The sequence below is a fragment of the Pipistrellus kuhlii genome, unplaced genomic scaffold (assembly GCF_014108245.1).
Source record: "Pipistrellus kuhlii isolate mPipKuh1 unplaced genomic scaffold, mPipKuh1.p scaffold_m20_p_9, whole genome shotgun sequence".
NCBI lineage: Eukaryota > Metazoa > Chordata > Mammalia > Chiroptera > Vespertilionidae > Pipistrellus > Pipistrellus kuhlii.
Window position 1 is genome coordinate 40089929 of NW_023425595.1, and position 144179 is coordinate 40234107.

The 144179-nt window shown below is 40.8% G+C and overlaps 1 protein-coding gene, 2 long non-coding RNA genes and 4 pseudogenes across 3 annotated transcripts; 6 read left to right on the forward strand and 1 right to left on the reverse strand.

Annotated features, from left to right (window-relative positions):
• The first annotated feature begins 17006 nt into the window (after positions 1 to 17006).
• Positions 17007 to 115122, forward strand: LOC118712482 (hemicentin-1). Its single transcript, XM_045578026.1, has 12 exons — positions 17007 to 17040; positions 20660 to 20806; positions 22056 to 22403; positions 22801 to 23082; positions 65260 to 65607; positions 65984 to 66265; positions 104974 to 105321; positions 105744 to 106025; positions 108959 to 109072; positions 111682 to 111689; positions 112417 to 113089; positions 113975 to 115122. The coding sequence occupies exons 1-12, from the start codon at positions 17022 to 17024 to the stop codon at positions 113980 to 113982; spliced, it is 2859 nt and encodes a 952-aa protein (XP_045433982.1). The 5' UTR covers positions 17007 to 17021; the 3' UTR covers positions 113983 to 115122.
• On the forward strand, positions 35829 to 36659 carry LOC118713734 (annotated as a pseudogene).
• Positions 65556 to 84537, reverse strand: LOC118712486. The gene is made up of 3 exons (XR_004986050.1): positions 84527 to 84537; positions 68331 to 68337; positions 65556 to 65666 (listed from the first exon to the last, which is right to left on the reverse strand). It is a non-coding gene; the product is annotated as an uncharacterized LOC118712486 (long non-coding RNA).
• Positions 90668 to 91396, forward strand: LOC118712485 (annotated as a pseudogene).
• Positions 97976 to 99773, forward strand: LOC123651918. The gene is made up of 3 exons (XR_006740915.1): positions 97976 to 98173; positions 98244 to 98249; positions 99761 to 99773. It is a non-coding gene; the product is annotated as an uncharacterized LOC123651918 (long non-coding RNA).
• A 10-nt stretch (positions 115123 to 115132) lies between the features above and the next one.
• LOC118712483 lies at positions 115133 to 118014 on the forward strand (annotated as a pseudogene).
• A 14364-nt stretch (positions 118015 to 132378) lies between these two features.
• LOC118713735 overlaps positions 132379 to 144179 on the forward strand; it is a 19376-nt pseudogene continuing 7575 nt past the window's right edge.

The window sequence follows — 144179 nt, forward strand, 5'->3', positions numbered from 1 at the left end:
AAAACAATAACTTTTATTACAACTTACAATGTTATGGGTCAGTTATTGGAGCAATGCCTGGATGAGTGGATAAATTACTATCAAAGAAATAAATTTTTTTTTAAAAAGTGTAGAACTAAAGGACTCTACAAACTGAAGGATTTATGGTCAAATACATAAGGAAATCTATTATTCCCATTCATTTTTCTTGGAGACATTGATTCCTTCCTAGGGATTCTCCATCTCCTGTTCAGTAAATGTGGATTGTCACTGAGCCTGCTATATACTATTTTTGTGATACTTCTCTTGGCCATTATCCAGGGAATTATCTTTGCTTCTCTTCCATGATGTATCCCCTGTTTCTTTGGGTACCCCATTTTTTTAATATTTTCTTCATTATTCATTCAGTGGGTCTAGAAGCATTTCCAGATTGAAAGAACCCATAAATATCTAGCAAACTTAATTTTTTAAAAAGATCCACAATACAGCACCTCATTATGAATTTATGGAATATTAAGGAATAATTTTTTAAAAACCTCATATGAATCACAATAGCATCAGAACTTTTATTAACAACACTGGAATTATGGAAAAAAAATGTCCTTGGAAATCTGAAAGAAAATTATTTGTTACTTAGAATTTTAAATCGAACCCAATGATCAATCAAATTTGAGGATAGAATACCAATATTTTAAGACATACAATGTCTTGTCAAATTGCCTATCAACAAACTTTGATCAGGGAACCACTGAACAGCGTGCTCCACAACTACACTAGGAGGACTGAGAGAGGAAGAGGGGAACACCCCACAGGTGGAAAGGTGTAAGTGCTCTATAAGTAAGAATTTTCAGGACAAGTGGTTTTTTAGGTGTAGCACTTATGAAAGATAAAAGGGAGAGAAAGCAGAATTGGATAAGGAATGCTTCAGCATATTCAATGCAAATCTAAAACCTGTGAAAGGAAAGAGGGAGCCAAATCCAAATCGGAAGGCCTCAGTTTTGTAGATCTGACAAAAGTCTCTACAAGATTACAGTGGTCATCTAGAGCAAAGATGACTCATTCAAGGAATGCTGCACTAGGCAGACATGGGTAGGCGTTTCTGTCACTACCTTGCCCAGTCACAGGTGGCAGCACCTCAATAGGAGTGTGGCCTCAACTTAGAGGAAAGAGAAGAAAATTAACACCTGAAGGCTGCCAGCCACACTCAGAGCAGCTGGGTGAAGAGTTTTTTTTTTTGTGTGTTTTTTTTAAATATATTTTATTGATATTTTACAGAGAGGAAGGGAGAGAGATAGAGAGCTAGAAACGTCAATGAGAGAGAAGCATCGACCAGCTGCCTCTTGCACACCCCCTACCGGGGATGTGCCCGCAACCAAGGTACATGCCCTTGACCGGAATCAAACCCGGGACCTTTCAGTCCGCAGACGGATGCTCTACCACTGAGCCAAACCGGTTTCGGCTAAGAGTTCTTTCTTGAAGAGGAATCAGAGCAGGGCATCTCCATGTCTGCCACAGAAGATTATTATCATACATGGAGGTAATACTAGAAAGAAGGCATTTTTAAATGTTCAAAGTGAGAGGAGAGATATGTGGAAGAAAACTATTATATAATACATCGCTATTTTCCTTTCTAAACTGTGCACATATTTATTTTAATAACAAATTCAAATTTAAAAAGTCATTCTATAGGAGCTTGTTCATTTACTTCACAATCACTCTATTCTTAGTAAAATAATGACACTATAATGCTAATAAGGATATTGTAACAATGTTAAGGGTATTTCTCAAGTGCCTTACCTTAGCAACATATTCAGTATTCTGAATAGCTAGGACTAATCACTTTAGAGATGAAATATCAAGATTGTTTTATATTAAGGATAAGAAAACGGGATTTTATTAATAGAACTGTGGTGAAAGCAACTGCTTACTTAAGGTTTGATTTTAATTTTTCCTTTTAGGTGATGATTCACACTTATCCAAAAAAGAAATTAAAGGTATAGTATTAAAAAATATTTCAGCCGAGACCGGTTTGGCTCAATGGATAGAGCATTGGCTTGGGGACTGAAGGGTCCCGGGTTCGATTCCAGTCAAGGGCATGTGCCTTGGTTGCAGGCATATCCCCAGTGGGGGCTGTGCAAGAGGCAGCTGATCGATGACTCTCTCTCATCGATGTTTCTAGCTCTCTATCTCTCTCCCTTCCTCTCTGTACAAAATCAATAAAATATATATTTTTTAAAATAAATAAAAAATAAAAAATAAAAAATATTTCAAAACCATATCAACATGCTGCAATGGAGCATTGAAAAGGATTCTTAGAACCAAATGCAGCCAAAAGTAGAAATGAAAGTGCCTTCACAGCCATCTACCAAATTAAAATAGTCAATTGTGTTGTGTTTGTAAAATTAATATCTGATGGGATATGAGGTAGAAGTCTTTATAATTGTGTTATTAGTCATAAAGAAACCAGATAGAAAAATGATAGATAGGTAGATGCTACATAGATGCTAACTAGCTAACTAGATAGATAGATAAATAGATAGATAGATAGATCCTAATGTGAGCAATTTCTGGCATTGGTTCAGCTATTTATTGTTACCACAATGAGCCCAGACTCTATTTTTATGCTCCATCTTCCATGATGTGTTAGTTATCCTTTCCTGGGTGCCTCATGGTTGCAAAATGGCTGATTCACTTCCAGACTTCACACTCCTATTATGAAAGGGAAAGGGGCCTTTTCCTGGAGTTGCTTTGATTTTATGCAGAAAGAGTGTCCATCCCCAGAGAAAAACATCTCCTAGCCAAAACTTGATTAAATGCTTACCCTTTCACCACTCTATTACCATAAGAAAGGATATTACCCTGACTTGTTTAGACCAGTCATAATTTAACCCCTGGAGGTGGGTAGGTATCTACACTTACTGAGATGAAGGGAATCTCTGCCTAAAACCTAGACTGATCAGTGTTCACTTTGCAGAAGAAGGGAGAAGGATAGCTGTTGGGCGTATAAAGGACAAGATGCCTTGTTTGATTAAAATACCCAGAACTGTCTAACAGAACCACCAAACATCTGCTGCTATTCCCAACAACCTATAATTGCAAGTTAGAACTTCTAATTTAGTATGAACAGACAGTAAGAAAAAATGCTTAGTTACAGAACCTGACCTACAGTTGAAGCAATCAGATACTGATCTGATTATCTGCAAATAATGTGAAAAACTGATATGAAATGAGTCTAACTGATATGAAATATTTTATTACCATTTAAAACTATGTTCTATTGCTATAAGACATGGTTAATTTTTTAAGAATTTATTTCATTTGCCTAAAATTGGTGATCTGTATTAATGGGTGTGGTGTTTCTTTTTTGAGGCAATAAAAAATGTTCTGGAATTAGATAGTGATGATCTGTATTAATGGGTGTTTCTTTTTGAAGTGATAAAAATGTTCTGTGATTAGATAATGATGATGGTCATAGAATGTTGTGAATATTCTAGAAACCACTGAATCTCACACATTAAACAGTCAATTTTTATGGTATATGAATTATATCTCAAAAAAATTGGTGCACGCATGTGTGCTGAGTTCTCATTAAGAGGTTTCCAGAAGTCTAAAGTGTGAGGAAGAGCCCAGAGGTGATCTACAGATGAGCACTAGATCTCTGAGGAGATGGAGTCAACAGTGAGGTAATAGATCTGGATCGTCTGCTTCCTTCCAGGCAATTTTCAGACAGTGAAGAGACAGACCCTGATTCATGTGGGCTGTTAAGCTGTTCTACATAAGGCTGGACAACCACATTCATTAATTCAATCAATGAAATGATCAATTTGCTGTCTTTAACTCTTCTCTTCACAAAGCACAACACTGTTCAGATCCTAGAACTTCCAACAGAAGCTATGCATTATCTCATATGCAAGGACCTCAACATCCAATCTATAATTGAGGGAAGAATCAGGCTTGTGGCAACACAGCGGACAGCGGAATAATTGGCTAGGCAGTCAGGGAAGGCTTCACGCAGGCCTGAAGGCTGGGGAGGAACCTGCCACATGGGGTGGGGGTGGGGGGGGACTGTGTGTGTGTGTGGGCGGGGGGGGGGGGGGGGTGGGTGGGAGGAAGGCCACAGCCAGGTCAGAAAGCACAGAAGTAGGAGATAGAATGGTTTGCATGGATGGGAGTAGCTAGAGACGAGGCCATAGCCAGAGGAGAAGGTACTTGAATGAAATATCAAAATTTGGGGCATTATTATGTAAGCAATGGGGTACTATTAATATAAAGGATTTTAAGCACAGAGAATAGTCAGTTCTTTATTTTAGAAATATTATTCTGTGATATGATACAATGGAATATATTTGATAAAAAATGAACAAACTACCCTGCAACCACGTGGTTGAATCTCATAAGCATTACCTTGGACCAAATAAGCCAGAGGTAAAGGAGTGCATACTGTACTTAGATTCCATTTATATGAAACCCTAGCACAGGAAAATCAGTTTATGGTGCTGGAAATCAGAATAGTAGTTGCCAATAGTAGTTGGGAAGGGGTTGACTGAAAGGGGGAACATGTTGGATTCAGGGACATATGCATTTATCAAAACTCACAGAACTGTACACTTAAGCTCTGTCATGTCTGTGTTTGTACATTATGCATAAAACACAAAAGGAAAGAAATCTCACTGGCGTTAGTATGCACGATGGATTGGCAGAGATCAAGGTTGAAGAAGATTAACCTGCCTTTCAATTCTTCTTTGTTATGTATTTCACTCAGGCCCTGCTCAGTCATGTGGTCAATCCACTGCAGGCCTAAGCAGATGAGTCCAAGAGGGAGCTGAAAATACCCAATTTCCAAGTAGCGATTGCACCCCTTCTCTTTCTTAAAAATGAGAAAAATTACACAAGACCCTTTTTTGTTCAGACATAATTCAAATACCTGGTATGTTACTCCTCTTAGAAGCACTAGACTTCAGTTGAATCAGTGTGGAACAATTCCATCTGAACACAGTTTTTAAGGCTGCTCTGAGCCCACAGAGGTTTACACCAAAATGGGACAAGGGCAGACGCTGGACACCCAGAGCCTCAGCAAAGCAGGGTAACTTGAGCAGCCCTCAGCCCAATATCCGGTGCGACAGACAGAAATGCTTAAAGACCCAGATCCTATTATATGAGGTTGAATTCATTCAATTAAACAGCTAAGTAGCTCACTCAGCCCAGCCGCTGGAACACTTTTCTGAGGAGTGCTAAAACAAGGGTCTGAGGGGCAGCTGAAGTTTTCTTTCTCTTGTGTGAGGCCAGCTGGGGTTGCCTAGCACAGGGCCAAGCTGGGGAGGGCCAACATCGCATAATTGCATTAAACCTGCCTGGTCTTTCAAGAAAGCACTTCCTGACCATATCAAGGAGGAAATGAGTTAAGGGGAAGCTTTTCAAATCTTAGGATACCAGACCTATCTATCAACCCCCCTGCCTCAACGCCTCAAAAACACTTTAATGAAAAGAAAATCTGAATTTAGACTCCTCTGTGTAGTGTTAGTTTTGCTATGTTATACTTGGTCTATCCTCATTATGATTAAAGTGACTTTTGTTGCGGCAGCAGGAAATAGATTATACTTTGGAGAGGTAGAACGAGGCTATCACTAATTCCATGTACTTCCTGAGTATTCTATTCTGCTTTCAAAATCCACATTAAAGAGTAATGTCTCTCAAAAAGTCCTCCTGATTCTTTGTTACCACCAACTCAGGCTGTCATATCTCCCTCCTTCATGCTTCCCCAATACTTTATCATTTTTAGGGCACTCCTTCATATGTCCGTTCCCCCAACAAGCAGTTATTGAGTTTCTACCTTCTATTTAAAGCAGCATTGGGCATTTTCACATATTATTCATTTAATCCTCACTATAACCCTTTCAGGTAGTTAATATCATCCCCATTTTATTGAAGACACCTAAACTCAGAGAGCTGAGGAGCAGGATGAAGGTCAAACAGCTGGTACTACAGTACTTAGCTTTAAATCTAAATCCGATGCCCAGTCTGCCTTGAATCAGCTAACACTTGTCTATAGTCATCACTTAGTAAATATCTATTGGGACCTACTATGTGTGAGGCTCTATCTTAAGCACCCAGGATGCTCACATCAAGTCCTGGTCCTAAGAAGAGAGACATATTTCTTATGATTTATTTGAGTACAGCAATCATGCCATTTATTTATTCATTCATCGGATATTTGCTGAGCACTTGCTATATCCTATGTACATCATGCTTAGGCATAGAGAAATGGCAGAGACATGCTTCCTGTCCTCAGGACAGTGTTTGAATAGAGGCACAAGCAGACTGTCACTGGAGCACACAGGGGAGAGTAAATCATTGTGTATGGGAAGAAGGCCTTGGAGAAAGGTTATAAAGAAGATGCTGCCGAAACCAGTTTGGCTCAATGGATAGAGCGTCGGCTTGGGGACTGAAAGGTCCCAGGTTCGATTCTGGTCAAGGGCATGTACCTTGGTTGCGGGCACATCCCCAGTGGGGAGTGTGCAAGAGGCAACTGATCGATGACTCTCTCTCATCGATGTTTCTAACTCTCTATCTCTCTCCCTTCCTCTCTGTACAAAATCAATAAAATATATTTTAAAAAGAAGAAGAAGAAGAAGAAGAAGAAGAAGAAGAAGAAGAAGAAGAAGAAGCCGCCATTGAGTTGGACCATAAAGGATAAAGAGAGTTTTTGATGTTACAAAAAAAAAAGAAAAAAAAAAAAGACAGGGATGGAGGTAGGAATCCTAAAGAGAGTTCTTATGAGCCAGGACACAAAGGTATAAAGCTGCAGGGTAATGTCAGGATAATTTAAATAGTACTCTGTGGCTGGAATGCAGAGTGTGAGGCAGTGAGTAGAGGAAGTTAAGATTGGAAAGTGTACCTCAAATACTGTGCAAAAGAGCATAGATTTGGTCTTACGGAAATGGAGAGATTTCTGAGCAAAGGAACTTATCTTTCTTTGTGTTCCCTGGTGTGTGGCACACTGCCTTATTCTTGGTAGAAGTTTTTAACATTTGTCACTTTCCTGGCACCAGAAAAGACTCTGGCCCCCAACCTGATGCCATGCTCTGTTTACACAAGCCAAACAATGCCCATGCTCTTGCATATAGCAATTTTCTCGCCAACCCCTCTGCCAAGGCATCTCAGATCTTAGAGCAATCTTTCTCTTTTATCCAAGGCCAAATTGCTGCCTCCATGTTATTGTCACTGCTATAGACTCTGCTAATTTCTCCTTGGAGATCAGAAGTTGGTCCAGTGGAAGATACACTACACTGGGAGGTTTAAGGAACCAGGGTTCCTATTCTACAAGGAATGGAACCTTGGCCTCTCTCCTCCATACAATGGATAAATGATCTCTAAATTCCATTACAAACTTAAGAGTGTCTGACTTTAATTTCAGGGTTAATTAGTTAGTTAGGCCAGACAGTGTCTGTATCTGCAAAGTTCTGCTTTAACATGCGGCAAAATCATTTCCTATGGTTGTAATCTGTTTTATTCTCCCTGTATTTTACCTCACAGCTCCAGAGTCTACCTCCTTCTTGTCCATTCTAGGAAAGTTGCCAAGGATGTTTGCATATATGCCTCAGGAGAGTTTTGTGTTGCTAGGCTAGGAACAGAACTTGCTAAAGAAACCCCTCTCTGCCAAAGAGGATCTTCTTTGAAATCTTAAATGCAGTGAGGATGCCAGGCCACTTGTCCCAAATAGGGTCCAGAGAGAAGGGAGCACTTTTCAGGAGAGAGAGGCAGGAATAGCCACATTGAATAGAATTTCTTTCTTAGGATGATCATAAAATTAATATTTTATAGATAAAAGGTAAGATTACTTATTAACAATTACCCTGGAAGCACAAACCTATAAGTCACCCCACATCACCATAAAATCCAAGAAGAAATGTGGTGGCACACCCAACTGACCTACAGAAATCACTATCAATCTCACCTTCTTTCTACTGAGCCCAGATGAGCCTAGGACATTTTCAACTAGTGTTCCTGGCACAATTAATCCATCAGTGTGGGCCCTTGAGTTGAAATCTTATTACCGCAGTTAACCTTGTAATGAAAATAAGGCCTAGTGGATACTGTGGTTCTATGCCCAGATCCCCTCTGGAAACTCATGAACCCATTCCTCGGCAGTTGAATCTACTGTCTGCTGATGGCTAGCGGCTTGACCCTTCAACTAAGCACTGCCCACAGCTTAAAAATATTGCTTTGCCCAAGGTCATATTCTCTCTCAAGTCCAAGGGAGACCAATGACTGGCTGGATGATGCAGGGATGCAAAGGTCAGATCCACCTTGCTTCAATCTGAGTCAAGTCTGAGAGGTCATTTTGGCTCCAGATCAGTGGAAGCCGATAGCAGGGCAGTTTCTCCTTCTACCCAATGTTGACTCCCTCACTTTCCTTCAGAAAATAGCTCTCCAGAGTCCTTTTTAGTCAATCTTCTGCACACAATTGCCCATTTTAAGCTCTGTCTCCAGGGATCCCTATGTAAGGAACCAAACTACCCCTGTATTGTTAGTAGGAAGTAAACCCCTGGACATAAAGAAGACCAATAGGCATGTGAAAAGGTGCTCAACATCACTAATCATCAGGAAAATGTAAATTAAAACCACAATTAGGTATCACCTCACACCTCTCAGAATAGCTAACATCAATAAATGAAAAAAACAATAGGTGTTAATGAGGATGTAGAGAAAGGGAACCTTCATGCATTGTTGATGGGATTATAGGTGGGTGCAGCCCCTAAGAAAAAATATGGAGGTTCCTCAAAAAAATTAAAAATTAAACTACTATATAATCCAGCAATTCATTTTCTGGATATTTATCCACATAAATAAAAAAAATGTTACTTTAAAAATATATATGTACCCCTAGGTTCCATTTACAAAGCCAAGATATGGAAGGAATCCAAGTATCCACTGATAGATGACTATATAAAGAAGATGTACATTTATCACAATGGGATATTATTTGGCTATAAAAATAATGAAATCTTGTCATTTGTGACAACATGGATGGACTTAGACAGTATTATGCTAAGTGAAATAAGTCAAACAGAGGAAGTCAAATACAATATAATTTCACTTAAATTAATTTCACAAAAATGGAATCTAAATGAACAAACAGAAACAAACTCACAGATACAGAGAACAAATTGATGGTTGCCAGTTGGGAAGGGATTTGGGAAGATGGGAGAAAAATATGAAGGGATTAAGGAGTATAAACTTCCAGTTATAAAAACAGTCATGGGGATATAAAGTACAGGATAGGGAATATAGTCAATAATATTTTAATAATCATGTATAGTGTCAGATGGATACTAGACTTATTGGGATGATTAATCACTTTGTAAGTTATATAGATGTGTCATCCTTATGCTATATACCTAAAACAAATATAATATAGTATGTCAACTGTTACTGAAAAAAAAATTTAATAAGACATAAACCCCAAGGTTAACATTTTAATTTGTATCTTAACAGAATGTGTCAATTAGCATATTTTTTTATTCCCACATTTAATTGATAAAAGCTGCACTGGAAAATACATGTTCATGCAATATTTGCAATTAGAAAAGTGCAAGTCTTCTTTTTCTCTGGTCTCTAATGGAAAAAACAAGATTATTATGTGTTTCCACAGCAATAAAGAGGAACAGGAGATCTGGGTTTTGGTTCTGCCTTTGCCAATAACTCACTATGATGTACGCAAATCATTTACTTTGTCTGGGTGGGTCCAAATTTACTTGTCTATAAAATATAGAACTTATTGGAAAAATTATCCAAAACTTAGAAATAAGGTAGAAAGATGGGTCTCACATTCTTTCAGTGTTATCCAGAACAAAGACCATAGATTGTCCAGACGAATGTATTTAATTGCTCTCACCATTGCTATTGATTGAAGATGCCACATTTAGTAAGGTTGCTTATGACTTGGTAGAGTTTTGTCCAGTAGATATGAAAAAATTTCCGTCCATAAAACAGCCACAAAAATTTATGACCTAGTTTTTAAAAAATGTAATCCAATAAACTTACCCTTTCAATGCTTAATATATATACTTGTCTTCTTAAATGTTCTTTGGACCAGTCATCCTCTTAGTGATTCTATTGCTAATTCCTGAGTTGAATAAACTCTCTTATGTGTGGTTCATTTTATATGTGTCTGAGAGATGTTTTACCTTTGTAAAAAATTATACTTTATCAGGCTTGATGTGCTCCATGATAATGATACTGGAAGACAACCTATCTGCACACCTATCTTGAAAACTCAGAGATTTTATGGTTTTAATAGAACACAAAGGCATCTAATACATCATTCTGTAGCAATCTTCTGGACAATGATAACCTCTGAGGAGTAGTCAGTAAGACCAGAGTTATCAGATCCACCAACCTGATAACTGTGGCTGGGGTGGAGTCTGGAAAAAGAGCAGCACAGCAAGGCTTAGTGAGAGGGACTTTCCCAAGGTCTGCAAGGTTCAAAAGTTACATATTACTAAGAGGCCCAGTGCACAAAATTCATGCGCCAGGAAGGAGGGAATCTCTCAGCCCAGACTGTGCCCTCTCGCAGTCCAGAAGCCCTTGGAGGATGTCTGACTGATGGCAGGGACTAGGCCTAAGCTGTTAGTCGGACATCCTTAGTGCTGCTGGGGAAGGTGGAGAGATTCCTGCCAGCCATGAGTCCAGCTCAGGGCTTCTGGCTGAATGGTGCTCCCCACATGAGAGCACACTGACCACCAGGGGGCAGCTCCTGCATTGAGTGTCCCATGGTGGTCAGTGCACATCATAGCCACCAGTTGTTTTGCTGTTGGGTCGATTTGCATATTAGCTTTTTATTATATAGGATGAGATTTGGGACTCACAGCAGGCTTGTCTTACACTAAAGGCAAGCCCATAGCTACACTCCTCACACATCCATGCCATGTCTCATCTGCCTGTATCCTCAATGTATAGCACATATACATAATACATAGTAGACACTAAGTATGTACTCCATGTAATTAAGAATTTTTGAGTGTTCCTAGAGATGTTTCCAAAGGAGCAATCTATCAATTAGTCTCACTTCAGAGCACTAGAAAAGACAGCCACCAGGAGCCAGACAGACCTATGTTCCATCCCATCTTTGCCATTTCGTGGCCAATTTTGCAGAGTAACCTCGAACCAAAAATGAAATCCTGTGAGCCTCATTTTCCATCCTGTCACATGGGATTAATCCTTACATAATTGATTATCCATCCTTGTTCTGAGGATTGAAGTAGAAAAAGGAATGAAGAGCACTTAGCACAACACCTACCCTAAAGGTGGCCCCACTCAGAATGGGATTTTGGTCCTTTCCTCCCCTCTCTGGAAGGCTTTGAGGCCTTGGCCATGTTTCTGCCTCTACAGTGATCAAGGGATGGGAAAATCGCTCTGTTCAAACAGGTGTCACTGTTCTAAACCTACAGTCTCATTTCCTGATCGTGTCTTAATCTGCTCGTCATTGGTGAAAGTTGATTTCTTGCACATTCTTATATCAGTGGGAATTTCTGCCCTTGGCTGACAGGCATTATGGGCTGGCTTTGACATACAGCCCTAAAGGGCCTGAACAGCCCCTATTCTTTCTCAGTCCTGAAAGGGAGCTTTGTGCCAAGGATTCATTAAACTGCACTGCACAGCCCCTTCATAAATGGAGCTCAATAATGAACAGTCGATTTAACTGGAAAAGCTGCTGGAGCTGTTAAATTAAAGGGAAATAAAGTGCACTTTAGACTCAGTCTGCCAGAAGAAATGGTGACCTAAAAGGAAAATCTTTATTTTTATTGAATTGAAGTTTTTAAAAAGTTTAATATGTCCAGGAAGCTTCCTCGTGACAGACAATGAGATGGGAAGACTCAGAACGCAGGCTTGAAATAGGGTGCGTTCTATCCACCACCATCATCCCCAAGGGAGTCTCAGGGGCTCTTAGAGGCTGCAAAGGAATGGTCTAACTTAGAGAAACAAATATCAGGGGGTGTTGTAATTTGTCACACAAGAAGTGGGTTTTTAAAATTTTTTAAAAATGTTTTAAGACGAGGCTTTTTTTTTTCACTCCGAATATTTGAAGGACCAAGAGCCATTCTTTACTTTCTTTCAGGGAAGACCAGTTGTTTCTCATACTCCAGCTCAGTTATATTTGATTTGAGTAGCGCGCTCTGATGTCTGTATAGCACATATACATAGTACATGGTAGGCACTATCCCCAGCAGTGGGAGTGTAGGAGGTAGCCTCTCCTTTAGGTCTGAGGTTTTCACAAGTATGCTTAAGTGCTTCAAAGAACTTTATCTTCATCTCCTCAGTTACAGAATGTCTTAGCATGATAAGCAAGAACCTCTACTCACCTCTGCTGAGATGTATCATTTTTAATAACTCAATGCACAAGAAGCCAAAGCAACTGTGCTTTGTCAGGTAAAATAACCATATGGTCGTCTTACCTTTTCTCTGCTAAGCTGCAATGAGCTAGGAATTCTTAACATGTTCCTCCATCCTTCTTGTTTTCAGATCTTTACATAGAATTTGCTCCTGAGTATGTTACAGGCATTATAGTCCTAGTCAAGGCTGTTTTTTTTTATTTTGTTTTATTTATTATTATTTTTTTTCCTCTGAAGCAACATTTTACCAACAAAAATGATGAAGCCACTCACCTTGGAATTTAAAGAGAAATCTGAAAGGCAGTGTAAAATAAATAAAGGTCCACTTCCAGCTCATTGTTCAGGGTCACTGGAATCCAAGCACCGATTTTCAGTTGCAAAGCAATATGGAAAAGACAAAACTTCCTAAGAAGTTTTATGTTCTCTTTCTGAATCTACTTTATTTTTCATTTTCAAACCTAAGCCATCTATGTAACTTTTTAGGATTCTGCATTATGCAATTCAAAGCTATCTTGAAAATACCCTGAAGTTGAATATATAAACTGGTACATGTATTCATTTTAATAGTAACTATGGTGACCCACTAAATAGTGTTGTTTTATTCTTTGTCCATCTACCACTAATGAGTCACAGTCAACCAAAATAAATTCTGGGCTCTCCACACCATGAAATTCTGGGTTCATAATAAAACTGCAGCTTGTGACCACCCCTGGGATGGATTTTATGCATTGTGAGCCCTAATAGTTATTGGGGTCCACATCTGCAGCAGAGCAAACAAAGTTTCACTCATATTCCATTAAAGATTGCCAGAGTCCAGTCCTGGCTGGGTTCTTCAGTGGTTGAAGCACCACCCCATACACCAAAATGTTGTGGGTTTGTGGGTTCAATTCCAGTCAGGGCACATACCTAGGTAGGGGTTGGGCAACCAATAGATAGTCCCCCCCCCCCCCATTAATCCCATTAATTAAACACACACACACATATAATATCCTCAGGTGAAGATTAAAAAAAAAAAAAAAGATTGCTAGAGTCCAAATTGACTACGCCTTTCTATGTGGATTGCCTGGGCCTGATTACTTCTTGACATCTAGTAGTGGGGTAAATATTAATTAATAAATACATATTAGAGAAGCTCCAGTGGCACAATCAGTTAGCAAGTGCTACTTATGAGAAATACATATTCGAGCCCAGCTGGTGTGGATCAGTGGTTGAGTATCCGCCCAGCAAGTTGCCAATTTGATTCCTGGTTGGGACACATGCCAGGTTTCAGGCTTTATCCCCAGCAGTGGGAGTGTAGGAGGTGGCCTCTCTCATCATGTTTTTATTTCTTTCTCCCTCTCCCTTTCTCTCTCTCTCAAATTAATTTCTTTTAAATATTAGAAAATGAGTACATATTAAAGCAGGCCAACTTTTACAAATGGCATCAGCCATTCAAATGCACTCTTCTACTCATGAGAAATCCCTACTCTAACAATTATACCCTATTCAAATGATATTTAGCCTTAAAGATGGGAGAGAGGAGGACTTTTTGGATCCCCATAGATTCAACCACAGGCAGGCTACAAGTGAAGGAGAATGTCTAAAGAAAAAATGACCAGAAAAGTGATGGTGATCAAAATCTAAGTATAGGAAGAGATATGCTCCTATAGGATTCAGAACATTCCTTAATTATTCCATTTATGTTAATGACTAAATTTTTAAATCCTCAGCAAAGAATATGTTTTATTGATTTTAGAGAAGGAGAGAGAGAGAGAGAGAAGAGAGAAGAGAGAAGAGAGAGAGAGAGAGAGAGAGAGAGAGAGAGAGAGAGAGAGAGAGAGAGAGAGATATGTTAATTAGAGAGAAACATCGATTGGTTGTCTTCCATACATACCTTGACCAGGAGTCAACCTCACAACCTAGCATGTGCCCTGGCCAGGAATTGAACCCTCAACCTTCCAATGTACACCTCAACACTTCAACCAACTGAGCCACACCAGCCAGGGCTAATAACTAAAATTTGATGTGTCTTTTTCCTACCGGTGTGTAATCTTTCTGAAGAAAGAATTTATTCTCAGTGCCTGTATGACAGTTACAAAAGGTATAAATATTTGCATAATAGGAAATACAAAGGAACAGAAGAAATATTTAAAATGATAATATCTGAGAATTTCTCCTGGACGCGTGGGTCCACATGTTCGGACCACAGGTTCAAGCTTACAACTATATCTGTAACTGTGCTGGCTATAACTGTGCTGGGAGGGCTCTGCCCTCCAAGCTGGGACTTGCATGTGATTTCCATGAGAGGACACTGTTCTCTCATTAGTCTGAGGTTTGAACCTGTCCAAACACTGTAGCTGCTCTCCACACAAAACAATGAAAGAACCAAATTTGTAGCAAACTCTATGGAAATTTTAAGGCTGAGTTACTATACAAACTGACATTCCTGATACTTGAATATGGAACATGTCCACAAGAAAAGGAAATAACCTTTCTAACAAAAAAACAACAACAAACAAACAAACAAAAAAGATCTTTATTGCCTATTATAGATGACCCTCTTATTTTTCCCTTTCCCCCTCCACCCAACTCCTGCCCCACCCCAGGATTTCACCACACTATTATCTGTGTCCCATGGGCAATGCACATATGCATACAAGCTATTTGGTTAATCTCTTCCCACCCATCTTCCTTCCCTCTGAGATTTGTCAATCTGTTCCATGCTTCCATGTCTTCTGATCTAACCTTGCACTTTCTAAGCACTATATTGTAAGTGGAAAATGCAATGTCTTAAATCAAAATGTATTTGAAATTGGCACACAAAACAAATAAAAAACAAACCAAAAATCACAAACTTTTTTTGCATCCAGATACAGTTATCTTTCCAGGATGTGGAATAAAACAATGGAAGTATGTTTCCCTTGAGCCTGAATAGTGTTAATTATGAGAGTGGCTGTTTGAGGGTGAATGATTACTGAGCACTGATTACAAAGTGGCAGTGTTGTCTACATTTTTAAAAAATAAATATATTTTATCTGAGTGTGAGACCTAAGCAAAGACCCATCTTTTCCAGATGTTGCAAGCATAATTAATAAATCCATTTAACAGAGGTAAAAACTGGGACTTTAATGTATCAGTCAGCATAAAGTATAGGAAATAGAAACATCTCTAGAGAGTTCAAGCAGAACAGGAATCAATACCAAATTATGAGTTCACAAAATGGTAAGATGGCCTAAGGCATGGAGATAGAAGGCTATTTTCTTCATTACAACAACAACAACAAAAAGAGAAATTATAAATATATTTAATTGGGCTTTGTTTATGAAGAGTGGGTATAGATACGTAATGGGTGTAGAGGAGATGAAAAAGTTTCCATCCAATGACTTCTTCTGGTCAATAAAATGAGGCAGCTGAGAAGACTAGCAGAATGAGGTAGGTGGTTTGAGAAGAAAGAAAAGGTATGAAATATGATGTAGAGAATGTTCAAGAAAGCTAGTGTGATTGCCAGACAGCATTTCAAATTTAGTTGATCATTCATTTATAGGCAATCTGTCCAGTCATTTGCTCTTTATTTTTATGACTTTAATCAACTACATCTTGTTATCCATTTCATACTCTAAATATAGAGATAAAGAAAAATTCATAGTACTGCTTTGTGAAAGCTAGTACTTGTTTTTACTTTATACCACATGTACAGTCCCAGCCAAAGTCCAAGTTCCATCAGAGAATAAATCTCAGTCTCATTAAGTTCTTTTCCTTTCAGCAGCTCAGAGCTGCTGAGAGAAAATTCTTTAACCTTAGCTACCACAGATCATGAGAGATCCAGCTCCATAGCACAGGCAAAGGTAAGTCTGGAGCCTCTACCTGGGCGGGGGGGGGGGGGGGGTGAGGGAGGAGAAGGGGAGAAAGAGGGGGTCAGTTCCAAAGTTGGAGGAGGAGGTAGTTTGAAGAAAAGATCAAGGTAGTGTTCTGTGAAAGGATCTACTGCACAGATGAGGTGTGGATTGAAATAGCTGTGCTTATTCACAGGAAAGAGGAATGAAAGAAGACAGAAGAAGAGATAGGGGGAAGAAATAAAATAATTATACTAGTTAAAAGTTCGGGGAGGGGGGCATTTGTAATTCCAAGAGGTGAGATGTCTCTTTCTATGTGTTTGCTCTCTATTACTTAATCTGTGACACCTAGGCCAGTGGTCTTCAATAAAGTATATACACCTGAGGCTGTGAAAAGACTTTGCAAGATACTCAGGAGTAACGTGAACAAGGTGAGTGTTCATACCTCACACCCCATATGTGCTCTTCCTTAAAATTGGTTGAAGAGGCTTATTCCCCACTCTATCTCTCACAGTTGTCTTTCTTTTACTTTAAAATCAAGGGATAGCCTTCCCTCCTTTCCCATTCCATTTTTTCTATATTTCCCTCCCCTTCTTTTTTTGAACAACTCAGTCTGAAACTGTTCAAGGAGACAGAACAAAGTCCACCTCTGTGCTGGCAAGTCAAAGGGACAGGGTGTAGAAGGGGAACAAAATTGGCCCCAGAAAGGAGTCAGAGTCCATTTAGTGAAGGGATTCTAACCCATGGAGGCAGCCTGATGTGGAGGAGGTGAGTCCATGGGGGAAGGGCACTCTCCAATAAGAATCAGTGCCTGAGCCCAGTGAGGCATAGGTAAGACATGCCAGAGCCCACACAAGGTAAGAAGGCATCCATATGGAGGGAATGCTCAGCATAGTGCTGGAGAGGGTTGAGGAGGGCCTTCATGCAGGAGAAGGGGTAGAAACAATGGTGAGAAATTGGCTTCATACTGTCAGGGTGATCAAAGAATAAATATATTAAGAATCAAGGGCCAGGACTCTCATTTTCAGAATAGAAAGTTACAAATAGTGAAGGAATTTGGGGGAGACTAACATAAAATCATTAGCTGCTTAGTGATTTCAGGGTAGCCTGAGGAAGTAGCCATGGTGGACCAAGTGAAGTCCCTGAAGGAATTTAGCAAGAACATCAGGTAGATTTAACAAATTATGATTGATGGCTGGCAAAGTATTCTAAATCCCTATGGTCCCTACCTAGAAATAGGGTGCTGACACTTGAGAGTTGCCTGAGAGAACCCCAAACTGCCACATGATCTTCCAGGTCCTCCTGAGACTGTATAGAACAGTAAGTCTTGTTCCTGCTTTCCTTTTTTTTTTTTTTTTTTTTTTTTTTCCAAAACCGTTTCTTTTGTGAAACATACCATATGGGGTATGGAAGAAGTACAAAGGAACATTTGGAGAAACTGTATTGGGCATTTTAATTTTGCAGGGAATTCTTACGAAGAGATTTTGGTAAAGTGTGACCTATTTGAATAGCTCAGCACTAAATATACTCAAACTTTTTGCTAAGTCCCACCTTTCTCTATCAGCTCTCTCAATAGCTTCTTAGCCCTCTGCCTTGTTTCCACAGTGTGCCTTGCCTGTTACTGGTGGGGAGCTGTGTTGTGCTGTTATGAAGAAGTTAACTTCTCTTGCCCAAGTGAGATAGTTTCCATAAAATGTTGTTCCTAACCTGATCTTTCCTATACTTTCAAGAGATGTGGATACTAGTAGGACTTCATATTCCATCTTTATATACATTTAAAGGATGTCTTATATCAATTTTTTTCACCAGTTGATTCCTTAAGATGGCTTTACAAGATGAGCAGCAAATAGGAAGTGCAACTTATGTCAACCTGCTTGGTGAGAGCCACGACATACTCTGCTTGATGGACCACCTAGATTTAGGTTTCAGCCAACTGCACTGAGTTAGCTGTCCTTCAGGAAAAGGATCCCATAGAGCAACAAGAATACAAAATGTAGGTGCGGGAAGTGCCCATACGTGAACCTACCTGGGGTGGATTGGAGGAACAAAGAGGCCAGGCAGAGATTCTGGTGGAGCTCAAAGCATCAGCACCCAAACTCTGTCCTTATATAAGATTTTTTTTTTGTTCGTTTGTTAATTTAAAGTTGATATGCACAAACTAACTGCAATGTGATTATCTTAACATTGCATGCACTTTCTACAATATAAACTCCTTATTTTGAGCCATTGGATGAGAAAAAATTCAATTGAATTTTCAATATATTCAAGTTTTACAATAAATTTCCACATTAAATTTGTTCATTTTATTTATATTTTTTGTCACCATTTATCCCTTCTATGGCCTCTTTCACTCCTCTCTGTAAAAATTCATGAACATTACATTTGTAAATGAAGAAAAACAAAGAGCTGTTATGTTCTTTAAATAAAATTTGAAAGAATAGGAATTAAAAAGATTTTAAAATTTATATCATTTATTAATGCAACTAAAATATCTTACCAATGGTGACTGTCAAGAAGTAAAAGAGATTATCATTGGTAATTATTACTGAATAGTCATTTCAAATATACAATTGGAAATAAAAAAGCCATATTTACTCAAGCAATCTCAAAAATTATAAAAATTTAAGATTTTTAAGTGAATCCCTTTTAATTTTATATTTAATGTAGTTCTTAATAAACACTATCTCATTTCTTATAATTATATAATATCCAAAAAGTGTCATATTTTTCCATGAAGCCCATATAGACTAATCCCCTTCCAGTTTCCTGCATACAGTGAGCCAATAAAATAACATCATTTTCCTCTGTTTGCCATGATATTAAAAAAGGTTGAGAAGTGTTGCCTAATTCATGGAGAAGTAATATATGTTCCTTCTTTGCAGTGGCTTTCATGGTCCTTAAGACCTTACACAATAATATACCACAAGCCTCTACTAGTTCAGGATCCATTCCCCCACATATAGAGCTAATGTATTGCCCCTCCACTTAAAGAGACCGTAGCATTTAGAATGTTTTCCCCTCCATTGTTTAGGTCAGCCCTTCCTAGACACTCTCTAAGTAGCAAGATCTCAGCCCTGGGCAGCAAACTTCACAGCCATGGACAGCAAATTCCCAGTTGTAGTAGTTATTGAGGTGTTACAGCCTCTTTCTCAGTACTACTACTAATTTATATCTTTTTATAAAAAATATATATTTTATTGATTTTTTTTACAGAAAGGAAGGGAGAGGAATAGAGAGCTAGAAACATCGATGAGAGAGAAACATCGACCAGCTGCCTCCTGCATCCACCCCACCTGAGACGTGCACGCAACCAATGTACATGCCCTTGATCAGAATCAAACCTGGGACCCTTCAGTCCACAGACCGACATTCTATTCACTGAGCCAAACTGGTTTCGGCTAATTTATATCTTTTGAAAAAGGGTATCAGAAGCCTGCTTTGGCCAGGCTAGGAGAGGAATGAGGCTAGAAATGATAGAAGCCACCTATTTTTTCTATTGGTCTGAGGCAGAGAACCCCCTAAGCTCCTGGATCCTCTAGAAACAAGATTCCTGTCTCTGGGTCACCCGATACTATGTACAAAAGGTGTATATTTGGGAGTGAGTCATCAGCATCTAGATTGTAGCTGGAGCCATGAGCTTATAAGAAATCTCATAGGGAGAATATAGTATAAAGTGGGATGAGAAAAGGATACAGGACAGGGCCCTGGGGGAGGCACAGTTGAGCTATGGGATCAAGAAGAGGAGCAACAAAGAAGATAGAGTTGGAGCAGATATACTACCTAAGTATGTCTTTAAAAGAGGGAATAAGCTAATTGCCCCTCATGCCAGTTGCAAAGATGGCACCACCCACAGCCAATAAGGAAAGAATATGCTAATTGAATGCCCCACCCTCAAAGATGGCAGCACCCACAGACAATAAGGAGGCAATATGCTAATTGACTGCCATGCCTCAAAGATGGCGGCACCCAGTCCCTTCAGCCCCCCAGCCACCTAGGGCCAGCCTGAGGCACAGGCAAACCTCAGATGGTGGCTGCCCAGGGCTGGCCCGAGGCTCAGGTAAACAAGGCCAGCTTAGGCTTGCACTGCCAGCAGTGGCAGCAGCAGAGGTGTGATGGGGCATCGCCTTGCCCTGATCACCAGGTCTCCTCCCACCCCTGTGGGCTCCTGTACTGTGAAAGGGGGAAGGTTGGGCTGTGGGTCCCCCACTCAAGTGCATGAATTTTCATGCACTGGGCCTCTAATATATACATAAGGAGCAGAAAGTTTGGAAGTGTGAGTGCCCTGAGTAGTCCTGAAAATCAAGGGTCCCAAAACTTGTAGAAAAAGAAGCAAGAATCTTACTCTGTCCTTCACCTTAGTCCCATAGATAAGATGAGCCCCTTACCCATCCAATAGTGAGATTCCTTTGTTCCTTTCTTTCTCTGCCCCTTGACTTAAGTCTCAGAGTTCTCTTTTTATCTCAGTCCTCATTACAGTGTTTCCTCCTTTTCCAAGGAGTCATCTGCACAATGCCTTGGGATCACCCTGCCTCAGTGACCTGAGGAGGCAGCAAGCCTCTCCAATTTATCATGGCAGCCTCATCTCACTCTACCTCTGCCTCCAGATGTTCATATTGGTTGCAGGTAGGAATATTTATATGGGAGTCTGATTCTCTTCTGATATGAAAGGGAAAGGAAAAAGTGAAAAGGAGGGAAGCTGGAAGACAAAGTTTGACAAAAATACAATTGCTACTTTCAACAATAAAACTTAAAAAAAGAAAAGAAAAACAAAGTGAAATACAAATGCTATGAGATCCTGGGGAAAGTAAAGAAATTAACTTTATTCTACTTACTATAATAAGTATCAGGCAGTATACTGGCTTTTATATTTGTATCTCCTGGTATGGGCCTGCTGGTTTGTGTGTGTATATGTGTGTGTGTGTGTATGTGTGTGTGTGTGTGTGTGTGTGTATTCACCTGAGTATAAATGTACAAATGTGCATGTGGTGGGGCAAAAATTGAAAGAAAGTAAAAGAGCCTTAAATGGTAATAAAGAAGCATTAGATCCCCCAAGATAATGTATAATAATTTTGGAGAAAAATTAGCTTCTATTCCCCAATTTCTCATCCCATGATCATGGCAAACAGTAATAATGATTCTCACATATCTTTACCACTGAGCTGCTTCAGATTTCTTTTCTCAATACAGTCAACCAACTATCCATTTAGAGCCATCAGAGTTCCTCCCTTCTACTGACAAGGACAGAACCTGACCTGAAGGAGCCAGTATGTCTATTCCCCATCTCCTGCATTTATATTCCTCAGATTTCTCCCCACAGGATGAGTTAAGTGAGGAGCTTAGGGCCCAATTTTTTTTAAGTCCTATGTTTTTCATTGAAGGAAGACAGAGAAAGAGAGAGACAACCTTGCCTTATCTATGTGCCCTGAAGGGGGACTGGTAATCAAACTTGCTACTTGGGTATGGGCCCTAATCGGGAATCAAACTAATACCTTTGTCTGTATGGGATGATGCTTCAACTGGGTCACACCAGCCAGGGCTAGAGCTCAATATTTAAAGGGGCACTTGCTTCCAGGTTCTTGAGGACCCTGCAGCTATACCCCAAAAATGAGTGCCTCCTCAAAATTTGTGCTCTAAGTCTTTTTCTTGCCTTGTTCAGCAAGGCCTAGACATCCTATTTCCAACATTTCCTTTTATCTCTTAGCTCTGTGTGTATATTAAGGTCAGAAAAAAGATTCCCCAAGATTCAGCAACTATCCCATTTTAGACCTGGTCCCTACTAGCTGGTTACAATGAAAATAGCCAATCATATATGTAGTCAACACCCTTTCATCTGCCTCAGCCCACCCTGACTCTATTTCTATTTTCTTTTCAGGAGCGTTTCAAGTCAAGGGGCCCCATGAACCCATGGTGGCCATGCATGGTGGTGAAGCTGATCTGTCCTGCATCCTTAAGCCTCGTCAAAATATTAAAAATATGAAAATAAGCTGGATCCGGACCCTCCCCTCCCAGGTGGTGCATCTGTACGAGGATGGGCGGGACAAGCCTGAGAAAGCCATGGGAGAGTATTTAGGGAAGACAGAGCTTTTGAAAAATGCCATGAATAAGGGGATCGCAGTCCTGAGAATCCTCAATGTCCAACCCTCTGACAGTGGACAGTATCGCTGTGCAATCCAACATGGCTCCTTCTACAGTGATGCAGTGATTGAGCTGAAAGTGGCAGGTAATGGCCCATGTTTATTCCCTTGACACCCCACAGGTGCTCCTTTCTCTGATCCAGTTTTACTGGGAAATATAAAGAAGTCATAGGAGAAAGGGAGATAGCCATAATGTCTACTCACTCATCATCCATATATCACTGCTTGGGACTAAATAAAAGATAATAAAGATACTCATAGTGGGAGTCAAGAAATAGGCAGGGGCCATTTATCTTGGACTGTGCTGGAACCCTTTCTAGCCCAGGAGTCTAAGTTCCCATCCTTGTTGCCAACACTTCTTCAGAGTTCCCTGTTCTGTACACTGAGGTCTAGTCTGCAGCATAAATTCTTCAGAAGCAGGGGAGAAATATGAGTGCAGGAAAATGAGCTTAGGACCTGACTTCTCTCTCTTCCTCTTCCCAGCTCTGGGCTCACATCCTCAGTTACTTGTGGAAGTAACTAAATGCCAACAACTCCGATTAGAGTGCAAGTCAGAGGGCTGGTTCCCTCGGCCAAAGGTCCAGTGGATGGACTCTGAGGGAGGAGAAATTCCAGCTGAGTCTGAGACTTATACCCAGGACAAAGGTGGCTTGTTCCATGTAACAACATCACTGTTCCTCAGAGAAACTTCTCAGAAGAATCTGACATGTTCTGTCCGGAACCCAGTTCTAAATCAAAAAAAGGAAGAGCAATTGTCCATAGCAGGTCAGTTTTCTCTCTCCCCTCACTGTGCCCACAAAATGGGCTTGATGCTCATACCCATGGGAGTGGAATCTCTAAGCATATAAGCTCTGTTCTGTTCTCTTCATCACACCTATATCAGTCTCCCTGCCAGGACTCAACTTCCCTCCACTTTTTCTACATTTTCCCATCCTTTCCTGACATAATTTCCAGTCTTCACTTACTTAAGCTCTCCATAGAATTGGACCTTTTTGTCTTAGTCCATTCAGGCTGGTATAACAAAATACCCCAGACTGGATGGATTATAAATGACATAATTTTATTTCTCACAGTTCTGAAGACTGGAAGGTCAAGATCAGGAGGTCAGCACAGTCAGGTTCTGGTAAAAGCACTCTTCCAGGTTGCAACAGCCAATTTTTCTTTGTGTCCTCACAGAGTAGAAGAGATAGGGAGTTGGAGGGGGATATGAGGTGGTCTCCTTTATAAGGACACTAATCCCATTCATGAGTTAAGGACCTCATATTGGGCATTAGGATTTCAGCATATGAATATTAATGGGACACAGGCTTTCCAACCACAGCATTCTTCACCAAAAACCATTTTCAGATTTACTTACTAGCCCTCCAATAGGTCAATCTCCCCTGATTCTCAGTTTACAACATTTCTCCTCAGTCTTTTTATGCTGTATTCTTTCTCTATTTAGATGAGCTGTTGCAAAAATGCTATGAGCCTAAACATAGATCAAGTCCTGTTGACATGCAGTATGTTTTTGATGTACCTTGCTATACATATATATATTTCACTTCTTTTCTGATTTCTGCCAGGCACAATTGTCTTGCCACAGTTTTCTTAAATTTTTATATTTCTTCATAAAGGCTATTATTCATTAATAATTTTTGAATTCATAGCTAAATGCTTGGCTATAATATTAATCTATGCTATGGCAACATTTTTCTAGTGAATCTTAATTATCCTTTTTGTCATTTTTCCATGTATAATCTTTGTACTGTTCCTAAGCCAATCTTATAGCCTTACTTGTTATCCTATGCATTGAATTTTCCTGGGCCAGCTATTTCCACAAGTTTTCTGTGAGGTAGGAATGGTAGTGCAGTCTTCCACAGTAGCTGATTCTCACAATCCTACTGCTACCACAGAGACAGGCTTCTTTCTACCAATATGGCCCATGTGTGTGAATATTTGCATATTCTATGCCCTGTTTCTCCAAACAAAAATAGTTCTAGAATGCACAATTCAGTTCCTGAATCATTTGTTACAAACATGAATGTAATTTTTGATCTTTAAGGTATTCCTTTCTCCTCAGTAAGTCCATTTTTATTAGTATTTTCTGACATTGGCTATTGCATGGTCTCCTAACCATTCTCCACACCTCTCTTCACTATCTTCCACATGGAGTCTAGGTGATCATAGCTATTTTTGGCAGACTTTACACCTATTTTAAAGTCTGATGTTTGCAATTTTATTTTATTTTTATTTACTCAGTTATTTATTTATTTTTTTGCTGATATTTTATTTGCAATAAAAGAATAGCCATGAGAGCAAGAGGAGAAAAGTGGAATCAAAGTGAAGACCTACATAATGTGCCCTCTCTCTAGCTCTTAAATTTCATACTGTTTATTTCTTTTTCTTTCACACAGAGCTCAGGCCTTCTCATTTGCTGTTGTCTCTGACTGGAACACTCCATTCTGGCTTTCTTCTTAGTATAATTTATTTATAATTTAAGAGGGTGACATGGGGAGTCACACCACAATCCTGCTATGTTCCTAGCTCCAGTCTCCCTCATCTCTATCCATACTCACCCTTCATTGCTTAATTCCTTCCTTCCTGAACTGTGACTTCACTCCCCTCCTCCATAAACACACACACACACACACACACACACACACACACACACTAAATTATTTACTTAGATTATAAGGGAAAATTCAACTTTCTTTCATTTCTGCCTCCAAATTTGCCTATCCAGACCCATCAAAGCCTCAGCTGAACTAAGGGCCTTTCATCTAGTAACCTTAGTTCTTAGAAAGATGTTAAAAATAAAAGGGTGATGAAAATAATATATACCTGCCAGTACAATATCCAAATACATTCCAAAGAGCAAGTCAAAGGACACTGACAGGTAGACAGGGAACAAGACTTGTCTAAGACAATTTATTCATCCAAACAAGGTATTGCTGAGCACCAAACACTGACCAAATTCAAGTACTCAGTTTCCTAGCCCAGAATTATTTTCAGAAAAGGAAAGATTAAGTAGGATGAACTTTGAGAACTGAGGAAATAGCAAATTACATAGGTCTTCACTTTTTAAAAGAATATATTTTTATTGATTTCAAAAGAGGAAGATAGAGGGAGAGAGATAGAAACATTAATGAAGAGAGGATCATTGATTGGCTTCCTCCTGCACACCTTCCTTGGAGATCGAACCCACAACCCAAGCATGTGCCCTTGACCAGAATCAAACCTGGAACCTTTCAGTCTGCAGCCTGACGTTCTATTCACTGAGCCAAACTGGCTAGGGCCTCCCTCTTTACTCAATAATGTCAATTTTGTTACATTCCTACTCTTCCATGGAAGAAATGAATTTATTTGCTTACACTTATTTTCTGAACAAGTAAGCTGAATATGATAATATTTGAATGAAGGCTTGAATTTACTAATCTATATAAAAGCCTAATGTGCAAAGTGTCCCCTTAGGAGTTTGATTACTTGCTATGACATGCTCTGACCACGAGGGGGCGATGTGGAACAAAGAAAGGCCCCAGCCGGCAGCTAGAATGCCTTGATTAGCCCTGATCACTGGCCAGGTCTAGGGACCTTACCTGTGCATGAAATTTATGCACTGGGCCTCTAGTTAACCATAATTTGAAAGAGAAATAGAAATAGAGATAGCAGGATAATCCACAATGTTTCCCTGTTAGAGGGAATCTGACTGGGGATTGACTAAGCAAGAAGTGAATGTGGGAACAACTCTCTTCAGGGAAACTGATCGAGGGTGTCTGTATTTCAGTTGCTGCACCCATCAGTGTGATTGACCTCTCCAATAAAATACTCCTCATATCGGGTATATGTTTGGCACTTCTGCTACTACTACTACTGACTTTCATCACCATTGGACTTTATTTAAAAAACAGGTTCAAAAACCAGCACGAAAATCAGGTAAAGGTATTCTTTATTTTTTATTAATATTAAAATATCCCTTCTTGCAGGTATCTATCCTTCACCTTTCTGTTTAGGAATAAGATCAAAATCAGCAAAACTCTGCCCAGAGTAAGTCACATTAATACCTCAGCTATGAAATATAGAAAATAATACATTATTTACCGTATTTTCCAGCATATAAGACGACCCCCTAATTTTACAGTTAAAACATAGGTTTAGGCCTATATTCGCTGTATAAGACTGAAATGAAAGAAAGTTGAGTTTTCCCTTATAATCTAAGTAAATAATTTAGTGTGTGTGTGTGTGTGTGTGTGTGTGTGTGGTTAGTCTTACACAGCGAATATAGGCCTAAACCTATGTTTTAACTGTAAAATTAGGGGGTCGTCTTATATGCTGGAAAATACGGTATATAAACTTCTTTGTGGATTATAAGAAATAATTTACATAAAGCATCCTCGCCTTGCAACAACACAAAGACATTCAATGAAAGGCTATTATAATTATTGTTATTATTAAATAGAGGCCGGGTGCATGAATTCATGCCCCAGTGGGGTCCTTTGGCCTGGCCTGAGGATCGGGCTGAAACTGGCTCTTTGACATCCCTGAAGGGTCCTAGATTGTGAAAGGATGCAGGTCAGGCTGGGGAACCCCACCAGTGCATGATGGGGTTGGGGAGGAATGTGGGATGTTGGCCAGAGACTTTGGGAGGGCTCCAGGGCATGTCCCAGCCTGTCTTACTCAATCCCAATTGGCCAGACCCCAGCAGCAAGCTAACCTACCAGTTGGAGCATCTGCCCCCTGGTGGTCAGTACACATCATAGAAAGCAGTTGAGTGGCCTTAGCATACCATTAGCATATTGGGTCTAGTAATAATTAATGTCGTTTTTAAACATTCGTTTAAAATCTTGCTTGGCGTTGACTTGTATTGACATAACCTTCAAACACGTGGTATCTACAGAACGTGTGAAGTGCAATTAACAAGTTTTGCTTGAAAAAGTTTGTGTTTGGTTTGGTTTTTGTTGCAAAACTAGGGCTAAGAAGATGGCGGATGAAGAGCATATTCGGCACTGCATGCTTTACGAGTTCCAATTAGGAAGAAAAGCAAGTGAGGCTGCAAAAAACATCTGTAGTGCTCTTGGTCAAGATGCAGTTAGCGCCAGAAAATGCCAGCGTTGGTTTGAGAAATTTTGCGAGGGAAATTTTTCGTTAGATGACAAGAGTGGTCGAGGCCGTGTGTCCAATTTTGATCAAGAAGCTCTTCAAGCTCTTTTGGTGCAAAATCCTCAAATTACCCAACAAGAGCTTGCGACAACTTTAAATTGTTCACAAAAAACAATTTCCAATTAATTGCGTGCACTTGGCAAAGTCCAAAAGTTTGGAAAATGGGTTCCTCAGGAGTTGACCGACAACAACCGTAATCAAAGAGTCACAATTTGCAGTTCGCTCCTCTCTCATCAAAACCGTTTGCCGTTTTTAGAGCAAATTGTTACCGGAGATGAAGAATGGGTGCTGTATGTTAATTTGAAAAGGCAGCCTCAATGGTTGGACAAAAATGAGGCTCCACAGCCCACGCCAAAACCTGACTTGCATGCGAAAAAAGTGATGTTGTGTGTTTGGTGGAATTTTAAAGGAATTCTTCATTATGAACTTTTACCATCTAACCAAACCACTACAAGTGCAGTGTATAGTGCCCAATTGGAAAGGTTAGCCCAAGCTTTAAGAGAAAAAGAACCCGCGCTGATTAATCGGAAGGGCGTAATTCTTCACCACGATAACGCACGACCGCATACTGCAAGAATCACCGCTGAAAAACTGCGCCAGTTGGAATGGGAAGTTCTCCCTCAACCTGCATATTCTCCTAATATTGCCCCTTCCGGTTACCATTTGTTTTGTTCTTTGCAAAATTTCCTTCTTGGAAAAAAATTTAATAATGAAGAATGCCTCAAAAATGCATTGACCGAATTTTTTGCATCAAAATCACAAGAATTTTACAAAAGAGGGATTAAAATGCTTCCTGAGCATTGGGCACAAGTAGTAGAAAACAACGGCAACTATATTGTTGATTAAATTTTGTTGTATTGTTTAAATAAATTTGATTTAAAAAAGTATTAGAAAACGACATTAATTATTACTAGACCTAATATTATACTTTGATTGGTTGAACGGCCAACTGGATGACTGGACACTTAGCATATTAGGCTTTTATTATATAGGATGTTGTGGGAGAAGGAGAAGAAGTAAAGGTGATGGAAGGACCAAATATTCATTATAGTAAACATGCACAAGGAATATGAAGGATTCATTTATAAGGTCTTAAATAGACCACTGATGGGTAATACACATTTTGGTATTATACAACTTTTGCCTGCTGGTGTGGCTCAGTTGGTTGAGCTTCTGTCCATGCATCAAGAGGTCAGTAGTTAGATTCCTGGTTGGGACACATGCCTTGTGTTGCAGGCTCAGTCCCCAGGAGGGAGCATGCAGGAGGCAGCTGATTGATGATGACTGTTATACTTAAATGTATAAACACTATGAAGTACACAAACTAATCCTATATAATAAAAGGATAATATGCAAATCAACCAACTTGTAGAATGACCGGTTGCTATGGCATTCACTGACCACCAGAGGAAAGATGTTCAATGCAGGAACTGCCCCCAGTCAACTGGCCTCAAGTGCCCTATGAGGACCTGCTGGTCAACCTTTCAGTCCCTTCCCGTAGCCAGCATGCTCTGATCACTAGATGGGAAACAAGGAACTGGAGGTGGGTGGTGGCAGATGCGGGTGGCGCCAGGCCAAGGCCCCCGCCCCACCAGTCACCCCATACACAGAGGGTGACTGGCATTGGGGGCCAGGGCTGGCAGGCTGGTGGGAACAACCAACCTCTTTGTCTCTCCCCCTGGCCAGCAGGCTCTGATTGCCCGATGGCGACGGGGCAGCAGGGGACAGGGACAGCTGCTGGGGGCGGGGGTGGGGGGAGTGCGTGGGCAGCTGCCAACAGCTGGAGAAGATGGCCCTGGTCACAGGCCAGGCTTAGGGACCATACCATGCACAAATTTCATGTACTGGGCCTCTAGTATAAAATAATACAAATGTCAATAAAATACTTTATCATTGGGCTTTCAGAACCTTCCATTTTAGATGAGTTTGTGGACAAATTAGATAATTTCACAATGGTTGACCAATTATCTCTCCAATATCCACAACTATCATTTAAATATCTATAAGGGTGCAGGATAGAAGGGGCCAATGGGAAAAAAGGGGGACATCCATAATACTTTCAACAAAAAAGGTAAATTAAAAAGATAAACATCTATCATTAAAAAATATTCAAACCCAATGCAAAACAAAGTGAATAAAATGTACTTTTGTATTTTTTAATCTATATTAAAAAATCTTTGAACCCAATTCAAAATAAGATGAATAAAAAGTAAAATATAAAATTTCCTTTAGAGACTGCTTTAGCTGTATCTTATTAATTTTAATGTATTGTATTTTTTATTATTCAGTTCAAATATCTTCTACTGTTATTTCTTCTTTGACCCATGGAGTATTTATAAATGTGTTATTTAATCTCCAGATATTTTGGAATATCCAAGGTATTTCTAGTTTAATATCATTGTGGTCAAAGAACATGATTTTCTTTTTATTTTATTTTATTTATCTTTATTGTTAAGAGTATTACAGATGTCCCCCTTTTCCCCCCATTAAAACCTATACCTTGATTCTACCCCTTCTCTACCAAAAATATATATATTTTAATCATTTTAAGTTTATTGAGACTATTTTCTTGCCCAGCAGATGGCCTATCTTACTAAAAGTAATATGTGCAATTGTAAAGAATTGTATTGTACTATTGTTGGGTGTAATATTCTGTAATATCCGTTAGGTCAAATTTGTTGATGGTATTATTGAAGACTTCAAAATCCTTTCTGATTTTCTTTTATATATATATATATATATACTAAAGGCCCAGTGCATGAAAATTCATACACTGGAGGGGAGGGGTCCCTCGGCTTGGCCTGCCCCCTCTCAGAGTCCTCAGGGGCAGGAGGCGACCTGGCAATCAGGGGAAGGTGATGCCCCCATCACACCTCTGTTGCTCCCGCTGCCGGGAGTGCAAGCCTTGGCCGGCCCTGCTTACCTGTGCCTCGGGCCCTGCTCTGGGCAGCTGGAAGCTGCCATCCGAGGCTTGCCTGTGCCTCGGCCAGCTCTGCTTACCTGAGACTCAGTCAGTGGGGGGTGCAGGAAAACCTGAGGACCCAGGGCTGAGGGGACTCTGACAGCAGGCGTGTGGAACAGCTGGTTCTACCTGGGGGCAGGCATAGCTGCTCTGTACACCTGCCACCATCCCCCCACCACCGTAGCCCCCAGCGGGGCTAAGGGGACTCCAGTGGCAGGCATGTGAAGCAGTTGGCCTCACACCCATTGTGAGCACCACCATCTTGTGATGGTATAACAGTCAATTTGCATATTACCTCTTTATTATATAGGAGATATATATATATATATATATATATATATATATATATATATATATATATATAATCTTTTTTACAGAGAGGAAGGGAGAGGGATAAAGAATTAGAAACATCAATGAAAAAGAAACATCAATCAACTGCCCCCTACAAACTCTCTACTGAGTATGTGCCGATAACCGAGGTACATGCCTTTGACCAGAATCAAACCTGGAACCCCTTGAGTCTGCAGACCGATACTGTATCCACTGAGCCAAACCATGTAGGGCCATTTCTGATTTTCTGTCTACTTGTTTCAGCAATTACTAAGAAAGGAGTGTTGAAATTTTAAAGTATAACTGTGCATTAGCCTATTTGTCCTCTTCAGTTTATCAGTGTGCTCTGTTTATTTTGTTTTCTGTCATTGCACCAGCCAGGCCAGCTGTCCCACTACCACCGCAGAGGCCTCTACCATAAGACCCACACAGCTCAACAAGAGGCCTCAGTATAGTTTTCCAACAGAAGTCAAGACCCTGCTCCTGCCCAAACACAAAGAGGCGGACCTCCAACGCTGGATCGAGGGTCTCGCAGGCCTGTCTATTAGTCCCAACCTCCAAGAGGGTCTGAAGAATGGAATTATTCTGTGCATAGTCATGAATAAGCTGCAACAAGGATCAGTCCCCAAGATCAACCACCCCATGAAAAACCAGTACCAGCAAGAACAGATATATAATCCCAAGAACTGCCCATGAGGCCCAGTGGCCAATGGACTTCAGGACAAGCTGGCAATTCCCAAAGCCCAGGGAACATCCTTGAGTGCCCTCCTACTACCAGAAGGAAGCAGGCTACTGAGGCCCCCCTTTTGGGGTATTTCCCACATAATCATCTCATCTGTTTTTTTCTGGGTTTTCATCTTGTTTTTCAATGTATTCAAATGCTCCCAGCTGAGTGTCTGTAAAGGCCAGATCCAGATGTGTATGGGGAGGTGGTCACTGCCATATAGCAAATTTCCCAGCAGGCTTTAAGTAAAGCAGACTACTATCTATAATGGGGTGGGCCTCATCCAGCCAATTAAAGGCCTTAAAAGATTGAGATCTCTCAAAAAAGGGATTCTAAATCCACACTTCCTTCAAACTTAACACTGCAATATCTACTCTGGATTTTACAAATACCTTCTGGAATTTTCAGCCTGTGGCTAGATCTGAACATTTCAGACTTACCAATTCTCACAATAGCCACAAAAGTTAACTATCTAAAAAAAACAAAACACAAACCTGACTATATATGGTGTGATAGCAAAGGTGTATTTCTTTTTGTGTAAAAAGATTCTAAAATGTATTGTTGTTGTGACAAATACACTACTCTTTGCATAAAATAAAAAGCATTGAATTATACACTTTATAAGGGTGAATTGTATGATATGTAAATTACATCTCAGATTGGTTAAAATATCTACCACTGCAAAATAAAAATATTTTAAGCATATTAAATTAAATATATGAAAGCAACATCCAAGAAAAATAACTAGAAGAGATAAAGATTATTTATTTGATGAACAGAAATTACAGATGAACTCATACAACTTAACAAAACAAAGATAAACAACTCAATCAAAAAATAAGTAATGGACCTAAATAGATACTTTTCAAAAGAAGACATACAGAAACATATGAAAACATGCTCAAAGTCATCTGAGAGATGCTAATCAAAATGACCATCTCACATCTGTCAGAATGGCTATCATCAACAAATCAACAAATGGCAAGTGCTGGCAAGGATGCAGAGAAAAAAGAATGCTCGTGCACTGCTGGTGGGAATGCAGATTGGTGCAGCCACTGTGGAGAACAGTATGGAGTTTCCTCAAAAAACTAAAAATGGAACTGCCATTTGACCCAGTGATCCCACTTCTAGGAATATATCCCAAGAAACTAAAAACACCAATCAGAAAGTATATAGGCACCCCTATGTTCATAGTAACACAATTGACCATAGCTAAGATTTGGAAACAGCTTAAGTGCCCATCAGCAGATGAGTGGATTAAAAAACTTTGGTACTGCCGAAACGGATTTGGCTCAGTGGTAGAGCGTCAGTCTGCGGACTGAAAGGTCCCAGGTTTGATTCTGGTCAAGGGCATGTACATTGGTTGCTGGCACATCCCCAGTAGGGGGTGTGCAAGAGGCAGTTGGTCGATGTTTCTCTCTCATCGACATTTCTGGCTCTCTATCTCTCTCCCTTCCTCTCTGTAAAATATCAATAAAAATATATTTAAAAACTATGGTACAATACCAAGCTGCTGTTAAAAAAAAAAAAAAAAAAGGAATTCTTCCCATTTGCAACAGAATGGATGGAACTGGAGATCATTATGCTAAGTGAAATAAGCCAGGCAGAGAAAAATAAATATCACATGATGTCACTCATTTGTGGATTATATTGAACAACATAAACTGATGAACAATAACAGATCCAGAGACAGAGAAGCATCAATCAGCTGCTCAAACCTCAGAGGGAAGGTAGGGGAGGGTGGGGGTAAGGGGGAGAGATCAACCAAAGGACTTGTATGCATGAATATAAGCCTAATCAATGGACACAGGCAGCAGGGGGGAGGGAGGGAGGGCATTAGTGGGGGTGGGGGGGTTGGGAGGGGAATGGACACATATGTAATACCTTAATCAGTAAAGAAAAGAAATTAAAAAAGAGAAGAAATTGCAGATGAAATCTCAGCCATGATCTCTTCAAATATTTCTCTTGTCTGATCTCTCTCTCTCTCTCTCTTTCTCTCTCTCTCCCTCTCTCTCTCTCTCTCTCTCTCTCTCTCTCTCTCTCTCTCTCTCTCTCTCTCTCTCTCGTCTTTCTCCTCCTCCTTTCCACCTGGGGTTTTAATTACATATGAGTGTTAGTGTCTTTTCATTGTTCCACATCTCCAGATGTTCGATTTTATTTAGTTGTTTTTATCCTACTCATTTTGCTCCTTGTACTTCAGTTTACTAGTGGATCATTTCTATTGACTGACCAGTGTTTCTCTTTTGCTGTGTCTGTTCTACTACAATGTGAATAAAAAGCTCAAAATATCTCATTCTTATTTATATAAATTTTTATATTTGATATTATAGTTTTTCATTTTTAGCCCTATTTTCTCTATTATTGCTCCAAAAATCTCTGTGAGAGATACTGAGAGCATCATGTGTTGCACTCCCTTCCACTTTGATTGCACAGGCAGGAGCACAATCCAGGCACTCTAGCTGTCCCACCAAGGATGTCCCAGTATATCCGAAGCCCCAGACCCACACCAGTACTGTGGCTTGTCCCCAACACTTTCTGTAGATCATGCCCTCTCCAGGTACATCTCTGGGCACCCCAGAAAAAGAACTAAATGAAACAGACAAGCAATGTAAATAAAAAGCTCAAAATATTGGTTAAAAGCCCTAGCCAGGGGGCTCAACTGGTTGAAGTGTCATCTCATATACCAAATCTTGTGGGTTTGTTGTAGGTTCAATTCACAGACAGGGAACACACCTAAGATGAGATTCCATCCCTGGTCATGATGCATATGGGAAGTAACTGATTGACGTTTCTCTCATTATGATGTTTCTCTCAGTCTCCATTTCTTTTTCTCTTTATATACAATATTTTAAAAAAATTGAAAAATAAACATTGGTTATAAAAATACTCTATGAATTTAGGAGAAGAATAGATAAACTCACTGAGAACTTCTTCAACAAAATGCAAACATGTATGTATGTGTGTATGTATGTATACACAAATTATTTATTTATGGATTTTTATATTTATTATCTTTTGCTACAGTTGACCATGTGTAACTGAAACTGTGTAAAGCGAAACCAATGATGAGGTGGAAGTAATGTAGTTTTTATTCACTGCATACTAAATACGTGGTAGGCACAAATTATTTTTACAATGGGGAAAAGACAGTCTCTTTATTAAGTAGTTTTGGGAAAGCTTTTATACAGTGAAGAAAACCATCAATAAGATAAAAAGGCAACCCACTGAATAGGAAAACATATTTTCAAATGATATATCCAGTAAGAGTTAATAATCCAAAATACATATAGTATTCACACACTCAACATAAAAAAATAAACAATCTAATTTAAAAGTGGGCAGAGGTCATGCATAGACTTTTCTCCAAAGAAGACATAAAAATAGTCAATACAGACATTAAAAGATGCCAAACTTTACTAATGATCATGGAAATGCAAATCCAAACCTCAATGAGATATCACCTCATACCTGTCAGAATGCTATTATCAAAATAAATAAATAAATAAATAAATAAATAAATAACAAGTATTGGCAAGGATGGGAGAAAAAAGAACCTTCATGCATTGTTGGTGGGATTGTAAACTGGTACAATCACTGTGGAAAAGAGTATGGAGATTCCGAAAAGATTTAAAATAGAACTAGCAATTCAGAATTCTATTTCAGTGTTTTAATTTTAATAAACCAAAAACAATAACTCTAAAAGGTAAATGAATCCTATGCTTATTACAGCATTGTTTACGATAGCCAATGAAATCTTGCCATTTGCAATAACATGGGTGGACCTTAGAGCATTATGTTATGTGAAATAAGTAGGGCAGAGAACGACAAAACCATATGATTTCACTTATACGTGGAATCTAAAAACAAAACAAATTAACAAATAAAATGAAACAAAAACAAACTCATATACACAGAAAACAAAGCAGTGGTTGTCAGAGTAGTGGGATAGTAGTAGTTGTTCTGCTGCCACTGGCTGCTCCCACTGGACCCCACCATGGAAGAGACAATAGAAGACACATACTCCAAAACTGTCATTCTCATTTATCTCAGGTTATCTTTAACAACGTGGAGAAGTTCTATGTTACTAGGGGGCTAACACAGCTGTCCTTTATCTTGTGGTTATTTTAGAAAGCTCACTGTTTTTGCTGTTCAATCTATTCTACCTCAACCTGAGTGGTAACAACCAGGAAATCCACCATATTTTCTGGACAGAACTGGAATAGGATACTTGCTGCCCAAATAACGTGATCCTGATAACAGAACTGGTCATATTGATGATCCTTGGGCAGGTATTAAACTTTGAATTGGACTTTCTGAAGCAGAATTCAGACATGCAGGCTGAGCCCAAAAATGTCACATGCTATTGAACCCTCACCCAGCATTTCATTCCCCATCAAAACAATTACATTAGAATTTTTTTAAATGGGATGAAAAACAACTCATGGATATTATACTTTCATGTGGGTTAATTTGCCTATTGACCTAAACAGTAGATCAACCAAACAGCAGGAAGTCCAATTCAAAGCTTATTACCTGCTCAAGGATCATGAGTGTATGACCAGTTCTGTTATCAGGATCACGTTATTTAGGCAGCAACTATCCTATTCCAGTTCTGTCCAGAAAATGTGGTGGACTTCCTGGTTGTTATCACTCAGGTTGAGATAGAATAGATTGAACAGCAAAACAGCGAGCTTTCTAAAACAACCACAAGATAAAGGACAGCTGTGTTAGCCTCCAGAAGCAGAATTCAGACATGCAGGCTGAGCCCCAAAAGAAGCAAGAGCATCTAAAAACCTTAAAGGTCATCAACAAGAAACTGGAACAGAAAGTGAAAGAACAGGACAACTGGGAGACAGAGCAGCTTCAGGGGAAAGAACAGGACCAGAAGGTGAAGATAGGGGAGTCAGAGAGGGTCATCTTCAAGCCCAGATGTCAACTCAAAAGAAAGAAATGGGGAAGCTTGTTCAGAGAGATGAAGATAGGACAGAGCAGTTGGAGCATCTGAAAAGGGATAATGACCAGCTCTTTCTCAGTGTAACAAACAGAGGGAGCATCAGAAGAAGTTGAGCAGACAGTGGAGGAGCTGAAGCAGAAAGAAGCTACTGCAACAAAGAAACAGCAAGAGTTAAGAAACCAGACTTTGAACTGTCAGAAAGATTGAGTGAGAGCAAGATTATATGTAACTAGAGGCCTGTTGCACGAAATTCATAAGTGGGTAGGGTCCCTAGGCTTGGCTGGTGATCAGGGCCAATGAGGTTTCCCACCTCTCAGCCTTCTCTCCTCCTCCATCCCTAGTTCCCTCAGTGCCCCACCACAGCTGCTGGTAGCCCACCATGTTCCTCACCACCCTCTGGTGGTCAGTGCATGTCATAGCGAGCAATTGAACTCCCAAGGAGTCAATCTGCATAGTAGCCTTTTATTATATTGGGTGTTTTACAGAAAGGGACAGAAAGGATGGAAAGAGAAAACGGTTTTTGAAGAGGTAATACTGCAGCTTGATGAGTTACATGGGTGTAGATAGAGACTCTTTGCCCTGTCAAATGCCTACTTCAGATCAAGAAGGTATTAAACAAATCCCAGGAGTTGTCTAGAAAGCCCATATTTTGGCATCCAAGAAAGTTCTGTCCCCAATCTGCCCTCCATCAAGAAATGCCCCAGCTTCCAATTAGACTTTGCTGATGACATTTTTTTATCACACCTTGGAGCAACAGCACATTCAGACCCTTCAAAAGAGCTTCTCAGTAAAATAAAGCAAATCTTTGAAGAACATGTGTTTTGCCATAGTCATAAGTGTCACAGCCTCTTAAATATTTGCTGTACATAGATTTTATAGAGTAGAACCTATAGCTTCCACTATGAGTTATGACCCAAGATCCTGCCTCACCTGAAATTATTAGGGATTTACTCACTCCCACTGCCCTAAAGGTAGAATCATTTAGATAATCTAAAGGAGAGTGTTAAGGGTTGTTACTTCTATCATGTGGGTTCCTACCTTTTATATCATGCAATGCTAGCTGTGTCAGTTCTCACCTGTGATACCCATTCTTCAAAGGGTTTCTAATACAAGGGCTCTGAGATGAAGGCCTGTTTGCAACAGGCATGACTCTAATACTAAGTGATTACTCTCTCCACAGTCATTGAAGGTCAGGCCTTGAGTACATTTGTACTCTATCCTCAATCCTACCCTTGGGGCTGGAGATTGACCAAACATTGAAAAATTCCTTCTCCTCTTCTTCAGGCCCCTTTCTCCAACTGATTGCATTAGACTAGAAAAAAAATGGCATAGTAGAAAATTCTGGCTTTCAATTTAGACACCAAACTTTTCTCATCTTGATTTCTCAGCTCCTAATAGAAGCATCTTATTCCTGAACCATGGACATGAAATAATATTTCAAACACAGAAAACCTTCTTTTTCTTTATGCCATGATAGGGATTTTCTATTCTTTGATCTTTCCCATTCACTTAAATTTTATTGCTGAAAGTCCTTTTTTAATGGTCAGTATTTGTTAGAAACTGTATGAATTTACAACTTTCTAAATGATGAGTCAAAATAAAGAGAAATAAAGTTAATCTCTTTAATACTAAGATAATCTAGTTCTCTTTTTCAAGGACTTTAGTAAGTCAATCTTTTTGAAAAGAACTATAAACTTCCAGGTATAAAATAAGTTACAGAGATGTAATGTACAACATAGAGAATTTAATCAAGAATATCATAACTGTGTATAATGAGAAATATTATGGTGATCACTTCATAAGGTATATAAATGTTGAATCACTATTTTACACCTCAAATTAATATAATATTGTTTTTAGTATACCTAAATCTTTGATAAGATTTAAGATGAAAGAATACCTATAAAACATATATAAATTTATTAACATTAGTACCAAGTTCACTACAGAATTTAGCCTTCTAAAGTTTCTCTTGAATGATAGCATCCTAATGAACCCCAATGAAGATCCTCTGTGTAATCAGAGTAAGTTTTTTAAAGGCCAGGGAAGTGGATGGCTTGGCTGAACACCCGGATCTTGTAGGCTCAATTAAAGCAGGCTCACTCACATGGCAATTTGAGACTTTTCTCCAAAGCTCGCGCTCTCGCTCTCTCTCTCTCTCTCTCTCTCTCTCTCTCTCTCTCTCTCTCTCTCCAACTAAATCCCAGTAAGAAGCTAAGCCTTGTGAAAAAGAAAGGAATATCACCCACTCCTATTTCCATGGAAATGACCCCACCAGAATAAAAAGGGGGACAGTGAAAGTGATAACACTGATATAATTATCTGGGGGACAATATCATTAGTTCCTCAATGGAGCCCACAGAATGGCCTGACACAGACACACAAAACACAGTCAGGAAACAACTTGGACCTTATCATCAAGGCAAAAACTGACTCCTCTGCTGTTAAAATCTGTCTTAGGAGCATTTTTTACTATCGAATACTTTCAGTTAGGTACTCTCCCCTCTCCCCCACCCCCCCGCCACCAAAGAAAGTTATTTTATTTTTACCTTTATTGATATATAATTGATACTAAAACATTGTGTAAATTTATATCCGACAAAATAGACTTTAAAATGAAGGCCATCGCAAGAGACAACAATGTCACTAAATAATACTAAAGGATCAATCCAACAAGAAGATATAACCCTGGTAAACATATGTGCATCCAACATGGGAGCACCTAAATATATAAAAATTTACTCTTTTATCAAGTTTCAATTATAATCTTCATGCAGTACATTAAATTCTCAGAAGTTATTAATCTCATAAATAAAAGTTTATACTTTTTGGCCAATATCTTCTCATTACCCAAATCCCCAGATCCTGGTAAACACCACTCTGTTCTCTGTTTCTATGAGTTCAACTTTTAAGGGTTCCAAATATAAAGAATATCATTTAATATTTCTCTTTCTCTTTTTGTCTTATCTCAGTCAACATACTGCCTTCAATTTTCATACATATTATTGCAAATGGCAAGCCTTTCTTCCTTCTCATGGCTAAATATTATTCCATTGTATATATAGACAAAATTTTCTTTCCCCAGAAAATGTTGACATCCACTTAGATTGTTTTCACATCTTAGCTATTGTGAATAATGATACAATGAACATGAGGGTACTGATATATTTCTGAGATCCTATTTTCCCTTTCATTGATTAATAGCCAGAAGTAGGACTACTGAATTGTTAACAAGAGATATAACATGTAAGAATATCACCTCAGGGGTTATAGAGCCTCCACATCCATATAATTTACTTCAAAAATTATCACATGTACATAAATGTAGACTAAGTCAAGTGTTAAAACTCGGAAAATGATAGAAGATGGTTTGACTTCAGTTGGTGAGCACACAGTGCAATACATAGACCTTGCATCATAGAAATGTATACTTGAAGCTTACATGATCCTATTAACCAATGTCACTCCAATAAAGTAAAAATATTAAAATGAGTAAAATTAAATTCAGAGAGATGAGTCCACTTGACAAAACATTAAATGTAGCAAGTAGAAAGAAAGGAGTCACAAGTCTTTATTTATATTAAACCACACTAAAGCTATGTTGTTAATATATCAGCAAAAGAATGAAATGAAAGATGTTTCCAAAAAGCAACATTCAGTGCAGCTCAGCACACAATTTCCTGAATCCAGACTACTTGGCCTGGCTTTCAATACCCAAACCTTCAAGTTTCCTCTTCCAGTGGTCCCACCCTGTCTCTCACCACTACCTATCCCACTGGACAAGCTCTAGTCCCATTTCACACCCTGTTGCTGCCTTACCCAGTATCATCACTGCCTGGGACCATGTATGCTCTGCCCTGCTTTCCAAATAAAAATCTTTGCCCCTAATACCTGATCAGATCAAATCAAGTTTATCATAACTTCTTAAGCCCTCACTGTGTCTCTCAGGGATCAGACTGACAGCTTAACTTCCCCAGCTCCAGCTGTGACTAAACCAAACTCCATCCACTCTCCAGGGTCTGACATTAAGGATCTGCACCTTCTAGCAGATGCAGTGTGGGACAGGCAATGATTATGGGCTTTGGAGTCAGACAGACAGACCTGGGTTGGAATCCCATTATATAAACCAGGCAACTTATTTTAGTTTTCTAAGCTTTTATTTTATTTTCTGCCTATGGAGAGTGATATTCCTTGATACGAATTGGCATAGTGTGTTCAAGGTCATAACTTTCATTTATATTTAATCAAAAAAATTTTCCTAATTTATTTAAGGATAATTTTACACTTAAATTCAATGGGGAGAAATTATCTCACTATCAAAAAAAGAACATTTTTAAGGCATGAATAAAGGCCTAAACAAATGATTAAGTAATTGAATCAATCAATCAAACCATTGAATATACTCAATACAGATGAATCCATTCAATTAAACAAATATACACTAACCACTATTATGTCCTAGGCACTGTAAACAAGAACTTTTAGTGCAATAATTAGTCTCATCTTCCTTTAGTTTTGACATGAAATCTATTATGACATTGCATTAACTATATTGGGACTATTTGCTTTGAAAGCTGCCTCCTCTACTAGCCTGTAAGCACCCTGAAGGTAAAAGCTAGGTCTTAATCACCTGCCTCGGTGCCTGGTAACAATTAATGACTTTAAATACTAGCCCAATGCCCAATGTCCCATCCCTGATAGAGACTTTGTTGTCTTCTCTCAGAGTTCCTTAAACTTGCCCAATCCTGCTTTTTGCCACCTGGCAAAAGTTCAGGCAGGTGGAGGCCCTGGAATTTATCCTCATGATCTAGTGGGGAAAGAGGTTTAGGCAGGGAAACAGTTTTGTGTCCAGTACAATTTATGGATCCTAAGAAAAAATTTATATATATATATATATATATATATATATATATATATATATATATATATGGAAAATGTTGATATGTTATAGAAAAATAAGTCCAAAATAGTATGTCAACCAAAGAGAGCCAAATGATTGATGAGAGTCAAAAAGGGGTGTTTCAGGATGGTGTGGAGTAGGTAGATCTTTCTTTCACCTCCTCCCAGAAACTGGAACTTAAACTAAATTGGGGATCAATCACTGAATATCAATGGAAAACTGTGTGAAGAGGAGACTTTTAAACCAGGGAGGGCAGAAAGCACCTCTAGACAGGTAGGAAGGGTAGAGTCATAAGCGGTTTTGGTCCTGCTCCCTGGGGTGGCAGGGTAAGGGTGCAGAGGGATATTGGACTGTCAGGGGAGGGTGTTGGGAGTTGAGGGCTGGGGAGGATGTGTAGAAGAGGGGAGGGTTGGATTTGGGATTTCTGCCCCCCAAGAGGAATGAGGCCTGAACCCCAGGCATGATCCCCAGCCTGGAGCACCGGATGCAGGAATAGCCACCAGATAACATACAGAGGTGAAATGCAATGGGGCCTCTGTTCCTTGGGGAGATATGGAGCCTGCAAGAGACAAAAACACTTATTTGAAAGGGCCAGAGTAGAGGATTTTCTTTTGCAGCCACTCACTCTAGACTTTAGCGGAGGGAGGGCAACGCATATCAGCATTGCCTGAGGAGAGAAGGGAGAGATTGCTGAAATACCTGTGTATGGTGTACACCTCATGCCCTCCCCCCTCCCCTGGGCGCATCCCCCCCCCCCCCCCCCCTGCAGCAGCCATGATTCCTGAAAAGAGCAAGCCCTTCCCAGCAACAGCAAGACAATTACCCTGCCCACAACTTATTCCACCCTCTAGAATCCCCTTTGCCCCACCCTGCATCTTAACCCCTGCTGAGGAGGTAGAAGCAAAGGCCAGGCCTATGGGTCTGGGTAGTCTCAAGGGGCTTCAGTGACTGGCTTTGGGTGGGGCTATTCCCCCCACTTTTTCAGAAATTTGACTGGTGCTTCCCCATCACAGGAGAGCTGATAGAAATTCCAAGCTTCTAGCAGAGTCCCCTGGCCTGCCCATGAGGATCTCATCCTGCAGAAATATTCTGGGATAGACTCAGAAGTGTGGCTCTGGGATGGGGGACACTTCCACCATTTTCCCTGAAGTCTGAGTGTCACCTCCCCCTCACAGGATAGACAGAAGTCCTATCCTTCCAATGCTGCCAAAAGCCCTTTCAGAAACAGCCATTCAGTGACTAAGTCTGACAGAAGGTGGTGGGCAGAGGAGGAACCCCAGGTTTCTCGGGATGTTTGCTGATCTGCCCTCGGCCAACTGTTGCCAAAAAGCCTGACTTAGAGCACAGAAAGCATATATGCACTTCTTTGTTTATTGCAACATTATTTACAATAGCCAAGATCTAGAAACAGCCAAGTGTCCATGAGTAGATGAGTGGATAAAAAAGTTCTGGCATATTTGCATAAAGGAATACCACACAGCTATAAAAAAGAAGAAACTCCAACCCTTTGAAACAGCGTGGATAGATGGACCTGGAGATTATTATGCTAACGAAATAAGGCAGCCAGAGAAAGACAAATACCATATGATCTCCCTAATATGTGGAATCTAATGAAGAAAATAAACTGACAAACAATATAAGGCCCAAGGCATGGATATATATATAACAGATTAACAGATCTCAGATGGATGGAGAGTGAGGGGAACTGGAAGAGATTAACCAAAAATATATATGTATATATGCATAGCTAATGGACATAGACAATAGTGTGGTGATGGCCTGGAGAAGGGGTATGAGCTGGGTGGAGGGGGGCAAAGAGGGATAAAATGGAGGACATCTGTAATACTGCTCACAATTATTTTAAAAAAGAAGAAAGTGAATCAATAATTAATAGCCTTCCTAAATAAGAACCACCAATCTAATATAAATTTTTGGTCCTGAAGTAGACATAGACCTTCATTAACTATTCTCACCACCAGCCAGGTGTGCTCATTCAGGGTTTTTGTTTTTGTTTTTAATCATAAATTTTTATTGATTTCAGAAAGGAAGGGAGAAGGAGAAAGAGAGAGAGATGATGATGATGATGATGATGATGATGATGATGAGAGAATCATTGATCAGCTGCCTCCTGCACCTCTTCCCTCCCCTACGTGAGGAGGGCGGTATCGACCTGCAACCCAGGCATGTACCCTGACCGGGAATTGAAATGTGACCTCCTGGTTCATAGGTTGATGCTCAATTACTGAGCCAAAACAGCTGGATCTCATTCAGGTTTTGAAGGTAAATGCACCTTAACAACCTCCTTAGCAAGTTTGAACTCACAGACATACCACTTGCACTCTGTGCAGTTCCTCAGTTTGAAGTCACTATTGATATTAAACTGAAAAAAAAGAGCATTTTCAATATCTCTGCTATTGACAAGAGTTCAGGCAAAGAGAACAGCATTACCATCACTAGCCACAAGAACAGTTTGACCAAGGAAGACAGAAAACATGTGGTCCAAGAAGCTGAGAAGTACAAAGGTCAAGAGAAGAAGCAGTGGGACAAGTTATTTTTAAAAAAATAATAATAACTTAAATTCTTTGCTAGCAATATAAAAGCAACTGCTGAAGGTAAAAAAATTTAAAGTAAGCTCAATGATAAGGGCAAACAGATGATTCTTGACAAATGTAATGAAACCATCACCTGGCTTGATAAGACTTAGACTGCAGAGAAAAAAAGAATTTGGTCATCAAGCATAAATAAGTGGAGAAAGTCTGCAGCCCTCTGATTCCCAAGCTGTCCCAGAGTGCAGGAGGTAAGCTAGGGGCAATGCCTGGGGCTTCCCTAGTGATGAGGCTCCTCCATCTGGTAGTTGCTCTTCTGGGCCCACCAACGTAGAGCTTGATGAAGGCAACCTGAACATGCAGTTAGTTTTTGTTCCATACAAAAGATTGAAAGACATAAATTTGCAGCAAATTCCATGACAGTTTTAAGGCTGAACTGCCATAGTAAGTAACTGGCAATCTCTATACTTGCATATGGTACACGTGCACAGGGACAGGAAATGACATAGTACTTTCTAGGCACTGCAGTGTAAGGGCAAAACACAATACCTGAAATCAAACTGTATTTGAAATTGTCACACAAAACATACACACACAAAAACCTCACCTTATTAAAAAAACACCAACTTTTACTGCATTCAGATAGTTTTGTTGTAAGGATATAGGGCAAAACTATGGAGGTATGTCTCCCTGGGCCTGAGTAGTGCTAATGAGAGTGGACACTTGAGGGGACCCTTTGTTCTGAGCACAGATTACCAAGTGACAATGCTTTCTAAATTTTCTTTAATAAATGTATTTTGTATGTAGCCATGATATGTGTAGTCTTTAAAGGGTGGAACCCATCTTTCCCAGATGTTGTAGGTATTACTGTATTTCCCTGAAAATAAGACATCCTCCAAAAATAAGACCTACTTACAGGTTTCCTTCTGAATGAAATATAAGGCATCCCTTAAAATAAGCCCCCCCCCCCCCCCCTAGGCTAAACATGAAAGATTTGGTCCACTGATTCTAAAGAAATGGAGTCACAAGAAATTCACCAAAAAATTCAGGAATTGGATTGTTATGATGATGTTCCAGAAGATGATGACATGATTGTCATTGAATAAATGAGTAAATTCTTGATACTGTAGGATTCACAGTTTGTCTGGTTTGTGTTGACAACTACCGTACTACCATACCATATACAAGTAATAAATTTCCTTTATTTTCATTTAACAATAAATGTGTACGGTATTCTTCTTCATGGAAAAATAAGATATCCCCTGAAAATAAGACCTAGCACATCTTTGGGAGCAAAAATTAATATAAGACACTGTCTTATTTTCGGGGAAACAGGGTATTATTATTAAACCCATTGATCAGATGAGAATACTGGGGTTTTAGTGTATCAGTCAGCATAAAATGTAGGAAAAAGAAACATCTCTAGAGAGCTCAAGCAGAACAGGACTTAATACATAACTTATTTGTTCACAAAATGATAAGGAGGCCTAGGACATGGAGATAGAAAGCTACTTTCTCCATTGCAACAGGAGAAATTACAGAAAGATGAAATTGGGCTTTGTTTGGGGAAGTAGGTGTTGATATGTAAATTTGATGTTGAAGAGATAAAAAGATTCCCATCCAATGGTTTCTTTTGGTCCATAAAATGAGGCAGCTGACAAGACTAGCAGAATGGGGTAGGAGGTTTGAAATGAAAGAAAAGGTCTGAAAGTAGATGTGGATCATGTTCAAGGAAACTAGTGTAAGTGCCAGAAAGCTTTCAGATTCAGTTGCTGGTGTTAATCATTAATTTATAGGCAAACAATCTTCTAGTTATATATTCCTTATGTTCATGCCTTTACCTAGGTTATCAGTTTGATATTCTAGAAAGAATAAATAGCACTTATAATATCGCTTTGTGAAACTTAGAACTTGTTTCCACTTTAGATATGCCACACATACAGTCCCAGCCCATGTCCAAATTCCATCAGAGACTGAATCTCAGTCTCACAAGGTTCCTTTCCTTTCAGTGCCTCTGGACATCCTTCCTCTAACCCAGACCACCCCCAGCTCCCAGCCCTGAGCAGCTGAGAGAAAAGTCTGTAATCAGAGCTACCAGAGATCAAGAGAGACCCAGCTCCACAGCAGAGGAAGAGGTAAGTCGGGAACCCCTACCTATGGAGGGAGTCAGTCCCAAAGTTGGAGGAAGAGGCAGTTTGAAGAAAGGACCAAGTTAGAGTTCAGTGAAAGGTTCCCCTGCACAGAGGAATATGGATGAAGAGAGCTGTGTGTGTTTTTTGTTGTTGTTGTTTTGTTTTTGTTTGTGTGTATGTGTGTGTGTGTATGTGTGAGTGTGTGTGTGTTTTAATGTTTTTATTGATTTGAGAGAAAGAGGAAGGGAGAGATAGAAACATTGGTGAGAGAAAAACATTTATCTGTTGCCTCCTGCACACCCCCAACCAGGGATTGAGCCTGAAACCTAGGCATGTGGCCTGATGGGAAATTGAACCAGAGACCCCTTGGTGCATGGGTCGATGCTCAACCACTAAGGCATTCCAACTGGGAGTGAGCTATGCTTCTGGTAAGAAAGTGGAGTGAGCTATGCTTTTGGTAAGAAAAAGGACAAAGGAGGGAAAGGTGGGTAGAACTGTAGAGGTTAGAATAAAATAGTTATGATAACTTATAGGTATGGGGTCTGTTGGCTAGGATTCTGAGCTTGGAAGTCTCTTCCTATATATTTCCACTCTATTACTTAATCTGTAACACCTATATCAGTGGTCTTCACAATTGAGTGTACATACACTTGAGGGTAAAAAAAAAAAAAAAAGACTATTCAAGATCCTCATATAGAAGTAGTGTCAATGAGATGAATGTTCATACCCTCAAATCCCATGTGAACTCATTCTTAAAATGGGTTGAAGAGGCTTATTCCCATTACATCTTTCACAGTTGTCTTTCTTTTACTTTGAAAACAAAGGGATTGCCTGAGCAGCATGGCTCAGTGATTGAGCATCAATCTATGAACCAAGAGTTTAAGGTTTGATTCCCAGTCAGGGCACACGCCCAGGTTGTGGGCTGGATCCCCAGTTTGGGATAGGCAGGGAGAAGTCAATTAATGATGCTTTCTCATCATTGATGTTTCTATTTCTCTCTTTCTCTTCCTTCCTCTCTGAAATAAATAAAAATATATTTAAAAGGAATATTCTTCCCATTCCTTTTCTCTCTCTCTCTCTCTCTGTCTCTCTCTCTCTCTCTCTCTCTCTCTCTCTCTCTCTCTCTCTCTCTCAGTCCCTTTCCTTCCCTTTATACACAACCTAGTCCTAAATATTTCAGGTAGACAGAGTAAAGTCAACAACTGTGCTGGCAGTCAGAGCAGACAGGGTGTATAATGGATCAGAGCCCAAGCAGTGAAGGAATGCTAGCCCATGGAGGCAGCCTGATATGCCGGATATGGGGGAGGTGAAAATAAGGGGGGAGGGTAGCTCTCCAATGAGTGTCAGAGCCAGAGCACAGTGAGGAATTAGGTAGGATATGCCAGAACCCACACAAGGTAAGGAGGGGTTCATGGGGAGGGAATGCCCAGCATAGTGCTGGAGAGGGTTGAAAGGGACATTCATGTAGGAGAAAGGGTAGAAACAGAGGTGAGAAATTGGCTTCATACAGAGGGGTTGGTAAAAAATATGAATATATTAAAGATCAACAGCCAGGATTGTCACTTTCAGAAAAGAAAGTTACAAATATTGAATGGTGGTGGGAAACTAAAATGAAATAACTACCTGGGGGTTTCGGTGTAGCCTGAGGAAGTAGCCATGGTAGATCAAGTGAATTTCCTGAAGGAATTTACCAAGAATATCAGACTGACCCAGCAAAATACGATTGGCAGCTGGAAAAGTACTCTAAATCCCTACTATTAGAAAGTAGGGCCCCTAACTATAGCTGGTATGCTATCACTTGAGAGTTGCCTGAGAGAACCTCTAACTGGCACATGATCTTCCAGGTTCTCCTGAGACTTTATAGAGCAAAAAGTCTTGTTCCTATTTTACTTCTTTCAAAACCATATTTTTGGATTCTACTATAAATATATTATGTGTGATGTGAAAGAAGTACAAAGGAACTATTAGAAAAGTTATATTGGGCGTTTTAATTTTTCAGTGAGTTTCTATAAAAATATTTTCATCAAGACATAGCTATTTGAATAGCTCATCACTAACAGCAAGGGATTTGGAAACAGGCCCCCACTTAGCTGAAGGTACCATGTATCAGTACAGATACCAGTAGGACTTCATGCTTCATCCTTGAACATGTCTTATACAAGTTTTTCCATAAGGTGGGTGCTTCAGATGGCTTTGCAAGATGAGCAGCAAATGGGAAGAGCAACTTCTGACAACCTCTGGTGACAACAACTACATTCTGCTTGATCACAACTGCTAGCCACCTGCACTGAATGCTGCTGCCCTTCAGGAAAAGGACCCCAGAGAGCAACAGGAAGGGTTCAAAATGCAGTGTTCAAGTGCCCAAATGTACCCTACCTGCAGTGGATTGGGGAAACAGAGGCCAGGCAGGGATCCCTGAAAGTTCAAAAGAGCAGCACCCAAATTCTCTTCTTATTTATCTAGGTAGTTTTTGTCTATTTGTAGTTGATATGTGCAAACTAACTGCAAGGTGATTACCTCAACATTTCATGCACATTTTGCAAAATAAAACTCTTTATTTTGAAAGAGTGGATAAAAAGGAATTCAGTTGTATTTTAAATCCACTTAAATTTTTACATATTTGTTAATGGAAAAAGAAAGAGCTGTTAGATCTTTTAAATACAATTTAAAAGAATTTGAATGAAAAAGATTTTAAAATTTATATTACCTACTTGTGCAACTTAAATATCTTACAAATAGTGATCATAAAGAAATTGAAGACATCATTAAGAATTATAATTTAACACTGATAAGTATCTATAATTATTTCAAGTATATAATCAGAAATAAAAAAGATATATTTATTAAAAATAATGGATATTTTTTAAAATCATACTTTAAAATAAGCCATACCAATCTCATGAGAGCAGATAAAATAATCTTGGTAGCTACCTTGTAATTCAATCCCTGCCTTGCTTTCTGTCACCTCCATGAAATCTTCCTTACTTCTCTTTTTATGCAATAAGAATGCATAAATCTTCCTTACTTCTCTTCTTATGCAATAAGAATGCATAAAAGAAGCTGCAAAACTATTATTCTAGGGAGCATTTGAGATCTTGCTCCCTGTATACTTTTTCAGTTTGGCTCAAATAAACTCTTATAAAATACTTTTATAAAAACCTATATTTATTAAAGCAAGTTAAAAAATTATAAAAACTTAAGATTCTTGGTTCTATACCTTCTAAATTTATATGTGACATATTTCTTAATATATTATATTTCATTTATCTTATGGAGAATATTTCATTTTTCCCCATGAAGTCCATATAGCCTAATCCTCTTGTAATGCTGAGGTTCTTTTCCCAGCCTTACAAAGGGTTCAACATTCTGGAGAAAGGGGCTGCGTGTAGATGATTAAGAAGGATTCTAAGGATGATGAAATATATTTTTGTAAGGCATTGGAGGTCAGAGGAGCTTCAGCTGAAGGAGCTAGGAGACTCTCACTTGACCAAGATTTAACCTAAGGCAAAGTGGAAATATACAATTCAAAGAGTAAGGTATCAAAGGATATACAGAAATGTCAGTTTGGGGAATAGCCTACAATTGTCCAGGTGTTTGGCCAGCAGGAGTCAATACAATGCCCTGAGCTATCTGGCAGTTAGCAATCCTATTCAGATTTGGAGGAAGTGCCTTAGCCATTTCCAACAGGTAAATTACATATGTAGCTCACCCTTGTTGAGCCCCACCATGTCCCATCAACCTTCTGATGGAACTCTTGTAATTATTACATGCTGGAATTGGTTCTTGGCACTCTTGCAGTTTACTATTTTATGCCCAATGAATAACATCATGTTCTCTGTGTGCTATGATATTTAGAAGGTTGAGAAGTGCTGCCTAGTCCATGGAGAAGTAATATATACTTCACCTCTGCAGTTGTTCCCATGGTTCTTTAGACCCTGCACAATTATATACCACATGCCTCTACCAGCTCAGGATCCATTCTGCCACATATATAGCATATCTCTGCCCCCACAACTCTCCCACCCTCATCTAAAGAGATGGCCTTGGGAATGTCTTCCCCTCCATTCTTTGGGCCAGCCCTTCCTAGAGACTCCCTGAGCAGTAAGATCCCTGAGACCAGGGTGCTGGGCAGCTAACTTCACAGCCATGGCCACCAAATCCCAAGTTGAAGTGGTTGTTGAGGTGTGTCACAACACTTCCCCACTACTACTACTAATTTATGTGTTACAGAATGGGACACCAGAAGCCAGTGTTGGCCAGTCTGGGGGAAGGAGGGAGTGAGGTAAGAAATGATAGAAGCCATCTGCTTTTTCTGTTGGTCCAAGGTAGAGGGGCCCCTAAGCTCCTGGTCCCTCTAGAAGCAAGGTCCTGCTGCTGAGTCACAGGACATTATGTACAGAATATGTACATTTGGGAGTGAGTTATCAGCATGTACAAGGTATCTGGAGCCAAGAGTGATCTGCAAAGTCCTAAAAATCAAAAGTCCCAAAACTTGTAGAAAAAGGAGCATGAGTCTTACTCTGCCCATCACTTCACATAGATAAGATGGGCCCCTTACCTCTTCAAGAGTGAGACTCCTGCATGCCTTCCTTTCTCTGTCTCTTGACTTAAGTCTCAGAAATCTTTTTATCTCTGTCCTCATTACATTGTTTTCTTCCTTTTCCAATGAGTCAGCACAAAGCCTTGGGATCACCTGCCTCAGTCACCTGAGGAGGCAGTGAGTCTCTAAATTTATCATGGTAGAGTCACCTGACTCTGCCTTGCCTCCAGCTGCTCATATTAGATATAGGTAGGAATCCTTATATTAACCTCTGATATGTATGTGGAAGGAAAAAGAAAAAGGGAGGGAAGCTGGAAGGAAAAGTTTATCAAAAAATAAGTGCTATGAGATCCCAGAAAAACTAAAGACATTAAGTTTATTACACTTACTAGGCCATTTTACTCATATCTCCTGATCCAGGCCTACGTGTGTGTGTGTGTGTGTGTGTGTGTGTGTGTGTGTGTGTGTGTGTACCTGAGTACAAATGGGCCTATGGTAGGGCAAATATTGAAAGAAAGTAAATGAGCCCCTTATGGTAATAAAGAAGTATAAAGCCCGAACCGGTTTGGCTCAGTGGTAGAGCATTGGTTTGTGGTCTGCAGACTGAAAGGTCCCAGGTTCGATTCCGGTCAAGGGCATGTACATTGGTTGCGAGCACATCCCCAATAGGGGGTGTTCAAGAGGCAGCTGGTCGTTGTTTCTCTCTCTTTGACGTTTCTAGCACTCTATCCCTCTCTCCTCCTCTGTAAAAAAAAAAAAAAAAAAAAAATAATAATAATAATAATAATAAAATATATTTTAAAAAAAGCATAAAGAAGCTGATCTTAGAACCTCAAGATAATGTAGAATAAGAGATTTTAAAATTAGCTTATATGCTCTGATTTTCTCATCTCAGGCTGATAGCAATAGTATTAATGAGTCCCCAACATCTTTACCTTACCACTGAGCTGCTTCAGATCCTTTATCAACACAGTTATCCAATTATGTATCCAGAGCCATCAGAGTTCCTGTGTGATCCTTCCCTCTTATGGACAAGGTCAACCACTGAGCTGAAGGAGCTAGCCAATCCATTCCCCATCTCCTGCAGTCACAATCATCAGGTCTCTCCCCACAGGTGAGTTAAGTGAGGAACCTAGGTCCCAAATTGCAAAGAGGCACTTCCTCTCAGGATGTTGCCAACCTTGCACTTACACCACCAACGTGTGTGCCTCCTCAAAATGTGTGCCCTAAGTCCTTTGCTTGTGTCATGTTAGCGTGACCAACACTTCCTACATCCAATATATTCTACTTCCTCCGAGCGCTATGTGTATGTTCAGGTCTGAAAACAGACCCACTCTTCCCAAAATCCAGCAACTATTTTTAGATCTTTATCCAAGAACTTTGTTAATATGGAAATAGCCTATTATGTGTGTAATCAACACCCCCCTTCATCTGTCCAAATGCTGCCCAAAGGCCTGTCTAACTCAATTTCTGTTCTTTTCAGGAACTTTCCAAGTCCAGGGCCCCCATGAACCCTTGGTGGCTATGCTGGGTGGTGACGCTAAGCTACCCTGTTTCCTCTTGCCTCTTTAAAGTGTTAACGATATGAAAATGAGCTGGACACAATCCCTCCTCTCCCAGGTGATGAAATTGTATTAAGATGGGAGGGAGAACTCTGAAAAAGCCATGTAGGAGTATTTAGTGAGGACAGAGCTGGTGAAAAAATGTCATGCCTAAGGGAATAGAGGTTCTGAGACTCCTCAATGTCTGACCCTCTGACAGTGGGCAATATCACTGTGCTTTCAAACATGGTTCCTTCTAAAGTGATACAGTGATTGAGCTGAAAGTGACAGGTAATGGCCCAAATTTGACCCCTTGTCACCTCACAGGGGTAAGTTTATTATGGTCATTACTTCTATTTACCCCATCATTCATATATCACTGCTGGGGGCTAAAAAAAAAAAAGATAATAGATTCATAGCAGAAGTCAAGAAATAGGCAGGAGCCATTTGTCTTGGACTGTGTTGGACTCCTCTGTAGCCCAGAAATCTAGGTCCCATCCTTTTTTGCCAATAGTTCCTCAGAGCCTCAGCTTTCTGTTCTGCACACTGAGGGCTAGTCAGCAGCAAAAACTCTAGAGAAGCAGGGGAGGGATATGTGTGTAGGAAAATGAGCTTGGGACCTGACTTTTCTCTCTTCTTCTTCCCAGTTCTTGGCTGACATTCTCACTTCCACATAGAAGTCACTAAATCCGGACAACTCCAATTAGAGTGCAAGTCAGAGGGCTGGTTCCCTCAGCCACGGGTCCAGTGGATGGACTCTCGGGAACTAGAAATTCCAGCTGAGTTTGAGACCCACACGCAGGATAAAGGTGGCTTGTTCCATGTAACAACATCACTGCTCTTCAGAGAAACTTCTCAGAAAAATCTCACATGTTCCACCTGGAACCCAGAACTGAATCAAAGAAAGGAAGAACAATTGTCCACAGCAGGTCAGTTTTCTCTCTCCCCTCACTGTGCTCACAAAGTGGGCTTGATGCTCCTACTCCATGGCAGTGGCAGTTGTAAGCACATAACCTTGGTTCTGCTTTCTTTATCACACCCACACCAGTTTGCTGCCAGAAACCAACTTCCCTTCTTGTTTCTATTTTCTCTCTTCCTTTCCTAATTTTTTTTAAACTGTATGTCTTCTTTTTCCCTCATTGACTTCTCCCCTGTCACCTTCACCTCCCAGCACATTCCCTACCCCCCTACTGTCTGAGACCATTGGTTATGCTTATATGCATGCATACAAGTCCTTTGGTTGATCTCTTCCCCTTCCTGACTCTCCCCTGCTTTCCCTCCGAAGTTTTATGGTCTGTTCTATGCTTCTCTGTTTCTGTATCTATTTTTTATTATTATTATGAAAAACATATACAATTTTCCATCTTTTTTTTCAATTATACTTCACATTCAATATTATTCTGGTGTACAACATAGTGGTCAGACAATCATATACTTTACACAGGGCTCCCCCTAATATTTCAAGTACCCCCACCCCCAGCCCATACATAGCTATTACAATATTATATTTTTTCCTCCACTGACCTCTCCCCAGACACTCTCACTCCCAAGCACTTGCCTTCACACCCCCCACCCCAGTGACTGTGTCCATTGGTAATTATACACATGCATACAAGTCCTTTGGTTGATCTCTTACCCTCCCACTCCCCTCCCCTGCCTTCCCTCTGAGGTTTGACAGTCAGTTCAATGCTTCTCTGTCTCTAGAACTATTTTTGTTCATCAGTTTATGTTATTCATTATATTCTACAAATGGGTGAGATCATGTGATATTTATCTTTCTCTGACTGGCTTACTTCGCTTAGCATAATGCTCTCCAGGTCCATCCATGCTGTTGAAAATGTTAAGAGTTCTTTTTTTTAACAGCTGGGTAATATTCCATTGTGAAGATGTACCATAATTTATTTTTTAATATATTTTTATTAAATTCAGAGAGGAAGGGAGAGGGAGAGAGAGAAACATCAATGATGAGACAGTATAATGGATTGGCTACCTCCTGCACACCTCCCCTCCCCCCTCTGCCCCCCACTGGGGATTGAGCCTGCAACCCAGGCATGTGCCTTGGACCATAATCGAACCCGGGACCTTTCTGTCTGTAGGCCGATGCTCTATCCACTGAGCCAAACTGGCTATGGCATACCATTACTTTTTACCTACTCATCTGCTGATGGGCACTTAGGCTGTTTCCAAATCTGTATGGCTATGAACATAGGGTGCATATATTTTTTCTGATGAGTATTTCTGAATTCTTAGGATATACTAGTATTCCTAGAAGTGTTATCACTGGGCCCAAAGGGAGTTCCATTTTTAATTTTTTGATGAAACCCCATACTTTTCCCCCACAGTTGCTACACAAGGCTGCATTGCCACCAGCAGTGTATGAGGGTTCCCTTTTCTCCACAACCTTGCCTATACTTGTTATTTGTTGATTTGTTGATAATAGCCATTCTGACAGGTGGTACCTCATTGTCATTTTGATTTGCATGTCTCAGGTGATTAGTGATTTTGAGCATTTTTATATGCCTTTTGGCCTGCTGTATGTCCACTTTAGAGAAGTGTCCATTTAGGTCCTTTATCCATTTTTTAATTGGATTATCTTCCTTTTGTTAAGTTGTATGAGTTCCATACAAATTTTAGAGGTTTACACCTTATTGGATGTATCACTAGCAAATATGTATATGATCAAGTTTTAACTTGCGATACAGACAACTCACCCCTATTCGTCCTCTAATTTGAATCAATATCCTACCCTTCCCTATATCCAAAAACCAATTTTTTCCTCTGGGCCCTGTAGAAATTTATTCCATTGCAATAACTTCCAGGACATCTTCCATCTCTTCCCTCAAATTATGTTTACATCTTTGTCTGAATTAAAACCTACATATTCCCTAAGGATCCTACATTCCTTGCATTGCATTCAATTCCCAGGGTCAATTCAAGCCCTTCCTCCTATTCCAATCATATAAATACCTCCTGTTTTTTCAAGGTTTTGTCACAAGCCAGTCACTCTTTGTTTTTTGTTGTTGTTGTTGTTGTTTTTTATTGTTTGAAGTATTACAAATAGTGGTACATATGTCTCCTTTTGTCCTCCCCATTGTCCTCCCCTCAGCCTCCCCTACCTCCCAGTACATGCCCTCACCTGCCCCCCACCCCCGTGTCTTGTATCCATTGGTTATGTTTATATGCATGCACGCAAGTCCTTCGGTTAATCTCTTACAGCCCCTCCTACACACACACATCTCCCCTGCCTTCTTGCTGTAATTTGGCAGTCTGTTCAATGCTTCTTTGCTTCTGTATCTTTTCTTCCCCATGTCTTTCCTTTAAAATATTTTGCCTCTGCAGACTAGAAATAAACATATTATAACAAGCCAGTCACTCTTATCCGTTTACTTACAACTGAGGTTCAGCCTGTCTCTCCAACACAATACCTGTCATCACCTTAAATTACTTCCAGTCCAAGGAGACAGTTCACGTAACACACTAGCATCTCAGTTCTACGAATGTCACATTTACACCATTATATATTCATCTACACAACAATCCAACAAATATTATTGCACAACTTTTGTGGTCAACACAATGCTTAATATCAATACTAAGAACAACAGTGTCTATACTTATGAAACTTACAGGAAATATCTGTGCAAAAGAAAAAAAAAACGTTGAGGACTAGTCCATGTCTGCATTGTTCACCGCAGTTTCATTAACATCATATGTGGCACATGAAAGAAATCTAATATATATATTTTAATGACTTAAACTCTGTTATAACACAATGTATGGAGCAAGCACAGAATGCCATGAATACTTAAAGGAGAGATGGATTATGGAAAGGCAAAGAAGAGAACTTAAAGTGTGATTTTCAAAATTTTAAAAATGTAATTCTCATGAAATATATAGAAATAAGGGGCCATAATTTTAATTAACTTGTAAATGACAGAAAGAGCAGATAACAAAGCTGGATAAAAAACAGTAAAAAAAAAAAAAATTCCATCGTAAATAAGACTGCTAAGTGAATGTTCTACTGGTCAATAAAGCCATAATAAAGTTTTTTTATTTCCCTAAGTCACATGATCATTCTAAATCATTTAATAGATAATATATTAGTCACATGATACCTAAAAGACATAGAAGTTTGTTTTGCCTCATTTCCACGTTTTAGGCACTTTTTCTCATCAAAAGCTTCTTTGAGGTAATATTGCACCTGATGACTGAAGAGAGAGTAGAAGTTGTCCAGTAAGAATGATAAAGGGAGAGGCAACAAGTGTTCCAGAAGTAGGGACAGTGCAGAGACCCACTTCACTTCAATCGTTCACTTCCAGTGTCAGACCTTCAGCTTGATCCAATAAAAACTATTGTAAGGTATCACTTCACAACCCATCAGAATGGCTGCTATAAATAAATCAACAAACAGCAAGTGCTGGTGAGAATGTGAATAAAAGGGAACCATCGTACACTGTTTGTGGGAATGCAGACTGCTGCAGCACTGTGAAAAACAGTATGGAGTTTCCTCAAAAAATTAAAATGGAACTGCCTTTTGACCCAATAATCCCGCTTCTAAGAATATATCCTAAGAATGCAAAAACACCAATCAGAAAGGATATATGCATCCCTATGTTCATGGCAGCATTAATTACAATAGCAAGATCTGGAAATAGCCCGGGTGCCCCATAGTAGATGAGAGGGTAGAAAAACTATGGTATATTTGCACAATGGAATACTGAGTGGCTATAAAAACAAAAGTACTCTTACCCTTTGAGACAGCATGGATGGACCTGGACATTATTATGCTAAGCGAAATAAGCCAGTCAGAGAAAGACAAAGAGCACATGATCCTTCTAATCTGAGACAAATAATGAACAAAATAAACTTACAAACAAAATAGTACCAAAGGCATGGATATATATAATAGATTGACCGATCTCAGAGGAAAGCGGGGAGGACTGAAAGAGATTAACCAAATATATATATATATATATATATATATATATATATATATATACACAAAAATGTGGTGATGGACAGGGATGCAGTGAGAGGGCTGGTTGGAGAGGAGCAAGGGGAAAAAATGAGGGACATCTGTAATATTATTAAAAAAATTTTAAAGGAAGAAATTGCATCATTAATTACTAGTTTTTCTAAAGAAGAACCACTAGCCTGATAGAAATAATTGGCCCTGAAGCAGATGTAGTCTTTCACTATCTACTCTGATTACCAGCCAGGTGTGCTCTTTCAAGTTTATGATGTGGAGTGCACTAAAACCCAGGATAACAACCTACTTGGCAAGTTTGAACTCACAGACATACCACTTGAACTCTGTGATGTTCCTCCGAGTGAAGTCACTTTTATTATTATTATTATTATTATTATTATTATTATTGATTATGGTCTCACATAATTATGCTTATTCTCCTATTCCCATTCCAAACCCCTCCCTATATATGCCCCCCACAATCCCTGTTGTCCATGGCCACTGGCTAGGCCCATATGTATGCACACAAGTCCTTTTGATCGGATGCCAATGGCAGTTTCAAAGTCTTTCCTGTGGATAACAAAATAAAACAAGATTACCACTAACCACAAAAACGGTTTGACCAAGGAAGACAGTGAACATATGGGCCAAGAAGTTGAAAAGTCCAAAGCTGAAGAGAAGAAACAGTGGACTAAGTTATGTTCCAAAAATTCACTGAAACTCTTTGCAATCAAAGAAGGAAGAATTTGATCAGCAGTAGAAAGAACTGGAGAAAGTCTGCAACCCTATGATTCCCAAGCTGTCCTGGACTACAGAAGGTAAGCCAGGGGTAATGCCTGGGGCTTCCCTAGCAATGGAGTCCCTTCTGGGCCCACCATGAAGAGCTTGATTAAGCCAACCTGAACAAGCATTAAATTGTTCCATGTAAAACATTGAAGGATTCAAAGTGTAGTTTATTAAATGGAAGTTTTAAGGCTGAGCTGCTATAGTAAGTAACTGGCAATCTCAATACTTAAATGTGGAACATGTTCACAATAAACAAAAATAGCCTTGCACTTTCTAGGCACTGCAGTGTAAGGGTAAAAGGCAATGTCTTAAACTGTATTTGAAATTCACTCACACACACACACACACACACACACACACACACACACCACACACACAACCACCACAGTGCAGACCACAAACTTTCACTGCATTCAGATACCATTTAGTTCTACAGGATACAGGTCAAAACTATGGAGGTATGTTTCCCTGTGACTAAATAATGTTAATTATGAGAGTGGATGTTTGAGGGGACTCTTTGTACTAATTACCAAGTGACAGTGCTTCTACATTTTCTTTAATAAATTCATTTTGTATGTACATATGATATGGGAGGGCTCTAAAGTGTGGAACCCAAGGAAAGACCCATCTTTCCCAGATGTAGGTATTATCATTAAACCTATTTAACAGATGAAAAAACTGGGGCTTTAGTGCATCAGCCAACATAAAAAGTAAGAAATTAAATATTCTCCAGAGAGTTAAGGCAGAGCAGGATTCAACATACAAATTCTGAGATCACAAAATGATAAGAAGACCTAGGGCAGGGAGATAGAAAACTACTTTCTTCATTACAACAGAAAAGGAGAAATTGCATATGGAAAACATTGGGCTTTGTTTGGGTAGAGTGTGTGAACAGGTATGTAGATCTGATGTATAGGAAATGAATGTTTCCATTCAATGGCTTCTTTTGGTCAATAAAATGAGGCAGTTAAGAAGACTAGCAATGAGACAGTAGGACTGAGAAGAATGAAAGGGTATGAAAGTGCATGTAGAGCATGTTTAATGAAACTAGTGTGGTTGACATACAACCTCTCAAAATTAATTGCTTATGTTAATCATTAACTTACAGGAAAACAATATACCTAGTTACATGCTCTTTATGTTTTTTTTTATTAAATTATTATCTGTGTACATATTTTTGTGTCCATTGGTTGTACTTATATGCATGTATACAAGTCCTTCGGGTGATCTATTATCTCCCCCAGATCTCCCTACCCTACCTGCTGTAATTTGACAGTCTGCTTGTTGCTTTACTGTCTCTATATCTATCTTTTGGATCATCCCTTGAATCCACATGTTTGCGCCAATTGGGGCACCACAGCTGCTCGATGGTCTTCTCTGCTGTGAGTTTTCCAGGCCTCAGAGAAGATCCTCCTTTCCTGGTAAGATGGCACAGCCTTCCCTCTGTGCCCGTAGCTCCGGAAGAGGTCTCCGCAGCCAGAGTGCTGGCTGCTTGGTCAGGAAATCCTGTCCAGCGGACCCTTCCTTACCTTCCTTTAGAGTTCCGCTGCCCCTTAGCTGCCAATCAATATTCCCTGAGCGATTCATACGCTGCTTCTATCTGTTCTGGGACCAGGGTCAGAACAAGTCCATCTGTTTGGTCGCCATCTTGTCTCTGCTCTTTATGTTCTTAACCGTTACCAAGATACCTAACTGTATCTTGGTACCGTTACCAAGATACATATTCCCCCTAAACTAAAGGGGAAAAGAGCCCTCATAATATTGCTCTGTGAAGCTTAGAATTTGTTTGTAATCTGCATATGATACACATACAGTCCCAGTCTAAAGTCCATTCCCATTTCATCAAGTTCCTCTTTTTTTAAGCAGACTGCATATTCTTCCTTTAATCCAGTCAAGCCAGAGCCCAAACAAGGTAAGGAGACATCCATGTAGAGGGAGGGCCAGCATAGTGTTGGAGAGGGTTGAGGGGGGCAATCATGTAAGAGAAAGGGTAGAAAGAGATGAGAAATTGGCCTCATATAGAGAGATAGAGATATACAGTATACAGTATATTATCAAGAGTGAGGATTTTCACTTTCAGATAAGAAAGTTACAAATACAAAAGAATGGGTGGATACTAAAATGAAATCATAGCTGGTGATTTCTTTTTTTTTTTTTTTTTTTTTTTTTTTTTTTTTTTTTTTTTTTTTTTTTTTTTTTTTTTACATGGATGTTCATAGCAGCTTTATTTATAATTGCCAAAACTTGGAAGCAAACAAGATGTCCTTCAGTTGGTGAATGGCCAAAGAACCCTAGTACATTGAGACATTGAAATACTACTCTGCACTGAAAAGAAATGAGCTATTAAGTTATAAAAAGACGTGGAGAAAACAAATGCCTATTACTAAGTGAAAGAAGTCCATCTGAAAAGGCTACACCCTGTTTAATATAAAATATATGACATTCTGGAAAAGGCAACTTAAGGCAATCGTGAAAATAGCAATGATTTCCAGGGGATTGAGGAGGGAAGGGATGAATAAGCAGAGCACAGAGGGATTTTATTTTTTTTTTAATTTTTTTTTTTTTTAGATTTTTTCTTATATCATTTTCTCTCTTTTTTTTTTTAATTTATTTATTTATTTTTTTTACATATTTTAATGATTTTTTTTGCCCCCCTCCCTCCCTCCCCCATATCCCCTCCCTCCCCATAGTTTTATGTCCATTGGTTGTACTTATATGCATGTATACAAGTCCTTCGGTTGATCTATTATCTCCCCCAGATCCTCCTCCCCTCCCCGCTGTAATTTGACAATCTGCTTGTTCATAGCTGGTGATTTCAGGGTAGCCTGAGGAAGTAGCCAGGTTGGACCAAGTAGAGTCCCTAAAGAAATTTAAAAGAACATCTGACAGATTGAGCAAAGTATGATTGGAAGCTGGTAAAGCACTCTAAATTCCTGCTTTTAGAAAGTAAGACCCCCTAACTAGAGCTGGGGTGCTGCATTGTTGTAGTGGGCATTTTAATTTTACAGTTAGTTTCTATAAAATTATTTGGGTTCAAAATTAACTACGTGAAGAGCTCGGCACTAACACCCTGGAACTCTTTGCTAAGATCCTCCTCACCTTTCTCTGAAACCTCTCAACCACTTATTAGATCTCTGTATCCTTTCCACAGTTTCCCCTCTATGCCATTATTAGGAAGCAGCCTTTGTCCTAGAGTATGCAGTATCCCCTAAGAAAGATAGTTGCCAAGAAATTTTGTTCCTAACCTGTTATTTTCTACACTTTCAAGAGATTTGGAAATAGGCCCTCACTTAGTTGAAGGTACCATGTACCAGTACAGATACCAGTAGGACTTCATGCTTCACCCTTAAGCATGTCTTATAACAATTTTCCCACCACTTGGATGCTTCAGATGGCTTTGCAAGATGAGCAGCAAATGGGAAGAACAACTTCTGTGTAACTTTGTTTGGTTACAGCAATTACACACTCTGCTTGATCGACTGCCTAGATTTAGTCTTCAGTCCACTGCACCGAATGCTGCTGCCCTTCAGGAAAAGGACCCCATAGAGCAATAGGAAGAGTTCAAAATGCAGGTGCTCAAGGTGCCCAAATGTGGCCCTACCTGTGGTGGATTGGAGGAACAAAGAGGCCAGACAGGGTTTCCTGGTGAAGCTTAAATCAGCAGCATCCAAACACTGTCCTCACTTATATCAGATACTTTTTGTCAATTTGCAATTGGTACCAATAGTATGTGCAAACTAACTGTAAAGGTATTATCTTAACATCCCATGCACATTCTACAAGGTAAAACTCCTTATTTTGAAATATTGGATGAAAAACTTCAATTGGATTTTAAATCCATTATATTTGTAAGTCAAAGGAAACAGTATTTATGTTCTTTAAATGCAATTTAATAGAATGAGAATGTTCTTGCCTGTGTGGCTCAGTTGGTAGGATGTCATCCTGTGCACTGGCAGGTTGCTGGTTCAATTGGGCCACATGCCCAGGTTGTGGGCTCAGTAGGGGGCATGCAGGAGGTAGACAATTAATGTTTCTCTTGCACATGGATGCTTCTTTCTCTCTTTGCATCTCCCTAAAAATCAATAAAAATATTTTTTTTAAATAAAAGAATGGACATGAGAAAGATTTTAAAATTTGTATTTATGCAAATACAAATTTAGTTACACAACTAAAATATCTCACCAAAAGTGACTATGAAGAAATTGAAGACATCATTAATAATTATCATTGAATATTTATAATTATGTGTAGTTATTTCAAGTATACAATCGGAAGTTCAAAAGCTGTATTTATTCAAAATAATGAATACTTTTCAAAATGTTTTAATGTGGCTAACAAACCTTTGAAATAAGCCATACCTCTCTCAAGAGAACACATTATCTTGGTAGCTATCCTGCAATCCATTCCCCACCTGGCTTTTTTTGACCCAGTGATCCCACTTCTAGGAATATATCCCAAGAAACTAGAAATACCAATCATAAAGGATTTATGCACCCCTATGTTCATAGCAGCACAATTTACAATAGCTAAGATTTGGAAACAGCCTAAATACCCATCAACAGACAAGTGGATTACAAAACTGTAGAATACTATGCTTTTGTAAAAAAAAAAAAAAAAAAAAGAATGAACTCTTATTTGCAACAGCATGGATGGACCTAGAGAGCATTTTGCCAAGCAAATTAAGGCAGTTGGAGAAAGATCAATATCACATGATCTCACTCATTTGTGCAATATAATGAACAACATAAACTGATGAACAAAATAGATCCAGAGACATAGAAGCATTGAACAGACCATCCAAACTATGAGAGAAGGCAGGGGAAGTTGGGTGGGGAAGGAAGTAAGAGAGCAACCAAAGGACTTGTATTCACGCATATAAGCATAACACAAGGTCACAGAGAGTAGGGGGTGAGGACATGGCTGGGGGATGGGAACTGCTGGTGAGAGGTCAATGGAGAATAAAGGAGACATATGTAATACTTTAAACAATAAAGCATTTTTGAAAACCTTAAGCTTTTTAGAGCTATTCCTTCTACATTTATATTTAACATATTTCTTTATAATATATGTTTTTGTTTTGTTTTTGTTTTTTTGCAGAGAGAGAGAGAGAGAGAGAGAGAGAGAGAGAGAGAGAGAGAGAGAGAGAGAGAGAGGAAGAGGGAGAGGGAGAGGGGAAGGAGAGGGAGGAGGGGAGAGGGAGAGGGAGAGGGAGAGGGAGAGGGAGAGGGAGAGGGAAAGGGAGGGAGGGAGGGAGGGAGAGAGAGAGAGAGAGAGAGAGAGAGAGAGAGAGAGAGAGAGAGAGAGAATATTATCCAGAGGAGAAAAACACCAATTGGCTGCCTCCTACTCACCCCTCTGGGGATTGAGCCTGCATCCCAGACATGTGTCCTGAGCAAGAACTGAACCAGCAACCTTTCAATGAACATGATGATGTGATGATGCCCTACAAACTGGCTGGGTACATTTTTTTTGGGGGGGGGGGGCACATATCTTTTTAATAAATTCTATTTCTTTATTCTTAAAATTATATAATATAAAGAAAATCATTTTTCCCATGAAGCCCACATAGCCTAATTTTTTTTTCAGTTTAGTACATTTTGCCCCCCCCCCCCCCCAAAAAAAAAACACCATGTTCTCTCTGTGCCAGGAGAAGTGCTGCCTAGTCCATGGAGAGATAATATATGCTCCATCTCTATAGTGCTTCCATGTTCCTTAAGACCCTGCACAATTATATACCACATGCCTCTACCAGCTCAGGATCCATTACCCCACAGAAAAAGTGCATTATCTCCCCCTAAAAAAAAACACATGACCTTTAGAATACCTTCCTCCCATTCTTTGAGCCAGCTTTCTGTAGACTATCTTGAGTAGCAAGATTTCTGAGCTCTAGGCCTTGGGCAGCAAACTTCACGGTCAGACCCACTAAATTCCAGGATTTTGTAGTAGCTGATGCATGTTACAATACTTTCCTCACTACTGCTACTAGAATGGGATATCATAAGCCTGCCTTGGCCAGACAGGTGAGGTAGTGGGGTGGGAAATGATAGAAGCCACCTATTTTTTTCTATTGGTCCAAGGCAGAGAGAGCCCTTAGCTCCTGGTCCCTATAGAATCAGGGTCCTGCCACTACCAGACATTGTGTCAGATGATGTACATTTGGGAATGAGCATGTAGTAGGTGATTGAAGCCATGAGTGCCCTGTAAAATCAAAAATCCCAAACTTGTAGGGGAAAAAAGCAAGAAACTTATTCTGCTCCTCACCTTACTCCCATAGGTGAAATGTTCCCCTTCCCTGCCCAAGAGACAGATTTCTGCCTTCATTTCTTTCTCTGCCCCTTGACTCAGAATTCTCTTTTCTTCTCTCTCTCCTATTACAGTGTTTGCCTCCTTTTCCAATGAGTCACCAGCACAGTGCCTGGGGATCACCCTTCCTCCATGACCTGAGGTGGCAGAGAGTCTCTCCAATTTATCATGGCAACTTCATCTCACTCTACCTCTGCCTCCAGATGTTCATAATGGGTGTAGGTAGGAATCCTTATATGAGTCTCTGATTCTCTATTATGTAAGGGGAAGGGGAAAAAAAAAAGAGGGAAGATGGAACCAGAAGTTTGACAAAAATACAAATGCTATGAGATCCTGGAAAAGTAAAAAAGATAACTTTATTCCACTTAACTAAGTACCAGGAAGTGTACTAGGCATTTTACTTGTATCTCCTGGTCCAAGCCTCTGTGTGTGTGTGTGTGTGTGTGTGTGTGTGTGTGTGTACACCTAAGTATAAATGGACATTTGGTGGGATAAAGATTGAGAGAAAATGAAAGTGCCCATATGGTAAGTATAAGTTCTTAGAGCCTCAAGATTATGTAGACTAATATTGGCAAAAACTAGTTTGTATGCCCCAGTTTTCTCATCGCACGCTCATGGCAAACATTATTAATGAATCTCAAATATCTTTTCCACTGAGCTGCTTCAGATTCTTTCTCAATACAGTTATCCAACTCTCCATCCAGAGGTCAGCACCTGACCTAAGGGGATTAACATGTCTATTACCCATCTCCTGTGATTGCATTCCTTGGGTCCCTCCCCACAGGGTGAGTCAAATGAGGAGCCTAGGGCACAAATTTTAAAGATCCACTTGCTCTCAGGATTTTGTGTACTGTGCACTTGTACCCCCAAGTGAGTGCATCCTCAAATTTTTTGCCCTTGCCTAATTTTAGCTAGCCTAGACCTCCTGTGGCTAACATCTTCTGCATCCTCCTAGCTATCTGAATATTCAGGTCGGAAAAGAGATCCCCATGACCCAGCAACTATCCACTTTCAGACCTTGACCCAAGAGTTAGTTACAATGGAAATAGCCAAATGTATACGCAGTCAATCCCACTTCATCTGCCCACTCTGACTCCATCTCTATTCTGTTTTTAGGAGTATTCCAAGTCCAGGGGCCTCATGAACCCTTGGTGGCCATGCTGGGTGGTGAAGCTGAGCTGCCCTGCTTCCTCTTGCCTCCTCAAGATGTTAAAAATATGGAAATAAGATGGAGCAGATCCCTGCCCTCCCAAGTGGTGTACCTGTATGAGGATGGGAGGGACAAGCCTGAGGAAGCCATGGAGAAGTATTTAGGGAGGGCAGAGCTTGTGAAAAATGTCATGCATAAGGGGATAGTGGTTCTGAGGATCATCAATGTGCAGCCTTCTGACAATGGGCAGTATTGCTGTGCATTCAAAAATGGTTCCTTCTACAGTGATGCAGTGATTGAGCTGAAAGTGGCAGGTAATGGCCCACATTTCTTGCCCTGACACCCCACAGGGGTGAGTTTATTCTGGGGTGGGCTACTCCCTCTGATCCAATTTTCCAGTGAAATATAAAGAAGTCATAGGAGAAATGTAGATGGCTACTACTTCTATTCACCCCATTACCTCATATATCCTGCTTGGGTCTAAGGAAAGGATAGTAAAGAGACTCCCAGTGGGAGTCAAGCAATAGGCAGGGGCCATTTCTGTTGGTTCCATCCTTTGTTGCTAAGATTTCCCCAAAGCCTCAGTTTCCTATTCTGAGATCCAGTCAGCAGCAAAAACTCTTGAGAAGCAGGGGAAAGATGTGTGTGTAATAAGTATAGGACCTGACTTCTCTCTCTTCCTGTTCCTAGCTCTTGGCTCATATCCTCAGTTCCACATGGAAGTCACTGAATCGCAACAAGTCCGATTAGAGTGCAAGTCAGAGGGCTGGTTCCCTCAGCCAAAGATCCAATGGATGGACTCTGAGGGAAGAGAAATTCCAGCTGAGTCTGAGACTCACACACAGGACAAAAGTGGCTTGTTCCATGTAAAAATATCACTGCTCCTCAGTGAAACTTCTCAGAAGAATCTGACATGTTCTGTCTGGAACCCTGTTCTGAATCAGAAAAAGGAAGAGCAATTGTCCATAGCAGGTCAGTTCTCCCTCTCCCCTCACTGTGCCCCCAAAATGGGCTTGATGCTCACACTCCATAGTGGTGGCAGCTATAAGCACATGAGCTTGGTTCTGTTCTCTTCATCACATCCACAGCAGTCTCGTTGACAAGACCCAACTCCCTCCCCCTCCCCTGTTTTTTCTACCTTCTTTCATCCTTTCCTGACAATTTCCCGGTCTTTACCTACTTAACCTCTCCATGGAATAGGACCTTCATACCTTAATCTTTTCAGGCTGGTATAACAAATTACCACAGGCTGGATAGCTTATAAACAACAAAAATGAGTCTGAGAGTTCAATATCAGGGTGTCAGCATAGTCAGGTTCTGGTAAAAACCCTCTTCCAGGCTGTGACAGCCAACCTCTCCATGTGTCTTCACTGGTAGAAGGGATAGGGAACGTGAGGGGGTTGCAGGGTGGTCTCTTTTATAAGGACACTAATCCCGTCAATGAGCTCACGACCTCACATCGGGCATTGGGATTCAACATATGAATTTTGAGGGGACATAGACATGCAAACCATAGCACTCTTCACCAAAAAAGCAGTTTCAGACTTTCTCATTACTAGCCCTCCAATAGGTTAATCTCTCATGCTTCTCATTTTATACGTTTCTCCTCAGCCATTTTTTCTTAAAACTTTACCTATGAATATGATACATTTATTGATTTTTAGAGAGACAGAGTGAGAAACATCAATGTGAATGAGAAACATCAATTGGTTGCCTCCCACACATATATCCAGCCCCAAGATTGAACCTGCAACCTAGGTATGTGACCTGACTGGGAACCAAACCCACACCCTTTGGTCTACTGTATAAAGCTACAACCAACTATGCCACCTGGCCTGAGCTCCCTAAACCTTGCTGTATTCTCCTCTATTTAGATGGCCTATTGAAAAAATACTATGAGCCTAGATGCAGATCAACTTCCTGCTGACATGCAGTTATGGATTGTGATATATCTTGAGATATATACACTAGGTCCTCGGGTTATGTCAGTGATACATTCCTATGGTACAACGTAATGTGATTTTCACCATAAGTTGGAACCTACCTACATAAGCACCTACCTCACACACATAGAGCACAAACACAGGAGTAATGAAGTGAAACAGTAAAAAAAAAAAAAAAAATTTAAGTAAGATAACAATTCCTGAACTTACTTGTGGTAAATAAATAATAAAAAACATAAAACACACATGTTCATACGTCAAAATGATGGAAATTTTTTAAAATAAATAAATGGGAGATGGTGAGGTACCCACGAAATGATGTATATCAAGTCTAACATAACCTGAGGACTTATATATATATATATATATATGTTCTATAGGCCCCGTGCACAAAATTGGTGCACGAGGCAGGGGGGTTGAGGGTTGTACCTCAACCTGGCCTGCACCCTCTTCAACCTGGGCGGCTCAGTGGATGTCTGACTGCTGGTTTAGGCCCGATCCTACAGGGCAGTCAGACATTCCTCTAACAATCCGAACCACTGGCTCCTAACTAATCGCCTGCCTGCCAGCCTGATTGCTCCCAACTACCCTCCCCTGCCAGCACAATTGCCCCCAACTGCCCTCTCCTGCCAGCCTGATCACCCACAACTACCCTCCCCTGCTACAACCCACCTCCTCCACTGGGACCTGCCTCCTCCATGCTACGCAGAGCCACAGGACCCCAGGCCTCACTCTGTGGAGCAGCCACCAGGCCCTGCTCCACTGTGTGAGTGGCCATCTTGTGGTGGCCCTCTTGTGGTGGCCATCTTGTGATGACGTTGTTGAGGGTGTTAAGCGAGGGCATGATGCCAGCAAGGCTTTTATTATATAGGATATATTTCAGTTTTTTTTGTTTTTTTTTAATATCTGCTAGGTGCTGTTGTCTTGCCACATTTTTCTTAAATTTATGTATTTCTGCTTTGTGATACTTCTTCAGAGAGGTTATTATTCATAATAGGTTTTAAATTTATGGCTATAATATTTATCTATTCTATGGCTGAATTTTCTAGTAAATCATAATTATCTTTTTCTATGTGTACTAGTAATCTTTCTACTGTTGCTCTGCCAGTGTTATTGTTTTACCCAATATTGCATGCATTGTATTTTCCTGGACCACCTATTTCCACAAGTTTCTTAAGTCAGGAAGGCCAGTATAGTCTCGCTGATTCTCTCATTCAACTGCTGCCACAGAGACAGGCTTCTTCTTACCAACATTGCTCATGTGCGTGGATATTTGCATATCTCATGCCCTAAGCAAAAATGTATCTAGGATGTACACCTCAGTTCCTAAACCATTTGTTACAAACATGTAAATTTTGATCTTTAATGCACTCCCCTCATGCTCAGTAAGGATATTTTTCCTACTGCTTCCTGATATTTTCCATTGCATACTCTTCTCACCATTCTTACACCTTTCTTCACTTTCTCCCACATGGCTTCTATGGATCACAGCTGTTTTCAGCAGTCTTTATATCTATTTTATATTCTGGTGTTTGCATTTTTAAAATTTGCTTCTCTTTGGCTCATATTTTATTTTTTTAAAAATAGAAGAGGAACACACGACCATATGCAGCCATGTTCACATTGGAAATCTAAACGTTTGAGTATAAATCAGATGTGGAACTATTCCAGGTGATGACAAGTACAGAAATGGCCATGAGACCAAGTGGAGAGAGGTGGAGTCAAAGTGAAGATCTATGTAATTTTCTCTTGTTGGCTTGCAAACTTCATCCCAGTTAATTGCTCTTTCTCTGAGTCCTGGTCACTCTGGCTTTGACCAGGTCATCAAAGGCACCAAGCTTTGTCTTACATCGGGTCACCACACTTGCTGCTTCCTCTGACTGGAACACTCTATTTTGGCTTTCTTCTTAGCAGAACTTATTTACAAAATGATAGGGTGACATGGTGGGGTCACAACAAAATTCTGCTATGTCCCTAGTTCTATATCCCTCTTTTCCATCCATACTCACTCTTCATTGCTTTTCCCTTTCTTTCCTGAACTGTGCCTTACACTCTCATATATACACACTGAATTATTTATTTCTATTATAGAGAAAAACTCAATTTTATTGAACTCCTACCTCCACATTTGTATGTTGAGATCCATCAAAGCCTCATCTGAACTAAGGGCCATTCATCTAGTAACCACAGTCTCTGGAAAGAGGTTAAAAGGGCGATGAAAATAATGTGTACCTGCCATTACAATATCCTCATATATCCCCAGAGAAAGTCAGAAGAAACTGACATGTACAAAGGGAACTAGAACTTGTCTATGGCCATTTGTCAATCTGAACCAAGCTCAAGTTCCTAGTCTCCTAGCCCAGAACTATTTTCAGAGAAAGAGAGATGAACTGGGATAAAGTTTCAGAACTAGGGAGAGGGCAAATTACGTAGGATTTCACTTTAACTCCACTTTTCTCCACTTAAACTCAAACTTTTACATTTCCTATATGAATATGACTGCATAAATAAGTGTGTTCCCAAGATCAATGAATCCCATTTCTATGTGGTAGCTTTTGAACTATTCTTTTTACTCTTCATCTGGATACCTCCTACTTGCTCTCTAGTTTTGGATAAAGTATTACTTTTTTTAGAGAGTCTTTCTTTTATTGTTCCCCCCAGTTGAATTAGGTTTCAAGATTATTCTCTTTTACAATATTGGTAATAAAACAGATGCAATTATGCATATGTTTCCTTGTGCATTTGTATTTATTATCAGTGGTTTTCAGTATGCAGTAAGTTTCTTCAAGATGGGAAGCATGGTTCTTTTTTATCATTCTACTATTGATAGTAGCCCTGTGCACAAATAGGTGTGCCAGTAGCTCACTGCTGCCCTCCAGTAGCTCTCTGCTGCTGTCCCACCCTCCTGTAGCTCCCATTGTGTCCCCTTAGCTTGCTGCCTTGCCCCTCCTGTAGCTCTCCACCACCTGCTTGTAGCTCACTGCCCCACCCTCTTGCTGATTCATGATCTGGTCATTACACAGTCGGTCATTACACATCAAGGCATAACGACCATTTGCATATTACATCTTTATTATATAGGATACCCACTGCTCAATATAGTACAGGGAACAAGTACAAGGAGCTTCCCAGACTCCACAATGGCAGGGTGCTAGCACTACTCTATGCAGGAAATTTAGCCCAGGCTTCCACTGCTGCACCCACTCCGAAGTCTCCACAGCCAGTGCCCTCGAGGCCTCCTCTCTCAGTCCCAGGCCCTCCCATCTCACCCACCAATGTTCTTCTCATCAGGCCACTAGTTCAATAGGTCCAGGTCGGGGGGGGGGGGGGGGTGCTACATGTACCTCCAGGCCTTCAGTGCAGTTTCTGCCCACAAGCCCTGGTGGTGGAGCTGAGCATCTGGGCTCTAGAGCTATGGTCGCAGCCCAGTAGAGGTGGCAGTGGATGAGTATGCGGCTGAGGCAAGAATCCTGCAGGTCACTGATGGTCACACTACGGTGGTACAGTGTCCAGGCTGGGTCCCGTCAGGTGTACGGGTTCAGGCTGGGTGCCTGCCAGGTGCACAGAGGCGTGGACTGTGTCTGTTGCAGGCATGTGGGTCTGCATTATGACCTCTGGGGGCTAATACAGACTGGGGCAAGGTGCACATGGGTTCTGGCCCAGGCCTTGGTGAGTCCAGATGGTGGTGAGGCTTGGCGCCTAGCCGCTACCCCTCCCTGCAGCCTCCTCCCAAGGAGAACTTTATAAACCCTCTCCAAGCTGGTGCTGTGCCCAGGGAGTGGCTGTCATGGTAGCAGAGGCGTCTTGTTCCAGTAGCTCAGTCCCGCAGCTGCCAGCTAGAGGCAGGTGGGTCCCCGGCTGTTCGCTTAGCTGCAGATACTCACACCTCTCTCTGTTGCTGCTGTTTACTTAAGTAAGTGGACTAAGGGCTGTGTCCTTGGGTCACACGTACATATGGGATCCAGGGCGGGTTTGCCTGTGGGTCGCAGTGAGACTGGGAGCCTGGCCCCTGATGCTCTCTGCAGCCTCCTTGGAGAAAATTCCATATGACTAAGTTTTAAGTTGTGATACAGGCTACTCATCCTCATTCGTCCTCTAATTTGAATCATCTCCCACTATTTCTTGTTCACCACAGTCTTACTCACACCTGTCACTGTATGTGGCACCTAAGTTGAATTCAATACATATTCTTTGATGCTCTGTGTCTGTTCAATACATATTCTTTGACTGACTTAAACTCAGTTTATATAATACAATGAATGGAACAAGCACAGGGTACCATGAAAATACAAAGGACAAATAGATTATGGAAAGTAGAGGAGAAGAAGGCAAAGTGAAATTTTCAAAACATCAAAATCATAATTTTCATAGAAATCAGTGCCATAATTTTAACTAGCTTGAACGTGAGAGAAAGAATGCATAATAAGGCTGGTTCAAAAATCAGTGGGGGGAAAAAAAGCAATCCTAAAATAATACTGCTAAGTTAATATTCTATAGGTCAATAAAACCATAACAAAGCTTTATTCCCCTAAGTCAGATCGTCCTTAGATAACTTTACTAGATGTTTTCGCATGATATTAAAGAGACATAAATTTGTTTTTGCCTTAGTTCTGTGTTTTAGGCACTTTTTCTCGACATCAGCTTCTCTGAGATAATATTGTACCTGCTGACTGAAGAGTAAGTAGAAGTTGTCCAGTAAGGCCCAGCCGGTGTGCCTCAGTATTTGAGCATGGACCTATGAGCCAAGAGGTCAGGATTTCACCAGGTTGTGGGCTCCATCCTCAATGGGAGCATACAGGAGACTATGAATCAATGACTCTCATCACTGATGTTTCTATCTCTCCCTCTCCCTTCCTCTCTGAAATCAATAAAAATATTTTTAAAAGAAATTGTCCAATAAGAATGGTAAAGGGAAAGGCAGCAAGTGTTCCAGGAATAGGAACAGAAACCCACTTCACTTCAATTGCCCACTGCCGGTGTCAAACCGTGGGCTTGATCCATGTTTCAGTTCTAAAACATTAAACCCCAATATCTCACTGTTTTAGCACAACTTCAAATTCTTCCAACTTATACTTTATCTCTGTTTTCACGAGATTGTCAGCTACCTAGAGACCTCTAGTCCCTTGATTATTTCATGCTGTCCCAGGCTACCAGCTTCAACCTTGAATAAATCCCATAGGTTACCTCCCTGACCTACTCTTTGCTCAACACTCCATTCTGTTCATACTGTTACATTGCTACACTTTCATGGAAGAACTGAATTTATTTGCTTACATTTATTTTCTAAGCAAATAAGCTGAGTAAGAAATATTTGAATGAAGGCTTGCATGTACTAATTAGCAATATTTTGAAAGGGAAATAGAGATAGATGGAGGATCCACAATGTATTCCTCTTAGAGGGAAATGATTGGGAATTCACTGAGCAGGAAGTGAATGTGGGAACAATTCTCTCCAGGGAAACTGATAGTGCAACATCTATATTGCAGTTGTTAAGCCCAACAGTACGACAACCATCATAATGGGTATAGCTTTGGCACTTCTGACACTGCTGACTTTCATCACCACTGGGCATTATTTAATCAACAGTCTCAAAAACCGGCACAAAACCAGGTAAAGGTATTCTTCCCCTCCCCCCCCCCACTGCCCCAGTATACAATCATCCCTTCTCACAGGTATCCATTCTTCACCTTTCTGCTTAGGAACAAGATCAAAATCAGTGAAGAAGAAGTCACATCAATGAGACTCTAATACCACAACCATAAAGTATAGAAAATAAACTTTATTTGTAGAACCCCTGTGTGGTTAAAAAGTTATACTTTAGCCGAAATGAGTTTGGCTCAGTGGATAGAGTGTCAGCCTGGGGACTGAAAGGTCCCAGGCTCAATTCCGGTCAAGGGGTGTGTACCTTGGTTGCAGGCACAGCCCCAGTAGGGGATGTGCAGGAGGCAGCTGATCGATGTTTCTCTCTCATGGATGTTTCAGACTTTCCCTCTTTCTTCCTCTCTGTAAAAAAATCAATGAAATATATTTTTAAAAAATACATAGATAGATAGATATATTTTATTTATACGTAAAACATCCTTGCCTTATACCAACACAAAGTCATTAAATGAAAGGCAGTTATTATTACCATCATCATCATTATTAATGTTGTGAGAGGAAAAGGAGGAAGATAAAAAAAAAAAGGGTGGAAAATTGATGGAAAGCCCAATATTCATGATATACCAAACATGCATAAGGCGTATGAAGCACTCATTTATGAAGTCTTAAATTGACTACCAATAAGTAATACTCATTTTAGTATTATATGTCTCTTCCCCAGGAAATAAGATTACCTCTGGCCAGTGTGGCTCAGTTTGTAGAGCATGGCCTCATACACCAAGATGTCACTATTTTGATTTTAGGTCTGGGCATATGCCCAAGGTGGAAGCTCAATCTCCAGTAAAAAAAAAAAAAATCAATAAAATATATTTTAAAATAATAATAATAAAATAAAAATGTTGCCCCTGTTCCTACATGACACTGAGAGTAAATGCCTAATTAAATTGTGCATCCTGGGTGTTTCACTTGGCTATACTACCCTGTTTCCCCGAAAATAAGACAGTGTCTTATATTAATTTTTTCTCCCAAAGTTGCGCTAGGTTTTATTTTCAGGGGATGTCTTATCCTTCCATGCGCTAGGTCTTATTTTTGGAGGATGTCTTATTTTCGGGGAAACATGGTAGTCCCAGCTCTGCCTTGCATATTCTTGTTGAGTATGCCAAGAATGCAATGCCCAGAAGTCTCTTTACTTGGATTAATTCTCAAGGTTGAATTTGTAGTAAACAACCCTGAGAAAATAATTTCTTTTCTGAACTAAGAACAAACTTATTTCCTCTTGTTAAAAAAGGAGGAAATTCCTGGATGCCTTCTCAGCCACCTATACCACCACTGCTATTGCCGAAGCCTCTGCCAATGAGCTTGCTGCCACCGAAACGTCAGGGGATATGGCCACCACCATAGAAGCCACAACCACTGACAAGGCTGCAATCACAAAAGCTGCCATAGCCACAGCCACCACCACCACCGCAGCCACCAATGTCATGGATACCTAGGGCAATGGTGGGAAAACTCATTAGTCAACAGAGCCAAATATCAACAGTACAACAATTGAAATTTCTCTTGAGAGCGGAAAACTGACCACAAAGTTTCTAAGTTTCTCTCTCTCTCTCTCTCTCTCTCTCTCTCTCTCTCTCTCTCTCTCTCTCTCTCTCTCTCTGTTTCTTTCTTTCTTTTACTTATTTTTTTAAAAAATAAATCATTATTGTTCAGATTATTACAGGCGTTCCTCTTTTTAACCCCCCATAGCTCCCCTTCACCTGATTCCCCACCCCACCCCATGCCCTGACCCCGTCACTGTCTTCATCCATAGGTGTAAGATTTTTGTTCAATCTCTTCCCACACCCCCTCACACCCCTTTCCCCTGAGAATTGTCAGTCCACTCCCTTTCTATGTCCCTGATTCTATTATATTCATCAGTCCATTCTATTCATCAGATTTTTTTATTCACTTGATTTTTAGATTTACATGTTGGTAGGTATGTATTTGTTGTCATTTTGTTGTTCATAATTTTTATCTTTATCTTTTTCTTCCTCTTATTAAAAAATACCATTCAGCATTTCATATAATCCTGGTTTGGCCATGATGAACTCCTTTAGCTTTTTCTTGTCTGTGAAGCTCTTTTTTCTGACTTTCAATTCTGAATGATAGCTTTGCTGGGTAGAGTAATCTTGGTTGTAGGTTCTTGCTATTCACCACCGTGAGTATTTCTTGCCACTACCTTCTGGCCTGCATAGTTTCTGTGGAGAAATCAGCTGACAGTCCTACGGGTGCTCCCTTGTAGGTAACTAACTGTTTTTCTATTGCTGCTTTCAAGATTCTCTCTTTGTCTTTTGCCATTGGGATTTTAATTATAATGAAGATCTGGGGGAGATAATAGATCTACCGAAGGACTTGTATACATGCATATAAGTACAACCAATGGACATAAAACTCTGGGGAGGGAGGGTATGCATGGAAGGGAGGGAGGAGGGCAAAAAAATCAATAAAATATATTTTAAATAATAATAATAATTGTAATGTTTCTTGATATGGTCTACATTGGATTCCTCTTGTTTGGAATGTTTCTTGGACTTGTAAGTCTATTTCTTTCACCAGGTAGGGAAAGTTTTCTGTCATTATTTTTTCTAACAGGTTTTCAATATTTTGCTCTCTCTCTTCTTCTGACACCACAATAATTCGGATTTTGGTACACTTAAAGTTGTCCCAGAGGCTCCTATCTTCATATTTTTTAATTCTTTTTTTCTTTTTCTTTTTCTGGTTGGATGTTTTTTGTTTCCTCATATTTCAGATCTTTGGTTGGATCCTTAGGGTCCTTTAATCTACAGTTGAATTCTGTATATTCTTTGTTTCAGATAGTGTATGCTTAATTTCTGATTGTCCTTTCCCATTTTTTTGGCATTCTCATTAAGGTCCTTGAAGGTTTCACTAAATTTCTCTGTGGTTTTTAGAAGATTCTTGAGTAACCTTATAAATGTGGTTTGGAACTCTATGTCCAATAATTTTCTTTCCTCCATTTCTTTCATCCGTGACATGTTTCTTTGTCTCTGCATTTTGCTGCTTCCCTGTGTTGATGGAGTAGTCTTCTGTGGTAGGTGATCAGTGGTTCAGCCTCCCCTTTCACCTGAGGTGGACACTATTGGTGCACCCCTTTGTGGGCTGAGTGCAGAATCTTGGTGTAGTTAAGCTTTGATTGCTGTTGGTACAGTGAGAGGAATTGACCTCTAGGCCAATTGGTTGTGAGGACCTGCTGTGTCTATAATGGAAGAACTGCTGAGCTGGAGACATGGGGAAGAACTTGCTTCAGTGGGGTTTTGGTGCTTATGGGGAAGAACTTGCTTCAGTGGGGCTTTGGTGCTCACTGAGTCTGCCTCTTGAATGTGTCACTTATGGATGTGAGTAGTTGAACTCTGGTGCTGTCTCACACTGACTACTAGATACACTGGCTTCTGGATCTCCAATAGGGTTCAGGTCAGCTACGGTCTGAGGCCACCCAGCAGGAGCTACAGCAAGAACTACAGTTTTCTCCCCTTTGCTTGGAGTTTGGAGGCTTTGGAGCTATCTGACCAGAGCTGCAGTTTGTTAGGTTAGGCTGCAAAAGCCGCTGTGTGGAGCTTGTGTGGGTTTGTAGATTGTGCAAGGTGGGATCTCAGGAAGTAACTGAAGGGGGTGGCAAACGGCAATGGCTGCCAGTCAACTGTCTCTGTGTCTCCGCATTTCCAAGTCCCATGTCTTATGCCCCAGCACAGTAAACAATGATTGCTATACGCACCTCTGCAAGAAAGCCTCCCTCACTTCCTGACCCGATGGCAGACAGTCCAGCTTCTCTCCATAGGAGTTTGGGTCCCCAGGACCTCCCCAGAAACTGGAGTTCAGAGTAATCTGGAGCTTGTCTCCCTTCGGGTTGAAAAAAGCAGCACACACAATCACCTGCCACCAGCCCGATTCGCACATCTCCAGACCTCAGTCTTTCAGCACTTGTGCACATCTCAATGCTCTTTTCTCTTTCCTTCTAGTTGTAGAACTTCCACTCAACCATCTTTTCCGTAGTTCTGGGTAATAGACGTTTTGTCTTTTAGTTGTAGTTTTGAAATTGTTGTGCAAAGAACCAGTTTAGGTGTTTACCTATGCTGCCATCTTGGTTTTCTCCAGGCCACTAAGTTTCCATTACACTGTACGTGAGTGCCCACACATGGTATTTTGTGGAACAGCAACACTCAAGGGGCCAAAGAGCCGCATGTGCCTCACAAGCTGCAGTTTGCTGACCACTGACTAGGGCATGAAGTCCACAGGTCTGTTCAAGTCCAGTGAGCTGTTTGAGAGTGAAAACAAGCTATCCTGGAGTACAAGAGGTAAGCCAGGGGGGATGCATGGGGCTTTCCTAGCAATGGAGCTCCCTTCTGGGCCCACCATGAAGAGCTTGATTAAGGCAGCCTGAACAAGCATTTAGCTTTTGTTCCATGCAAAACATTGAAAGATTCAAAGTGTAGTTTATTAAATGGAAGTTCTAACTGCCACATCATCTTCCAACTCTTCCTGAGACTTTATAGAACAACTAGAGGTCTGGTGCATGAATTTGTGCATGGGTGGGGTCCAGCCAGGCCCCCCCCCCATCCCCAATGGGGGCTAATCAGGGCTGGGCTGGCAGGGGGGAGGTAGAGAGAGAAGATACAGAAGGTTGGCCAGCCAGCCCTGGCCCAGATCAGGTGGAAGGGGCCAATCAGGGGTGGGGCTGGCTGGAGGATGGGCCCTGGGAGACAGGGAGGGGAGGCCCAATTGTGGCCTTAATCAGGGCACTTGACTGCTGCAGTGGGCATCATAGCAACCAGTCGTTTTGGTTGTTCTGATCATTACATTGTTCCTGTTGCTTACCTTTTATATATATAGACTAGAGGCCCAGCACACAAAATTGTCTGAGTAGGGTCCCTGGCCTAGCCTGCAATCAGAGTGATGTCTGATGCCCCATGGTGCCCCCAAAGCCCCACCACCCCATGATGCTCAGCGAAGCTTCCAACCTCACAACACTCTCTGCTGCAACACTCCTCAATGCTCCCCACCCCACAACTGCTCCATGATGTATCTTGGAACATAACCCTACCAAGAAGCAATCATGAAGCTAGGCAGGCAAGCAGTTGAAAGCCAGCAGTCCTGGATTGTGAGAGGGCAGTCGGATATCCCTTGAGGGATCCCAGATTGGAGAGGGTGCAGGCTGAGCTGAGGGATAAAGCCCTCCCTGCCCCTGTGCACGAATTTCATGCACCGGGACTCTAGTCCTACATAATAAAAACCTAATAAGCATCTGACCATTCATTTGACCATTAGACCAGTCACTATGACAGGTAGGTTTGCTTGTTGCTGAGGTCCAGCCGATGGGGACTGGGCAAGACAGGCCAAACACACCATGGAGCCCTCCAACGGTAGGGTCCCTCGGCCTGGCCTATGGTGATCAGGCTGAAACTGGCTCTCCAACATCCCCTGAGGAGTCTTGGATTATGAGAGGATTCAGGCCAGGTCGAGGGAGCCCACTGGTTCACAAATTCATGCACAGGGCTTCTAGTACATTAACTAATGTTATATTTTAGGCACTGTGACCAAATAGACAGGATCCTTGCCCTCATGGAGTTTTAGTCCAACAATTACTCTCTCCTTCTTTTGTGGGATTGTTTTTGTTTTGTTTATTTGTTTGTTTAGATAAAATCTATTATGACATTGAACTATTGTACATTGGAACTATTCCCTTTGAAAGCTGTCCCCTCTACTAGCCTGTGAGCACCATGAAGGTAAAAGCCAAGTAACTAATAAAGACTTTATGTGCTAGCCCAATATCCCATTCTGTCAGGGGTACCAGGAAACATTATTTGTTGCATTCTCTGTCCACCTTGACTGTGCAAGCAAGAGTATAGTTCAGGAATTCTAGATGGCCCATCAAGGCTGTCCTAGTACATCCCTAGTCCCAGACCTACCTCAGCCCTGTGGCATGCTTCCAAGAATTTCCATAGCCCATGCCCTCTTCAGACATAGCTCTGGGCTCCAGAGAAGCTTGCTCTTAGGAATTCCAATCGTCCCTGCTTGCCCCAGGACTCTCAGTGGCTCATATCCACTCTGGCTTCAGCTCTGAACCTTTCCTCCAAGGACTACCAGCCATTGGAGCTAGCTCCAACTACAACTCCTGCCTCTGAGGCTTGTCTCTTAGCCTGCCCACAGACCATGCCCACTTCAGCTACAGGTCCAGGCTCTGGCACAACCTGCCCCTAGCACTTCAACCAGCTCTAGCTCCAGCTCCAACTGGCTTATCAAATTGGCCCTGGTGCAACATGCCCCAAAGTCTATGTGCAACCCATGCCACGTCCAGCTCCAGACAGCTGGCCAAAGACGCCTGGTACACAGGGTCTACAAAGGGGAAACTACTACACAAGGCCACTCTAAGACTGGGAGCTTTACCCAATTCATGAAAACAATCACTGAGAGACAACCAAAATTAGAAAATAGAAAAGTATATTCCAAGTAAAAGAAATAAAACCCTAGAAAAAGAATTAAGTAAACCGGAAGTAAGCAATGCACAGATAAAGAGTTCAAAGCAATGGTTATAAAAAATGTTCAATGAGTGTGACTGGTATGGCTCAGTGACTGAATATCAATCTCTGAACCAAGAGGTCACCGTTCTATTCCTGGTCAGGGCACATGCCTGGGTTTTGGGCTCAATCCCCAGGGTGGGGTATGCAGCAATTGATCGATGATTCTCTCTCATTATTGATATTTCTATCTCAATAGCCCTCTTCCTTCCTCTCTGAAACCAATAAATAATATATATTTTCAAAATGTTCAACAAACTTGAAAGAAGAACAGATAAACTCAGTGAGAACTTCAATAAATATACTCAGTATCCCAAAAAAATATGTGTACACACATATTATACATTATTAATTTTAATGGGTTAAATCTGAAAAAAAAGAAACATCAATTGATTATCAGCTCTTAAAGTGTGTATACATTTTGGGAACACCCTGAATATATACAAATTATTAATTTATTTTTATAAATATTCCATTAAATGGAATTTTTATAATATTTTATATTTTTGTGCTACAGTTGACCATGTATAGCTAAAACTGTGAAAAACAAAACCATAAATAAGGGAGAATTAGTGTAGTTCTTATTATTGAGAACCAAGCAGGAAAGGTCTCTTTACTAAATAGTGTTGGGAAAACTTTTATGCAGTGAAGAAAATTATCAGCAAGACAAAAAGGCAACTTACTGAATAGGACAACATATTTGTAAATAATATATCCAAAAAGGGGTTCATATTCAAAATACATAAATCATACACTCAACATTTAAAAAATATAATTTTAAAATGCACAGAGGATCTGCATATATATTTCTCCAAAGAAAACACAGATGACAGACATATTACATATGCAAAAAAAAGTGTTCAACCTTACAAATATCAGGGAAATGCAAAATAAAACCACCTGTCCGAATGTAATTATCAGAAAGACAACAAATAACAACTTTTGGCAAGAATAGGATAAAAAAAGAACCTTCATGCACAGTTGGTGGGATTGTAAACTAGTATAACCACTATGGAAAAAATTAAATTAAAAATAGAACTACTGCATTGTTGAGGAGCACACGAAACTTGGTTGGAAAGTTTGTAAGGAGGACATTACAAGAAAAGGGATGTGTGCTGAAGGCTGCCCACCCTGTTTATTGGAGTTCCAACTTAGGGGAGTGCCTAAGGTGGTGCCCCCAATTATTCCTTAACCTTCCCAAACAAGTCTGTGCATGTGCAGACCCCTGGTGTTTTCTGGAATTCTTATGCTTAATCTTTGGGTGTCCTTGCTTAAAGGACACTACAAACACATGTGTCCTCCCAAGTTTACTTACTCTACTGGTTACATCTAAAAGATAAACTTTAGATGCTACAATAAAAGCCTAATAAGATAGGCAATCAAGGCTATCTGGTTCCTTTAGCCAGGCAATCCCTTAGCCCTCTCTTTCACATCAAAGCTTATGTCAGAGTAATCCATTCATCCATCACTCAGGGTCTGCTGGTCAGCTCTGGCATTGCATAATTCAGGAATTTTACTTCTGGGTATTTATGTGAAGAAAACAAAAGCAATAATAATTCAAAACATATATGCACCCCTAGATTCATTGCAGCATTGTTTACAATAGCAAAGACATGGAAGCAATTAGGTATCCATTGAGAGATGAATGGATAAAAAAGATGTGGTGTGTGTATATACATATAATGGAATATTACTCAGTCATAAAAAAGAATGAAGTATCCAAATTGGAACAATATGGATGGACCTAGAGAGTATTGCATTAAGAGAAATAAGTTGAACAGATAAAGATAAATACCATATGATTTTACTTATATGTGTAACCTAAAAACAAAACAAATAAACAAACAAAATGAAACAAAAAAAAACTCATAGATAAAAAGAATAAACTGATGGCTGCCAGAAGGAAAACAAAGTAGGAAGAAAAGAAAAAAAACATTCAATCAGAGCAACAAAAAGAAAAAAAAAATTTTTTTAAATGAGACAACATGAAACATAATAATAGCAGCATCATAGGCATACTAGAAGAGAAGAAAGTGAACAAGAAATATAAAACTTGTTTGAAGAAATGATGACAGAAAACTTCTCTAACTCGGTAAGGAAAAAGTCACACAAGTTCAGAAGCAGAGAGACTAGTAATCTAGAAAAATGTAGAGACCCACATGAAGACACATTAAAATTTAAATAAAAAGGTTAAAGAGAGGGGAAACAAAACGGCGGCCGACAGACGGACTTGTTTTGACCCTGGTCTCAGAACAGATAAAAGCAGTGTCTGACTCGCTCAGGGAATATTGATTGGCAGCTAAGGGGCAGCGGAACGCTAAAGGAAGGTAAGGAAGGGTCCACTGGACAGGATTTCCTGACCAAGAAGCCAGCACTGCGGTGGCGGAGACCTCTTCCGGAGCTACAGGCTCAGAGGGAAGGCTGCGCCATCTTACCAGGAAAGGAGGATCTTCTCTGAGGCCTAGAAAACCCACAGCAGAAGAGACCGTCGAGCAGCTGTGACACCCCAATCAGCGCAAACATGTGGATTCAAGGGAGTTCTTCAATCACCCATGGAAAGGTCAGAGTCTGTGGAGATAACGTGAGGGTTCTGGTGTCCCCGCTGCACTGGCATATACTGTAGCCGCTGCATGCCCGAGCAGCTCCCCGCTCGGAGCTGCACCGAAAGAGGCTGCAGCTGCAGAGAGAATCCTGCCCTGCAAGACCCAGTGCTGGGTTTGGCGTAATCTTCCCAAAAATCGGGACTTTTTTAAAATGCCAAGGGACACAAGACAAATTGTTAAGAATCTGGACACCTTGGCACAGACCCACCCTGTACCTGATCCCCTTCACCCCCTTACTTCTGGTACTAGGGAAGGACTGCCCAGTTGAGCATATCCTGGAAGACTGCAGGGGGAAATTGCCTTCCTGAAAATGGGGGATCGGAGCGAGAAGAGACAGTCTGGGAGCCAGCAAGCACCCTGGCAGCCTACCAGGACAAAACATAGAGCCATAGAGAAAGAAGGCTAGAGTAGCCAAAAAGACTGTGAAGTCAAACCAGAAACACTGCCACCTAGGGGCTGAATTACAAACTGCCTTTTTTTGTTGTTGTTCCCCTTTTTTCCTTTTCTTTTTTTTTTATTACTTTTAATTAATCAAAAATAAATGGACACAAATAACTAATATATAGCCTACTTAAAATTAAGGACTACCTTTAAAAACTGAGGTGCAGTGGAACGCTGGAAACTGCAAGAATCAGGCATGCCAAATATTATACAATAACAGAGGAAGGGAATGACCACTACTGGATATTTTTATGCTAATTTTACTATTCTTTATTTTATTTTCAGTTTTTACATCATTTATTTTATTTTCATTTTTTACTTCTTTTACTTAAGAAACAAATTTTTTTCTTTTTTCCTTACTTGATTTTACCTTTTCAATTATTACATTTTTCAATCTCAATCATCATTATTACTACTGCTATTTTGCATTTTTTGTTTCCATTTCCTTCTTTTTTTTTTTCTTCAGTACCATTTTATTTTCTCTTTATTTTACATTGGGATTAGTCTTCATTCTATTTTAATCTCTATATAGCATCATTCAACTCTATCTCAATTCAACCTTTAGACTATCACTGACTTACTAAGCTTTACCCTTTTTGTCTCCTGTTTATCTTATCCCTTTCTGGCTTTAGTTTTTCCCTATTCTTTCTGTATGCCCCCTGCTAAAACTCTCACCATACTTATAGACCTAATTTCCAACCCCCTGATCCAAGTGTATAAATACCACTCTCTACACGATATTAACTAGTTAAAAAACAAAAACAAAACTGTTCTCCTCTCTATCCTTTTGTCGTTGTTTGCGTCAATGTCGTTGTATAGTGAATTTTTATGCTTTTTAGTGAAATTATTATGCTTGTTCTATGTTGTTATTGTTGCTTTGTATTTTTTAAAATCCTTTGTTTTTGTTTGTTTTTTACTTCTGTTTATCATAGCCTTGCTTAATAATAGTGGATATTGTAGTTTGTATTAATCTCCAAGTATTGTTGCTGGCATTTGCTGGGATTAGTGGTTGTTCTATGGGAATTTTCTCCACACATATATATAGTTTGTTTCCCCTTTCTCTCTTTGTCTGCTTCTTGTCTCTCTCTCTCTCTCTCTCTCTCTCTCTCTCTCTCTCTCTCTCTCTCTCTTTCTTTCTCTCTCTCTTTTTCCCCCTGTTTTCCAACTTCATTTCGACATTACTTTTTTTCTTTTTTCTATCTCTTTATTTATCCCTCTTTTTTTTAACCTTTCTTCTTTCTCTCCTATCCCCTAATTTGCCTTTCTCTAGTGGTCACCTTTATTAGAGGTTATTAATATCGCAAATACATTCCTATTAAGTGCCTTTTGTGTTGTACCTGGTAGTGTTGTATTTTGTGCCTTTAAATCAATGTAGGAGAAGGAACACCACATAACCAGACATCCTGAAAAGAGAGACCATGGGGAGACAAAGAAATAGCCCACACATGAAAGAAAAGCAGTACCAGAAATAGTGGTTGAGATACTCAAACAAACGGGAAAGTGGGCAAGATTGTCCTGTTCCAGTTGGGACTTCCATAGTTGAAGTTTACGCTGGAATGCTGTGATCATGTCAGACATCTTCGTGATGACTTGTTTGCGTCCCTGCAGCTTCAGATTCAGTTGGGCGAGATGCTCGCATATGTCACACATCATAGCAAAATCACATAGCCAGGCGGGATCCGACAGTTCAGGCAAGGGCTTTCCTTTACTTTCCATGAAAAGAGCAATTTGTTCTCTGAGCTCAAAAAATCTTTTGAGGACTGCGCTCTTGCTCAGCCATCTTACTTCTGTGTGGTATGGCACGTCTCCATGCTCTGCACCCACCTCCTGTAAAAACTGCTGGAACTGGCGATGATTCAGGCCACGTGCCCGTATAAAGTTAATAGTTTTAATGACTGTGGTCATTATGTCATTCATGTCCAGAACTTTTCCACACATTGCCTCTTGGTGGATAACGCAATGATAAGTAATCAAGGGTGTGTGGCAGTGACTTTTTTGCATTCTTTCCTTCATTAGTCCAACCAAGCCTTTCTTTTCTCTGCACATTGAAGGTGTGCCATCGGTAGTTAGCCCCACCAACTTTTCCCAGGGTAATTTAAAATTATTTATAGATTTCTCCACAGCCTCAAATATATCTCTACCAGTCGTCGTCCCATGCATGGCAGCTACATCCAAAAGTTCCTCAGTGACAGAGAGGTCGGTCTTCGTAGCACGCATAAAGATGGACAGCTGCGCTGTATCAGTGTTGTCTGTGCTTTCATCGATAGCAAGTGAAAAAGCGAGATAACTGCATGCCTGTTCGGCCAGCTGTGATGATAGATTTCCTGAGAGTTCTTGAACTCTATCTGCAATGGTGTTTCTTGACAAACTGACATTTTGAAAACTCTGTATCTGGTCTGGGCATACTTGCTCACAACTTTTAGCATGCATTGCTTCAAAAAGGCACCCTCTGAAAAACACCTTGAAGTACGGGCAATTTCTTCAGCCACTATAAAGCTTGCTTTCACTGCAGCATCATTTTTCGCTGTAGCCTTTGTAAACATTTGCTGCTGTGATTGTAGTTTGCCTTTTAGTTCTTTAACAATTTTATGCTTTTCTTCCAAAGTATATTTGCCATACTTAACATTATGTTTGGTGTCAAAATGACGACGTATATTGTACTCTTTCATCACCGACACTGTCTCATAACACAATATACACACTGGTTTGCCCTCTCTAAGCACAAACATGTATTCATTTTCCCATTTGTCATTAAATTGTCTGCCTTCACCATCAACTTTTCTTTTCCTGGACATTTTGGGATCAATATTGGCAGTAAAAGATGTAGTTTATTGGAAATCTGCGTTAGAAGGAAAAAGTTGAAAACTGCACAGGGATAGCTTGATTTGGCAGATGGAGTGGAGAAAAAAAAAAGTCAGTCAATAAATGCCTGGCTGGGTACAGATAGCAGATTCTGTTGCGATTTTTATGCCTGCACTTTATGCCAGGAACTGGCAGCTTCTGCTGTGTATTTTTTATGCCCGCACACTCACTCTCTCCTCTGCTCTGCCACCCGCACAACCACATTGGATGCCGGACTATAGGTCACGCCTCCTGAATCTTGCATGACTTGTTATCTATGTTCATGCGTAATAGATAGCAAGTACGGCGGCTGGCGAGGCGGCCGGTGAGATCACAAGCCTCCTATGTCACCGCGCGTCATTCTGATGGAACGCAGCGGAGTGCAGTGATGACAGCACGGTGCGGGCCACATTGCAAGGCCTGGCGGGCCGGATTTGGCCCGCAGACCTTGTGTTTGACATGTGTGATTTAGATGGACACTTGAGCTTACTAGTTAGCGTACTTTGAAAGGGAAATAGAGACAGAGGGAGGATCCACAATGTATTATTGTTAGAGGGAACATGATTGGGGATTCACTGAGGAGGAAGTGAATATGTGAACTCTCTTCAGGGAAACTTACTGGTGGACATCTGAATTTCAGTTGCTGAGTCCAACAATATGAAATTCATCATAATGCGTATAGTAGGAACTTTGGCACTTCTGGTAGTGCTGATTTGCATCACCACTGGGATTTATTTAAACAACCGTCTAAAAACTGCCACAAAGGGCCCACCGCTCCTGCCCTGCAGCACACGCCCTGCCAGAGCTAGAGTCGTTGGCACCATGGCAGACCTGTACCAACGGCTGTCTGAGCTGTCCGAGCTGTACGAAGAGATCAACGAACTGCAGATGGAGGTGGGCGGCAAACTGTACGAAGAGAGCAAAGACCTGCAGATGGACTTGGTGGCCGGCAAGGGTGACCTGCTGCAGATGGAGTTGGGCGTTGGGAACTGGCAGCCATCCTTGAGCCACCTCCACAACAGCGGTCCGCTGCAGCCGGAGGAGGAAGGCTCTATGGAGGAGGAGGGGGCCCAGGCCATAGCAGCAGTGGCAAAGGTGGCGGAGGCGGCGGTGCTGGCGGCGGTGCTGGCGGGGGAGGTGGTGGCGGAGGGCCGAGGCCTTGCAGGCCGGCTGGGCCCAGGGGAGCTGCAGGTGTTCGCCCACCCCTACTTTGATGACGATGACTGGGCGCAGCTGCGGGGGGCGGCCCTGGACAAAGTCAAAAAGTTATTTATGAGAAAGTCCAGCGCCGGGGAAACGAAGGCTGTGGATGGTGGCTTCCAGATGAATTATGAAAACACCCTGTTATACAAGATGGTGCTCCTCCAAGTGCTTATTTCACTTAGAATTGTCAGTCTTCAGGCTGAAGAACTCAACTGCGATGAGATTATTGCCAAAGAGTAGTTCAATGTGGTTCAAGAGGAAGAGACTACTTGAGGGGAGGCCCTGCATTCCACTGTCTCTTGAGTTTATTCCAAATAGTTCCGTGCCAATGAAAAACTTGGTCTTCAAAGAAAAAAAAAAAATTTTTTTTTGTTTTGTTTTGTTTTTCAGAATAGAATAGGGCAGTGACTGCACAGTTGTGAAAAAAAAAGGGGTGGTGGTAATAACTGTTAGAGAAAAAGGATGTTAGGACTGTTGAAACCTGTTTGTCCTGAAACACCCATGGCTTTGACTTTGTGATTGATCCAGAGTCTCTTCTTTGCATTGGGAAAAATGACTTCCACATCTACCATAAGGAATGCTTTTGCGGGGGAAAAAACAAACAAACAAACAAAAAAAAACATTCCTTACGGTTTGCAGCAACCTGGATAGAATTAGAGAACATCATGCTGAGTGAAATAAGCCAGTCAATGAAAGAGAACTACCACATGATCTCACTCATTTATGGATATTAAAGAACATTATAAATTGATGAACCAAAAGACAGATATAAAGACAGTAAAGCAACAAGCAGACTGTCAAATTAAAGCGGGGAGGGTAGAGAGATCTGGGGGAGATAAGAGATCAACCGAAGGACTTGTATACCTGCATATAAGTACAACCAATGGACACAAAACTCTGGAGAGGGAGGGTATGTATGGGGGGAGGGGCAATGTTAAAATATGTACACAGATAATAATTTAATTAAAAAATAAATAAATCAATCAAAAAATAAAAAGGAATGGTTTTGCAAGAATACATCATGACTAAGACAAACTGCTAGCCAGTACAAGAGACCACTGATACTAAATACGCAAGAAAAAGTAATGTATCCAGTGTAAGACACCAGATGTATTTTGAGTTTATTGGACAGAAAGCCTATTGAGAAAACTTTGAAAATTCCACTTTGTGGTCTATTCAAGCTATAGGTATCTAAGGACTTTTTTTTTTTTTTTTAGTATATAATAATAAGGTGAGTGTTCTTAGTATCCCAGAAGAAAAAGCAAATCCCAGAAGAAATAGGTATCATGTGTACTACATCTTAACATGTTTCTAAGAGCATCTGAAATTTTATTTGTACATGTATCTTGATCATTTATAAAGCTGTTGTGATCTGTAATTCAAGAAATTCATTATCTTGACCATTATTTTTAAAAGTAAAAAAATGAAATCCTTAGTAAATTTTCAAATTCAGACATTAAAATGTATATGAAAATATAAAGAAATCTATTTCTTTTTTTAAATTATTTTTTATTATTTTATTATTTTTTATTGATTTTTTACAGAGAGGAGAAGAGAGAGATAGAGAGCTAGAAACGTCGATGAGAGAGAAACATTGACTAGCTGCCTCTTGCACACCCCCTACCAGGGATGTGCCTGCAACCAATGTACATGCCCTTGAACGGAATCAAACCTGGGACCTTTCAATCTGCAGACCGATGCTCTACCACTGAGCCAAACCAGTTTCATCTAAAGAAATCTATTTCTAATAACCTCCAGATCCTAGAGAAATTTTGTTTTACCTTTAACTTTACAGGGAAAAAACTGGTGGAACTTCATCATGAAAGAGCTGTTAAGTGAAAATTGTCAAGTAAAAGAAAGACACTACATTTAAAAAAGACTCTATGAACAGTTATGCCATCAACTTTAAAGGGTTTCAAACCTATCCAGAAATTTCTGAAGTTTCCCTCTGTCTCCTCCTCTAATTAAGCTTGTTATTTGTTATGCACCAGCATTTGAGATAAAACAATTTCTTGTTCTGTGGGGGGGAAAAGAATAAAATAAATTAATAAATAAAATAAAAACTGCCCAAAAAACAGGTACACTTATTCTTTTTCTTTTTCCCCCCAGTATACAATCATCCCTTTTCAGAGGTATCTGTCCTTCACCTTTCTACTTAGCAACAAGATCAAAATCAGCAAAGGCTCTGCTCAAAGGAAGTCACATCAATGAGACTGATACCTCATAAAATCCTATATGATAAAAGGGTAATATGCAAATTGTCCCCTCCACCTAGAGTTTGACCACAGGTCAACCAGAGGACAGGGCCAGTCCACCAACCACCCAGGACCCCCTACACACAGACTGGCCAACCTCCCACATCCCCTTCCCCTGACTGACCTGGCCCATCCCTCTCAGCTCCAATTGGGGTGGGCCAGTCCTAGCCTGAATATGCACAAATTTGTGCACCAGGCCTCTAGTATGACAAATAATATGTTACTTATAGAACTTTGGTGGATTAAAGAAAACAACTTTCATAAAGCATCCTTGCCTTGCACCAACACAGAGACATTCAATGAAAGGCTATTACTATTCTTGTTATTGTTATTATTAATATTGCGAGAGAAGCAGGAAGATAGAAAAGAATAGAAAATTGATGGAGGGACCAAATATTCATGATATACTAGATATGCATGAAGCACTCATTTATGAGGTCTTAAATTGATCACCCATGGGAAATACTCATTCTGGCATCATCCATCTCTTGCCCAAGAAATAAGAGTAAAATCTATAGGTGTTTATTAGGACAACAAAGAGCTACAGCTATGCTTTGTATGTATAATCATCCTGCAAGTATGGGTATTGCCCTCAGGTAACACATTACTGAGCCTCCTTGTTCAAGATCCTTTAGTCTATAAAATCACACAATCAGCAATGAGGATTGATGAGGCAGAGAAAAACAGGAACTATGAACAAAGCTCAGAATAGGATTTGCACAGTGTGCTTGCCAACTCTCCTAGTGTGTTAATGTAAATCATCTCTTACCTTGGCTTTTTGCTATATCTTAAATTGATGAATAAACTCTGTATTTTGACCTTCTTAATTTGGCATAGAGTAGTTTAAAACATTTTTTATTATTCTTTTACTATCTGAAGGTTCTGTAGTTATGTCCTCTCACTCCTGATATTGGAATTATGTGTGTTTTATCTTTCTTTCCTGATTAAAATATCTAGAAATTTATCAATTTTATTAATCTTTTCACAGAACTATCTTTTTATTTCATTGAATTTATATTTTTTGCTAATAATATTTCCTGATTTTTTGTTTTTAGTTTAATTATATATTTCCTTCTTTGTGTTTAATTTGCTCTTCTTTTGCTAGTTTCTTGAGGTAGAAGCTTCATAAGTGGTTTCTTACTTTTTCCTTTCCTAATATAAACATTTAAACATTTTGATACTATTAATTTATCTTTAGAAGGGTACTATGCTAAGTGAAATAAGTCAGACACAGAAAGACAAATTCCATATCATTTCTTTTATAGAATCTAAAGAACAAAATAAATAAACAAACAAAACAAAAACAGGCTTGGATTTATTGAAGAAAATGGGAGCCAAATAGGCAGCCCTATTGTTCACCTCACCCCAGTGCCAGACTAGAAATACAACTAAATTGGAGAACAGTCACTGGAAATTACCAACTGAGGTCCAGCTGAGGAGGGTACTTACATCAAGAAAGGACAGAAAACACCTGGAGACTAATAGGAAGGGCGAGGTCATGAGAGGAGCTGACCCAGCAGGCTGGCAGGCTGAGAGGGAGGCAGTAACTCCCCACTATGGGAAAGTCTGTTCCCTTAGAATAGGGGTGTCGAACTCAATCAGAGAAGGGGCCAAAATCTAAAATCCAGCCTAAATCGCGGGCCGAATGGTTTACTGAACAGTCATAAACTGTCATTGTGATGGAAACGCAGCGGGGTGCAGTGATGACAGCGTGGTGCGGGCCACATTGCAAGGCCTGGCGGGATGGATTTGGCCCGAGGGCCTTGTGTTTGACACATGTGCCTTAGAACATAGAAGCCCTAAACCCAGGCTGGGCTTCAAAGCTCCCAAGCACCAGAGCAGAGACCCACAGCTCCCCAGAGAATCTATCCATGAAAGAGAAAGCAGAAGTTACAGGTTGTTGGTTTTGTTGTTGTTTTGTGCCAGCTAGCAAAGACCAGCCCCCTGCAAGTGTAGGTCAGCTCTCCACTCCCATTCGGTACCTGTGTCTGTGCCATGGCCATCTATGAGAAGTCCAAGTACATGACAGAGGTCAGGAGGCACTGTTCCTACCATAAGTGTTGTTGTAACCATAGAGGAAGTCCAGCCCTTCCTCAGCATCTTATCTGGGTGGAAGGGAACTTATGTGTTGAATATTTGCACTATAAAAATGCATTTCAACATAGTGTGGATATGCCCTATGAGCCATCTGACGTGAACTCTGACTGTACTATCATTCGTTGCAACTTCATGTGTAACAGTTCCTGCATGGGAGGCATGAACTGGCAACCCATCCTCCCCATCATCATCCTCCCCATCAAAGACTCCAATGCTAATCTGCTGGGACAGAACAGCTTTGAGATGTGTTCTTGCCCCTGTCCTGGGAGAGACCAGCACCCAGAATAAGAAAATTTCCACAAAAAGGGAAAGTCTTGACTCAAGCAGTCCACTGGGAGCATGAATTGAGCACTGCCCACCAACACCAACTCCTCTCCCCCACCAAAGATGCAACTGAATGGAGAATATTTCACTCCAGATCCATGAACTCTTTCAGAGATCCCCAGAACTGAATGAAGCCTTAGAGCTAAAGGATGGAAAGAACCCAGAGAAGAGCAAGACCCTAGCCACTGAAGTCTAAAAAGGGGCAATCTACCTCCCACAATAAAAAACAAACAAACAAACAAACAAACAAACAAAAAACCACTCATGTTCCAAAGAAAGGAACACACAGACCACCTCTGCTTCCTTCTCCCTGTTTATGTCCCCACACTTGTCCCCATTCCATGGCATTGTGGGGGGCTTAGGAGAATAAGCCTCTGCTTGGTACAGATGTGCCTCAGAAACACCCCAGAATTCCATTCGCCTTGGCCTAAGACTCTGCTAAAGAAGTTGGCCTGAACTGGTAGTTTGTTTGTGGGGGTTTTCTTGGGTAGAAGGGACAGGCACTGGGATGTTTCAGCTTAGCTTTTAAGATTTTTATTGTGAAGACCATTTGGAAGAGGTAGGAAAATGTCCCTGCATGTAAGGGTTAAGTTTCATTTATTTTTATTTATTTATTTTATTGATTTTTCACAGAGAGGAAGGGAGGGGGATAGAAAGTTAGAAACATCAATGAGAGAGAAACATCGATCAGCTGCCTCGTGAACACCCTCCACTTGAGATGTGCCCACAACCAAGGTACATGCCCCTGACTGGAATCGAACCTGGGACCTTTCAGTCCCTAGGCCGACGCTCAATCCACTGAGCCAAACCAGTTTCGGCAAGGGTTAACTTTTAAATCAGCCATACACCAGGTTAAGAAGCTAGACAGGAAGCTATCTCAAGTTGTTTGCTGCCTCCCAATGTAATTGTCCACATTGATAAAATGCCAATAATTATACCTATTATGAGGATTAATGAAATAATGTATGTTTGAGATAAGATTCCCTCATGGGTGCTGGTTGCATATCCCCATTGGTGCATAGGTTAATGGTTTCTCTGACTGGGCAGCTAATTTACAGGAGAGAATTTCCAAGTTTCTTCTCTACTGGCCTAGTCAAATCCTATCTAACTTCCTGGTAAAACTTAGCACCTAAAAGGAGGTCTCACCCTATCGAACACCCTGTAAGATTCCATCTCTAGTGTAATATCTCTGTCTTCCTGTCCAAAACGGCAGTGTAAGAAGACCCTGAACTCACCTCCTTCAATAAACACATTAAATTCATACCTATAGATAGAACAGTTCCCCTGAAGAATACCTGGGAGCTGACTGAGCAGCTTCTAATAACAAGTGAGAAAAAAACACATAGAAACATGTAGGATATATGGAGACACTATAGCATGGGAACACATTCCCAATGCACCAACCTCCAGTAGAAAATGATTCCTGTATGCCAGGCCATTGTTGCTCATTGGTTGAGCATCAACCTATGAACCAAGAGGTCACAATTTGATTCCTGGTCAGGGCACATTCCCAGATTGGGGGCTCAATCCCTAGTAAGGAGTGTACAGGAGGCAGCTAATCATTGATGTTTCTATCTCTCCTTCTCCCTTCATCTTTGAAATCAATAAAAAAATATTTTTTTTTTAAAGAGAGAGAAAGAAATGAATGGCCTTGGAACAAAGATGGTGGCATAGGTAAATGGCAGTACTTACCACCTCCCACAATCACATCAAAATTACAACTAAAATACAGAATAACTATTATTCAGAACCTCCTGAAATCTAGCTGATCTTACCCTCAACTGCTCTCCTCTGCTGGTCTGAACTTGCTCCCAACTGCACTCCCCTGCTGCCCTGGTTTCCCCAACTGCCCTCCCCTGCTGGCATGATCTCACCACCGACTGCCTTCCCCTGACAACCTGATTGCCCCTAACTGCCTCTGCCTTGGCCCCCACCACCATAGTATTTTTTGGAAGGAAGTCTGACATCCAGAAGATGGATGGTCAACTGGTCTAATTAGCATATTACCCTTTTATTAATATAGATGAATGGAACAAGAAGAGGATGCCTTAAAAACTCAAAGAAGAGATAGATATGGAAAGGCAAAGAGGAGAGATCAAAGTGCAATTTTCAAAATTTTTTAAATCATAATTCTTATAAAAAACAGAGAAATCAGGTGCCATAATTTTAATTAACTCATAAGTGAGAAAAAAAAAGCAGATAACAAAATTAGCTCAAAAACAATTAAAAAAAAAAAAACAAGTCTAAAATAAGACTTCTAAGTTAATTTTCTAAAGGTCAGAAAAAGTATAATAAAGTTTTATTTATCTAAGTCAGATTATTTTCAGATAATGTAGTAGCATGATATTTAAAAGACAGGGAATTTGTTTTTGCCTCATTTCCATGTTTTAGGCACTTTTTCTCAACAAAGCCTTTTTTGAGTAATATTGCACCTGATGACTGAAGAGGGAGTAGAAGTTGTACACTAAGAATGGTAAAGGGAAAGGCAACAGTGTTCCAGAAGTAGACACAGTGCATAGACCCACTTCACTTCAATCATCCACTGCCAGTGTCAGACCTTGAGCTTCATCCACTTAAAACTATGATGGGGTATCATCTTACACATGTTAATGGCTACTATCAATACATCAACAAATAACAAATGTAGGCCATGAGGTGAAGAAAAGGGAACCCTAGTGCACTGTTGATGGAAATACAGATTGATATGGCCACTGTGAAAAACATTAAGGAATTTCCTCAAAAAAAATTAAAAATGGAACTGCCTTTTGATCCAATGATTCTCCTTCTGGATATATATCCTAAGAATCTCAAATACCAATCAGAAAGAATATATGTAACCCTGTGTTCATAGCAGCCTTATTTACAATAGACAAGATCAGTATTCATCAGTAGGTAAGTGGATAAAAAAGCTGTGGGACATTTACACAATGGAACACTACATAGCTATAAAAGCAAAGGAACTCCTACAGTTTGTGACAGCATGGAGGGACCTGGTCATTATTATTCTAAGTAAAATAAGCCAGTATTTTATTAACATATGGAATCTAATAAACAAAAATAAACTGACAAATAAAATAGGGCTAGAGGCATGGACACATGTAACTGATCTCATAGGGGGAAAGGGAGAGAGGGACTGTAAGAGATTAATACAATAATATATATGTATATATGCATAGCCCATGGACATAGACAATCATATGCTGAAAGCTGGGGTGGGGCAGTGGCTAGGTGGAGGGGAGCAAAGGGAAATAAAATGGTTGAAATTATAATACTATCAACAATTTTTTAAAAAGAAGAAATTGAATCAATAATTAATAGCCTTCCTAAACAAGAATTACCCAGGGGTCCTCAAACTTTTTAAAGTGGGGGCCAGATCACGGTCCCTCAGAGAGCTGGAGGGCCGGACTATATGAACTACTAATTCCTACTGTAACACCTCGGCTGCGCTCACTGCCCAAAAAACCTGGCGGGCTGGATCAGACTCCTCTGCGGGCCGCATGTGGCCCGTGGGCCGTAGTTTGAAGACGCCTGCTCTAAGCAGACACAGACCTTCACTATTTATTCTGACCAGCAGCCAGCTGTGCTCATTCAGGTTTACAATGACAAGTGCACCATAACCAAGGATAATAATCTACTTGGAAAATTTGAACTCATAGACATAGTTCATACTCATAGACATATGAGCTCTGTGATGTTCCTCTGATGGAAGTCACCAATGGCACCTTCAAAGTCTTTGCTGGGGATAAAAGTACAGGAAAAGAAAATAAGGTTATCATCACTAACCATAAGAACCATTAAAGCAAGGAAGACAATACGGAGACAAAGTAACTGATCACAAACAAAGGAAATGGAAAAATATAAACAACTGGATATAGAACTCAAAATCATGGTTATAAGGTTTCTCAAGAATTTCCTAGAAAAGGCCAATAAATTTAGTGAGACCCTTGAGGATATGAAAAAGGATCAACTCAAAATTAAACATACACTGACTGAAATAAAAAATAGTATACAGAGACGCAACAGCAGAATAGAGAAATGCAATAATCAAGTCAAAGATTTAGAATACCAAGAAGCAAAACACAGTCCTCTGGAAAAGCAAATAGAATACAAAAAGTTGAAGTTAAATAGTGTAAGAAGTCTCTGGGACAACTTCAAGCATACCGACATCAGAATTACGGGGGTGCCAGAAGAAGAGAAAGAGCAAAATACTGAAAAACTATTTGAAGAAATAATGATTGAAAAGGGAAGAGACTGAACATAAACTGTGCATCTATGGATGAGGACAATGGGGGGTAGGGAAGGGTCAGAGGGTGGGGTGGGAACCTGGTGGAGGGGGGAAGAAATGAGGAACCTTTGTAATAATATGAACAATAAAGATTGATTTAAAAAAAAAAAAAAGTCCCTCACCTGGTGAAAGAATTAGACCTATAAGTCCAGGAAGTGCGCAGAACCCTGAACAAAAGGAATCCAAAGAGGACCACACCAAGACACATCATAATTAAAATGCCAAGAGTAAAAGACAAAGAGAGGATATTAAAAGCAGCAAGAGAAAAACAGTTACCTACAAGGGAGCACCCATACGATTATCAGCTGATTTCTCAACAGAAACTATGCAGGCCAGAAGGTAGTGGCAAGAAATATTCAAAATGATGAATAGCAAGAACCTACAACCAAGACTACTCTACCCAGCAAAGTTATCATTCAGAATGGAAGGTCAGATAAAGAGCTTCATAGTTAAGAAAAACCTAATGGAGTGCATCACCACCAAACCAGTATTATATGAAATGCTGTAAGGTATTCTTTAAGAAGAGGAAGAATAAAAAAGTAAAGATAAAAATTATGAACAACAAATACATATCTATCAACAAGTGAACCCCAAAATCAAGTGAATTAAAAATGTGAGGAACAGAATAAACTGGTGAATATAATAGAATCAGGGGCATAGAAAGGGAGTGGACTGATAATTCTCAGGGGGCAAGGGGTTTGGGGTGCAGGAAGAGACTGGACAAAAATTGTACACCTATGGATGAGGACAGTGCGGGGGACATAAGGGCAGAGAGTGGGGTGGGAAACAGGTGGAGGGGAGCTATGGGCAGGGGGAGAGGAGGAGAAACTATTGTATAATCTGAACAAAAAAGATTAAATTAAAAAAAAATACATGGTGCAAGAAGCTGAGAAGTACAAAGCTAAAGAGGAGAAGCAGTGGGAGAAGGTATCGTCCAATAAATCACTTAAATTATTGGCAATCAACATAAAAGCATAACTGCTGATGATGAAAAACTTCAAGTTAAGCTCAATGATGAGGATAAGTAAATGATTCTTGATAAATGTAATGAAATCATCAATTAAATTCATAAGAATCAGACTGCAGAGAAGGAACAATTTGATCAGCAGAAAGAGCTGGAGAAAGTCTGCAACCCTATGATTCCCAAGCTGTTCCAGAGTGCAGGAGATAAGCTAGGGGGAATGCCTGGGGCTTCCCTAGCAATGAGGTTCCTCCATCTAATGGTTCCTTCTCCTGGACCCACCAATGAGGAAGTAGATCACAGAAACCTGATCCACTTCTTGGTTTTTGTTTCATACAAAACATTGAAAGACCCAAATTTGCAACAAATTCCATGGCAGTTTTAAGAAATGAGTTGCCATAATAAGTAACTGGCAATCTCTATACTTGCATATAGAGCATGTGCACAGGGACAGGAAATAACCCTGCACTTTCTAGGCACTGCAGTGAATGAATAAAACACAAGGTATTAAATTAAACTGTATTTGAAATTGTCACAAAAACACACACACACAACAAAACTTCACCTCATTATAAACTGCAAAATTTTACTACATTTAAATATAGATTAGTTCTAAGGATTTAGGACGAAACTATGGAGGTATGTTTCCCTGGGCCTGAATAGTATTAATTATGAGAACTTTGTACTGAGGACAGATTACAAGTGACACTGCTGTCTTCACTTTTGTTAATAAATGCATTTTGTAAGTAGTTATGATGTGTTAGCCCTCCAAAATGTGAGACCCAAGCAAGGACCCATCTTTCCCACATGTTGTAGGTATTATTATTAAACCCATTATCAGATGAGAAAACTGGGGCATTAGTGTATCAGTCAGCATAAAATATAGGAAAGAGAAATATCTCTAGAGAGTTCAAGCAGAACAGGATTTAATTCACAAATTATTTGTTTACAAATTGATTGGGAGGCCTAGAACATGGAGATAGAAACCTATTTTCTCCATTAACACAGAAAAGGAGAAATTATACACAGATGAAATTGGGCTTTGTTTGCAGGGAGATAAGTATAGATATAAAGATTTTTTTAATTTCTTTATTGATTAAGGTATCACATATTTGTCCTCAACCCCCCATTCTAATCCCCCACTCCCCCTTGATATAAAGATTTGATTGCTTCTTTGGGTCAGTGAAAATGAGGCAGCTGAGAAGACTAGCAGTGAGGTATGGGGTTTGAGAAGAAATAAAACGTATGAAAGTAGATTTGGAACATGTTCAAGGTAGCTGGTGTGAGTGCCAATATTTCAAATTTAGTTGCTGATATTAATCATTAATTTACAGGTAATCAATTTTCTTAGTTTTATGCTCTTCATTTAAACTTGAGGATGTTAACCATTAATTTATAGGCCCAAAATCTTCTTAGTTATATGCTCTTTATGTTCATGAAATTTACCAAGATACATAACTGGTGATCAGTTTCGTACACTAAAGCGGAGACATAGAAAGCCCTCGTAATACTGGCTTGTGAAATGTAGTGCTTTATTCCACTCTATGACAAACACACAGTCCCAGTCCAAGTCCAAAGTCAAAAGTTCATCAAAGAAGTACCTCCTTTTCATGAATTTCCTCCCCTTTCAATACCTCTCCACATCCTTTCTCTAACCCATACCACCTCCAGCTCCCAGCCCTGAGCTCCTGAGAGAAATGTCTCTAACCAGAGCTGCCACAGATCCTTGGAGACCCAGCCCCACAGCAGAGGCAAAGGTAAGTCTGGAGCCCCTGCCTATGGAGAGGGTCAGCCTCAAATTTTAAGGAGGAGGCAGTTTGAAGAAAGGAACAAGTTAGTGTTCTGTGAAAGTTCTACATAGAGGAGGTGTGGATGGAGAGAGCTGTGCTTCTTCACAGGAAAGTAGAATGGAAGAGGACAGAAGGAGGGAAGGGGAGTAGAACTGTAGAGGTTAGGGTGTAGGGTCAAATAATTATGGCAACTAAAAGGCTTGGGGGGCCTGTTTGCCAGGATTCTGAAGTCTCTTCCTAGGTATTTGCATGCAATTATTTATCTGTGATGCCTAGATCAGTGGTTTTCAAAATACAGTATATAAACACCTGAAGGTGTAAAAAGACTGCAAGATAAGATGCTCAGTTAGGAGTGGTGTGAACCAGCTGAATGTTTGTACCCTTAAACCCCATATGGGCTCTTCAAAAATGATTGGAGAGGCTTATTTTCTATTCCATCTCTCAAAGTTGTATTTCTTTTACTTTAAAAAGCAAGAGAGGTTGGGGGGGGGGGCAGGGTAAGAGATCAAGAGAAGGTCTTGTATGCATGCATATAAGCACAACCAACAGATGCAAGACCCTGTGAGGGTGGGGGCAGGGTAAGGGCAAGTGCAGGGCGGGGGGAGGGGAGGTCAATGGGGGAGGGGGGGAGGATACATATGTACTACTATTTATAATACCTTAAACAATAAAAATATTTTAAAGCAAGGGATAGCCTTTCCCTCCTCTTTTCCTTCCCTTTTTCTCTTTTGCTTTCTTTTCCTTCCCTGAACAACCCAATCTTAAACTGTTTGGATAAGGCAAAGTCAACATTTATTCTGGCAGTGCAGTGAGGACAGGATGTACTGGAAAAAGGGGAACTGAGGTGGCCAGACCCCAAGGGGTCAGAGCCCAAGCAGTGTCAGGTTGCCCTTCACGAGGTGGCCTGACACGGGGGAGGTGACAGTCCATGGGGGTAGGAAGCTCTCCAATGAGCGTCAGAGCCAGAGCACAGTGAGGAATGGGTAGGACATGCCAGAACCCAGACAAGGTAAGGAGGGGTCCATGCAGAGGGAATGCCCAGCAGAGTGCTGGAGAGGGTTGAGGGGGGCATTGATATAGGAGAAAGCATATAAACAGAGGTGAGAAATTGGCCTCACACACAGGGGTTGATCAAAAATATAAATATACCAGTGCATGAAATTCATGCATTGGGGGGCTGGGGGGGTAGAGGAGACTAGCAGTGAGGTATGGGGTTTGAGAAGAAATAAAATGTATGAAAGTAGATGTGGAACATGTTCAAGGAAACTGGTGTGAGGGCCAATGTTTCAAATTTCGTTGCTGATATTAATCATTAACTTACAGGTAATCAATTTTCTTAGTTTTATGCTCTTCATTTAAACTTGAGGATGTTAACCATTAATTTATAGGCCCAAAATCTTCTTAGTTATATGCTCTTTATGTTCATGAAATTTACCAAGATACATAACTGGTGATCAGTTTCATACTCCAAAGTGGAGACATAGAAAGCCCTCGTAATATTGGTTTGTGAAATGTAGTGCTTTATTCCACTCTATGCCAAACACAACGTCCCAGTCCAAGTCCAAAGTCAAAAGTTCATCAAAGAAGTACCTCCTTTTCATGAATTTCCTCCCCTTTCAATACCTCTGCACATCCTTTCTCTAACCCATACCATCCCAGCTCCCAGCCCTGAGCTCCTGAGAGAAATGTCTCTAACCAGAGCTACCACAGCCCAGCCTATATCCTCTCCAATTTGGGACCCCTCAAGGGATGTCCGACTGCCCGTTTAAGGGATTGGGCCTACATGGGTAGTCAGACATCCCTCTCACAATCCATGAATGCTGAATCCCAACCCCTTGCCTGCTGGCTTACTTGATTGCCCCTGACCACTTCTGCCTGTCAACCTGATCATCCAGTAACCACTTTCTGCCAGCCTGATCTATGCCTAACTACTCCCCTGCTGGTCTGATTGCCCTTAATTGCCCTTCCCTGATACCCTGGTCACCCCAATTGCCCTCCCCTATGGGCCTGGTCACCCCACAGAGCCCTATCCTGCAGGCCTGGTTCCCCCAACTGCCCTTTCCTGAAGGCCTGGTTCCTCCCAACAGTCCTCCCCTTCAGACCTGGTCCCTCCCAACTGTCCTCCCCTGCCAGTCCAGTCACCCCTAACTGCCCTCCCTTACCAGGTCTGGTTGCCCCTAACTGCCCTCCCCTGTAGGCCTGGATGCCTTCAACTGCCATCCTCTGCTGGCCTGGTCACCCCTAACTGCCCTCCCCTTCAGGCCTGAACATCCCAAACTGCCCTCCCTTATAGGCCTGATACCTCTCAACTACCCCCCCCCCCCCTTGCTGGCTTGATCACCCACAACTGCCCTCCCCTGCTGGCCATCTTGTGTGTTGGGGTGACAGTCAATTTGCATATTACTCTTTTATTATATAGGATTAATGATCAAAAGCCAGGATTCTCACCTTCAGAGGAAAAAGTTACAAATACTAAAGGGTGTGTGGACCTAAAATAAAATCACTGCTGGGATTTCAGTGTAGCCTGAGGAAGTAGCCATGGTGGACCAAGTGAAGTCTCTGAAGAAATTTACCAAGAACATCAGACTGATCCAGCATAGTATGATTGACAGCTGGTAAAGTACTCAAAACACCTGCTCTTAGAAAGTAAGGCCCCAGAACTAGAGCTGGGGTACTGCCACTTCAGAGTTGCCTGAGAGGACCCCTAACAGCCACATGATCCTCCAGGCCCCCCTGAGATGCCATAGAACAGTAAGTCTCACTCCTGCTTTCCTTTTCTCAAAACCATTTCCTTTGTTTCCACCATAAATACATCATGTGTGGTGTGACAGAAGTACAAGGGAATTATTGGAAAAGTTGTATTGGGCACTTTAATTTTGTAGTGAGTTTCTATAAATAAATTTTGTTCAAGACTTAGCTCTATGAAGAGCTTGGTACTAACAGCCCAGAACTCTTTGCTAAGACCATCCCCACTTTTCTCTATCAGGTCTCTCAACACATTCTTAGTTCTCTACATTGTTTCCATAGTGTCTCCTCCCTGCCATTGGTGGGAAGCAGGCTCTGTCCTGGTTGGGGGGGGGGGGATTAGGGGGAAGGGGGACACGATAACTTTCTCTTGCCCACATAAGATAGTTGCCACAAAATTTCATCCCTAACTTGTCATGTCCTACACTTTCAAGAGATTGGGAAACAGGACTCCACTTAGTTGAAGGTACCATGTACAGCACAGATACCAGTAGGACTTCATGCTCCATCTTTAAACATGTCTTTATACCAATTTTCCCAACAGTTGCACCCTATAGATGGCTTTGCAAGATGAGCAGCAAATAGGAAGAGCAACTTCTGTCAACCTCTGCTTGGTGATAATAACTACACACTCTGCTTGACTGCCTGCCTAGGTGTAGTCTTCAGCCAACTGCACTGAATACTGCCCTTCAGGAAAAGGATCCCATAGAGCAACAGGAAGAGTTCAAAATGCAGGTGCAAAAGGAGCCCATATGTGACTCTACCTGGAGTGGATGGGAGGAACAAAGAGGCCAGGAACAGGATCCTGGTGGTGCTTAAGGCAGCAGCCCTCAAATTCTGTCTTCACTGACATCAGATTTTTTTGTGTGTGTCAATTTGTAGCTGATACATGCAAATTAACTGCAAAGTGGTTAACTTATTGTATGTACATACAACAAAAATTCCTTATTTTGAGACATTGTATGAAAAAAAATCAATTGGATTTTAAATCCATTACATGTGTGAACAAAGAAGAGAAAGAGCCCTAAACTTTTAAAATACAATGGAAAAGAATGAGAATGCTCTGGCCTGTTTGGCTCATTGGTTGTATGTCATCCTGTGCTTTGGCAAATTGCTAGTTCGATTCCAGGTCGGGGCACATGCCCAGGCTGTGGACTAGATCCACATTAGGGGACATACAGGAGGCAGACAACCAATGTTTCTCTCTCACATGGATGCTTCCTTTTTTCTCTGGCTCTATCTAAAAAATCAATAAAAAATCTTTTTTAAAAAAATAAAAGAATTGAAATGAAAAGGTTTTAAAATTTGTATTATTTACTTGTGAACTAAAATAACTCACCAATGGTGACTACAAAGAAATTTAAGTCATAATTAATCATTATAATGGAACATTATAATTATCTGTACTTATTATAGTATACAATCAGAACTCAAAAACCTGTATTTGTTCAAAATAATGAATATTTTTCAAAATGTGTTAATGTGGCTAACACACATTTGAAATTAGCCATACTACTCTCAAGATAGCACATATCTTGGTAGCTATCCTGCAATCCAATTCTCACTTTGCTTACTCCTACCTCCATGTAATCTTCCTTACTTCCCCTCCTTAGTTTCAAATGCATGATAGAAGCTGAAAAACTGTTATTCTACAGGAGTATTTTACATCATTTTCCACAGCATGCTTCATTAGTTTGGCTCAGATAAATTCAGATAAAAACATTTTAAAGTTATATTAATTAAATAAAATTTAAAATTATAAAAATTTTAGATTTTTAGGAATATTCTTCATAAATTTATATTTAACATATTTTTAAAAATATGTCTTTATTGATTTCTTTCAGAGAAAGAGGAAAGAACAGAGAGAGAGATGGAAATATCCAAGAGAAACATTGATTGGCTGCCTCCTGCATGCCCCCACTAGGGATCAAGCCTGCAAGCCAGGCACATACCCTGAGCAGGAATCAAACTAGTGACCTTTCAATGCATGGGATGATGCCCAATCAACTGAGCCATACCAAGTGGGCACATAGTATTTCTTAATAAATTCTACTTTATTATTCTTATATTGATATAATATAGAGAAAATAATTTTTCCCATGAAGGCCATATAGCCTAATCCCATTCCAGTTTATTATAGGGGAGCCAACCAATAACATCATTTTCTCTATTATATCAAAAAGGTTGAGAAGTGCTGCCTAGTCCACGGAGATGTAATATATGCTCCATCTCTGTGGTGCTTCCATGGTCCTTAAGACCCTGTACAATTATGTACCACATACTTCTACTACCTCAGGATCCATTCCCTCATATATTACATCCACCTAAAGAGAATATGGCCTCTGGAAAGCCTTCCCCTCCCTTCTTTGGGCCAGCCTTCCTACAGACTCCCTGAGCAGCAAGATCTATGAGTCCTGGGCCCTCAGCAACAAACTTCACAGCCATGGACACCAAATTCTAAGTTTCTGTGGTTGATGAGATATGTTACAGCCCCTTCCCCATTATTACTACTAATTTCCAAGTTCTAGAAGGGGACGTTAGAAGTCTGCCTTGGCCAGGCAAAGAAGGTAGTAGTGTGGGAATTAATAGAAGCCACCTGTTCATTTATGTTGGTCCAAGACAGAGGAATATCTTAGCTCTTGGTCCCTCTAGAAGCAAGGTCCTGCCCCTGGGTCACATTATATATAGACAATGTACATTTTGGCATGAGTCATCAGTATATAGAAGGTACCTAGAGCCATGAGTACCCTGTAAATTCCTAAAAATCAAAGTCACAAAACTTGTAGAAAAAGGAGCATGCATCGAACTCTGCCCCTCACCTTATTCCCATAGATAAGATGCCCCTTACCTGTCCAAGATATTCCTGCATTCCTTCCTTTTTCTGACCCTTGACCTAAGTCTCAGAGTTTTCTTTTTATTTCTCTCCTCATCACAGTGTTTTCCTCCATTTCCAATAAGTCATGAGCACAAAGCCTTGAGATCACCCTGCCGCAGTAACCTGAGGAGACAGCGAATCTCTACAATTTATCATGGCAGCCTCATCTCACTCTACCTCGGCTTCCAAATGGGTATAGGTATGAATTCTTCTGAGTTTCTGATTCTCTGTTATCTAAGGGGATGGAAAGAAAAAGGGAGGGAAGATGGAAGCAAAAGTTTGACAAAAACACAAATGCTATGAGATCCTGGAAAAGTAAAGAAGATAACTTTATTCCACTTATTAAGTTCCAGGAAGTGTATTAGGTATTTGCATCCCTATCTCCTGGTCAAGGCCTGTTGATATGTGTATGTGTGTGTGTGTACACCTAAGTGCATGTGATGTGGTGGAATAAAAATAGAGAGAATGGAAGTGCCCATATGGTAATAAAGAAGCATAAGTTCCTAGAGCCTCAAGACAATGTAGAATAAGATTGACAAAAATTAGCTTGTATGCCCCCATTTTCTCATCCCGTACTCATGGCAAATATTATTAATGATTTCCAAATATCTTTTCCAGTGAACTGCTTTAGATTCTTTCTCAACAGATATCCTACTATCCATCCAAAGCTATCAGAGTTCCTGTGGATTTTCCCCTCCTATGGACAAGGACAGAACCTGACCTAAAGGTGTTAGCATGTCTATCCCCCTCCTCTGCAGTTATATTCTTCAGGTCCCTCCCCACAGGTTGAGTTAAGTGAGGAGGCTAGGGCCCAAATTTTAAGAGGCTCTTTCTATCAGGATCTTGTTGACTCTGGACATGTGCCCCTCAAGTAAGTGCCTAGTCAACATTTATGCCCTAAGTCTTTTGCATGCCTCAGCATAACCAAGCCTGGACTTTCTATGTCTAACACCTCCAGCTACCTGCTAGCTCTGTGTGTATGTTCAGGTCGGAAAAGGGATGCCCCAAGACTCAGCAACTATCTCCTTTCAGACCTTCTCCCCAGTTGGTTAAGATGGTAATAGCCAAACATGTGTGTAGTCAACTATTTCATTTGCCCAAATCCTGCCCCCAGCCCACCCTGATTCTATCTCTGTTCTCTTTTCAGGAGCATTCCAAGTCCAAGGGCCCCATGAACCTTTGGTGGCCATGCTGGGTGGTGAAGCTGAGCTGCCCTGCTTCCTCTTGCCTCCTCAAAATGTTAAAAATATGGAAATAAACTGGAACAGATCCCTACCTTCCCATGTGGTGCACCTGTATGAGGATGGGAGGGACAAGCCTGAAGAAGCTATGGCGGAGTATTTGGGGAGGACAGAGCTTGTGAAAAATGTCATGCATAAGGGGATAGTGGTCCTGAGAATCCTCACTGTCCAACCCTCTGACAGTGGGCAGTATTGCTGTGCATTCAAAAATGGCTCCTTCTACAGTGATGCAGTGATTGAGCTGAAAGTGGCAGGTAATGGCCCACATTTATTGCCCTATCACCCCACAGGGGTGAGTTTATTCTAGGCTGTGCTCCTTCTTCTGATCCAATTTCCCTGGGAAATATAATGAAGTCATAGGAGGAAAGGAGATGGCAACCACTTCTACTCACCCCATTACCCCATATATCACTGTTTGGGGCTAAACCAAAGATAATAGAGATTCATAGTGGAAGATAAGAAATAGGGGCCATTTGTTTTGGATTGTGTTCTACTCTCTCTCACCCAGGAGTCTAAGTCCCATCCTTTGTTGCAAAAACTTCTTCAGAGCCTCAGTTTCCTGTTCTGTATGTACACTGAGTTCTAGTCAGCAGCAAAAACTCTTCATAAGAAGGGGAGGGATATAATTTCGGGAAAATGAGCTTAGGATCTGACTTCTCTCTCTTCCTCTTCCCAGCTCTCGGCTCACATCCTCAGTTCCATGTGGAACTCACTGAGTCCAGACAAATGCAAGTGGTGTGCAAGTCAGAGGGCTGGTTCCCTCAGCCAAAGGTCCAATGGATGGACTCTGAGGGAAGAGAAATTCCAGCTGAGTCTGAGACTCACACACAGGACAAAAGTGGCTTGTTCCATGTAACAGCATCACTGCTCCTCAGTGAATCTTCTCAGAAGAATCTGATATGTTCTGTCTGGAACCCTGTTCTGAATCAGAAAAAGGAAGAACAATTGTCCATAGCAGGTCAGTTTTCTCTCTCCCCTCACTGCTTACATCCATGGTGGCGGCAACTCTCAGCATATAAGCCTAGTTCTGCTCTCTACATCACACCCACACCAATCTTGCTGCCAGAACCCAACTTCCCTCCTCTTTTTTCTAACTTCTCCCATCCTTTCCTGAGTAATTTTCCAGTCTTAACCTTTTAACCTTGCAGTGGAACAGGGCCTTCTTATCTTAGTCCATTCAGGCTGGTATAACAAAATGTCACAGACTAGATAGCTTATACACAACAAAAATTTATTTCTCACAGTTCTGGAGGCTGCAATTTCCTGATGAAGGTGTCCACATAGTCAGGTTCTGGTAAAAGTCCTCTTTTGGGTTGCAAAAAGCCAACTTCTTCCGGTGACCTCACATGGTAGAAAGTTCTAGGGAGCTCAAGGAGGGTATGGAGTGGTCTCTTTTTTAAGGGCTCTAATCTCATTCATGAACTCGGGACCACAAATTGATCATTTGGGATTTCAATATATGATTGTTGAGGAGACAGAAACATTCAAACCAGAGCTCTCTTCACCAGGAACCATTTTCATACTTTCTCCTTCCTAGTTCTCCAACAGGCCCATTTCTCCTGGTTCGCATTTTACAATGTTTCTCCTCAGCCTTTTTTATGTTCTCTTCTCCCTCTACCTATATAAAGTATTGCAAAAATGCTATGACCATAAACATGCAGTTATGGTTTTAAGATATACACACATACACACACACACACACACACACACGCACATACTAGATGCCTGATGCATGAAATTTGTGCACAGCAGAGGGGGTCCCCTCAGCTCAGACTGCACCTTCTTTAATCCAGGACCCCTCAGGTGATGTTGTTATGGGATTGGGCCTGAACCAGCAGTCTTATATCCCTCTCACAATTCTGGACCGCTGGCTCCTAATGGCTCACCTGCCTGCCTGCTTAGTTGCCCCTAACTGCCTTCCCTGCCAGCCTGGTTGCCCCAAACTGCCCTCCCACATACTGCTGGCCATGTCACCCCCAACTGCCCCCTCCCGCTGGCCTGATCACTCCTAACCGCCCCCCACCGCTGACCTGATCACCCCTTACTGTCCCTCCTGTGAACCTCGTCACCCCCCAACTGCCCCTCATGCCAGCCAAGTTGCCCCTCACTGCCCCTCCTGCCAGCCTAATTGCCCCCAACTTCCCCCTCTGCTGACCTGGTCACCGCCACCTGCACCCCACCCACCGGCCTGGACACCCCTAACTGTCCCCACCCCCCACAAGCCTGGTCACCTCTTACTGCCTGCCCCTGCTGGCCTGTTCACCCCCCATCACCTTAGATTACTTCAAGTCCAAGGTGACAGTTCATCTAATACACTAGCATTTCAGCTCTATAAATGCCATATTTCCACCATTATGTATTCTTCCATGCACTTATCCTACAAATATTTATTGAGCAACTTTGTGGGCCAACACAATGTTTAACACTGAGAAGGCCATAATGGCTAAGACCTAGTCTATACTTATCAATTATACACTCTAGTAGGAAGAAAAGGCTGTGCAAATGAACAAACTTTTAGGGCTGGACAATACCTGCCTTATTCACTGTGGTATCACTAACACTAACACTATCACTGCATGTGGCAACTATGAGGAATTCAATACATATTATTTGAACGAATTAAACTCAGTTATAATACAACATATGGAACAAGCAGAGGATGCCATGAAAACTCAAAGAGATAGGTTATGGAAAGGGGTAGAGAATAGTTCAAAGTGCAACTTCAAAAATATTAAAAACATAATTCTCATAAAAATACATAGAAATCAGAGGCCATAATTTTAATTAATTCATAAGTGAGAAAAAGAGTAGATAACATAATTGATTCAAAATTAATTACAAATTCAATCCTACAATAAGACTGCTAAGTTCATGGGACAGTTACAGGTTAATAAAACCATAAAAAACCTTTATTTTCCTAAGTCAGATGATCATTAAATTTATTAGATAATGTTTTAGCGTATTATTAAAAAGACATGGAATTTGTTTTTGCCTTATTTCCGTATTCTAGTCACTTTTTCTAACAAAAGCTTTTTTAAAATATATTTTATTGATTTTTTACAGAGAGGAAGGGAGAGGGATAGAGAATTAGAAATATCACTGAGAGAGAAACATTGATCAGCTGCCTCTTGAACACACTTCCTACTGGGGATGTGCCCACAACCAAGGTACAGGCCCTTGACTAGACGCAAACCTGGGACCCTTCAGTCCCCAGGCTGACGCTCTATCTACTGAGCTAAACCTGTCAGGGCAAAAGCTTTTTTGAGGTAATTTTGCACCTGCTGACAAAATAGTGAATAGAAGTTGTCCAGTAGGGATGGTAAAGGGAAAGGTGACAAGTGCTCCAGGAATGGGGACAGTGCACAGACCCACTTCACTTCAGTCGCCCACTGCCAGTGTCACACGCGGTCTTGACCCAAAAATGAACATGTTTCAGTTCTAAAACTTTAAATCCCAATGTCTCACTTTTTGAAAACAACTTCTAATTCTTTAAACTTTATATTTTACCTCTTTTTATACAGACTTTTCAGCCTCATAGAAACCTCTGGTCCCTTGATTCTTTCATGCTATCCCAGGCTACCAGCTCCAGCCTCATCTAAACCCTATGTACTACTTCCCTTATTTACTATTTTGTCAATTTTCTGTTGTATTGCTACTCTCCCATGGAAGAAATGACTTTATTTGCTTATTTATTTTCTGAACAAGTAACCTAAGATAATATTTCAATGGAGGCTTGAACTTACTAATTAACCATAATTTGGAAGGGAAATGGAAATAAAGGGAGGAATAACAACATATTACTGTTAGAGGGAACACAATTGGGGAATGACTAAGAAGTGAATGTGGGAACAACTCTATTGAGAAAGTGACTGTGAGACATCTGTATTTCAGTTGCTGAGCCCATCAGAACAACAATCAATAGAAGAGTGGGTATAGTTTTGGCAGCATTTCTGATACTCCTGACTTCCATCAGACTTTATTTGAAAATCCCGCTCAAAAACAGGTAAATGTATTCTTTTTTCCCCCAATATACAAATATCTCTTCTCATAGATATCTGTCCTTCCCTTTCTGCTTAGGAACAATATCAAAATCAGCAAAGTTCTATTCAGAGGAAGTCACAACAATGAGACTCTGATACCTCAACGATAAAATATGGAAAATAAACTTTATAAAATTTCTGTGTGGATTGAAAGAAATGCTATACATTAAGCATTCTTGCTTGTATTAACACAAGAACATTCAACAAAAGTCTATCCTTATTATTAATAATGTTAAAGGAGGCCGAAGCCGGTTTGGCTCAGTGGATAGAGCGTCGGCCTGCGAACTGAGAGGTCCCAGGTTCGATTCCGGTCAAGGACATGTACCTTGGTTGCTGGCACATCCCCAGTGGGGACTGTGCAGGAGGCAGTTAATCAATGATTCTCTATCATCGATGTTTCTGACTCACTCTCTCTCTCTCTCTCTCTCTCCCTCTCTCTCTCTCTCTCTCTCTCTCTTCCTCTCTATAAAATATCAATAAAATATATATATTTTTAAAAATAATAATAATGTTAAAGAAGAAGGATGAAGAAAGGGATGAAAGATGATGAAAGGACAAATATTCATGATACATTCAATATACATGAGGCATATGAAGCACTCATTTATGAAGACTTAAATTGACCACCCAATGGTACTACTCATTTTGATATCATACATATTTTGTCTAAGAAATATGGGTAAAACTTATAGTTACTCAGTAGGCCAAGAAAGAGCTACAACTACGCTGAGTATACTTGTCCTGTATGTATGTGCATTGGCCCTAGATAACTCAATACAGTGCCCCTCTGTTCAAGATTCTTTAGTCTTCAAAACCACACAATCAGCAAATAGAATTGATGAAAAACAGGACATATGAATACAGCTCAACACAGGATTTGCATGGTATTCTTGCAAACTCTCCTAAGTGTGTTGATCTAAATCATCTCTTTCTCTTGGCTTCTTGCTGTACTTTAAATTGATTCAATAGACTCTGTATTTTGAACTTTTTAACTTGGCAATTGTTTAAAACATTTTCCTATTACTTTTTTAATTTGTAAGGAGCTATAGTAATGTCCTCTCATCCCTAATATTAGAATTTTGTGTGCTTTATCTTTCTTTCTTGTTCAGTTCAACTAGAAATTTATCAATTGTATCAATCTTTTCAAAGAACTATCTTTTGATTTCATTGAAATAGTCTTTCATTGACTTTTGTTCTTAATTGAATTAAATCCTTCATCCTTTGGGCTTAAATTGCCCTTCTTTGCTAATTTCTTGAGGTAGATGCTTCTTAAGTCATAGTTTTTAAACTTTTCTTTTTTCCTTATGTAAGCATTTAAATATTTAATACTATGAATTTCTTTATAGAATGGTAATAAGCTAAATGTAACAAGTCAGGCATAAAAAGACAAATACCATATGATTTCACTTATATTTGGAATTGAAAGAACAAAATAAATAAACAAACAAAACAGAACCAGACTCATTAATATAAAGAACAAACTGATGTTTGCCAGATAGAAAGGTAGTTGAATGGATGGGTAAAAAAGGTGAAGGAACTAAGAAGTACAAATTGTTAGTTACAAAATAGGCACAGGAATGTAAAGTACAGCATATGGAATACAGTCTATAATAACTATATATGGTGTCAGATGGGTACTAGATTTATGGGGGTGATCCCTTCATACATTATATAAATGTCTAACCATTATGCTGTACACCTGAAACTAATATAAAATAATATTGAACTTCAAAAAAAATTTTTAACATTGCAGCTCACATTTTAGATGAGCTTGTAAACAAATTAGAATATTCCACAGTAGTTGACCAATTCTCTCTAATACCCATAACTATCATTTAAAATTCTATCATTAAAAAAATCTTTGAGCCCAGTTCAAAATAAAGTGAACAAGATGTACAAACAAAACAACCTCTAGATATTGCTTTAGCTGTATCTCATGAATTGAAATGTAACCCAGATACATGCCCTTGACTGTGAATCAAACCCAACACCAAGGGCCGATGTTCTAACCACTGAACAAAATGGCCAGGGAATGTATTGTATTTTTTTTTATTCAGTTCAAACATTTTCTAATTTCCTTTTGATCTTTATAAATGTGTTAATTTCCATCTAACATAATTACCCTTCTACCTAAAGAAACTGTAACATATCTTGTTGTGTGTGAATGCTGATAACAAATTCTCATGGCTTTTATTTGCCAAAGAAGCCTTCCTTTCCATTTTCTTTCTTTTCTTTTCTTTTCTTTTTTTTTCTTTTTTCTTAAGGCTATTTTCACTGGATATAGAGGCAATCTAGAGTAGCTTTTACTATTAAAGCTAGTTTAATCCTATTCCTGTCAATCTTTCTGGGCTCTCTACTAAAAAGCAGGGTATCTCCACACTGGCTAGTTGGAACTCTAATATTAGTGTTTCGGTTCTGTGTGAGCTCTGAGGATTGTCCAGTTAAAGTTCCCTGAGTACTTTGCCTCACCTCATATATAGCACAGTATTCAGCAACCAGTTCAGAAAAATCCCTGTGCAGATTTCTGGAGCTTTCTCTCTCTCTGCCTAGCTTCCTTTTCTCTGGTATTCTGCTCCAAAAATCCTACCCCCTCTGCCTGCCTGAACTCTGATCCTTGTCTTCACAAGGCAGTTCTGCCCATGAGATTCTCTTCTCTGCTCTTCAGTCTAGAAATAGTCTCAACACAGTAGGTTGGAAAATTATATTGTTGCTCTTTGCTGCAGGATCATAACCCTGTGAGGCTATTATTTAATGTCTGAAACAGTTTTAAAATATATTTTATCTGATTTCATTAGTGTTTATGCCAGGAGAGCATGTCTAGTCCCAGTTACTTCATTATAGCTGGAAGTATAGACGGAAATATTCCTTTGACTTCTGGGACCCTATTAAAGGTTATCCTGCCCTCAGAGCCTGCTCAAGAAACTAAGGGAAAGAGTTTAGGAAGGCCAAACACAAAGTGAGAGGCAGGCTGTCAAGGGCCCTGAGCATCCAGGCACTCCTCCCAGGACTAGGCTGAAGTAAGGGAGGTGCCTAAGACACAACATTTAGGGAGACACTAACTCAGGTTTATGTAGATGCTGCCCCTGTTCTTGCATGACACTGAGAATAAACGTCTCCTTATGCTTTACATCACCTGCCTACGCTAGTCCCAGCTCTGCCCTGAGCATGCTTGCTAAGTGTGCAAAGAATGCAATGCCTGGGGTTCTCTTTACTTGCATCATTTCTCAAGTCCAAGCTTGCAGTGAGCAACCTTAAGAAATGAAATAATTTCTTTTCTGAGCAAAAAGCAAACTTGTTTCCTCATGTTACAGAAGCCGTAAACAGCAGAACGACACCCACCATCACATCCAGCAGTCCGTCCCTCCTGTGACCACGGACTATGCCACAGCCCCTGCAGATCACAGGGAATTTTATGCTGAGTCCAACCCTGAGGGTGCCAGTGCCAATGCCCCCGGGCCTGCCATCCTGGCCTACACCTGTGTTGCTGCCACCAACCCTGACCAGGATGGTGCCAGCATGGACCCACCCAGGACCGCCCTTGGCAATGTTGCCATTGGAAGAGACAACCCCAAGGCCACCTATGCTGACCTTTACCCAGAAGCTGCCTGTACCTACCTACCTGGGATAGCCCCTACTAATCAGGAGGACCACAATACCAACCTTGACCAGGATGGTGCCAGCACCCACCTGCCTGGGGACGCCCTCTACAACCCCACCCCCAAGGCCACCAAAGCAGACCTTGACCCAGAAGCCGCCTGCACCTACCTGCCAGGGGTGGCCCTAGCCGAGGCCTATGACACCCTCTACTCCAACACTTCCAAAGCTCCTGTGATGGTTCGGCTCTGGTCCAAATATGACCTCGAGAAGAAGGTGGAACTCTGTGGCAGTAAGAAGAGATTCACCGACCTGCCCATCGGTCCCTATTTGCAAGAGGGTCCTGTGGGAATTGTCCAGTGCAAACTCACGAATAAGCTGCAGCCAGGCTCAGTCTCCACAATCAACCACCCATGCAAAACAGGCACCTGGTAGAAAACCTCTCCAACTTCAACATAGTCACCTGTGAACCCCTGGGAGCAGTTCCAGGCCAGTGACTTGTTTGAGAGCGGGAACATGAGGCAAGGGCAGGTGTCTCCCCAGCTCAGGCTCTGGCCAAGATCAACAGGCTGTGTGTGGCGAGGACATCAGCATCAACTACGTGGAAAAGCAGCAGCGGAGCACCCATGATGCCACCTTGAAGGTGAGCCAGCACATCATGGGGCTCCAGAGGGGCACCAACAAGTGTACCAGTCAGTCAGGCATGATGCCATGTGGCATGAGAAGGCATCCTTGTCTGCCTCCCCAAAAATCATATCCTTCCACCCATGGACCATGCAACTATTTGCCTGCAAAAGGCCACCGTTGAGGTAAGGAACATTCAAACCTATAAAGACTTTTGATGAGTTTATTTGCGCTAAACTGTCAGCAATTGCCAAAAGCAGAATCTCAATAGATTCAGATAATGCTCCAGAGAATGGCAGTTCTTCACCTTGTTGTATACCTTATAATAAAAGTGTTAGGGGCAGAAATAGAATATTGGGGACCAGCTACAATGATAACAGTAATCATGCTCTGATAACCATAATGGTCCTATTCTGATTAGAGAAAGCACATTCTAACCTGGATGAGAGCTGTACTCCCAGGTATACAGAAGCTAACATTGGAATGCAGTCCATCCTCCTGTCCTGAGGACTGCCTTCCATTAGGGATTTACAACCTGTGGCTCAAACAATCTAGTCCCTGAGGCTCTCACCATTTACAACCCCAACCCCAGGTGCCTATAATCCTGTCTCAGGGCTCAGAGGCTTCTGACCATGCCCTGTGAGAATTAACAGGTAATCTTTTCTGTCAAAGGGAGGAGTTTAGGCCACCTCCATTTTGGCTCCCTAACTTGCCACTCCCCTGGGGGTGGCCATTTTGAAATGGCAAAAGTCAACCCATCCCCTTTCCCTTTAAATTAGCCAATCACACAAGACTGGGAGCCTAAGTCTTCCAATCAAGAGTGAGGAACAGGGACTAGCCTGGTGGGCTGCTGTCAAGGGGGTCTGAGGCACGGGAAGGGGCTGGGACCACAATTCAGTGGGCCCCCTGCAGCTGCCACCAAAGCACAAAACACAGGTGCCTCATTCTTGTGCCAAACTCCACCTGGGCCCCCAGGCAACCTTTCTCCTCTTGTGCCTGTGGTCACAGGGACTGCTGGCTCCCCCAGGCCTGAGGTCCTGGTCCCTAGGAGCCCTCCACTGATTCCTGTGAAAATTAGGGAGCAGACAGGGCCTGGTTCATTGCCTTTCGGATGAAGATGGATAGGCCTGTATACAAGTCAGAGCCAGAGGGTGTGAGACTCACAGCCCACAGGAGTCATGGACCTGGGTCTCCCTGCAGTACCCATCCTAGACTCCTGAAAAGCAGGGCCCCTTTGCTCTCAAACCCATGGTTTAGTGACAACGTGCCTTCCCTGTGGTCATGGGCACCCAGGACCCCAAGGAGCTGTCCCTGGCCTGATGAGTCGGTACGACAGGCCTCTTCATGTGTTATATGTGCAATAAATGGGACAGATGCCCCCACAACCTGAGCAATAGGCCATAGGTGAGCCCCATCACCCATCCAGCTAGCCTGGGGAGGACCCTTGCCCTGCTCCTGGTCCCTGAGAACCAGCGAGCAGAGGGCACTGTTATGGGCATTCCCATATGTGTGCCCCTCAAGTGTCCCAGCTGGGGTCCCCTTAACCCTCATTAACCAGTCACTGTATCCCTCAGTGTTATCCTGTAACCTGTCAGGCCCCGAGGGAGTTTCTTTGTCATTGGCATGAAGACCTATGGGTGTCTCCTCTGCCGTAATGCCTCGTGAGTGTTCATGCCTTCCAGTATTGTAAAGTGTATCCAGTATGTAAATGAATGTTCCATACACCCTGAGTACAGCAGAGTTCTCTGCCCCCTTAATATCTCTATCCAGAGTATAATATACTATTAACCTTGATTTTTTATGAGGAGGTTCTAGGGGAGAAGGTAGGTACCTGGAGCCCAGAGGGAAAGGCTCATGGAGTGGGTGAGCACTGGAAGCCAAGATAAAGGTGAAGATGCTGAGCCTGAACCCAGACAACTATGTCCACAAACCCAAGTTGGACTTACAGAGAGTTCCAAGAAACTGTGATCCTACCTTACATCCTTTTGAGGTCCCTCGAGAATACTTAAGAGCTTTAAATGCTGCCAAACTGGAATGCACATTTGCAAAACCATTCCTTGCTTCTCTGGATGGTCACTGAGATGCAGTCAATTGTTTGGCAAAGTATCCAAGGAGTCTGGCTACTATCCTTTCTGGGGCATGTGATGAAGAGATCAGCATTTGGAACTTGACCAAACGAAACTGTATCCGTACAATATAGGCACATGAAGGTTTTGTATGAGGAATATGTACTCGTTTTTGTGGGGGTTCTTTTTTTACTGTTGGTGATGACAAAACGGTAATGCACTGGCAAATGGATGGACCAGGTTTTGGAGAAGAGGAAGAGCCATCACATACAATATTAGGAAACACAGTGTATACAGGAGCTGATCATCACTGGAAAGAAGGAAATTTTGCCACATGTGGACAGCAAGTAGACATTTGGGATAAACAGAAAGCCAGTTGTTTACGTTCAATGACCTGGGTATTTGAAAGTATGAGTAGTGTTAAATTTAACCCAATTGAGATATTTCTCTTGGAAAGTTTGCTTCTGACAGAAATATCCATCCATAGTGGCCTGGTGCATGAAATTTGTGCACAGGGGTTGGGGTCGGGGGAGAAGCAGGTCCCTCAGTTGGATCTGCACATTCTCCAATCTGAGACCCCTCAGTGGATAACAGGCAGTTGGACATCCCTCTCACAATCCAGAACTACTGGCTCCTAACCACCTGCCTGCCTGCCTGCCTGATTGCCCTTAACTGCTTCTGCCTGCCAACCTGATCATTCCTAACTGCTCCCCTGCTGGCTTGATTGCCCCTAACCACTTCTGCTCTGCCCCACATCCAGGACCCAACATTCCCTCCTCCAGCCAACCAAAGGCACCCGGGATCCAGGCTTCCCTCGCTCTGGTAAGCCATAGGCACTCAGACCGGCTGCAGCCGCAGGGAATGGTGGGCAGGTGGCTTTGCCTGGGAGGCAGCTACACGTACTGGCACCCAGGACCGCAGGGTGGGCAGCTTCTCCATTTCCCAGGCCACAGCCATCCACAGGTACTGGTGCCTGGAACTATGGGGTGGTTGGCTTCTCCATATACCAGGCCATAGCCAGCCACAGGTGCTGGCACCTGGACCGCAGGTGGATGGCTTCTCCATTTTCCCTCAGGTGCAGTGTGGGTGACTTCTCTGACTGCCTGTGGCCTTGGATCATGGGGCAGGTGGCTTCTTCATCTCCCGGGCAGCAGCCAGCCTCAGGTGCTGGCACCTGGTTTCTCCAACTCCCCCAGTACATGGGGCAGGGAGACGTGAGGCTTCTGTAGCTGGCTGTAGCCTGGGATCATGGGGCAGGTGGCTTCTTCATATCCTGGCCCTCAGCCAGCCTCAAGTGCTGGTGCCTGACTTCTTCGACTCCCATAAGCCTGGAGCAGCTGATGGGCCGGGGCCATACCATCTTTGTCAAATTAATTTGCGTACTCACTCGTGATTGGCTGGTGGGCGTTGTGGAAGTATACTCAATTTACATCTTTCTCTTTTATTAGTGTAGATAGGATAATATGCAAACTGGTCAGGACATTGTCACATAATGACCAATTAGCAGGCTGCACGTGAAGAAGAAGCAGATGAGCAGGGACTTGCACTGCCTGGGACATGATGCTCAGCAAACCCCCACCACCACCCAGGCCAGCCTTGATGGGACTTCAGGCTCATGTTCCCGCCCCCAGCAAGAGGCCTAGGGTGGTGAGGCTTGTGTTCCCGTCCCTGGCAATGGGCCCATGGTGTGAGGCTCACGTCCTGCCCCAAGCAAAGGGCAAATAATATTAAAATGTTTCCTCTAATTAATTCCCTTTTAATGTGCACAAGTTTTATGCAGTGGGCCACTAGTAGTACAAATGATATGAGGCAAGCTACTCCTCTAAAAACGATCATCTTAGATATGAGAACAAATACAATTTGTTGGAACCCTATGGAAGCCTTCATTTTTACCGCAGCAAATGAAGATTACAATTTATATACTTTTGATATGTGTGCACTGGACATTCCTGTGATGGTGCACATGGATCACATGTCTATGGTGCTGGATGTGGATTATTCTCTCCCTCTGGGAAAGAGTTTGTGTCCACCAATTTTGATAAATCTATGCGAAAATTTGCTGTGCATAAAAGTAGAAACAGGGAAGTATATCACACAAAGCTAATGCAACATGTTATTTGTGTAAAATGAACTTCTGATAGCAAGTACCTTATGTGAGGATCTGATGAAATGAACATTCCTCTGTGGAAAGCTAATGCTTCTGAAAAATTGGGTGTGCTTACATCACAAGAGAAAGCAGCCAAAGATTATAACCAGAAGTTGAAGAAGAAATTTCAACATCATCCTCATATAAAACGTATCACTCATCACCGCCATCTACCAAAACCAATCTGCAGCCAGATTCAAGAACAGCACATTATGAAAGAAGCTCGCAGAGGGAAGGAAGTGAATCATCTCAAGCATAGCAAGCCTGGATCTGTGCCCATTGTGTCAGAGAACAATTGTGAAATAATATTTGGTATTCTTGCCAATACTCGCTTTATAATTATCAATATTTGTTACATTTTGATTTGTAAACTCTACAAATAAAAATACAGTTAATCCTTGAACAACATGGATTAGAACTGGCTAGATCCACTTACATGCAGATTTTTTTCAATAAATATACAGTTATTTCTTTGTATTTCTGGGTTGTGCATCCATGCATTCAACCAACCTTAGATTAAAACAGTATTTTTTCCTTGAGGTTGGGACTCTGTGAATGTGTAGGGCCGACCCAAGTACAGTGGTGCCTCGCATAAAGAACGCCTCGCACAGCGAACGCTGCACACAACGAACTTCATTTCATGATTCATACAACGAACTTCGTTTCACACAACGAAGTCTCCCGAGCTTCCACGACCGCTTTGCCCGAGCTTCCACGATCGCTGCCGATGTATTGCATCCTTCCGCGCAGGCACTGCAGGCAGTCGTTAGTCACTGCGCTTAACTTAAGCACGTGTCGCGGCAATCGTTCTTCATTACAAATTAAATCACGCACGTATCACGGCGGTCGTCCTTTTAAGTTAAACTCAATATTTTTTTTATATCATGGCTTCTAAAAAAAGCAGGAAGGTGATTTCTGTTGAAATGAAACAGGAAATAATTAGAAGGAGTGAATGTGGGGTAAAACAGTGTGACCTCGTCAACGCGTTTCACATAATGAACTTTTTGCATAACAAACTTGCTCCTGGAACGAATTAAGTTCGTTGTGTGAGGCACCACTATAATATGTGGATTTTCGACTGCTCATGGGGTCAGCACCCCAAACCCCACATTGTTCCAGGGATCAGCTGTACTAGCTCTAGTATAACAGATGGTTCAGTTATATGTGTAGAGTTTTACCATTGCTCATTTTAGCCACTCTGAAAAATTATATGTCAAAGGTATTCTGGTTGATAAAACTTGATTCTTGATCTACTTTCTTATTTCCCAGAAGGATACAGAGTATTTGCAAACTAACTTATTTTTTTCTGTTAGAAATTTTCAAATATAATTTTATACTCAGATCTATTATAGACACTGTGCATTTAAATTTACATTTAAACCAAACATATTTCGTATTATCTTTAATATTACCTTGAATAATTATTGCAATGATTCTCACTTGGATTTTGCATAGCATATAAAAAAAATTGTGTCAGTACATTTTAAAATTGAATTTATTTTCTGTACTTTGTATTTGGCTTTTTTAAGCTTTCAAGATCAGCCTGCATTTATGTAACTTTCATAAATGATAATAATTATAATTATGGCCAAGTCAAAATGATAAAACATCCTTTTTTTCAGGGGGGAAAAAAGGGGGGGGAGTGACAGAAAACGTTTGTCAAGCATAAAAGACAGAGTAGACCTCCCACTCACTGTGCATTTGCTCCCAGACCCTGTGCCTGCATACCCTCCTGCAGGAGTAGATATTTGCCTTGTGGTCTGGCTCCTGAGTATCTTTTGTGTTCTGCTAGGATCCCTGGTTTTGGGGGGCTCACCTCATTTCTAACACCCCCCCAGTCCAAATGACGTGTAACCTGTAATGCTTATACCATGCCTGCTTTTCCATGCCAGTAATTCCCACTTTCACACATAATCTTTGTCCTTCTACCCAATGTAAACTGCTGGCTCGTGGGGAGAGGCAGAGCAGAGTTTTGTGGATGACAATGCTCTCCCATACTACCAGCATTATTGGAATAAACGTTTATATGATTCAACCCTGTCTCTGCTTAATTGGTTGAAGTAGTAGCAGGAAGCCTGGACCCCTTGGTTGTTTGTATACAAAAGGCGTGTTCAGGATAGTTAACAGTCAACAATTAACAAGATAACAATAACAATGAGGGATTCTGTGGTCTCCACCCTGGCACCCTGGCACATTGGTTGTGCTCTGAGAGGTCCAGAAAAAGGGAAGTGACAAGTTACCCTACATTCCTATCAGAGATGTCTCATTTCACTTTGGTCATACATTCTTGCTTCTCTATTTCTTTGGAATTGAAGAAACTGTTGCAAGATCACAGTAAGAGTCTCTTCCTTCTTCATCCTCCTCAAACAGTGGTTCTCCCTGTCTTGTGGGAGGGGCTCATCAATCAAAGGTCTTAAAAGATAGAAATTTCTCAAGGAGAAATTCTCAAGGAATTCTACATCCAGACTGCTTTCAAACTTAATACTGTAAAATCTACGCTGGATTTTACAACTACCTTCTAGAATTTTCAGCCTATAGCTACATATGAAAATTTCAGAATTGCCAATCCTCACAACAGCCACTAAAGGTAATTCTCTGGAAAAATCATGACTAATATGTGGGGTGATGGCTAAGGTGTATTTTTGAAGAATTGAAGAGGTTCTAAAATTTACTGTAGGGATAAATACACAATAGAATATAAAGCATTGGATTGTACACTTTTAAATGGTGAATTGTATGGTATGTGAATTATATCTCAAATTGATCAAAAATATCTACAATTGCAAATATTTTAAGCGTATTAATTAAACTTATGAAGGTAACATCCAAAAAAAATGACTATAAAAGATGAAGATTGTTTACTTGAACAGAAATTGCAAATGAAACCTCAGCCATTATCTCTTCAAATATTTCCTGCCTGATATCCCTGTCTTGTGGGAGGGGCTCATCTCTCTCTCTCTCTCTCTCTCTCTCTCTCTCTCTCTCTCTCTCTCTCTCTCTCTCTCTCTGTCTCTCTCTCTGTCTCTCTCTCTTTTTCTCCCTCCCTCCCTCGGACCCTCCCTCTTTTCCTTTTGGGATTCTAATTACATATGAGTATTAGAATTTTTTTTAAAAAAAATTGTTCCACATCTCTGAATATTGTTTTATTTAGGGATGTGTGCGTTTATTCACTCCTTCTGATGTTTGTGTTTCAGTTTAGATCATTTATCTTGACTGTGCCAAGTCTACTATAAGTATGTGAAAGTACAATAATTCTTTATCTTTGATAGTTTATTTCTAGACTTGATGTCTTTTATCATAATTTCTATCTTCCTGATGAAATACCCCATCTGTTTTTGCATGTTGTCTATCTTGTCCACTAGAGCTTTTAGCATATTAATGATACCGTGTTTCCTCAAAAATAAGACATCCTCCAAAAATAAGACCTAGCGCATGAAAAGATAAGACATCCCCTGAAAATAACATCTAGCACAACTTTGGGAGAAAAAATTAATATAAGACACTGTCTTATTTTTGGGGAAACAGGGTAGCTATCTATTTGTATTCCTTCTCATTCTTTTTATTTTGGTTTTTATTTGAATTTTTAAAAAAATGTTGACATTTAAATGTTTGTTATCACTAAAGAAGCTTCTACTGACTATATTATCTGAGATTTTTTTAAATTTTATTTTAAATTCTCAAGATTTTTTAAATTTTACTTTTCAATTACAACTTACCTATAATATTATTCTGTATTAGTTTCAGGTGTACAATATAGTGGTTAGATAATCATATCCTTTGCAATGTGGTCTCTTCTCCACCCATAAATCAAGTGCCTATTGGGCACCATACATAGTTATTACAATATTTTTACTATATCCCCTATGCTGTACTTTTACACCCTTGTGACTATTTTTTTAGTACTTTTTAATCCCTTCATCTTTTTCACTCAGGCCCCTAACACCCCTCCCCTCTGGCAATCATTAGTCTAATCTCTGTATCTATTGGTCTGTTAATATTTTGTTTATTTTGCTCTTTGGATTTCACATATAACTAAAATAATGGTATTTGCCTTTCACTGTCTGACTTATTTCACTCTAGATCCATTTATGCTATTACAAATGGTAAGATTTCATTCCCTTTTATGGCTGAGCCATATTCCAATGTATATATGTACCACCACTTTTTTATCCAGTAATCTCTTGATGGGCCTTTGGATTACTTTCAACCTTGTCTATTATTAGTAACACTGCAATGAAAATAGGGTTCATATAATCTTTTGAATTATTGGTTCAGGTTTCTTCACATATATACCCTGAAGTAGAATCACTGGGTCATAAGGCAGTTTCATTTTTAATTTTTTTATGTTTTCATTGATTTCAGAGAGGAAGAGAGAGGGAGGGGGGGAACATCAGTGAGAGAGAAACATCCATCAGCTACCTCCTAAATGATCCCTACTGGGGAATTGAACCAGAAACCAAGGCATGTGCCCTGAATGGGAATGGAACCATGCTCTCTTGGTGCATGGGGTCACACTCCACCAACTGGCTAGGCCATTTTTAATTTTTTGAGGAACTTCCATATTTTTTTCCATGTGCCTGCCCCAATCTGCATTTCTACCAACAGTGCACTAAGGTTCCCTTTTGAGCATATTCATGCCAACATTTATTTTTTGATTAGACATTCTGACAGGTATGAGATGATATCTCATTATGATTTTAATTTGCATCTCTCTGCTGAATGGTAATTTTGATCATCTTTTCATATGTCTATTGGCCATTTGTATGTCCTATTTGCATAAGTGACCATTCAGGTCCTCTGCCTATTTTTTAATTGGATTGTTTGTGAGGTCTTGGGGGTATTGAGTTGTGTGAGTTCTTCATAAAAATCTATTTGTCAGATATAAGTATTGTTACCCACCTTTTTTTTTTTCATTTCCATTCATCTGAAAAACCTTTTTTCATCCCTTCACTCTCTGTCTGAGTGAGTCTTTTTTTCCAAGGTGAGTTTCTTGTAGACAGCAGATATATGGATCATGTTTTCTTATCCACTCAGTTACCCTATGTCTTTCGATTTGGGTATTTAATCCATTTACATTTAAAGTTATTATTGATAGGTACTTATTTGTTGCCATTTTTATTCTATACCCCTGTGTTCCTTCTTCGCTTACTATTTCTTTTATAGCAGACCTTTTAGCATTTCTTGCAATGCTGATTTGTGGTAATAAACTACCTTAGACCTTTTTTGTGTGTGAATATCCTGATTTCACCTTCAATTTTGATTGATAGCCTTGCTGGGTACAATATTCTTGGATTCAGATTCTTCCTTTGCATGACTCTGTATATTTCATTTCCCTTCTGGCATGACGTGTTTCTGTTGAGAAATCAATTGCTAGTCTGATGGGGGATCCTTTGTAGGTAACTTTGTCTGGCTGCTTTTAAGATTCTTACTTTTTCATTGGTGCTTGCCAATTCAATTATAATGTGCCTTGGCATTGATCTTTTGGGGTTCATTTTTCTTGGGACTCTGTGAGCTTCTTGGGTTTTTGTGGGGTTTTTCTTCCCTGTATATGGAAAGTTTTCTGTCATTATTTCTTCAAACAGGTTTTCTATTCTTTGCTCAGTTTCCTCTCCTTCTGGCACCCTTATTATGCAAATGTTTTGTTTCATGTTGTCCCAAAGTTCCCCTAGACTCTCCTCCAGCTTTTTTATTGTTTTTTCTAGAAGATGCTCTAAGCTTCCAAGTGTTTGCATTTTTTTATTGTTTTTATTGTAGTTTATTTCTAATATTATGCCATTGTGATCTGAGAAGATGCTTGAAATGATTTCAATCTTCTTAAATTTCGGGAGACTTTACATGTAACCCAATATTTGGTCAATTTTTGAAAATCTCCCATGGAAGGCCAATAACTCCAATGAAATTGAAACAGTAATCAAAAAATTTTCAGAAAATAAAAGCCCTGGACCAGATAGCTTCATAGGGGAGTTTTATCGACATTCAAAGAAGAACAAAAACCTATCCTTCTCAGACTATTCCCAAAAATTCAAGAGAAATGCATACTCCCAAATAATTTCTATGAATCCAGCATTACAATAATCCCAAAACCAGAAAAAGACACCAAAAGAAAGAAAATTACAGGCCAATATTTCTCATGAACATAGATACTAAAATCCTCAACAAAATTCTAACAAACCAAATCTAGCATTACATTAGAAAGATCATACACCATAAGCAAGTGTGATTTATTCCAGGAATGCAAGGCTGGTACAATATCCGCAAATCAATAAATGGGATACATCACATAAACAAAATGAGAGACAAAATCACATACTCATATCAATGATGCAGAAAAGGCATTTGACAAAATCCAACACCCTTTTCTAATAAAAACGCTCAACAAAGTAGGAATAGAGGGATCATATCGCAACATAATGAAAGCCTTATATGACAAACCTATAGTCAGAATCATACACAATGGGCAAAAACTAAAATCATTTCCCCTAAGAATAGGAACAAGACAGGATGCCCACTTTCACCACTCCTGTTCAACATAGTACTAGAAGTGCTAACCATAGCAATCAGACAAGAAGAAGAAATAAAGGGCATTCAAATGGGAAAAAAAGTAAAATTGTCATTATTCACAGATGACATGATACTGTACATAGAAAACCCTTAAGACTCCAAAAAAAATTGTAGACTTAATAAATGAATTTGGCAATGTAGCCGGATACAAAATTAATGGCAAGAAATCTATGGCATTTCTATACAGCAACAGTGAACTTACAGAAAGAGAGACTAAAAAGGGCAATTCCATTTACCATCGCACTGGGGGGGAAAAAAGATACTTAGGAATAAACTTAACTAAGAAGGTAAAAGACCTCTACTTAGAAAACTACTGGACATTGAAAAAAGAAATAGAGGACAACATAAATAGATGGAAGAGCATACTGTGTTCATGACTGGTAAAATAAACATCATTAAAATGTTCATACTACCCAAAGCAATCTATAGATTCAATGCACTCCCCATTAAAATACCAACGGCAAATTTCACAGACCTAGAACGAACTCTCAAAAAATTCATCTGGAATAAAAAAAGACCTCGAATAGCTGCAACAATCCTGAGAGAGAAAAGAGCAATGTTGGGGGGATCTCAATACCAGATTTCAAGCTGTATTACAAAGCCACTGTTCTCAAAGTTGCCTGATACTGGCATAAGAACAGACATATAGACCAATGGAATAGAATAGAGAACCCAGAAAATGACCCAAAACACTATGCTCAATTGATATTTGACAAAGGAGGCAAGAGCATACAATAGAGTCAGGAAAGTTTCTTCAATGGGAATATTGAACAGATACATGCAAAAAAAAATGAAACTAGTTCACCAACTTACACCATACACAAAAATAAACTCAAAATGGATAAAGGACTTAAACATAAGATGAGAAGCCATAAAAATCTTAGAATAAGCCACAGGCAGCAATATCTCAGACATATGGCGAAGCAATATCTTCACTGATATAGCTCCTAGGGCAATTGAAGTTAAAGAGAAAATAAACAAATGGAACTACATCAAAATAAAAAGCTTCTGCACAGCAAAAGAAACCATCAACAGAATAAGAAAGCCCATTGCATGAGATGACATATTTTCCAATGTTATCTCCAATAAGGGTTTAATTTCCAAAATTTATAGGACACTCATTACAACTTAACAATAGGGAACCCTCATGCACTACTTGGTGGGAATGCAGACTGGTGCAGCCACTGTAGAAAACAGTATGGAGTTTCCTCAAAAAATTAACAATGGAACTGCCATTTGACCCAGTAATCCTACTTCTAGGAATATATTCCAAGAAAACAGAAACACTAGTCAGAAAGGATATATGCACCCTGTGTTCATAGCAGCACAATTTATAATAGCTAAGATTTGGAAACAGCCTAAGTGCTTATGAGCAGATGAGTGGATTAAAAAGCAATGGTACATTTACACAATGCAATACTATGTTTCTGTAAAAAGAAGAAGGAATTCTTACCATTTACAACAGCATGAATGGAACTGGAGAGCATTATGCTAAGCGAAATAAGTCAGCCAGAGAAAGATAAATATCATATGATCTCACTCATTTGTGCAATATAAAGAACACCATAACCTGATTAACAAAAATAGATACAGAGACAAAGAAGCATAGAAAAGACTGTCCAACATCAGTGGGAATGCAGGGGAGGGTTTGGGATGGGGGAGTTAAGAGACCAACCAAAGGACTTGTATGCATGCATATAAACATAACCAATGGACACAGACACTGGGGGGAGTGGGGGAGGCATGTGCCAAGGGGTGGGAGAGGCTGAGGTTAATTGGGGGAAATGGATATATATGTACTACTACTTGTAATACTTTAAACAAGAAAAAAAAGAATAATAATAATCAACTGCCTTGATATGAATCAGAGTGCAAAAGAGGAAGAATTTGAGTATCAGCAGAAAGAGTTGGAGAAAGTTGCAACCCTATGATTCTCAAGCTACCCCAGAGTGCAAGAGGTAAGCCAGGGGGAATGCCTGGGGCTTTTCAAGTGATTGAACTCTTCCACCTGGTGGTTCCTCTTTTGGGCCCACCAAAGAAGAGGTGGATCATGGCAACCTGAACATGCGTTTAGTTGTTGTTCCATAGAAAGTATTGAAAGACCAAAGTCTATAGCAAATTCTATTGCACTTTTAAGGCTGAGCTGTTGCAATGAGTAACTGCAATTCTCAATACTTGAATATGGAACATGTACACAGAGAAAGAAAATAGCCTTTCTTTTTCTGATCACTGTAGTGTAAGTGGAAAACACAATGTCTTAAATCAAACTGTATTTGAAATTCACACACACACACACACACACACACACACACAATATAAACCACAAACTTTTACTGCATTCAGATACAGTTTAGTTCTAAAGACAAAGGACTTGGGGGCGGAGCTTGAAGATGGCGACCGAACAGACGGACTTGTTCTGACTCTGGTCCCAGAACAGAAAAAAGCAGTGTCTGAGTCACTCAGGGAAAGTTGATTGGCAGCTGAGGGACAGCGGAAATCTAAAGGAAGGTAAGGAAAGGTCCGCTGGACAGGATTTCCTGACCAACCGGCCAGCACTGCGGCCGCTGCGGTGGCTCTCCCGGAGCTCTGGGCTCGGAGGGAAGGCTGCGCCATCTTACCAGGAAAGGAGGATCTTCTCTGAGACCTGGAAAAACCCACAGCGGGGTGGTCCATCCAGTAGCTGAGGCGGCCCAATCGGCGCAAACCCTTGGTTTCAAGGGAGTTCTTCAGTCACCCATGGAAAGGTCAGAGTTTGCGGGGAAAACGAGGGATCTGGGTCCCACAGCGCAGGCAGTGACAGTAGCCGCTGAGCTCCGGCAAGGCCAACATTATACTCAATGGGCAAAAACTAAAACCATTCCCTCTAAGAACAGGAACAAGACAGGGATGCCCACTCTCGCCACTCCTGTTTGACATAGTACTGGAAGTACTAGCCATTGCAATTAGACAAGAGGAGGAAATAAAAGGCATGCAAATTGGAAAAGAAGAAGTAAAGTTATCCTTATTTGCAGATGACATGATATTGTACATAAAAAAACCAAAAGACTCCATTAAAAAACTAATTGACTTAATAAATGAATTTGGCAATGTAGCAGGATAAAAAATTAATGCCAAGAAATCCATGGCATTCCTATACACCAACAGTGAAACTAAAGAAACAGAGGCTAAAAAAGCAATTCCATTTACCATCGCACCAAAAAAATTAAGATACCTAGGAATAAATTTAACTAAGGAAGTAAAGGACCTATATGCAGAAAACTACACGACACTGAAAAAAGAGATAGAGGAAGATGTAAGAATGTGGAAGAACATACCATGTTCATGGATTGGTAGAATCAACATCATCAAAATGTCCATACTTCCTAAAGCAATCTATAGGTTCAATGCACTCCCCATTAAAATACCAACGGCATATTTCACTGACCTAGAAAGAACTCTCCAAAAGTTCATTTGGAACAATAAAAGACCCCAAATAGCCACAGCAATCCTGAGAAAGAAGGGTAAAGTAGGAGGGATCTCAATACCAGACTTCAAACTATATTACAAAGTCACTGTTCTCAAAACAGCCTGGTACTGGCACAAGAACAGACATATAGATCAATGGAATAGAATCGAGAACCCAGATATCAACCCAAATCAATATGCTCAATTAATATTTGATAAAGGAGGCACGAATATACAATGGAGTCAAGACAGTTTCTTCAATAAATGGTGTTGGGAAATTTGGGCAGACACATGCAAAAGAATGAAACTAGATCACCAACTTACACCATACACAAAAATAAACTCAAAATGGATACAGGACTTAAACATCAGACGGGAAACCATAAAAATACTAGAAGCATCCACAGGCAGCAAAATCTCAGACGTATGCAAAAAGAACTTCTTCACTGATACTGCCCCTAGGGCAATGGAAGCTAAAGAGAGAATAAACAAATGGGACTACATCAAAATAAAAAGCTTTTTTACGGCAAAAGAAACCATCAATAAAACAACAAGAAAGCCCACGGTGTGGGAGAACATATTTGCAAATAATACCACTGATAAAGGTTTAATTTCCAACATTACAGACAGCTTATACAACTAAATAAAAGGAAGATGAATGATTCAATTAAAAAATGGGCAATGGACCTAAATAGAATATTTTCAAAAGAAGACAGAAGGAAGGCCAAAAGGCACATGAAAACATGCTCAAAGTCACTAATTGTCCGAGAGGTGCAAATCAAAACAACAATGCAGTACCATCTCACTCCTGTCAGAATGGCCAACATCAACAAATCAACAAACGACAAGTGTTGGCGAGGTTGCAGAGAAAAAGGAACCCTCGTGCACTGCTGGTGGGAATGCAGACTGGTGCAACCACTGTGGAGAACAGTGTGGAGTTTCCTCAAAAAACTGAAAATGGAACTCCCATTTGACCCAGTAATCCCACTTCTAGGAATATATCCCAAGAAACTAGAAACACCAATCAGAAAGGATATATGCACCCCTATGTTCATAGCAGCACAATCTACAATAGCAAGAATTTGGAAACAGCCTAGGTGCCCGTCAGCAGATGATTGGATCCAAAAACCATGGTATATCTACACAATGGAATACTATGCTGCCATAAAAAAGAAGGAATTCTCATCATTTGCAGCAACCTGGATGGAATTGGATAACATCATGCTGAGTGAAATAAGCCAATCAATGAAAGAGAAACACCACATGACCTCACTCATTTGTGGATGATAAAGAACATTATAAATTGATGAACCAAGAGACAGATATAGAGACAGTAAAGCAACAGGCAGGCTGTCAAATTACAGTGGGGAGGGGAGGAAGATCTGGGGGAGATAATAGATCAACCGAAGGACTTGTGTACATGCATGTAAGTACAACCCATGGAGATAAAACTCTGGGGAAGGAGGGTATGTATGGGAGGGAGGGGGGCAAAAAAAATCAATAAAATATATTAAAATAAATAAATAAAAATAAATAAATAAAATGCATTTCTCCTGTCTCTATTTCCAGTGTCCAGACAGAAGTGGGACCTGGTGCAGGGTTATCATCATCATCTAACTCTGAACTTTGTGAAGGCTTGAGGAAAAGGCAATACAAGTCAGAAGCCAAAGGTCAATTCCTTCTATGAAATAAAAGGACAAATAGTATGTGCCAGGTCTCTAGAAAAATGTCAAACTATGGCAAGGACTCAATTTCCTCCCACATTTTATTTTTTAATTTTAAGGAGTCATCAGGTGGTAATGAATGATTCATGCTTTACTTACTCTTGTTTATTTCCCTTCCTCGACCTTCAGATGTTTTTGTCCTTAATATTTGTTCCGGGTTTTCATAAAGCACTGAGGTACTTGAAAAATAAATAAATAAAAATAAATAAATAAATAAATAAATAAATAAATAAATAAATAAAAATAAGGACAAAGGACTTGGATGTATCTGATATACATCCAATGATTTCTTTTGGTCAATGAAATGAGGCAGTTGTTAAGACTTACAGGATGAGGAATGAGGATTGAGAAGAGAGAAAAGGTATGTAAGTGGTTATAGAGCATATTCAAGGAAACTCATGTGGTTGGCAGACAGCATTTCAGATTTAGTTGGTGATGTTAATCATTAATTGTAGGAAATCAACCTATCTAACTATACGCTATTTGTGTTCATGACCTTGTTATCAGTTTTACATTCTGAAGTACAGATGATAAAAGGACCTTGGAATAGTGTGGCATTCAATACTTATTTTCACCATAGATATGCCACACATATAGTCCCAGCACAAGTCCAAATTCCACCAGAGAATGAATATGTCACATGAAGTTTATCCCCTTTTAGCACCTTTGTACATCCCTCCTCTAACCCAAACCTCCTCCAGTTCCAGAGAGAAAATCCTCTAATCAGAGCTACCACAGATCAGGAGAGACCCAGCTCCACAGCACAAATAAGGGTAAGTCTAGAGGCCCTGCCTATGGAGTCAGCCCAAAGTTGGAGGAGGAGGTAATTTGAAGAAAAGTCCAAGGTAGTTTTCTGTGAAAGGTTCTACAGCAAAGAGGAGGTATAGATGGAGACAGCTGTGCTTCTTGACAAGGAAGTAGAATAAAAGAGTACATAAGGAGGGAAAGGGGTGGGGAGATAGAACAGTAGAGGTTAGAGTAAAGTAATTATGATAATTAAAAGGTTTGGTGTCCTGTTTGCCAGGATTCCAAGGTAAGAAGTCTCTTCCTAAGTGTTTGCTTCCTATTATTAATCTGTGATGCCTAGATCAGTGGTCTTCACAATAGAGTGTACATACACACAAGGCTGGGAAAGGACTCTTCAAGATCCTCAGATAGAAGTAGTGTGAACAGGTGAGTGTTCATACCCTCAGCCCCCATATGTGCTCTTCCTTAACATTGGTTCGACAGGCTGATTTGCATTCAATCTCTCACAATCATCCTTTTATTTTAAAAACCAGGAATAGCCTTTCCCTCCTCTTCCCTTTATTTTTTTCTTTCATTTCCCTTCTCTTCTTTTCCCTCCCCTTCTCTTCCCTTCCTTTACCTCTGTTCCCTTTCCTTTGTCTTCCTTAAAAACCCAGTCTTAAAATGTTCATGTAGGCAGAGCAAACTTGATAACTGTGTGGCAGTCAGAGGAACAGAGTGTAGAAGTGGAATGAGGTGACCCACAGTAAGGGATCAAAACCCATGCAGTGAAGGGATACCAATTTTTGGAGGCAGCCTGATATGGGGGAGATGAAAGTCCATGGGGGGAGGGAGTTCTTTGATGAGTGGCAGAAACAGAGCACAGTAAGGAATGGGGTAGGGCATGGCAGAGCCCACACAAGGTAAAAGAAGTATCCATGTAGAGGGAATGCCCAGCATAGTGCTGGAGAGAATTGAGGAGGGCATGCATGTAGGAGAGAGGGCAGAAACAGAAGTGAGAACTTGGGTTCGTACAGGGAGGTTGACATATATAATATATTATATATATATATATATATTAGAGGCCCAGTGCATGAAATTCATGCACAGAAGGGGGGGGGGTCCCTCAGCTCAGCCTGCACCATCTCTAATCTATGACCCCTTAAGAGATGTCCGACTACCTGTTTAGGCTTCATTCCACCAAGAACAGTTCTAAACAGGCAGTTAGACATCTCTCTCACAATCCAGGACTGCTAGTTCCCAACTGCTCGCCTGCCTGCCTTCCTGATTGCCCCTAACTGCTTCTGCCTTCCAACCTGATCACCCCCTAACCACTCCCATGCCAGCCTGATTGATGTCTAACTGCTCCCCTGCCAGCCCATTTACCCCCAACTTCCCTCCTCTGCTGGCCTGGCCACCCTTAACAGCCCTCCCCTGCAGGCTTGATTGCCCCCAACTGCCCTCCCTTACAGTTCTGGTTCCTCCCAACTGCCCTCCCCTGCTGGCCATCTTGTGATGGCTATCTTGTGTCTACATGGGGGCAGGATCTTTGACCCCATGGGGGTAGCTATCTTATATGTTGGAGTGATAGTCAATCTGCTTATTATTCTTTTATTAGATAGGATAGAGGCTTGGTGCATGGGTGGGGATCAGCTTGTCCCAGATCAGGATGCAGGTTCCCTTGGGGCATGGGGTGGCCTGGGAAAGGGGCCTGTAGTGGTTTGCAACACACCTCAGCAACCCTAGCGGAGGCCCTGGTATCTGGAATTTATTTATCTTCTACAATTCAAACTTTGTAGCCTGGAGCGGAGCCAAGCCTCCTGCTCTCTCCGTAGCAGAGGCCATTTCTGTTGGAATTTGTGTATCTTCTATAATTGAAACTTTGTAGCCTGGAGTGAGGGGGCCAAGGCTGCAGAAGCTTGGGTTCCTCCATTGCCCAGGGAAACCCTAGCCTCCTGGTCTTTCAGCTCTGTGGCTGCCCCCATTTCTGTTGGAATTTATTTACCTTCTATAATTGAAACTTTGTACCTTGAGTGTATGGATAACCTGCCAGGGTGTATGGATAGCTTGGCTTCTTCTATTGCCAGGGAAACCCAAGCCTCCCTCCTGCTCTCTGTGGCCCATAGTCATCTTGGTTGGGATTAATTTGCATACTTGCTTTGATTGGCTGGTGGGCATGGCTGATGGTGTAGCAGAGAGATGGTCAATTTTCATATTACTCTTTTATTATATAGTATATATTAAGGGTCACGAGCCATGATTCTCACTTTCAGAGAAGAAAATTATTATTATGAATGTGTGGCAGGGAGGAGGAATCTAAAGGTAGTGGGAGAGATTAAAATGAAATCACTAGCTGGTGATTTCAGTGTAGCTTGAGGAAGTAGCCATGGTGAATCAAGTGAAGTCCCTAAAGAAATTTACCAAGAACATCAGACTGATCCAGCAAAGTATGATTGACAGCTGGAAAAGTACTCTAAATCCCCTCTCTTAGAAAGTAAGGCCCCTCACTGCTGGTGTGCTTGAGAGTTGCCTGAGAGAACCCCAAACTGCTATGTCATCCTCCAGCTTTGGTGATACATCTCCAGTATCCTTTCCTGCTTTGTGGGGCTCGTCAATGGCTGTGGTCTTCTGGAACACTTTTGGTGGAAATTCTGAATAATAGTTCCATCGGCTTCAAACTTATCTCTAATTCAAGTGATGGTAAGTCTCATAGGTGGACCTGTTTGAAACTCCCTCATAAATTGTCTTTGTACTTCAACTGCATTTTCAAACTTCCAGTAGCATTTTAGAATGAATTTCCTTTGTTCAAAGCTGAGTCTGGCTGCCATTATTAATTCCAATGGGTTAAATCTGGCTGCCAGGCTGATCCTCCCCATGGGTCACATTGATGCACCAAGGCCCAGACGCCATGGTGACAGGTGCTATGATGAGGGTAGGCTGGGTGCTTCGCATAAGCCTGGAAATTTTAATTTTAAAATGAACTTCCATAAGGAGGTTTTGGTTAGACTGAGCTATTTGAAGAGCTCAGCACTAATAGCCTCAAACTCTTTACTAAGAACCTTCACACATTTATCAGCTCGTTCAAAAGATTCCTGGGTCTCTGCATTGATTACACAGTTCCCCTCCCTGCTGCTGGTGGGGAGCTGGTTCTGTGATATGTCAGGGAGGAGGGGAAGATAAGTTTCTCTAGCTCAAGTGAAAGTTGCCATAAAATTTTGTCCCTAACCTTTTACTTCCTACACTTTCAAGAGATTTGGAAATGACCCCACTTAATTGAAGATACCATGTACCTATTTGAAATACCAATAGGACTTCATGCTTTACCCTTAAGCATGTCTTATAACAATTTCTCCACCAGTTGGGCCCTTAAGATGCACAGCAAATGGGAAGAGCAATTTCTGACAACCTCTGTTTGGTGTCAGCAACTACACACTCTGCTTGATCAACTACCTAGATTTAGTCTTTAGCCACCTGCAGTGAATGCTGCCACCCTTCAGATCAATAGGAAGATTTCAGAGAGCAGGTGTTCAGGAAACCCATGTGTGGCCCTACATAGAGTGAATGGGAGGAACAAAGAGGCCAGGCAGGTGTTCCTGGTGGAGCTCAAAGCAGCAGCACCGTAACTCTGTCCTCATTTACATCAGATATATTTTTTAAATTTGCTGTTGATATGTGCAACCTGACTGCAAGGTGATTATCTTAAATTTGCATGCACTTTCTACAAAGAAAAACTTATTTTGAAACACTGGATGAGAAAAAGTTCAATTGAGTTTTAAACCATTCACATTTTTTAAATTTCAACATTCCATTTGTAAATAAAAGAAAATGTTAGGTTCTTAAAATACAATTTAAAAAGAATGGAAATGAAAAAGATTTTAAAATCTGTATTACCTACTTATCCTCGAGCACAATGCATGAAGATTTGTGCAAGAAGAGGCCTTTCTTTCCCTGGCTGCTGGCACTGGCTACCCTCTGGCACCCAGGACCTGGGCCTTTGCTCTGGCCAGAGCCACCTTCTGCCTTTGCTCCTGCCCTGACACCCTCCTATAGCTCCCTACACCCTCCACCATCCTCACCCCCACCCCTCATAGCAGGCATCTCTCTCTGCGTCTGTATGTGCATGCTGCCCAGAGGCCCAGAGTGGCCAAGACAGGGCGGAACACTTGCATAGCCACATGTGTCCCTGCCCAGCCACCGCCATCTTTGTCACATCAATTTGCATATTCCCTCCTTATTGGCTCTGGGTGCCACATGTTTGTCATGACATGATGGTCAATTAGCATATTCCATCTTTATTCCATAGGAAAATTTCAGATAATGTCATTTTTTCCCATTAAGTCTATATAGGCTAATCACTTTCCAGTTTATTATAGTGGGTCCAAAAAATAACATCAATTTTTCTGTGTGCCATGACATAAAAAAAAAGATTGAGAAATGCTGCCTAGTCCATCGAGAAGTGATATATGCTCCATCTCTGTAGTGCTTCCATGGTCCCTAAAACTCTGCACAAATATATACCACATGCCTCCACCAGTTGAGGATCCATTCCCCCATATATAAAGCATATTCTCCTCCACTTAATGAGAGCATGGCCGTTGGAATGTCTTCCCTCCATTCTTTGGGGCAGTCTTTCCTAGAGTATCCCTTAGCAGCAAGATGTCTGAGGCCAGGGACCTGGGCAACTAACTTCATAGCCACCAAATTCCAAGTTGAAGTGGTTGTTGAGGTATGTTACAGGTCCTTCCTCACTATCACTACTAATTTACATGTTCTAGAAGGGAACATCAGAGCCTTGGCCAGTCTGGGGAAGGAAGTAAAGTGGAAAAGATAGAGGCCACTGATTTTCTGTTGGTCCAAGGCAGAGGGGCCCCTAATATCCTGGTCTTTCAAGAAACAGGGCCCTACCACTGGGTCACCAGAACATGTACATTTGGGAGTGAGTCATCAGCATGTAGAAGGTGGCTAGAGCCACAAGTGCCCTGCAAAGTTATAAAAATCAAGGATCCCAGCACTTGTAGAAAAAGAAGCAAGAACCTTACCCTGTCCCTCACTGACCTCCATAGATGAGATGTGCCCCTAGCCTGTCCAAGAGTCAGATTCCTGCAATCCTTCCTTTCTCTGTTCCTTGACTTAAGTCTCAGAGTTCCCTTTTTATCTCTCTCCACATTACAGTGTTTCCCTCCATTTCCATTGAGTCATGAGTACAACACCTTGGAATCAACCTGCCTCAGTCAACTGAAAAGGCAGCAAGTCTCTACGGTGTATTATGGCAGCCTCATCTCACTCTACCTCTGCCTCCAGATTGTTACAGGTTGGAATTCTTTTTTTAATATATCTTATTGATTTTTAGAGAGGACGGGAGAGGGAGAGAGATAGAAACATCAATGATGAAAGAGAATGTTGATTGGCTGTCTCCTGCATGCCCCACACTGGGGATCAAGCCCACAACCCAGGCATGTGCCCTTGGCCAGAATTGAAGTCCGGGCCCTTCTGTCAGTGGACTGATGCTCTATCCATTGAGCCAAACCAGCTAGGGAGGCAAGGAAATTCTTAGATGAGCCTCGGATTCTCTCATATGTAAAGGGAAGGAAAAAGAAAAAGGGTAGGAAGCTGAAAGGAAATTTTTGACAAAAATACAAATACTGTGAGATCTGGAAAAAAGTAAAAAAGTTCAGTTTACTCTGCTTACTAAGTATTAGGCAGTGTACTGGGCATTTTTACTCATATCTCTTTGTCCATGCCTGCTGGGGTGTGTGTGTGTGTGTGTGTGTGTGTGTGTGTGTGTGTACACCTGAGTACAAATGTGCTTACAATGGAGCAAAAATTGAGAGAAAAAGTAAAATAAAGAAGTGCCTCCTCAATATTGTGCCTTAAGTCTTTTGCATGCCTTACCTTAGCCAGGCCTATACTTCCTCCGTCCAACACTTCCAGCTCCTTCCTAGCTCTGTGTCTATAGTTCATGTCTGAAAACAGACTTCCTTTTTCCAAGATCCAGCAACCATTTTCAGAATTTGTTCCCAGGACTTTGTTAGGATGAAAATAGCCAATCGTTTGTGTAGTAAACCCGTGTTCATCTGCACTAATCCTGCCCCAAGCTCACCCTGACTCCATCTCTGTTCTCTCTTCAGGATCATTCCAAGTCCAGAGCCCCCGTGAAACCATGGTGGCCATGCTGGGTGGTGAAGCTGAGCTGCCCTGTTTCCTCTTGCCTCCTCAAAGTGTTAAAAATATGAAAATAAGCTGGACTCGATTCCTACCCTCCCAGGTGGTGCACCTGTATGAGGATGGGAGGGACAAACCTGAGGAAACCCATGAGGAGTATTTTGGAAGGACACAGCTTATGATAGACTATATGCATGAGGGGGTTGTGATCCTGAGAATCTCCAATGTCCAACCCTCTGACAGAGGCCAATATTGCTGTGCATTCCAACATGACTCCTTCTACAGTGAGGCACTTATTATGCTGGAAGTAGCAGGTAATTGCACACATTTATCCCTTTGACATCCCAAGTTCATTTTGGGATGGGCTCCTTCCTCTGGTCCAATTTTCCTGGGAAATATATAAAAAGTCTAGGAGATAGGGAGATGGTCATTACTTCTATTCACCACATTACTCCATGTATCACTGCTTGGAGCTAAGTTAAGTGAAATAAGTCAGTCAGAGAAAGACAAAGACAAATATCACATGATTTCACTCATATGTGAAATTCAATGAACAAAATAAACTAATGAACAAAATATATTCAGAGACATAGAAGCATGGAAAAGACTGAAGAATCTCAGAGGGGAGGTGGGGATGGGGGGTTGGTGAGGAGAGATTAATCAGGGAACTTATATATATATACTAGGGGCCGGGTGCATGAAATGAGAGGGGGTCCCTCAGCCCAGCCTACACCTCTCACAATCTGGGACCCCTCAGGGGATGCCTAACTACTGGTTTAGGTCTGATCCCACAGGAATCCCTGTGGCCTAAACTGGCCGTCAGAATTCCTCTTGCAATCCAGGACCACTGGCTCCAAACCACTCACATGCCTGCCTGCTGATCTCCCCTAACCACTCTGCCTGCTTGCTTCATCACCCCTAACACCTCTGCCTGCCTCACTGCCCCTAACCACTCACCTGTCAGCCTGATCACTCCTAATCCTCTGCCAGCCTGAGTGCCCCAACCATCTCTGCCTGTCTGCCTCATCACCCCTAACCACTCGCCTTCCTTCCTGATCACCCCTAACCACTCTGCCTGCCTGCCTGATCACCCCTAACCACCTCTGCTTTGGCCCCATCTTCGCAGGTTCATCTGGAAGGACATCAGAATGACATCCAAAAGGTCGTTCGGTTATCCAGTCTAATTAGCATATTATGCTTATTATAGATTATTGTAGACTAGAGGCTCAGTGAATGAAATTCATGGATTGGGGGGGGAGGGGTGTCCCTCAGCCTGGCCTGCACCTTCTCCAATCTGGGATCCTGCAGGGGATGTCCAACTATCAGTTTAGGCCAGATCTGGCAGTTGGGCATTCCTCTCTCAATCTAGGACCACTGGCTCCTAAGCACTTGCCTGCCTGATTGCCCCTAACCTCTCTGTCTGCCTACCTGATCACCCCTAACTGCTTGCTGGGGAGTAGGGCCAGCCCTGTGAGAGGCCATCTGCCTACCTGATCACCCTTAACCACTGGCCTGCCTAACTGATCACCCCTAACTACTCTGCTTGCCTGCCTGATTACCCCTAACCACTTGCTTGGGGGGAGGGCTAGCTCGGCAAGAGTCCATGATGGTTTTGGTCTAATGGTCATTATGGTCGTGACACCATTACAGTTTCTGGCCTTTTATTATATAAGATATGCACAGCTCATGGACATAGACAATAGTGCGGTGAAAGCATGGGAGGTGCAGGTGTGGGATAGAGGGGGACATAAGAGGGAAAATGATGGGCATCTGTAATACTTTCAAAATAAAGATAAAATCTTTTTTAAAAAAGAAAATAGCCAAAACCGGTTTGGCTCAGTGGATAGAGCGTCGGCCTGCAGACTGAAAGGTCCCAGATTCCGGTCAAGGGCATGTACCTTGGTTGTGGGCACATCCCCAGTGGGGGGTGTGCAAGAGGCAGCTGGTCAATGATTCTCTCTCATCAATGTTTCTAACTCTCTATTCCTCTCTCTTCCTCTCTGTAAAAAAAAAATCAATAAAATATATTTTTTAAAAATAGTAATAATAAAACAAAAGAAAAAGAAAAGAAAAGAAAGAAACTCATTTTAGGAGTTAAAAAATAGACAGAGGCCATTTGTTTTGGATTTTGTGTTGGACTCTTCTCTAGCCCAGGAGTCTATGTCCCATCCTTTGTTGCCAAGACTTCTTCAGAGCTTCCATTCCCTGTTCTGTACATTGAGATCCAGTCAGCAGTAAGACCCTTCAGAAGCAGGGGAGGGATGTGTGTACAGGAAAATGAGCTTAAGACCTGACTTTATTGTCTTCCTCTTTCCAGTTCTCGGCTCACGTCCTCAGTTGCATGTGGAAGTCACTAAGTCCAGACAAAGACAAGTGGTGTGCAAGTCGGAGGGCTGGTTTCCTCAGCCAAAGGTCCAGTGGATGGACTCTGAGGGAAGAGAAATTCCAGCTGAGTCTGAGACTCACACACAGGACAAAGATGGCTTGTTCCACATAACAACATCACTGTTATACAGAGAAACTGAGGAGAATCTGACATGTTCTGTCTGGAACCCAATACTGAATCAGAAAAAGGAAGAAACAATTGTCCCCAGAAGGTCAGTTTTCTCTCCCTTCTCACTGCGCCCACAAAATACTAGGCTTTGATGCTCACACTCTGTGGAGATGGCAGCTCTAAGAACATAAGCTTGGTTCTGCTCTTTTCACACCCACATCACCAGTGTATCTGCCAGGACCCAATGTCCCTCCTGTTTTTCCTACTTTCTCCCATCCTTTCCTGATTAATTTTCCAGTCTTTGCTATTTAACCTCTCCATGGAATCAGACCTTTATGTCTTAGATCATTCAGGCTGTAATAACAAAATACCACAGACTAGATGTCTTATAAATGACAACAACAAAAAATATTTCTCACAGTTCTGGAGTCCTGGAGGCTATATTTTCAAGAAGAGGATGTTAGTATAGGCAGGTTCTAGCAAAAGTCCTCTTCCAGATTATGACAGCCAATCTCTACTTGTGTTCCCAACATGGTGGAAGGGACTAAGAATTTGGGGGAAGGGGGGTCCTCTTTTACAAGGACACTAATCTCATTCCTGAGCTTAGGACCTCACACTGGGTATTGGGGTTTTACTATATGAATGTTGAGGGGACACAAGCATCAAACCACAGCACTCTTCACCAACAACCACATTCAGACTTTATTCTACTAGCTCTCCGGTAGGTAATCTTTCCTGCTTCTCATTTTACAATGATTCTCCTCAGTTTTTCTTTACCCAAGAATATAATATGTATATTGATTTTTAGATGATAAATAGAGATTAATGTGCAAGAGAAACACCGATCAGTTATCTACTGTATGCACCTGACCCAAGATCAAACCCACAACCCAGGTGTGTGCCCTGAGTAATCAAACCCACAACCTTTTGGTGCACAGGATGATGTTCCAACCAACTGAACCACCTTACCAGGGCTCTTCTCTGCTTTTTTTTGCTGAATTGTTCCTCTAACTAGATGACCTATTGCAAAAACACTATAAGCCTAAACACAGATCAACTTCCTGTTAACATAAGTTATAAATTTGATATATTTTGTTGTCATCCTATATAATAAAAGGGTAGTATGCAAATTGTCCCCTTGACCAGAGTTCTTCCAAGAGTTTGACCAAGGAGCAGACCAACAAGGGGAAGGGAGGGAGGCTCTGGACTGCAGCCACCAGGCACCCTATCAGTGTATGAATTTTATATATATAATATGATTTCACTTTCAATCATCTATAATAATAAAAACTTAATATGCTAATTAGACCAGATAGCTAGACATTCTTCTGGACAAAGCCATGGCTGCAAGGGTCAAGGGCAGCAGTGGCGGCAGTTGCAAGGGCTGAGGGCAGCTGCGGCAGCTGGCAGCATTGGCCAGCAGTAGCGGTGGGATGATGGGGGTGATGCCTTCCTGATAGGCCCGTCGCCTCCCATAGAGGGAGGCCAGACTGTGGCCTAGGCCTGTTCCCCATGGGGCTAAGCTATCAGTAGGACATCCCTTGAAGGCTCCCAGACTGTGGAAAGGCACAGGCAGGGTTGAGGGACCTCACCCTCTCCCCTCCACTCCCACACACATTTTTGTGCACCAAGTCTCTAATGTCTCTATATATAAAATCCCAGCAATCAGAACAGCAGAATGACCAGAATGATCGGGGGCTATGACACACATTGTGGTAGCCAACCAACCTGATCTCCAATCATGCCCTGCTCCCACTCCCTGGCCAGCCCAGCCCCCAATCAGCTCACAATACCCCAATCAGGGGTGGGACCTGACAGCCAAATGCCTATGGCCCCTCCCCCCACTGGCCTGGCCTGATGGGCCCCCGTTTAGGTTAAATAAATGGATCCCAACTGAGCACAAATTCATGCACAGGGCCTCTAGAGTGTGAGTGTGAGTGTGTGTGTACGTGTGTGTGTGTGTGTGTGTGTGTGTGTGTGTGTGTGTATTCATGCACTCAAGAGAGTCCTTCAATCTGGCCTATGCCCTCTCGCAGACCAGGAGCCCTTGGGGGATGTCAAACTGATGGCTTAGGCCCACTCCCCAGTCTGGCTCCCTCTGTGGAAGATGACCCTCAGGCCAATTGGGGGATGGTGCCAGCCAGCAAGTGGTAAGCTCCCGTTTCCCCACCACTGCCATCAGAGTCCTCTGCAGGAGGTGACCTGCATGCTGATTGGAGGACAGCGCCAGCCACCCACCTACTGATTGCCCCTCTGCCACCACCAATTGCCACTGCCCCCCAATCACCGAACCCTCTCTCTGCACACTGGCACCCACCTTGGCTGCCCTGGCCTAGCCCACTCATCAGCCCTGCCTCCCACCAACTGGTTGTATCACCATTTGGTCAATTTGTATATTAGGCTTTAATCATATAGGATCTATGATTTCACTTCTTTCCTGACTACTGCTAAGTCCTATTGCTTTGCTACATTTTTCTTAATTTTGTTTTTCTTTAAGATTTTTTTATTATTAAAAATCCCACTTAGCATTGCAACAAAAAAATTAAGATACCCAGTAATAAAATTAACTAATGAGGTAAAAAACAACAACAAAAACAAAAAAAACCCTATACTCAGAAAACTACAGAATTTTGGAAAAAAGAGATAGAGGAAGACATAAACAAATGGAAGAATATATCATGTTCATGGAAGGGTAGAATCAAAATCATTAAAATGTCCATAGTACCCAAAGCAGTCTATAATTAAAATACCAATGGCATACTTCAAAGACCTAGAACAAACTCTCCAAAGACTCATTTGGAATTTTAAAAAAAAATCCCAAATAGCTGCAGCAGTCTTGAGAAAGAAGAACAAAGCTGGAGAGATCACAATACCAGATATAAAGCTATATTACAAAGCCACTGTTCTCAAAATTGCCTGGTATTGACACAAAAACAGACATATAGACCAATGGAATAGAACAGAGAACCCAGAGATTGAACTAGGTCATTTAGCTCAATTAATATTTGACAAAGGAGGCAAGAGCATACAATGGAGTTATGACAATCTTTTCAGTAAATGGTGTTGGGAAAATTGGACAGATACTGCAAAAAATGAACTTACACCATACACAATGGATAAAGGACTTAAAGATAAGGCAGGAAACTATAAAAATCCTAGAAGAAGCTATAGGCAGCAAAATAGCAGACATTTGTCATAGCAATATCTTTACCAATATAGCTCCTAGGACAATGGAAACTAAAGAGAAAATAAACAAATGAAATTACATCAAAATAAAAAGCTTCTGCACATCTAAAGAAACCATCAATAAAACAACAAGAAAACCCACTGCATGGAAGAATATATTTGTCAATGTTATCTCTGACAAGGGTTTAATCTCCAAAATGTACAGGGAATTCATACAGCTTAACAAAAGGAAGATAAATAATCAAATCAAAAAATTGGCAAAGGACCTCACTAGACACTTTTTGAAAGAGGACATACAGAAGGCCGAGAAACATATGAAAACATGCTCAAAGTCAATAATCATCTGAGATGCAAATCGAAACAACAATGAGGTACCATCTCACACCTGTTAGAATGGCTATCATCAACAAATCAACATATGTCAAGTGCTGGCGAGGACATGGAGAAAAAGGACCTCTCATGTGCTGCTGGTGGGAAATGTAGACTGGTACAGCCATTCTGGAAAAACAGTATGGTGTTTCCTAAAAAATTAAAAATGGAACTTCCATTTGACCCAGTGATCCCACTTCTAGGAATATCCCAAGAAAACAGAAATACCATTCAAAAAGGATATATGCTCCCTTATGTTCATAGCAGCACAATTTACAATAGGTAAGATTTGGAAATAGCCTAAGTGCCCATCAGCTGATGAGTGGATTAAAAAACTTTAGTACATCTACACAATGGAATATACATGCTGTCAAAAAGGAGGGATTCTTACCATTTGCAACAACATGAATGGAACCGGGAAGCATTATGCTAAGTGAAACAAGCCAGTCAGAAGAAGATATTTATCACATGATCTCACTCATTTGTGGAATATAATGAACAACATAAACTGATTAACAAAAATAGAACTAGAGTCATAGAAGCATGGAACAGACTGTCCAACCTATGAGGGTAGGTGAGGGGTGAGGGGTAAGCAATCAACCAAAGGACTTGTATACATGCATATGAACATAACCAATGGACGCAGGTGAGGGTGGGTTGGGGTAAAGAAATATGGTGGGGGGTGGAGGGCAGCCAGGGAGAGTCTATGGGGGATAAAAAGACATGTAATACTTTAAACAATAAAGAATTTAAATTTTAAAAAGAGATTTTATTGATTTTGAGAGAGAGAGAGAGAGAGAGAGAGAGAGAGAGAGAGAGAGAGAGAGAGAGAGAGAGAGAGGGAAACATTGATATAAGAAGGAAACTTTGATAGGCTGTTTCTGTCATATTATCCACTGGGTATTGAGCATCTCAGTGCACAGGGCATCATTCAACCAACTGAGCCACACCACCCACGGCTTATATTTTTTTATTTCTGCTTTAGAATAGTCCATCATAGAGACTGTTATTCATTCATAGTTTTAAAATTCATGGTTAAATGCTTGGCTACAATATTCATCTATTCTATGGAAGCATTTTTCTAGTAAATCTTCATTATCCCTTTTCTAATTTTTCCATGTATAATCTTTGTATTGTTGCTATGTTGATTTTATGGTGTTACTCATTATGACAAGCATTGAATTTTTCTGACCCAGCTACTTCCACTATTTCTTATCAGTCAGGGTGGCTAGTGTAGTCTTCCAGAAGAGCTGAATCTCACTAACCAACTGCTGCCACAAGACATAGGCTTCTTCCTACTAATATGGCTCATATATGTAAATATTTGCATATCCCCGTGGTCGGCAAACTGTGGCTCACCAACCACATGCAGCTCTTTGGCCCCTTGAGTGTGGCTCTTCCACAAAATACCATGGCCTGGGTGAGTCTATTCTGAAGACGTGGCATTAGAAGAAGTTTAAGTTTAAAAAATTTAGCTCTCAAAAGAAATTTCAATCGTTGTACTGTTGATATTTGGCTCTGTTGACTAATGAGTTTGCCGACCACTGGCATATCCCATGCCCTCTGCTTCTCTAAACAAAAATATACAGGATTCACACCTCAGTTGCTGAACAATTTGTTACAAATAAGCATGTAGCTTTTGATTTTTAAGGTATGTGCCTCCTGCTCAGTAAGGATATTTTTGCTAGTGCTTTTTGATATTTTAGCAGCCATTACATATATTTTTGAACTGTGGTGTTTGAAGTTTTTTAATTTGGATTTTTTAGGGGGGGAGGGCTGGCATTTTATTTTTTAAGGGGGGGGGGGACACATTGCCTTTTCAGCCATATTCAAATTGGAAATATAAACGTTTGAATTTAATGTGGGGCTATTCTAGGTAATGACAAGGCCAGGAATGAGAGCAAGTGGAGAAAAGTGGCATCCAAGTGAAGACTGACATAACTTGCCCTCTCTCTAGATCTCAAATTTTATCCCTA

Bases quoted from the DNA above. Each gene is read 5' to 3' on its own strand.
- LOC118712482 (XM_045578026.1), top strand. The intron at 20,807-22,055 runs GTAGGAATATTT...TTTTCTTTTCAG, and splicing joins GATGTTCATATTGGTTGCAG to GAGCGTTTCAAGTCAAGGGG. The intron at 106,026-108,958 runs GTCAGTTTTCTC...TCTGTATTTCAG, and splicing joins AGAACAATTGTCCATAGCAG to TTGCTGAGCCCATCAGAACA.